Source organism: Cupressus sempervirens, chromosome 3 (assembly GCF_028749045.1).
Source record: "Cupressus sempervirens isolate cs-2001-9-10 chromosome 3, ASM2874904v1, whole genome shotgun sequence".
Lineage (NCBI taxonomy): Eukaryota > Viridiplantae > Streptophyta > Pinopsida > Cupressales > Cupressaceae > Cupressus > Cupressus sempervirens.
Window position 1 is genome coordinate 366,250,370 of NC_143120.1, and position 144,179 is coordinate 366,394,548.

At 34.6% G+C, this 144,179-nt stretch overlaps 1 protein-coding gene and 2 non-coding genes across 3 annotated transcripts; 1 reads left to right on the plus strand and 2 right to left on the minus strand.

Moving 5' to 3' along the window:
- Window positions 1–18,776: 18,776 nt before the first annotated feature.
- Window positions 18,777–92,492, minus strand: LOC149566507 (uncharacterized). The gene is made up of 3 exons (XM_089819824.1): window positions 92,260–92,492; window positions 92,041–92,178; window positions 18,777–19,266 (listed from the first exon to the last, which is right to left on the minus strand). The coding sequence occupies exons 1-3, from the start codon at window positions 92,380–92,382 to the stop codon at window positions 19,075–19,077; spliced, it is 453 nt and encodes a 150-aa protein (XP_089675950.1). The 5' UTR covers window positions 92,383–92,492; the 3' UTR covers window positions 18,777–19,074.
- A 7,766-nt stretch (window positions 92,493–100,258) lies between these two features.
- On the minus strand, window positions 100,259–100,366 carry LOC149566508 (U6 spliceosomal RNA). The gene has a single exon (XR_016363219.1). It is a non-coding gene; the product is annotated as a U6 spliceosomal RNA (small nuclear RNA).
- LOC149566509 (U6 spliceosomal RNA) lies at window positions 100,365–100,470 on the plus strand. Its single transcript, XR_016363158.1, has one exon. It is a non-coding gene; the product is annotated as a U6 spliceosomal RNA (small nuclear RNA).
- The last annotated feature ends 43,709 nt before the right edge of the window (window positions 100,471–144,179 follow it).

Here is a 144,179-nt window from a genome sequence, read left to right on the forward strand (position 1 = left end):
AACACTATCTTCCTTACAAGTCACAATTTACAAATCATTATTAGCAATTAAAACCAACCCAAAATTTCTTTATAGAGCTAACTTGAAAGTTTAGAATGAGAGTGTTAAAAGCATGGTAACACAATTGTAGGTTTCCAATAGTGAAGGTCATCTTAGGATGGCCTACCCCAAGGTATGCTACTAAGGTAATATATTTCTATGATTTTCCTAGTTTTTACAAGAATTCCATTAGAAACTTTAGCAGTATATGTGGACCCTAACTAAGATAATAATGCGGGTAGAAAAGAGTTTAAATGGACTGTAGGAGTTGCAAGGAGCTTCAAATTTCTAAAGAATAAGGTGACATGGAAACCTGGGTTAGCATTCCCTTATTTAAATAAGGTATTCTAGGTATGTTGTGATGTCATTGGTAATGTCATTGGAGCTATATTAAGCCAAGAAGGTAAGTCCATTAAATATTTCAATGAGAAATTAAATGATGCAAAGAAGAAGTATTATGTATATGACCAAGATTTTTATGCAATAGTTCAGGCATCAAATAAATAAAGGCATTATATATTGCCAAAATAATTTGTTTCATATATTGATTATCAATACCTAAATAGCCAGGGTAAATTTAAACATAAGAACTTGAAACGAGTAGATTCTCGTAGGGATATACAATTTTATTGAAGCATGGAAGTGGATGATCTAATTGGGTTATAGATACCTTAAATTGGAGGGAAACATTTCTAAGATGGTTGGATTTATTGAACTCAAGACTATGTACCCTAAGGATCTTGATTGTAGAGGCCTATAAATTGTAAGGAATGTGTTACTCTAGATAGGACAAGGTGGCTAGACTACATGATTCAAGTTTCTATGCTATTCAAATGTGTATTTCAAGGTGTTCTATGAGAGAGAATTTGATCAAAGAAAAAAAAAAGTGGAGGAATGGAAGGATGCTTTGGTTGAGATAATACCACTGCCATTTTTAGTGAGCATTGTTTTTTACCTTAGTTGTCATAAGATGTAAAGAAATTTATGTGAAGTTGTCGAGTGTTTCAGATAGCTAAAGGAGTCAGTTAGAATACAAGGCTTTATTAACTATTGCATGTTCCATCAAGGCCTTGGGAAGATATAAGTATAGATTAAATTATTGGCTTACCAAGGACACAAAGGGGCAATTATTTAGTATTTATGGTGGTTGATAGGTTTTCAAAAAAGCTCTTGCCACAAGACCCATGACACAATTCACATTGTTAGTTTATTCTTTGGAGAAATGGATAGGCTGCATCATCTCCCAAAGAGTATAGTTTCAAACTTTGATACCAAGTTTCTTGGTTAGATTTGGAGAACCTTGTGGAAGAAATTAAAGACATATTTGAAGTATATCTCTACACATTATCCAAAAATGATGGAAAGATTGAACTGGTGAATAGAAGTTTGGCTAATCTACTAAGATTCTTAGTATGCAATAAGCCCAAGGGATGGGACTTGATTCTACCAAGATGATATTCTTGTCATTTGTATTTAGCATTCCTCCACTTGCACCAAGTAAATTTTAAATCATTTAAATTCTCTAACTATATTTATTCCCTCGCAACAATTAAGGCCATAAATAGCACTTGAATTGACTTATTGGAGCCAACATAAGCACAATTAGATGATGAGGTCAACTAAAAATTATGTATAATAATACTATAAAATTTAATGTGGTGATCAAGAAAATGTATTAACTTTTTCCAACATAGAGTGCAAAATGTCAACTTCATATGTTACAAGTTACACATTCCTAAAGAAGCCATAAAAATACATGGCCAATATAGAAATTCAAAACATAATTAAAAATGATGAATTGCAATTTATTATTAGATGTGTAGATATATGGCTAATATGGGACTACTAAAAATAGAGGCTTTGACATACAAATTAATATTCTTGAAATCTATAGGTGTTTCGTATGAAATTTGATCACATTGATAATGAAATTCATTTAACAAGGTGGGTCAAGAGGTTTTGATGGAGAACATTGTTTGACACATGCATGCACGCATGCACACACACATGTACACACACACAAGCGTCCCTATATTATTTGAAGTCTTTATGATATTGCCCAAGATTGCATGGATCAAATTTTTTGTTAAAGATAGAAAATGATTACAAAATGTATCTATAATCATAATTCATTTTTTATCATTTTATAAAGCATTGCAGGGGTGATACCTTATATATCTTTGCATGCTTATGAGAAAATTGTGACTGAATTTCCATTTTCCAAGAGGATAAAAGAGGAATAGTTGCAAACATAGTGTTTGATAGAGTATTCTACAATACGGGATGGGAAATAAGAAATTGTATTTTTTTCTTTCTATTTTTTATATTATATATTTTTTAAACATGTTTTCAATTTTTTAGGTGACTAGGCTTTTTCTTCAAGATTATGTATTTTGACGGTGTTATAAATATCAATGAAATATTTCTATGGAGCAATAGATATAGTCAAAGAGTTTATATGGAACAATTAAGGTGCCAAAGATATGGATGTATTAAGTCAATTTTTATATTTATTTAACTACTTATTTTTAGTAAAAAATAAAATACAACCCAAAAAAATATTGTACTATGGTAATTTTATGTTCAGTAGACTATGTTTTTCCATAATGTCAATTCTATTTTTTTTTGTCTATTGCTTGTATTCAAAATTTTGTTACCAATATTTCTAATTCTCTATTATTATAATCATTTGTAATTTTTATTATGTATCTTGATTTATAGTATTAAGTAATAAATTATTTCAAAGAGTACAAATTATTTCGTAGTATATTTCTAAGGTGTATCTACTTTACCTACTTCCCATATTACAAGAAAAACATTTTTAATTAAGTGGCAAACTAGGGTGTTGAACTTTTTAGTACTAAAATCCCTTAGGGAAAAGATACATAATCCATCGATAAACCATTAATGAAGATACAAAACTCACTAATCGATTACATACAATGCATAAAGAACACTACAACTATTTCACACCAAGAATATGGTGAACTTTCACCCACAACGTGAGAATTAGCTTGGGAAGAGAGGGAAGAGAGATCTTTACTTTATCACCCAAAAAAAATCTAAGCAATACTATCACCCACATTACTATTACAAGAAGTAAAAGAGGAAACCCTTGTGGGGGGGAGTATCTAAGCAATACTATCACCCACATTACTATTACAAGAAGTAAAAGAGGAAAACCTTGTGGGGGGGGGGGGGGGGGGGGGGGGAGGGGTGGTGCTTGTTAATACACAAAGAGGTGGAAAGGATAATAGCCTCTTCTAAGGGTAGGATCTAAGAAAGAGTGACAAGGAAAGGAATTTGCAAACATGGGGTAGGAGATTCTCCAACCAAGTCAACAGGATATGAGAGGCCCACACCAAAGACAAAGGCTCATCATCACCATGGGAGGAATTTTCATCATCATATGAGTCATTAGAACTAGATGGTTAGACAACTAAGTGATACCATTAGAATCCTAACCCCATGTAGTGATACCTTATGAAACAAGATAGACTTATAGCAAGTAGTTAGTTGATAAGAAATAGTGCATAAAAAAGAGATGCCCTCATAATCCAATAACTAGTTATTCAAAAGTTTCTCTTGAACCATCAGATGCTTGTCCTCGTGAATAGGCTTACAGATACCAACATTAATCAGAATATAAACAAAAAAATAAATCCCCATAAAGGAAGTGGAATCATCATGCTCCAAGAAGTTACTAATAGATTTGTTAATTACTTGACAACAAGACACCTCCCAAAATTGGAGGGGAAGCATGTGAATTCTAAGCCAAACCAAACACACATTCAATGATTTGATAAGAAAGTTAAAAGTTGTCTAAATATTGGTCAAAAAGAGGGCATATTCCCCAAGCCCATAACTTAACACCAAATTTTTATCTTCAAAAGAAACCAAAGAAGCAATAAGGGCTTTTAAGAATTCAATACCCAACAATCATCCAAAAGAGAAGACCAAAGGCCAATTAACCTACACACCAAACCAAGACATTGGTAAAAATATTCAATTTCACCACATCTTGGTTGCACACTACAAAAATGAAGGTTTTGGCACAAAAAAGGGGTTGTTTCCTCCTAAAAGGGTGAGCAACAATAGAATGAGTTCCATGAGAAAAACTCGAACTGTAGACAATACAAACAAACATGAAAGGAGGGCACAAACACCCATAGCTCAAACCCTAACAAAAGCCCTAGGACCATATCTCTCATTTTCAATAGTAAGACTTTTTAAGTCAGTTAACCTAGAACCCACCATACTACCAAGAAGTAGGAATCCACAACACAAAATCCAGCCACAAAACCAAACAACACAGCCACAACTATAGGTACTAATGCAAGCATAGGTATACTACCTAATAAGCCACATTAGATGCAACATAGGACAGGGGTCATTGTAGGAGTGAGAATTAAATCAAGAGTAAAGTTGTTTTAAAAAAATTAACACTTTAATGCCAAGATAAGCAACTCTTCATTATTGGAAAGGTGGAAAACAACCCCATGACACGTGAACCTTGGTTGTTCATTAACTTTGAATTTGCCAACAATAAAACACAAATGAAATTGTGATGAAACTCGAGGAGAGGAAACAAAATATTATTAAATTTGACTTTTTAGAAAATGTAAATATTTTATCTACAAAATTATTAGAATAAACAATACTAAATTTGTTTAATTAATGTGATCTTATTTTATTCTATTTAAATTTGTGCGTCTTATATCTACAACACAATAGTACATTGTGAGCCTTATATCTACAAGGTCTTGGGTTCGAGTCTACTTGAACTTAATAAATAATAAGTAATTGATGATTAATCATGGATTCAACCCATTACCCATTAAAAAAAATATTAATATTTGAAAATTATATAATTTAAATATTCTAGAATATTTATTTTTATATTAATTACTAATAATGATAAATTAATTAAATATAATTATGTTATGTTAAATTAAAACAATATTTATGCTAATGTCCAAGGCATCGCATTGATCTGCAACCCAAAAGACTTCAGCAATAAGAAGGCATACCTCCCAACGATCGTAGCTAACTGCTCTCTTACTGATGGAAAAATTATTTTCCCATCATCCAACTAATTTAAGGAAAATCTCAAACTATTTCATGTTTTATAAATTTACTAGATTTTGAACTTGAAGATAGTGATTTGGCAAACATTATTATTGGCGAAGTTGGTCATATAGCAAAGAAGCCCCATTATTTTACCAAAACGTCTTTCCATAAGAAAAATATTTGTTAAATTTTCCCTTAAATTCCTCCAATATACTGTTTGATGCCTTTCTATTAACTTCAATAGATCAAATTCTTGAATTTCTTGATAATTACTTCAATAAACAACGATAGTTCTTGAACATGTCTACTACTAATTCATGTCATATATCATGCCTAAACTCTAAAAAAAATTCAAAAGACCAAAATTTGATTTAAACATTAAATTTAAAATGTGCTAATGAATTAGATTTGATGTTTAACTACCTCATACCTATCAACTAATTCAAAACTGCCAAATGAGTTGGGAACACAAAATGACTTGTAAATCAAATTATGAACTACCAGATTATAAATAGAAATTGTGCACTTGCAACCATTGTAAGAAAAACATATTACCACACCCAATAGTAGATTACATTATTATAGTACATGAGAAAATTTTAGACAGTAGATAGTAGAAACAAGTCTGATTGGAGGGTACAAACACCCATAGCTCCAACAATAACAAAAGCCCTTGAAGCATATCTCACATTTGCAATAGTAAGACCTTTTAAGTTAGTTTACCTAGAACCCACCTAATGCAAGGGCATCTGAGGGTCAAGGTTATTGACTCGGATGTGGGTTTTGGTCGAGATTTACCTTATGGGGGACATAACTTTTCACTCGGATGTGGGTTTTGGCTAAAATTTTACATGCAATTGCATTAGGAGTTATTTGGATTGTTGATGGAGCTCAACTTGATAGATGGTCATTTCAACATTTTTGTGAGAGCTTGAAATCTCATCTTGACCTCTGAATTTGGTTTTTTGTGTTCTTTTCCAATTTTTTTAGAAAGTTATTTGTGTAATAAATCTGAAATCATATTTTTGACTTTGTTGATTAGTTGGCAATTCATCTTGCCTTAGGTGGGGGCTTTTCTTAGGAAAAATCAGAGTTTTAAACATTACCAAAAATGGAAATATATATATATATATATATATATATATATATATATATATATATATATATATATATATATATATATATATATATATATATATATATATATATATATATATATATATATATATATATATATATATATATATTCCCAAAAATCTGCCAAATATGGTAATTTTTGAATTGTAATAATGATTTGTTTTCATTGTAGAGGTAGAGTAGAGTTGTGAAAGCTTTAATGAAGAGTTATAGTATTCTAAAACATCTATCTTGTGTCAATTTCTGAATTATTCTTTGATGAGATTGGGTTACATCATTTGGTATCAGAGCAGTAAGATGGCTAGAGAGGAAGAGGAAGAGGAAGAGGAGGCATCACGCGGATGTAAAGATTGGTACTAGATATGCAAAGGGAGATTGAACGACTCAATGAGCAATAGATAATCAAGGAATACAAAGAGGAAATGAATCTGATGAAGAGGGAGAAAACGTAGACGAAAAACTAGGAGAATTGAGCTATGAAGATAGAGTTCTCAGGGTTTTAGAAGGAAGGAGTGAAGCAATAAAGTTTGACATTTCAAACTATGCCGGTAGTCTTAAGCTGGAAGAATTAATAGACTAGCTGAATGAGATGGGGAAATTTTTCGAATGGAAACCTATGACAGAAGAAAAGAACATGAATTTTGCATGCACAAAACTAAAAGGACATGTAATGATATGGTGGGATCACCTCCAAAAGGAACGAGTTAGAAATGACAAGGAGAAGATTAAGACATGGATCAAGATGGAGAAAAAGCTGAGAGAAAAATTCTTACCCATGGATTATTCGCAAACCCTCTTTCACAGATTCCAAAATTTGAAGCAAAACTTGTCTTCAATGCAAGACTGTACAAATGAGTTCTACAAGCTATCCATGCACATAGAGCATCAAGAAAATAACGTGCAGATGGCTACTAGATATGTGAATGGTCTAAAAAAAATTATTCAAGATGAACTTAGCATGCATCTTGTTAACAATATGGAGGAAGCCTACCAATTAGCTTTGAAGGCTAAAGAAAAGTAGAATAGGCAATATAACCAGAGGAATAGAGGTGGTCGAAGGGGTACCTCAACTCCATTTCAAGGAGGTTCTAATAATGGTCGAGGAGAGAGTTTTCAAGGTTCTAAAAAAAATATAGACACTAGGCAAGATCCTCCAAATCAAGAAAGAGGAAGGGGGTTTCAGCGAGGTAGGGACTATGGAAGCGGAAGAGGCTAGGAAAACTAGAGAAGGCCTCTCACTTTTTTTAGGTGTAGAGAAGAAGGCCATGGGGCTTTTGAGTGTTCCAATTTCAACATGCAGGATAGAAATCAAGGAGGGTCATCTAGAGTGAACCTAGCCTAGGCTGACAATGAATCTAAACAAGAAGTATCTCCAGATATGGGAGAAATTCTCATGATGAGAAGAACAATGATTATTTCAGCCAAGGAGGATGTAGAGGAGAAAGGCATTGATGATTCATGGCTTGGGACCAACATATTTCAAAAAAGGTGTACCTCATGGGAAAGGTATGTCAAGTAATTATTGATGGAGGTAGTTGTGAGAATATGGTTTCTGAAGAAATGGTGGATAAACTAAATCTCTAGTGTGAAAAGCACCCTCGTCCTTATCAGATTGCATGGTTTAAAAAGGGAAGTGAAGTCATAGTAGATAAGAGGTGCCTTGTTAAATTTTCCATAGGGAAGGTCTACAAGGATGAGCTATGGTGTGATGTGATTCTGATGGACGCATGCCATGTCCTCTTGGGTCATCCCTATCAGTATGACAGAAATGTTATTCATAATGGGGAAAAGAATACTTACACCTTTTGGAAGGATGGATCTAAAGTAGTCTTATTACCTCTCAAGGGTGATGGAAAAATTAAAAGTATGCTATCTGAAAAGGAACTTGTCAAGGAGATGAAAGTGACAGGGTGTTGTTATGCATTGGTAGTACAAAAAGGGAAAGAGGAAAACTTGACTATACCACCAGAAGCAGTTGCGGTGTTGGAAGAATATTTAGATGTTATTCCAAAAGAGCTACCTGATGGACTTCCTCCAAAAGGAGATATCCAGCATCATATTGATCTTATTCAAGGAGCAAGACTCCCCAATCAAGTGGCATATAGAATGAGTCCGATACAGCATGCAAAACTAGACAAACAGGTGACTGAGCTCATAAAAAAGGGCTTAGTACAAGAAAGCATGAGCCCCTGTGTTGTCCCAACATTATTAACTCCAAAGAAAGATGGAATGTGGAGGATGTACACAGACAGTCAAGTCATCAATAGGATAACCATCAGGTGTCATTTTTCTATCCCATGTTTGGATGACATGATGGATGTTCTTGCTAGAGTGACATATTTCTCTAAGATTGATCTACAAAGTGGGTACCATCATATTCGCATCTGAGAGGGGGATGAGTGGAAAATAGCTTTCAAAACTAGGGATGGTTTGTATGAATGGAAGGTTATGCCTTTTGGTCTATCCAACACACCTAGTACTTTCATGAGACTCACGAATATTGTGTTGCATCCCTACATTGGTAAGTTTGTAGTAGTTTATTTTAATGATATACTAATTTTTAGTAAGGGAAGGGAAGAACATCTACAACACCTGAGGGTCATATTGGGGGTATTGAGAAGAGAAAAACTCTATGCTAATTTGAAGAAGTGTAGGTTCATGCAAGCAAGCTGGGTTTTTCTAGGATTTGTCATTTCTGCAGATGGTGTCAAGATGGATCCAGAGAAAGTTTGAGACATTCTTGAATAGCGTAGTCCACGTAGTATCACCGAGGTGAGAAGTTTTCATGGCTTGGCTACTTTCTATAGAAAGTTCATTTGTAATTTCAACAGCATTGTAGCACCTGTGATAGACTACACTAAGGTTCGAGAGTTTTCATGGACCAAAGAGGCTGAAGAGAGTTTCCAATACCTAAAGAAGAAGGTCATTGAAGCTCCAATACTAGCACTACCAGATTTTGACAAAGTGTTTGAAGTGGACTATGATGCCTCACATGTCGGCATTGGTGTTGTACTCAGCCAAGAAGGTAAGCCCATCGCCTTTTTAAGTGAAAATTTGAATGATGTGCAAAAGAAATATTCTACATATGATATAGAATTCCATGCAATTATGCAAGCTTTGAGGCACTAGAAGCATTATCTAGTAGACAAAGAATTTGTGTTGTTTACAGACCATATTGCTTTGAAATACTTGAACACACAAAATAAATTGAATGCTAGACATGCAAAGTAGGTCTCTTTTCTATAGGGGTTTACCTTTGTTCTTAAGCATAAATCAGGGAAATAGAATCAAGTTGCAGATGCCTTGAGCAGGCAAGTTGTTCTTCTGACCATCATGGAAACAAAGTTGGTTGGCTTCGATGTAATCAAAGGCTTGTATGAATATAATAGTGACTTTTGGGAAGTTGTTAATCAGTTGAAGAATCCAGTACCTGGGCACATAGACACTATTCAAGGTGAGTATCTATAACAAGATGGTTACTTATTCAAGGGGAAGCAATTGTGTGTTCCCATAAGCTCAATGTGGGAAAATATTATTTGAGAATTTCATTGTAGTGGTAAGGCTGGGCATTTTGGGAAGGATAAGAAAATAGCATTGGTGGCAGATAAGTACTATTGGCCAAAGATGAAGCGAGATATCGCTAGGGTTGTGGAGAGGTGTCGAATTTGTCAAGTAGCCAAAGGGCACTCCCAAAACACCAGATTGTACATGCCATTACAAGTACCAGTAGGACCGTGGGCAGACTTGAGTATGGATTTTGTATTGGGATTTCCACATACATAGTGAGGTAATGACTCTATCTTTGTAGTTGTGGACAGATTCTCAAAAGTGGTTCATTTCATTGCTTGTAAGAAACTTAGTGATGCTACTAGGGTCGCTGAGTTATTCTTTTCTGAAATAGTCAGATTGCATGGGGTTTCAAAAACGATCACCTCTAATTGAGATACTAAGTTCTTGAGTCATTTTTGGAGGACCTTATGGAAGAAAATGGGAACAAAATTACAGTTCAATAGTGCTTACCATCCACAAACTAATGGACAAACAGAAGTTGTCAATCATAGTTTGGGTAATTTGTTGTGATGTATTTTTGGAGAGAAGCCCAAACAATGGGATTTGGCATTTGCCTCAGGCAGAATTTTATTATAACAGCTCAGTGAAAAGGTCAACTAGTAAGTCACCATTTCAAGTTGTTTATGGACGTAACCCTCAGGGTGTTCTCGATTTGGTGTAGCTTCCCTTGGGTGACAGAGTCAGTGATGATGGCAAAGCCTTTGTAGAGCAACTCTATCAGTTACAGGAAGATGTAAGACAAAATTTGTAGGACAGCAATGAGCGATACAAAGCTTTACAAATGCTACTCGAAGGTATCAAGTTTTTAGTGTAGGGGATCTAGTGATGGTTTATCTCAAAAAGGAGAGGTTTCCTACTAGGACTTATCATAAATTGAAATATAAGAAAATTGGTCTCTGCAAGATTTTGAAGAAGATTAATGATAATGCTTATGAGGTAGAGCTCCCCAGTGGTCTTGATATATCTCCTGTGTTTAATATTTTTTATTTGTATACTTTCCATGGTGATGATACCTCTATTGAAAATGAGGATGTGGTAGACTGGACACACACCATACCCATCAAAAAAAAATAAAAGGTTGAACAAATTCTAGACAAGAAGACTATTCAGACTCGCCAGGGTGACTACAATAGATATCTCACATAATGGGAAGGGTTAGCACTGACAGATAGCACCTGGATTACGGAATGGGATTCGCAGAAGCTAGATGAGCCTAAATGGAAGCAGTTTGAGGACCGGAACTTGCAATAGTTGTGTTCTTTTCAAGCAGAGAAGAATGATTCAGGGGCATTCGAGGGTCAAGGCTATTGACTCGGATGTGGGTTTTCGTCAAGATTACTTCCAAGGTCATAACTTTTGACTTGGATGTGGGTTTTGGCTGAAATTTTACAAGCAGTTGCATTGGAAGGATTTATTTGGATTATCGATGAGCTCAACTCAATAGGTGGCCATTTTGACATTTTTTCAGGAGCTTGACATCTCGTCTTGACCTCTGAATTTGGCTTTTTGTGTTTTTTCCAATTTTTTTAGAAAGTTGGTTTTTATAATAAATCTGAAATCGTATTTTTTTATTTTGTTGATTAGTTGGAAATTTGTCTTGCCTTAGTTGGGGGCTTTTCTTGGGAAAAATCAAGATTCGTAGGATGAGTTTTAAAAATTACCAAAAATGGAAAAAAATTGTTTTCCCCGAAAATATGCCAAATATGGTAATTTTCAGAATTGTAATAAGTAGGTGTTTTTTTTTTCATTGTAGAGGTAGAGTAGAGTTGCAAAAGTTTTAATTAAGAGTTATGGTATTCTAAAACATTTGTCTTGTGTCAATTTCGGAATTATTCTTTGACGAGATTGGGTTACATCACCACCATACCACCAAGGAGTGTTAATGTTTTCCCCAAAAATGAACGATAAACAACAATAAAGAAGAAGAAAAACAAGAACATAAGATGCAAGACTTTTATCCTAGGAAAACCCTTCCACTCAAAGGGAAAAACCCATCCATACTATAAAAATATCTTGTTTATTAATAATAAATGTTTGAGTGCAAATTCCACTTGATATGTTATGTATAACACAAAAAAACAATTATATATATATAAAGAGTTGAGAGACCCTTCATATTACACTCAAGGTCTCTTGTTTCCAAATACAAGACTTCATGTTTTAGAATGTATGACAAGACTCTCCAAATAATATTATTTCAAATAGTATCATAAATGTATTCTCTAGTTGTTGACACAATAGTATATTTATTTCAGCGTATGGAAAAATCAAAGATAAATATCTCTTTTGCACCTACAATCTTCAACACTCCCTCTTAGGAAGAGAGAGATCTTTAGTATGGCATTCACACATAACTGCAACAAAAGACATCACATAGATTCTCATTAAAACATGTTATCTCAACATAATATAATTCATCATAACAACATAAATTTAATGTCATGAAGTCACACATGATTTCCACCATGTCTCATCGTTGAGCATGGAATGAGGGCTTTCACATCAAACTTCTCCATGAGAAGAATGCATTTACACCATGCATCATTGCAAAGGATGGAACAAGGGATTTCACTTCAAACTTCTCCTATGAGAGTGCATTTCCAATATGCCTCATCGCAAAAGGTGGAATGAGGTCTTTCACCTCAGAATTCTCCTAAGAAGAATGCATTTCCACCATGTCTCATTGTAGAGGGTGGGTCCACCATACCTACTTATAGAGGGTGGAACAAAGTATAACAACGTAAACTTCTCTCATAGAGAAGAACTCATTAACAAGGGATTGCATCTTGAACTTCTCTCATAGATAAAAACTCATTGACATGGAATTGCACCTCAAACTTCTCTCATAGATAAGAACTCATTAACATGTGTACGAATACTTGAGATTCTCTCTCAATAGAGACTCCCTCTCAACGAGGACAACTTTGATCACCACAATACAATAGTTAGTGTAAACTCCCTCTAAAGTAGAGCACTCCCTCTGAATATGAAATCATCAAGGCAACATCCTCATCTCATTGCTTCTTGTTGCACCATCTTTCCATGCTACAACCATAAAAATGAGAACCAATAATTGAAATGAGCATCTTCCAAAATAATTAACACCATAATAACCCTTTTTGTTGTCAAAACTCCCAATAGAGAATATAGTAGACCCGATATAATGCCCTCCCCACCAAGGGAACATATCCTCAGTGCAACATCACTAAGTGAACCTTTAAAAATGTAAGTCCTAAGTCCAGTATTAATGATATTGATGATATGGTGACCGCCAAAAAACAAGATATATGACATGGCTAAGAAGGGTGCTACAGAATGCATGGCAGTACAACAAATGGTTACTTTTTGTATAAAACCTTCAACAAATGGTTCAGCTATTTTTGCCACCTCTTTACGGTAGCATTGAACAAATATTGATGTGAAGCTTGCTTATGCATCAACTAGATCAAGCTCTTGATCACAAACAAAAGAGGAATTCAATTTTGCAATTGACTCTATAACTGTAAATCTATGAAATATGAAATGTACTAATATATAATGATCCAAATTCTTCTTCATGACCAAACTCCTTAATGACAACAGTCGTAGTTCGTATGAAGCATTCTCGACTTTGGAAGAACAAGAAATTTGTCAACAACAATGAAAACTTGTCAAGCAATAAATTGCTTCTAAGAATGTGTTAGTGAAACCATGAACACGAACAAACCTAGCAAAAAGAAAACTAAATGAAGATCTGAATCACTACTGCATTAATCAATACAACTTCCTTCATTGTTGTATCAAACTTGCCCTAATATCATGTTAATATTTTGCCCAAAAATAAATGATAAACAACAATAAATAAGAACAAAACAATAATAAAGAAGAACAAAACAACAATATAAGATAGAGTTATGGCTCTCACTCCTACTCCCGCCCATGTTGATTTTCAAATGGCCGACTCTCCTGCCTATCGTTCTCAGGTTGTTGCTACTGAGGATGCTTTATGTCCTCCTATTGCAGCATAGACCTCTACTCTTGTTGCTCCAACTGTTGTTGTTGTTGTGGTTTCTCGTAGTCCTCATGTTGGTGCTCGTGGGAGGATCCTTGTTTCTATTGTTTCTCCGAGTGAGTCTTTCGAGACGTCTCTATCGACTACCCCTGAGTTTGTTGTGGGGAGATTAGGCATTTCTTATGCAGATGTGGCTACTTATGAGGCAGGTCTTGGTGGTCATGTAAGTGAGAAGGGGAGTCTCAGTTGTGCCTGTGTATGTAAGTAAACCACTTGTGATTCATCTAGATTCATAAATTGTTGATGAGATTTCCCAATATGTGGAGGATTACTCTACTACTATTGCTATTTTTCATTTTAGGGGTTTTTGGCCCTCGCTTTCAGAGTTGCGTGCTTGGATTTCCAAATATTAGGAACCGATCATTTCGAATTTAGTTCAAATTTACCTTGTGACAAGGGATTTTTTTATTGTGAAATTTGTCAATGTTGCAAATAGAAATTCCATCTTGTGTCATTGTTTCTCTTGGGAGGAGAAGTTCCCCTTGATGGCCAAACCTTGGTTTCAGGATTTTGATCCGACTACTAAATCCTTTAATAAGATACCTATATGGGTAAGATTTATGAATCTTCCCCTTCACTTTTGGTGGGATTCAGTCTTGGAGGCTATGGGGAATGTCATTGGAGACTTCAACCTAGTCGATTCAAAGTCATCTAATGTGTATAAGACAACGTATGCTCTTATCAAGATTGATGTCTCCAAAGGTCTCCCTAAAAGGATTAAGTTGGCTTTATCCAAATGGTTCTTGGATCCAGCTTCTTGATCATGAGGGTATTCCCTTTAGATGCTAGAAATGTCATATGATCGGCCATCTCGTTGCGCGATGCTTCTCTAATAAGGTTAGATCAAAGAAATCACCTTCTTGGTGATTGGGGGGTTCGGATGATCACTATTCAATTCAGAAAGTATCCAAGGATGTGGATGGGGTTGATAGCTCTTCTCAGAATGATCTTTCTTTGGCTAAGGATTTTGTTGTTGTCTTTGATGATACGAATGATGTCCCTATGACGGATTTGATTCAAAATGTTGATGTTGTCCCTTCTTCTGCTAACTCTGTTGATGTTGTCCAGAACATTGTTGTTGGTGGTGATGCAGCAGTTTTATCTCCTATTGTTGTGGGTATTGAGGTCCATTTTTCTTTTGCAAAGGTTTTGGGGGTAGTAATGGGGCTACCCATATTCTTTCGGTTTGCCCTAATTGGCAAGGGTTGCTAGGAAGGTGGAAGATGGATGGACATTAATTAAAGAAAAAAAAGTCAAATCCTCCAAACCTTCATTTGATGTCTTTACGTTCTCAAAAGAATGGACCAAAATGTAAATCTTGATGGTCTTTGGCTTTTTGAGTTGTTAGCCCTCTTGTTAGGAACTATGATGTGTTCCTTCAGTTTGTCGGATGGTGTTCCATAATTGTTCTAAGATCCTTCATTGTTGCATCTTTCTTGTCCCTTTGTACAAGGTTTCAGATCTTTTCAAAACAATAAATCTTTGAATACAATGCATTCCACTTGATACTCTTACTATATGAAGATGTTTTGTTTTGAAAGGGACGAAAATGAGATTGCATCTTTGCACCAATAATTTAAGCTTTACATCTAGAATCAAAGCATTAAAATTGAAAAAATTATTATTCGCCATCTCCACTTTATTAATGGCAGTCAGTGGTATTCCTTTCTCTTTCTTATCCTAATGAAATCTCCCAACTTCTGTAAATTTTACTTCAATTTTTCAAATTCAAAGACTCTGCAACAACACTTCCTAATATCTCCACCATTTTGTGAGATGTAGCTAGCTATACAATTCATCCCAGCTTTTTATTGGGATGATATAATTCTTTCAATTCTACACGGGAAAAACAAATTTGAACACCAAAATTAGTTGATATGAAAAAACCAACGAGAATCAACTTCAGCAACTAAGTATTCAATCATGTTCACGCACAGGTAAATCTTTGCTTTTACTACCAATTGTTTTCAGTGTTCATGATGCAAAGACAATTAATTCAATTCATCGTGTATGAAACTTCATCCAAAATTAGAATCATCATAAAAAAAGATTTGGCAGGGACTTTGGAGTTCAGTACTTGAAGCAAGGAAAAATAGTTAGAATATTGCAGATTTTCTTATGGAATCCGCCTTCAAAATGAAAAAATATTTTATTTTGGCTGGCATTAAATATTGTTTTACCCCATTTTAGACATCTCCCACTGTTGTTCGAGTGTCTTCATAGCTATTTTGATCTATTCCCTATGAAACAAAAGGAGAGAATAAATTCTTTTGGAGCTAATCTACTGGATTCTGGAGCTTGAGCCGAGGTTTTTTGCATCCTGTTAAATGGAAATGTTGATGTACATTGTAAGGTAATATTTATTCTCATTACCTCCCCATTTCTGCACACGTATCCAAGGATGTTGAATTTAAAATAACACACGTAAAATCTATGCATGTTCAGGCTGAAAGTGCTTTCAATACCTGAAGGAAGAAGAAAACCAATTTTGTTATCTTGTAAAACCAGAATATTCATCCGCTTGTAGAGCAGTGTGGTTGTCTTATGTGAGTTCTCTGTCAGTGTCGGATGCATGTTGCAACCCCTATTGTGGTCGAAAAAATAACCCCGTGGCGAATAATGGAACTTAACAATATTTTGGTAAGTCCAACTGTTGTTTATCTCAATAAGGAAGCTATCGATCTGGAATGGGCGGCTGTAATTAATAAGATGTAGCCCAAACTCATAATGCAAAAAGCGCCTCAATAGGTATATTTCTTCTTACTTTTAATCCTCTATTTTCATAGTACTTCAAAACACTTCAAATAATATGACTAATACAACAAAGAAAGAAATAATTTTTAAAATAGTAATTTTGTTAATAAAATTTTATATTTAAAATAAACTTTTTCATAATTTTAATTTATTTAATTTCTTTTTAAGTTCTAGAAACATTTTATTCTAACAAAAAATCTTTTAAATATCTTTATAAAATTAAAAATATTAAAAATCAACAATTTTGTTATTATATTTCACTCTAACCTTACATTTATCCACTCCATGGAAATTCTAAAGTATTATGCATTAGGCAAGAACTATGACGATTTAATTTCCAAATACAAGACTCTTCATGTTTCCAAATGTTCTCCAAATAATGTTATCTCAAATATAACCATAAATATATTTTCCAGTTGACAATATCATGGTAATCAAAGATAAAGATCTATATTGCAGCTACAATTTTTAAACAAATAGTATGGAGTACCCCACACAGAGACCAGCCACAAACCCAAACAATACAACCGCATAACCAGAATTGTAGGTACAAGTACAAGCATAGGAATACCATCCAAAAAAATCTATTTCATGTCACATAAGACAAGGGTCATAGAAGTGAGAATGGAATCAAGAGTTTTTGATAAAAAAAAACTCACCATTGACAGCAAGGTGGAAAGCAGCCCCATGATGTGTGAACCTTGCTTGTTAATTAACTTTGAATTCACCTTTAATAAAACTAAAAGAAAATTGTGATGAAAATTTGAGAAAAGGAAAAATATATTATTAAATTCAATCCTTTAGAAACTATACATATTATATCTACAAAGATATTAGAATCAACAATACTTAATTTGTGTAATTTAACTTACATTTGTAAATTTAATAAATTTATACTTGAAAACCTAAGTTAAATATTCTAAAATATTTATTTTTATTAAATATTAATAATAAATTTAATTATGACATTAATAAAATAGAATTATATTATGTTAAACTAAAACACCATGGCAGTTTATGCCAACAGCCAATGCATCACTTTGGTCTGCAACCCCAAAGACTTCAGCAGCAGCAAGGCATACCTCCCAATGGCAACAGCTAACTGGTCTCTTACCAATAGGAAAAAAATCTTTGCCCACTGCCCTATGAAAGGCAAATCTTGGACAATTTTGTGTTTTATAAATTCAATGGATTTCGAAGCTAGCAATTTGGCAAACATTGTTGTTGCAAAGGTTGGTCATATAGGGAAGAAGCCCCACCATTTTACCAAAAGGTATTCCCATAAAGAAAAAAATTGTTGAATTTTGCCTTTAAAGTCTCCCAATATACTATTTGCTACCTTCACATTAACTTCAATAGATCAAATTCTTCAATTCTTTGATAATTACTTCAATAAAGGATAACTTTTGAACATGTCTACTACTGATTCATGTCACATATCGCTACTGATTCATGTCACATATCATGCCTTCAACTCCAAAGGCAAAGGCAATTCATATGACCAAAACACACCAAAACTCAACCCAAAACATTTAATTTCAATAGTTCTAATGAATTAAATTTGATGTTTAACTACCTCCTACCTATCAAATAATTCATAACAGCCAAGCAAGCTGGGAACACAAAATGACTAATAAATCAAATTATGAACTACCTGATTACAAACAGAAATTGTGGAGCTGCAATCATTGTAAGCAAAGCATATTAACACACCCAACAGTAGATTACATGCTTGCACTTATCACTGTACGGGGTTGCCAATTTAAATACTTGTTCATGGCATGTGATTCAGGCAAAGTACACTTGACTCGAGGAAATTTTACATTTTAACAAAAATGACTCACAAAGCAGATGGAATAATACAGAAAACACATTTCTGACAGGAAAGTAAAACCCAAATAAACATTAAATAATATTATATCATTGAATTCATTGAATTCTTTTATGAAACCTAAAGAAGCAAATTCCAAATAAGAATTTAAAAGCCAATTGAAATTTTGAAGAATAAGGAAGAATTGAATGGATGCAAAAACTCTTGTAGGTAGGATTATCGTTTCTCCCATGGGAAAGTCAAATTTCAAGATTATGACCATCATCAGGCAAATTAGAAGTATGTTAAAAATTGTCATGAAAATGAAAAATTAACGAGGACAAATTGACAGCACCAACTCTCTCTCTAGTTCAATTGATGAATAAATGATTACATCACTTGCCCTAAGCAAAGACAATAAGGTATGGTGAATGGCAGCTGCACTTAAGATACAAAGTACACTTATTCCATCTGCATATTATCTTGCTTCTCATGACCAAGTAAGCAATTGTGGACTAATGCATGCTGAATAACATTTGAATTCTACCAAAAAGTGGGGATTAACTCCCCTCGAGATGACTGTATAAATTCCTAAAAAAATTAAGGTTTGTTTAAACATAGCCTTATTACAAGCAAAGTGAGATCATAAGTTTCCATTCTTGGACAGTGCCAACTTTAATCGATCAACAACATGAGGTAATAATTGAATCTGCTCCTTAATTGTCTGATCTATACATGATTCAAATTCTTTGAAGTGCGAAACCTCCTTTTGATTAATGAATTTTGTTGCCTCTAATCTATCTTGACAAACCATCAATGACCGCTGCAACCGCTCCTGAAATCATGGGACAGAAAATTTGAAAAACAAGTTAAGAAATAAATGATTTTCAAGTAGCTTTAGGGAAAGAGGTTTTGCATCAAAATAAATCACTGGTTAAAAAATTGGTAAGTGAAATTTGGCTCGTTTGCATCTAGCACACAATTTAACAGACAAACACTAGTCTGAAGGCCTTGAAGGCTAATGAGAAAACATTTAATCTACCCTTTATTAACAATATAATACGCCAGCATAGCTTAAGAAGAAAGGTGGCTACAGAGGAGCAAAAGAACAGGGTCTTCAGGCTGAGCCAACAGGCAACTGGAAGGAGGCTCTAGAGGACATCAAGAAGAACTGGGACCTCATTGCTGTCCCTAACAATATTATTATTAATTAATCATGCCCTGTTTTCTGTTTTTTGGTTTGGGTCTGCGTACCCTGGTGGTTTACAGTTCATGAACTTTATCGTAGTTTAATGGTTATCATCTCCGAAGACTTACAGTTCGTTAACTTCATCGTAGTTTAATGGTTAGCAACTTATCTCCAAAAACTCCCTTACTAAGACCATGTTTTAAGTATAATAGTAGTATGTTTTGGTTGAAGTTTTTGATTGCTGTAAGTAGGATTTATAAGGTTGCTATCTCAATTGACACATAGCAGGGTTAGTCGGTACTGTTCAGTATTGGAGAGCTTGTCATGTCACCATTTTAAGATAGAATTTTAATAATTATTAATAATTAGATAATACAATATTACTAATAAATAATGTTAACAAAATCATATACTAAAAATAATAATAAAATATAAAATATAAAAAAACAATTATAAAATATTATTGTTATAATATAATTAATAACATATATGACCAGTTATCAATAAAAAAATAACATTAAAATGAATGAATAAATTAAATTAAATTAAATACAAGAGCATATTGTAGAAAGTGTGCTACCTTTCTAAATAGGATTTAATAATAAATGACAATAAACATTAAAAGAAAATAAGTAAGTAAACAATATAATAGAAAATAATAAATTAGCTAAATCTAATGAAAAATAAATATGTAATAAAGAGATGTAACCATTCAAATTGAGAGTTCATTTGAACGAATGAAGAAGAGAAAAGAGAGAGGAAATAGAGAAGGATTAATAAAAAAGGAAAAGAATGTGAAGAAAATAAAAAAGTGAATGTTTCAAAAGACAACAATAATGAAAGGATGTGATTTTTTGATAGGGTTGTAATTATGAAGGGTTGTGACTTTTCACATGGATTGTAATTATGAAAGGTTGTGACTTTTCAATAGATTGTGATTATGGAGTATATAGTTACAATCGACTTTCTTCAAATGGGGGAAGAAGTCAATAATATTATATGATTCTAAGATATATTATATCAACAAGTATAAATATTGTAGTATTAGTATCATTTACAATAATGAGAATGTAATATCAATTATAATAGAAAAATCAAAACAATATATCCACATTTCGATCCTAATACTATTTGGCTAAGTAGGGAAGACTGAAGTGTTGCCAAGGAGGGGCTTGTGTAAATTCCAAGCAATGGATCTTTGTCCCAAGATAAGGTGGGTTCAGCATTCCGTAGGCCTTTGTGATACAAACTTAGATCTGTAAACTTCGAGGGAATCCATTGATAATGGTATCTAGGCAGTTTGGTTAACACACACTGCTTTTGTCATGAGGTAGAATAACTACTAAAGTTGGACATAAGCATTAAAGATAACTTTAGGAGTATGGTGTTACCAAGGAGGGGATTGTATATTATCCAAGCTAATGGATCATATCCCAATAGAGGGTAGGGGTCAACGATCTGTAAACCTTTGGGATGCAGACTTGGACCTGTAAATTTTGAGGGAGTCTATGGTGTCAAGGCAACTTGGATAGCATCTATACCGTCCATCCATAAACCAAATAATAATATGATTGGGTAATTGGAATCATTACTATGGACATATTCTTAGGACCAATGTTACAAGACTCAGGCTCAGCAAGTTGGTTTTAGATTCAGACTCAAACTCGATCTCCGAACTTAGCAACGACACGACAAATTGAAAAACCAAGAAATTCAAATACTTTCAAGGATTTAGTTCATTTTCATGTATCATTTAGTATACAATGTTTGAGATAAATAGAAGCTACTTTGCACACATTCACAAGTTTACCAAAGGAAATAAGTTAAACTACAATTAAATTTGGGTATAGATTATTTATTATCATCATAATGAGCATTGTGTTCATGTTGAAAACTAATGATGGTATCTACCTTGAGGTGGACTACGAGGTTGCTCCCTTGAAGTGGCATATTGTTATCAAGTGTTTACACAAATCATATTATATTCTTCTACCATGCAAGATAATTCATAACTGCTTGGCTTTATTTTTTTGTTCTTAGTAGATTAGAAAGATTATTATGTATTTTTGGAATGATTTCAACTACATAATTTCTCAATGTCATCATCTTTTAACTTTGTCAAATGGCTCATTTAATAGGCATTTGTTTTTTCAATCTATTATTCAATCAACAAACACAAGTCCACAAAAACATTCAATAGTATTTGATATTGTCATGTTTGCATTGCTTAAAGCTTCCCTTTTTTTCCCAAGGTGGCAGATTGTGAAGGTGCCAAAGACTTGCTAGTACTGGGAGGGATCTAGATTTATGCATAGGATGTTTATAGATCGAAGGTATGTATTTTGTGAGAACTGTTCAAGTTTTTTTTTTTTTAATTGGATTTTCTTAAAAGCATTCTAAATGCTCTTATTTGTAATTGATTCTAGTATGCTCTTATTTGTTATTGATTCTAGTTTTTATTATATTGTACTTGTTCAAACTTGTGCATATTTTTTAATTTCACTTAAATATTGTAGAGTTACATTTTATTTTATTTTATTATAACAACAATTTTCATTTATTTTATCCCTATAAACAACTGCCTATCGAGAATGACGAGCACTTCAAGTTCACTAGCCCTTTAATCAAACAGATAGCTCATTCATGATCAATCATCTCCTCTAAAGTAATGATGGTTCAACTACTCCTACAAGTTGGGGCTTTTCCTTGGAACTATAGTTGATGCAACATCCAGAATAAGAGCTCATATAACCAAGCGAAAACTTATTTATATGCCATGACTAGCCATAGAAGCAAAGTTCAACGGCCAAATGAAAAAGAGTTGGGTTGATGTGAGTTTAGTTTCACTACAACATACAAAACCGAATACTTAATATTTAGAGATGAAATCCCAAATCTCCAACTCTCTCTTGAATAACGATGCTCGTATGCTAAACAATGTATCTGGATTGTGTGATCAAATGAAACAACCTCGGGATTCCTTCTTAATTGTGGATTTTCACTCAGTTTTATGATGTGATATGTTGGTTATCACTAAGGGACTTATGTTATTCATTCATTGGTATCAACTTGACTTTAACTTCAAATCACTTTCAACCAAGTAACTAGCAAAGAAAAGGGTTTAGAAATCTTATCTAATTCTAAGAATGTAAAACAATATTGATAGTGTGGTGAATCTCTAATCAATCCTGCTTCACCAAATCAACTAGGCATAGGAGGGTGCTATCTTCTATGGATTCAGGAAAGATTTTCACATTTTCAATGTTCATCAAAATACCCTATAAAGGCACAATCTAAATGAACTAGAATAGAAGTTAAACACTTGCAATTTAGGCTTAGACTAACTTTGCACTGTTACTCACAATCAATAAGTACCAAAAGGTATGGACACTAGCTTCACCGTTAACCACCATTCAACAATATCTTCCATTCATCTACTTCTACCTAACATGAAATAAAATCTAATCTAAGTGAAGAATTGAGAAAACCATGCAATACCCCAAAGCAACATTAAGAAATCCATCAAGGACTGACAATGAATCATCAATCACTTTAATAGCATTATGGTAACAGTTCCATCAAGTCTCCTATCCTACTTTATTTCTACTACTATAGCATACTTCTCAATAATGAATCCAAAATCTGACTATTTAGAAATGAGAAGGCCTTGCTTGGCCTCTTGTAGTTGCTCAATTACAATGAAGGGCCAAGATAACCTTTACAAACCCTAATTAGGGTTGTCACCTAAAAAAACAATTACATGAAGGCACCACCTTGTGGGCTAGTAAGAAAATTAAAAAGCTTTTGAAAGCCAACGAAAAAATTGTACACTTCCATGATATGATTGTATGTGCTTGAGCAATTTTTTTATTAGTAGTGTAGAAGACAAGTAGCGCCACGTCAACATTTCATCTTGTAGACTTGATCAACTCTTTGTGATGAGAAAATATCTCTTGAAACTTGTTGATGCGAGTTTTGTATCACTTACATAACATATTAGCAATTGAATATTTGATACGGAGTATCAAACATATAATTCCTCTGTTGAAAATTTATTGCTCATGGGATATGAGAATAACTCCAATGTTCCTTACTCTTGTGGATACTCGCTTAGTTTTATCGATGTGATTTGCTGGTAATCACGTAGGCGGCCTTACACTATTCATTCAAGGATGACTTGGACTTTAGTGGGATGAAGGTGATGGGGGCTCGGTTTGTGAAATGTTCGCGTGGCAGATAATGTTGATGGTAGTGATGATGGAGAATGTGTCTACCAAGGATGATGTTGATGGGAAAGCAATGGTTGTGGAAGGTGAATGGATGTACTCTGATACTTAACTTACTTCTCTAACTTGCTTCTCTAAGCTTCGACTACCCAGCTACTCACTATTTTACTCCTACTCCTATGAATGGAAGGTTAGCAAACGGACGGAGATCGAACCTAATGAGAGCTGACCAACGGCCTCACTTCCACAGGTGCAATGATTCAAAGGAATAATAAACTAGTTTACCACACAAAGCTTCCCAACCAGCCGCTAAGATGCTAGTGGTCTAGTATTGATCCCTATCAAACATTTACCAATGCTACCATACAACTATCCATCTACTTCAACCTCACTTAAACAACTTGAAATGAAACCAACTTTAACAACTTGAAAAGAAATCAAAGTAAGTGGAAGTAGAAAACATGCAATAACACCCAATGTTCTTAATCAACATGCAAATCGCAACAATGAAAAAGAGAGCAATTTTGGTACTATCTTCGCAACAATTTCTCCAACACTTTACAAATGAGAGCAAATGGCCTTATATAGGGGCCAAAAATACAATGGACAGTGGAGATCAAAACAAGATCAACGATCCAGATTGGATCCTCAAAACTCTAATTAGGGTTGTCACCCCATCAGCCAATGAGAAGTTGCCACTTCGTCAATGGACCAATGAAAAAAGTCTAAAAGTAGCAACCAATGAGAAGGCACCAAAATGGTGGCCAATCAAAAATAGGCACTTGTCCTATTCTAGAAGAAAGGGAAATTTGCCACTTGGGCTTACATCAAATGATCTTCTAATATAAATCTTCCCTTTTCTTTCATTTTCTTAGCTAAGGCAATGAACTTAGCTAGCCTGTCGTTAACTTCTTCCATAGGAGGACAAGGTTTGTGCTTCACCCTGAGTTCCACTGACTTCACTATGTTGCTTGTTGCTTGTAGTATCTTTTCATGATCCTTCTCATATTCTTTCGCAAATCCAATAAAAGCACTGAGAGAGGAAAGGGTGCCCAAATGCTTTTTCTTGATAGCAACCTTTCCCAACTCATCCAATCTCGATCCAAAATCTGTCTCATTGATATCCTCTTTTCCAAAGAGGATTGTCCTTCCTTCAGTCTTTCCTTCATCTGTATCATGTCCATTGTACCGATATTGGTGTCAGTTATTCTCTTCATTTTCGAGAAGGGCGTTTTGGGCATCATATCCTCTTTGTCTTTCTTAGTCTTGTCCGCTTGGGATTCTTACTTGCACTAACATCCTCCATGCTCATCGCCCTATTACGGGATGGTAGAGTGGTGGACCAGAAGGCAAGTAGAACCAAGGGAAGCAATCCTAAGACTAGAACGAAAGAAGGATGTCACAGCTTAAGGACCCCTTGCAACTCTAGATGATGAAAATTCACCTTAACAAATAATCTTACAGCGACTTTTCGGAATTAGGACTTGACCTTAAGAACTTCAAATCCCTTGCAAATCATAAATTTATCATGCAATTCACCTCCAAATAAAATTACCCAACCTAGGGCAAAAATTGCAGCCTCTTGCAAAAATCAGAATTTTATCTCCCACAAATTTCGGCTCCCACAAATTTCGCCCTCCACAAAATTCGCCAAGCAAGAAGAGTGCAGATCTGCTCTTGCAAAATCACCAACGCCTTGAGAAGGAGAAGTGAGAAGTGAGGAAGAAATGGGAGAGAGGCCTCCTCTTATACCCAACTTTCTTACTCACCCCAAACTGGCCGACTTGGACCCTGGGGGCAAGAAAAACAATAATTAATGCAAAAATTATGGCCCACAATTAAATACTTAGCTAAATATTAATTTTTCCATGATGAAAATTAACTTTTTAAATTGCCATTTGGACCAAAATTGCAAAAAGAAAATAAATAATGCCTTAGAGGTGTTAAATATTTCCATTTAATGAAGATTTAGTAATTAATACGTCATTAAAATTGGATTTTGGCTAGCCAAAAGCCATTTTTCAATACTAAATTACTAATTGCATTAAAGACTAAAAAGTTTTCAAGGCAAATTAATTCATTTAAAGCCAAATTTTGCAATTTTAATTCAAATCGATTTTGCTAGGCAATTTTAGCATTTTAACACAAATAAAATTATTTCTCTAGAGCCTAAAAATCGATTTTGCAATTTGACTTCACCATCACAAAAATTAATTTTCTTCACCAAAAAGTAATTAAGATTTTCTAAAAGACCAAATTTAACAAAAATTTCATTTTTTGAAAATTATCCAAATTTATACAATTATATCCAAATTTTCAAAAGAAAATGTCTAAGTACAAAATTCACAATTTTATCCTGCCAAGTTGGAATTAACTTTGAAATTTATTCGGCCTAAGGATAGAATTGGTGGCTCTAGAAAATCAAGTTAAAAAAAATCAGGTGAAAATAAATCTAAGTCTCTCCCATTGGCCTGAAAGTGTCCAAGGCTCAAAATTCTCGAAAAAATCAAAATTGTTGGACAATCCAAAAATTTGCTGAGGCAATCAAAAAAAAGAGGGGTCCCCAAAATTTTGGGGTGATGGTGTGAAAAATTCACAACAAAACTCAACATTGTCAAGCCTTCAATTGTCAAGGCATATATTCCCAAATTGCTTCATCTTCTCAAATTTTCTTCATCTTTGTTCTTAGAAAACCTTCTCATTGCAATGATTTAGGCTTTGTTGTACTGGCAAATTCGATATTTGTTTTCATGACTTTGATCTTCTTGAGTGATGAAGTTCTCATGCACTTCGATCCTTTCAAAATAAGCTTGGATCTCCATAGGAAATTCAACTTGATGACAATTTTCTCTAATTCTTCTTTCTTCTTGTTCTTTGTCTTAATGAACTTCATCTTGATCTAGCCTTGAATTTATATTTTGCTTATATGATTTTGCATCTCCTCATTTAAAGTCCTCAAGCTTGACTTTGCTTGAATTCTTGATCTTGGCCTCACCATCCTCTCCTTGCTATCCTAGCCTCTCCTTGAATGATTTATCTCGCAAAACAAAGTAAAGATTTCGCTAAACTCACAAACTGATAAGAAAATATCAAGGAAACTTAAAAATTTTATGAAATAGGATTTCATCAACATCAAAACATCTGAAATGCAATAGCACGGATTTTCTTGGATCCAATACCATAGTTCTCTTTCTTGTTGCAAATCCTAAGTTCTGAATTCGACAAAATGGCTTCATTAGAAATGAAATTTTTTCAAAATTTTGGAATTTAAAGGAGTTTGAGGCCAATAACATGCCCGCGTTTCTTCTCCTAATAGCACCCTACTTCTGATTTTGAGCATAAATCTGCCTTAAAACCCCTACATTGCTGCCTCCCTTGAACCACCAACTTGCTAACAAGGATGAAATTTCTGCCCCTCGAGATTGTTATCACTAAAGGAAGAATTCATTGCTATTTGGAGAGGTGAGTCTGCTTGTCTTGGTGCAAAAATACCTCGACTTCCTCCTTAAATAGGCGACTTGAAGAGGTATGACCCTACTTAGGCCAACTTGCACCCTTCTAGGCCAAATAAAAGATTTAAAACTAATCTTTTGTTCTTCCTTATTGGCCAACTTTGTTAACGAGGATGGAAGTAAGTTTTTTATCATCGAAATGTCATGTAGTTGCACTTCCAATTTCCCCACCGATTTGGCCTAATCCTAGACAGAAATTTGAGGTATCTTAGGATTCGAAATCCCAGCTAGGGGGCAGGTTCTGCCCCTTGGTTGGGATTGGATCAACATTCCCAATTGAATTCACATATTTCCTATAACATCCTTAATTTGTTTTCACATCCCTTGATTTGTCAATTCGAATTCAATAAGTTTTAGGTGTTTAAGATCAAGTTATTTTGGATCTAACTCCGATTTGATTCAGTAATGTATTGTTACTGTATTGCACCTATATGTATCTTGGGAATGCAAGTGAAGAAATGTCAGACCTTTCGCACATTACACCCTTCTTTCGCTCCTATAACCTTGCATTATCACAAAAGCGTGCCACTAGAGAATGCATCAAGAAACAAAATGATATGATGGAAGCTACATAGGAGAATTGAGAGAGAATTCAAGCTTTCATCATAATCCTTGCTCTAAAGTATTTAAAACTGCCAGATAGAATGAACCCGCCCACATAGACAAAAAAGGACTGAAAGAGCTGGGCTAATGGAGAGAATTAGCTTTTGCATCTTCATTCAACATTCTATAGAGAGGCTGCATGACTGATGAGAGTTTAATATTGCTGCTCGACTCTTCGCTCCAAGGGAATTCTGAAATATGTTTTTGTTCAAACACATTTAAAAAACTGCTACTGCCACTTTGGGAGATTCATTATGATGCACCACAAATATCTTGGGATTCATCAGCATTCTCCTGACATTTAGCCAAGATTTATCTTCCATGCCAGAATAAATGAGGTAATATCAGTGCTCCTTAGAGTTTCCTGACAGAAGGCCTTTAATCATCCCCAAACTCCTCATCACTGGAACTACTGGACTGCACATGGCCAAGCTCCACCAAAGTAGTACCAACCAACACAGCTGCTGGAATTGTAGCGTCCTCATCAATCTGTGCTGGCTCCTTTAGCTCTACATCATATTTTGTTGCTGGACTCTTTGTACAGAAGTGTCTCATGGCGAATGAGATGCAAAGCACAATGTATAGCTAAAAGCTTCTCTACGCTCCTAGAGATGAGTTGGTTCCCCTAAAGAGAGTGGATGAGGATATAAGAAACCTGAGATAGCAAATCAAATGGCTAGAGAGATAGCCAAAGATTCTGATCCATTGCAATTCCACCAAAAAAATAGGTAATGTGTCAAAGGTGTAATATCCATATTAGCCACCTCAAAATAACCCCTAATAGTGGCAAACTTGGTCTGCTTGATGTAAATTGTGCTGGCATCTACAGGATCATACATCTTCTCAATGGACCTAAAGGACACTATTTCATGCCAGCATCCTGTATCAGTGTAATTCTATAAGGCCTAATCTTGTACCACTAAGGATTTTTGAGGGTTTAATAGAGTTAGGGGGCCCACTTGCCATTAGGATTTGACCCATCTGCACAATAATCAAGAAAAATATATTTCTAATTTGAAAGTCAAATCGCCCAGCCAAGGACAAGAGACACTTGGGCATCCCCAAGATGGTTGAGGGATACCTAGGCATCTCAAAGGTGTCCCAAGGCCTTTGCCATCCTTGGCGAACTGGCAGCAATGGGAACACGGCAGTGGGACGTCCCTGTCCCATCCATACATCCTAGAGATGTCCTCAAACTAGACAATAAAAAGGGTGAGAAGGAGGTCTGGAAATCCAAGAGCTTGCCACTTCTCCAATAGGATTCCGTAATCAATTATGGCCAACGACGAGAATCACCTTGATTCCCCTGCACTTTTGGCTCCGCTACACCCAGGCAGGTAGACCTTCACCTCAAACGCCGACTGCCTAGTTCAAGGCTTTTCTATAGCGAATATACGCTTTGCGAGTTCTTCAGTTGGCAAGGTCCTCAAACTAGATCAAAATGAAACTAAATGTTGAGTGCTTGGATTGAATGAATTGCATAAGGTTTTTGACAACGGATTTAAGGTTTGTAAGAAGGAAGTTATAGATTTTCTGACTTCAAATATAAATTCAATACTTCAATGATAAAAAGACAAGTGCTTTAGCTTATTCGGGCAACAGGGTCAACTACAATGAAGATTGTACATACAAATTTATAATGTTCTATGCATGTAAACTATAAACAGTTTAATAATCAAGACGTGAAAGATCAAACTTATATACGCAATTCTAAACTAGTCTAGATTGCATTTACTCTTGAGGTTGGGGAGACAGACAGGACACAAATTCAAAAACAATTAAATATTTCACAATATCTACAATGATCAAGTTTAAAATGCCATAGATGACCTCGTCCACTTATTTGACATAAATTGTTTACAGAATTTTCTAAAAAATGATTATAAAGGATGAATCAAATGCAGTTTAAATCTCCATACCTTTAATAAAAATAAAAAAAGGACATTTTATTTTATTATTAAAATAAAATATTTGAAGTTACATTACAAAGCCATATTATAAGCACCATATCCCTCCGTGCAAATGAATATATAAATATTTCATGTCGAATGTCTAATATCGAATGTCTTCTTGTATTTTCTTCTATTTATATTCTTCTTACTTAAATGGAATGACATGACTTTAAGCCAACCCCATTTTGCATAAACTTTGCACCTCTTCAATTATTTAATCATACCTTTTCCATAAATCACATCTTTGAAAAATATTACCAACATTAAACAAATCATAGTTTGTTTTCGAATGTTTAGTGAATATACCAAATCAAACATCTCGGTTGATTAATTATCAATAGGCTTTCTTTAGTATGCTTTAATGCAACTTGGTGGATACAAGCATCATAAGTTTGGCTAAATATTTCAAGCATCTCTTCAGAACCTATGCACATCCATGCGTCTAGACTCAGATGGCTCTCTTCGTAGTTGTCATTCCTTATTAACGTGGCCTCTTCATCTCTGAGTCTCCTTGCTACAAGACCATGACCATGTCCAGGGCTCGCAAAATAGATTCAGCATGCCACCATGGAGACTCAAAGTGCTATACTTCCAACATGGGTAGAGGAACCATTAGATACTCAGAAAATTGTGAGATGGTGGGGTTTTGACATGGTTGCAGTTACTCTTTCTTTATCTGTTGCCATAAATATTAGTAACTATACAGATTTTATAAAGTTTTGTTTTTGAATATGAACAAGAGACTCTATCTTCAGGATGCATTTGTTTATCGATCAGACACAATATGTTTAGAGGCACACTATATCTCATACAATCTGACGTGATAACACACATCACCCGATATTGCATATTTAGTCTCTTTTGTTGCAGATGATGTTCGCTTTCCAGAATTAGTCTTAATACCCCATTCGGACACATCAGACTTGTATTGTTTCCTCCAAAATCTCCATCGGCTTCAAACTCTCTTTGAAGATGATAGTATAAATTGTTTATAATCAGAGCATGAAGACTTGTATCTGACCTGTATCCTTGTGTTGAGTATAGCTCCTATAGTTCAACCAAAGTAGGATGTTCAAACAAATCTTTGGAGGCCAACTGAGTTTTCTTAATTAGGAATAAATTCAACCCTCAATTTTCACCAACCTATTCCTTCCCAATCAATGAAACAACAAAACACATCCTTATCATAAAAACATGATGCATAAGACTGCAGAATTCTACGGATGACAGAAGTTTCATTTCACTCCAACAAATAATTTGTAAAGCACCTAGTGATGCAGTCTACTTCAATATCATCAGTTTATTATCATATCCAAGTGTGCAATTGTTGATATTATTTGATGATGAAGCAACAGACTTTGTCAGAATCTTCTCAGTCTACACCAAGTGACCTTGAAGAAATATTTCATTAGCCATGATATGCAGCACACGATATTAGCAATTATAATGGAAAGCTTTGGATAAAGCCTCATCACTTGTAGTCTTGCCAAAGAAGAATTCTGAAATACACAATGATATGTACTTCCAAAACATGACCTGGTTATGAAGCTTATCAAGAATATGTAAGCACTGTGCACCTCCTTGCCAGTGTGTCTTTAAAAATGAATAATTCATCAAAGTATATAAGGATGTCTTTTCATAAGATCTTCACTATTCTATATATAGTTCCACAGCATATCAACACCATTGTCTATCATCATCTCAAAAATGGAGACCCTAATTTGCCAAAAAATAGGGCTCCGTCAGGAGGATGCATCCCTAAGTTTCACCAGGTAATATTTCCAAATGTTACTTGGAAACAACACCCACTAGTGTCTCGAACATCACTTAGGTCTTTAATAGTTGTGATTCTTACAAGGACAATGAACTAAGATAAGATAAGATAAATTTATTAATGTCCCACAAAAGACCACAAAGAGGGTCTAAGGGACTGCAAAAATACAACAAAAGACCAGCGAGCAGCGGGAACACCAAACCGTGCCTAGGGACAAAGCAAAACAAAGCAAAGGAAAAATGGATAGTACCTTGAAATCTATGCAAACATGGCACCACATGTCCACAAGTTAGATATATGTACATCACAAACACGAGCTAGTCTTTTCAACATGCTATGACACAATTATACAACTTTATCAAACTGAGGGAAAGTGTCTTGAAATATAACAAGCATGGCACCACATGTCCACAAGTTAGATGTATGTACATCATAAATTTGTGTTAGTCTTTTCAACGTGCTATGACACAAGTGTACAAATTTAGCAAAGGAAAATAACAGCAAGATTACAATAAATATTAATCAATTGGAAAGGAAAGACTTAGCTAAGGATATGCCAATTGAGCTACATATTTATAAAGACTTCTTAAGAGTTATGTTGGAAATTATCAATGCTTTTCTTTCTTGTACTTCACTCCAGAATCCAGAGGTTGTGTATACAATATTGGACAGGAGCTTTTCAAGCCTTGCAGGAATCATTCACACTTTGATGAACTCGCAAAGAGAACATTAAAAGTTTGATAGAATGTTGGACTTTTCTAAAAGCTGCATGGATGCTCTACATATAGATGAGGAATGGTCAGCATGAAACAGTTAAGCAAATTAGTCACCAAAGCAAGAATTTTGTGCAGAAATACTAGCATTGCCAGTTTTTCCCTGATCTGAGGCAGAAACATTATGGCTGCTGCTTTTACATTGGCACTTTACAGAAAAAGGAATACTTCCATTTTAACTATAACTCCTGGGTCTTCCAAAGCTTGGTTAGCAAAACTGCAGGCATCACAGTTGATATATGAGTCCCATGAGGAAGCAGTGAACTCTTTGGGTAATATACGAATTCCAAGATGGGAACAGCATTAGTTCTTATTTCAACTGCTCATTCAATTGCAAGAGTGTCTGCCAAAAAAGAGATCAACAGGAATGCAAATTTCTATGAATGCAGCTCTTGGACATATCAATTTAACAATGGAGACATCTATGATATGACAGGGAAAGTCTCAGAATGAAGGATGAAGAGCTGCATCAATTGGCATGAGAATTCAAATCAAGTGATTAAATAACTGCAGACAAGTTATCTGAGACTACTGTATCTGCAGAAACTGCAATGCCAGCTGTCCATAGCATGGCCAAAGAGACAAAGGTCACAGAGGCAAAACTTCCAAGTCTTATACAGGAAGATGGATGAGAAATTGGCCAGAAGATGTAAGAGAAATGGGCAAATTGCAATTAACTTTAAGGCTTAAGAAATATGACATAAAATCGTATATTACTATATTGGCAGATTGAAAGAAACTGAGGATAAAAAAATATGACAAGAAAATGGCAGTATTACAGTTAATAAAACACCAATACAACACAATGAACCAAAGACATGCTACTTTGCAAGAAGTACATCTGTGGCTTGTGGACTTGCAAAAGCCAGTGTGTGTGCTGCAACAATGAAAGCAGCTCTGATGAGAACAGAAAAGAGTGCAAACTTCTGATTGGCCCATGCTGAAGCAGGAGTCAAAGAAAAAGTTAAGAGGCAAATGGAAGCAGATAACATGAAGGAGAAAGTTTTCAAAGGGATATCAAGGTTCAATACAGATCTAAGAAGACACCTGCGTCACATGGGATCTCTCTAACAAACACATTCGCAAGTAGACATTCAGAAGATTACAGATATAGCAGTAGAGTTGTGCTTGCTTGCAAATTATAATAAGCCCAATGGGTCAATCTCACACTCCAACTAGTAAATATATTGTCTTTTGATGCTTCTGCTTGCATATCCCAGCATCAATAAGAAAATAGTGCTTTAGATGATAAATGATCAAAAAAATAGTTTACATTGTTCAGAAGCACAACATAAGCTTCCCATGCTAGGTCCTCTTGGTCAATATCAGACAGATATTCTTCTATGAGAAACATTTCCTGAAATCAAAGGGCTTAATCCCAAAAGGGAACCCCAAATACAGAGAGGGAAGATTAGCCCTGCCGCAGCCCAAGATATTAGAGATCCTCCCTTGCCTCTCCTCAGGGGTATTAAAGAAAAGAGGGGACCTTTCAGTCCAGTTAACTAATTGGCCTAAAGTACTGAAGAAAGAATTAAGGATCTTCTTCATCATTCTAGCTTCAGAAACAGTTGAGACACCCATAAGAACGGTATCATCCACAGACTGTTAATGAGAGTGAATAACATCTGACGAAGACGGTCTCAGGTCCTGCAACTACCTTCAAAGATCATTTTCTAAATAAATCTTCCCAAGCATTCCGCCATGATACCAAACAAGAAGGGGGAAATAGGGTTCCCTTGTCTTAGACCTCTTGAAGATTTCAAAAAAAACAGGAGATCCATTAACCAGAACAGTAAAGGTAGGGATAGAAATGAATGCAGAATAAGTTTCATCACCTTAGCTCCAAAGCCAAAAGTCTGCAACACCTTACTTATAAAAGTCTAGCCAACCCAGTCATAGGCTTTTGCCATGTCAAGATGAAGAAGGAATCCCTGGTTCTTTGACATTTCCTAAGAATGAATGTTTTCATGAACTGTGATAATGGAATCCAGAATTTGTCTGCCAGGCACAAAACCACTTTGATAGACTGAGAGAGAAGGAAGAAGAGAAGGAATTCTGGACAATGGGACCTATGCAGGGTAAACTTTAAGCAACCCCACTCCAGAAAAAGATATAAAAATGTTGGTGAATCTCACATGACTTTGAAAAATAAAATAAATAATATTATTTAATTGGTGAATCTTACATTATTTAAATATTTTTAGAACCAAATTTTATGAAAATGTGACGATTTTAAATATTTTTTAGAACTAAATTATTAGCCAAAATTTTCTAGAATCAGCCAACTGGTGAATATTAGCCACTAAAAATACCCTGGACCTATGAAATAATTTTATAAATTGAGTTACATAAGTTTATAGGTCTAAAGCAATTCAAAGAACCCGCACCAGGTTTCTGAGGGATCAGCACAATAAAGGTAGCATTGAGTTGATTGAAATGCTGATGAAAATGTTTTTTAAAAAAATTAGATAAAAAGAAAACACTACTTCAATTTCTGTGGAAATAAATTCAATAGAAGAAAAATAAAAGGTTGACTAGACTTGTGCTTGGAAATAAAGCATTCAAAACAACCAAAACAGACTTGGAAATGATCTGATAAACAGTTGACAAAATGTTGAACCAAATTTAATAATAAATTTTGACATCAGGCAATACCTCACGTTATTTCTGGAACATAATTGAATTCTAGAATGTAAGTATGATGAAAACCAAGATAAAGATTTGAGTACTTGAAAAAGTATAACTGATGCATAAAAATAATTTGTTTTTCCTCCATGCATATTTTCATTTCTCAGGTCATACTTGGAAGACAGGGAATCAGAATATATAATTTATAACTCTAGATATTGGCAGGGATTAGCTCCTAGATATTTTCTTGGCAACAAAATATTTCATAAAACAACGCTTGGCATTTTCCTTGGTACAACTTTGACATCCCCAATTGTAATGTACCCTTTCTGAAACAGGATTTGATAATAAGTAATAATAAAATTGAAGACTAATTAATAAATAAAAATATAATATAATATAGATTAGTTAAATATAAAGGAAGGTAAGGAGATGTGAAATAAAGAGTTGTGACTCCTTCAAAATAAGATATAAAATGGAGAGTTTTTTGGAAGGCATAGGCACAAGGAAGAACAAGAGTATAGGAGTTAACGATGGATTAATGGAAGAATAGTCCGTGTCCCCGATATATTTTCAGCCGTCCCCATCCCGGAAATGTCTCGGAGACTTGGGAACACTTAGGGGACTTTGACTTCTAGAACAAATTAGACTTTGACTCTCAAAGTAACAAAAATTTGGCATATGAATTCTACTGATTCTTTTCTTTTAAGGTTCTATATGTATAAGTACATGCTTTACCCATGTTTTCATATAAATATTTTAAATTTCTCTATATATTTTCATTTTCTCTATTGGTATATAGCCGTCCCCATTTGTCGTCCCCCACCGTCCCCAAAGTTTGCAAAAAAATTTGTCGTCCCGGAAACCTGTCTTGTTGTCCCTTGTCGTCCTCGTCCCAGAAACTTGGGAGTGGACGCATCCAAGCCCCAAACCGGATTCAGGTCCATACTAGGTCCGGATTCACAAACCAGTTCATGTCAGATACGTGCAAGGTTCGGATTTAACCATGTGGATTCATCCAAATTCACAGACCATGAACCCAAACAAATCCACCTAAACCCGCACGAATCCCCAAGAACCCACAGACCAAACATGGAATAAGTACACATGAAACAATATATATAATGCATATATATTAATAAATTGTTATATGTGTGTGTGTGTGTGTGTGTGTGTGTGTGTGTACTCACGAATCCCTACCAATCATAATGGGAAAAATAAAAAACCATGAATCCACGAATCAGATTCTTGAATGCAAATTTGACCCCAAATCCAAATCGACAACTAAGGTTATAAAGAAAATAAGAAAGTGACTCTTTCAAAAGGTATCAATGATGAAGGGTTGTAACTCTTTCAAATGGGTGTGATTACAAAGGGTTAACTCTCCAGAATGGTTGTAATCATAGTGTGAAAACTTGGACTCGGCCAAACAAAATAGGACTTAGTGACGGGACTTGGCGAAAAATATGAGTCGACGAAAACACAAAAAAGAAGGGTTTAAGTCTATTAATAGGCATTTCCTAAAAAATTGGGAGTCCTTCCTAAAAAATCGTGAGTTTTGGCTTGCCAAGGACTTGGCTAGTGAGTCTTGGCAAGACCGCCAAGTTTTCTAACTATGATTGTAATTATGAACGATTGTGACTCTTCGAAAAGGTTGTGATTGTTAAGGGTTGTGACTCTTCAAAAGGGTTTTAATTGTCAAGAATTGTGACTGTTTCAAAAGGACAAAATAATGAAAAGGCATGACTCCTCCCTCGTATGGGAAGACATAAGGACAAAGATTCATTTGAAATGAGCATCCAAAAAGGATCAAAGAAATAAAAATGAAATAAGCATTTGTTCTGTAATCAGAAGAGGAGGAATCAGAAATACACATCTAATTTAATTAAGTGCAGATCTGACTGTGAAAAGTTGTGTTCCTTTCAAATGGCAGAAATAATAAAGAGTGGCACTCTTTCAAAGGGTGCTAAATAGTGAAAGGTTACGTCTCATGCCCAAAGGCATCTACGATGAAAAGGTGTGAGCTCTCCCTCATTTTGAAAGATATAAATGGTAGAAGGTTCAGGGAATTAAATAATAAATGGAATACACAACAGATTCAAATACATACATTGCAGTCTTGGAATATGAAATATCCCAAACCGGATATTTACTCGATTTCTTTTCAGTCAATATATTCAGACTTAAAGATAGGCAAATGTATTACAATGCAACAATAGAAACCAGAAGATTCTACAATAAAAATTAACCCATTCTTTCAAAATAATATTTACAATTCAAGCATATGGAAATGTGTTATAAACTAACAATATAAAACTAGTTAACTATCATTAAACTTCCTTAAAACACGTTATTGCATTATACAACAGCAATACAATAACCAGTATTCAAAATCCAATCTTAAACACAGTGCTATAGTCAGATTGAAACACTCAAAGAAAAATCTATAAGTGCATACGAAACACCTGAAGTGACATCTCCACTGACAATGGGTTTGCATCCACTGTTTGCCAGTACGAGGGGCTACATCCTCACACTAGCTGAAAGCTGAAGCTTTCCGACTAACTCTTGCAAGAGAGAAAATCGAAATCTGAATCATAAACTAAGCATCCCCAAATGAAAGAGTCTCTTCTCCTTTTATCCTCACAGCTATGACTCTTCGACTTCTCTCCTAGCTTTTCATCTTATCTCTCCTTGTCATCTTTAGCCCCCTTTCAATATTAAATTGACCTTTTATAATAAGAGTCCACATTTTCCTAGTCAATTTTAATATCATATAAATGGGTCCTTTAATATTTCTAATGTCCCAAAAAGGGTACATTATAGAATATATCCATAATACTGGATTTCAGATTTATATGACAGTCATGCATAATCTCACTTATATGCATATACATTTGTAATACATAGTAGACCAATATAAGAAATGGCCTAGTCCTTAGTGTTCTGTTAATGCCTTCGTAAGGATAGGAGGCTTGTGTAGGCAGAGGCGGAGTAAATCCTCACAAAGTAGGTGAATCAAATGATGGATATAGGATGTAATGAAGCCTTGAGGGAGCTTACCTTGTAGATTGGTTTCCAAGCACCATAGCACAGTAACTCGGTCATTTTATTTTATGTTGGGGTTAAAGAAGTGGTCTAATATATATGCTGTAACATTTATATTTGTTAAGAATAGTGAAATCATAGTCATATAAAAGTCGTAACTATATATATATGTGATACATGAGATCATAAAATATACGAAGTCCATTGCTTAATCATTCACTAATGCTGTTAAGAGGAAAGGGCGGTCTTGTGAAGGAAAGGCGGAAACCTCTCAAAGCAGAGCAATCCGAAGATGAGGTAAGGACATGTATCAGAAACCATGAGGGAGAAGTCTTGAGATGGGTATGAATATCTGCTCCAAAAACTTTGAGGAAGCCAGCTTGTAGATTGGTGTCTAGCACCCTAAGAACAAGTAAAGCCCAATCCTTCTTAAGGCTGATGTTTAGGAGAGAAGAAATTAGGGCTTAAGCCTGTATTATAAATCAATAATTGTTTCTTAACTCAATCTAATTTAAATGCATAGTGATTCATGATAACCACTGGGAATGAGCAGCCACCTGGTAGGGCATGTTACAAATTGACAGTTCTAAGCGCAATAGAAATCATAGTTGGGAATTTTAGTGTAAATCGAGTAAAGTCCTAGTTGGGGACATTACACATGTTACATACAAAGTATTTCACCTTGACTGCAGCTTGTGCAAGCAGAGTAGAGTGCAACACATAAGTATAATTGAGGACAAAATCCAGCAGCAAGTTATAAAAGTGAACAACTGACAATAACAGAGAGGGAATGTGAAGGTTCGAGATCATGCCATTAAAAGAGGGTAGAGCAAAACATTCAAACATAGTGGCAATAGCAGTGGTTTGGTCCACAATAACAAATGAAGAGCTGGTACAAAAATTTGAAAGCAGATAACAATTAAAAAAAGTTTGAAGGAAAGAAAGGAAAAAAGAAAACAAGAAAATCCTCTCAACATTCACATGACCAAAAGAAGATTGAGACTGATAAAGTACAAGAACGTACTAATATCAAAGAATGGGACTAAATAAGTAAAAGCATGCAATAATATCAAAGGATGCCACTATGTTATGAAAAAAAATTTAGCAAATAATAAGATAAGATAAAGCCTATTAAATTTCAACAAAAGACTGCAAAGTGGGTCTAAGGGACTCCCAAAAAACAAGACAAAGAACCAGCCCACGGCAGGGACATCAAATGGTGCCCAAACAAAAGCAACAAAAACAAACAGCCAAATGAGAAGAAGAGCGAGAAACAGGGGAAGAGGGCCCACATAGAAAACACCCCAACCCCACTACAAAATAGCATCAAAGGATAAAACATCTCCAAATTACTTGTTTGCTTACAAGTAAAATATGCATATATATAGCAAATATTTCAAGACAAAGTTAAACAGACTGCTGACTGGCAAGGAAGAGATACAATCAAAAACTACCGTACTGTTGCAAATGACCTCAAATTACTCATGATATTGATACCTTATAAAATACCCAATTTAGGATGTCTAGAATGTAAGATGTTATGGAGACTGAAAATAATAATAAAAGACAGAAAATATTAGATATGTGTAACTTGAACGTGCATCCCCTATCGGAAGAATATCCCCCACACTTCCTAAAACTGAGGACAAAGTAGAGATATGGCAGGCTGTCTCTATAAGATGCAGAACAAGGAGAATGATGTTCCCAGGTTAATCCCAACTGAGCACGGACATCATACAATGCCTCCAATGAGGTTTTAGAATGGAGGGGCAACCAAACAACCCCATGGGGATCAGATGCTGTAATTGTCATGCACCGCCTAGGATTAAAGAAAATCACAGCCTTAATATAAAATAAATCACAGCCACTTTTAAATGCTAAAAACTAGGTGATTGAGAATTAATAAGAGGCTGACCAAGCATCAAGGGAATTAGGAAAAAAATATATAACAAAATGTATTATCCATTAGAGGACCAACTCATTGTTGAGCAATGGCATCAACAAATAGCTTGCATATAACAACAACCTTTCATATGCTTAAGGTAGAAACAAAAGCAATAATTGCAATTAAAAGCAGAGATAAGAATTAGAGAAAGTCCGATCCTCAAAAAGGGGCAATTTAAATAAGAGTAACAAAAGGGCGACTGAGGGAAGAAATGTGATCTCTGTTAATGTAGTGATGGATCAGTTCCAAAAGGGTACGACCTAGAAAGAGACATGACTCTTTCACCACAAGGAAGAGATATATGTACTGAAGAACAGCACTCGAGGAGGGGTATCAAACCATGCCAGAACATGGGGAAATATCAGCAATTTCATGCATTGATCAAGAAAAAAGACCTGATCACAAAAGTAAAACAACTTTTTCAATAAAAAGATTAATACAGTGATCAAGAAGCAGCAGTTAATGTCCTCCCTCCTACCAAAACCTGCTAGCACTTATGCAAAAAGGAGGAGGGCATGTTGTGGAAATAAAAGAAGACCTAGAGCAGAATAGAACAGCATGGAATGATATCTTTCAGATATATAGTGAAACAATTCAATAAGCATCAAATCACGAAGGCAATTAATCCAATCAGCATCAATGAGCAGATCAGTCTAAAGTCATCAGCAATCTAGCAAGTTAACTCAGTTAGGAGTTGGCTCTCGTAAGGAGCACACCAGTTCCTGATATATCACCAATCAAGCATCAGATCAATCAGATCTGAAGTTCTTATTTATTACAGGCACTAGCATCCTTGTGCAATTGTGGTATGCATAAATAGGTGTTTGATACACATGGTTAAGATAATGGTACATAAAATACATTAGACATAAGTTATTATATGTATTTCTCATTAGATACACACCCTCATCTGGATGGCAATAGCCACGTGACACCAAGAGGTATGGTACTTGGCTTTTGGGTCTCATGTAGAGGATTATTATAGGCACTAGCATCCTTGTATGATTGTGGTATGCATAAATAGGTGTTTGATACACATGGTTAAGATAATGGTACATAAGATATATTAGACACAAGTAATTATATGTATTTCTCATTAGATACACACCCTCATCTAGATGGCAATAGCCACGTAACACCAAGAGGTATGGTAATTGGCTTTTAAGTCTCATGTAGAGGATTATTAAATGACGGACCCTTCATGAGAATGGCTAAGGACCTGTTGATGTGTTTTATGACGCACCAACCAATCGAACAAAATACCAAGGTATCTTATCCTCTCTTGATCAAAATCATTTATGTACTAAGATTGTGAAAGATCACACAATAGATTCCAAGGTTCCTTTCATTCCAGGTCTTACCATTAGAAGCTCAATGGTTGATGCAATTTGCTGAATATCACAAAGGGCCTTATCTTTACTTCACTCAGATTGATTTCAAATCATATCAAATGGGGGCTATCAAAAGATATTATAATAGGGTACTTATTTTTGGGATTTTCACAGAATATGTAGAAAGCGAAGGAGAAGGGTTCAAAATTTCTAATCTACTCTTAAGGGTAATGACAACAACAAATAGTACTTCTGTGGACAAGATCCTAAATAACCAAGTTTCGTTTCCCCAAGTTATGCTACTACACAAGAACTGGTGCAATCTTCAAGGGTTTCTACAAATGATTTTTATACAACCACAAGCGCCATCAAAGTGAACAATGTCCATGAATGACAGAAGTTAAGCACACACAGATGCAGGCTTCACGCTAACTTTGCACAATGACTTACAATCAGCAATTTGTCAAAAGTATGAACCAAGGTTCTACAAAACACACCATCATATTTTCCATTGCAATCACAACACTTCATCTAACAATCTTATCTGTAATGAGGGAATTATGAAACCAAGCAAGCACTACAACACATCAAATTATCACCAAACTTCAATGAAGATTCTATTGTCTCAATAGCTCTTAGCTACAATCTCAGACTTCAAGTGCCTTACAAGTGAGCAGTGAGGCTTTTATATAAGGGCCCAATTACAACGAGTGGCCTTGACTAAAACAATAACTAATGCTTTGAATTTTGACACCTCGGTCCTAATTAGGTTGCAAGGAAAAGAGAATCTAATTAATGCAAAGGTCAACTTTGACAAACCAAGAAGAATCCACTACCTCAATGGGTGATAAATGCCCACCTTGCATGTTCATTTAGGAAGAGTGTTGGGTGAATCAAATGACCACTATGCATGCTCACCATGCCTTAAATGCATGCTCGCCCAAAATAGTCTATCTTTTACCTTGTTGCTTGAATGTTTGGAATCTACCCAAATTGTCCCGAATTCATCCACACTTACACTCGCTGTTGATTCTTGTTTGAACTTTAAGGTCATCATTGCTCTTTCAGACTTCCTCAAGCTATACTACCATTCTAGTAACAAGTCCTCAATTATATGCATGTCGCTTGAGAAAGTGGAGAAGTTCTCAAAGTCATCCTTAGTGACAAAGTTCAACCAGAAGGACTCCCCCAATTCGCTTTTTAGAAGCTCACAAATTTCATCTTTCATCAACCTTTGTGATAGCAACAAGGCAACACCATTGAAGACTTCATGTTGGATATTCTCAATTATCCCTTTCAATCAAAAGAACTCTCAGGTGAAATGTTCAAACACTTTTTCGCCATGAGCACTGCACCATACCATCAAGAAACATCATATGCTTCTCCTTCCCAAATGACACCACCATCAACCAGCCTCTGCCTAGGTGTTTCCATCAAATCCTATGTCAGAGATCATCTCGTTTTGATAAATATTTCATCCTTCCATGACTCCTCAGTGCAATGAATCCTAGAAAGGATGGCCAATGCAGTGTCATTAACTTGTACCAAGTTTTCAGCATGCTTAAATGCCTCATTATGAATGCCCTGAATCCAAACTTCAGCACCTTAGGCAATTTGTCTAATTCTATTAATGCCTTCTACTCATTCAATTGGTATTACTGGTGGGGGCCAAAAGATGGGCCTTCCCGTACCAGAAAAGGCAAATTGTTTATGGGAATTCCCTCTGTGCTTGTCACTGTAGTTGATGTACTTGTTGCATTGCTCTGGTTATGGACACTATTTTGAGACTGTTGTGTTTGAACCATAGGGATCTAGGTACTAATAGTAGATGATGAAGTAAGGGAAGACTGAGATATATTTTGATTAGGAACTACTGGTCCACAAGTGGGAACTAATGTTCTGGCTTGGGTGGATAAATTAGGCCATGAAGCTAAGGCAGAATTGGATTTAATGAATTGAATTTTCCTTCTAGTTTCTGCTGCCTGGGCCTCATTTTCAACTTTCTCAAGCTCTTTTGCTAGATCCTCCTCTTTTTTAGCCTTTTCTAGATCCCAATCTAACTTAGACATGGGAGGGTTTGTAGACTTATTTGGTACAGCTTGAGGTTCATTTATCTGGATCCCTACAACCTTACCTTTACCCTAAGTCACAAGGTTCGAATTCGAGTTCGAGTTCGTCGATCATAAAATTCGAATGAAATCCGGCAAGGGTAAAAGTTCGGAAAAAAAATTCGACATTAAAATTTAGTTATATATATTTATATGTTTTTTAATATTACTAATATATCCACAAAATTGTTAAAATAGTTGAACATTGTTAAATAGTTTAACTAAATAACTCAATATCAGTTTAAAATTAAATAATATTATATTAAATTACAGTATTATGTTAAAATTCATAAAATTCGGATGACATTAGGAAAGAGTTAAAATTCGCTGAAATTCGAAGCAAAAGGATGAAATTCGGCGAATCTTGTGACTTAGCCTTTACCTTTATTTGTTGGTTTCACAATAGGCTCTACATGGTCTGGTTGAACAAGCTTATAGGGTTGAATTTGAGATATAACTGGTTCTTGCCTCTAGCTTATGAGTTTTTCTTGTTCGAAAACCCTGGATCTCAAACTATCTATATCTCCAAAAACATCAACATACAAAATTGAAGTCCTTTCTTCTAGTTTTTTGTTCTGCTCTTTTAGGGTAGCCATCCTCCTAAGCAAATTATCTCTCTCAATGAGAACATTCAAGGTGGCTTGCTCTCTCTCTTTCTCCAAACGAGCGTGTTTGGCCTTTTCTTCTACAACCCATTTCTTTAAAACTCCTACTTCTCAATATACTTCTTTTGGATCTGCAGAAATTGCTTCTGAATCAACAAGGTCATCAAGATCTACAAGGTTTGTTTCTACATAGGGAGCTGTTCTGGGATTAAAAGGATCTTCCATAACAATCTTATATGCCAGCCTATGATTCATTTCATCTATCACATCTAGTCTAATGCATCTCCAATTGAAGACATATTTTTATCCTCATAGGCCCGCTCTTCTTGTAGTGGGGTATTAAACATCCCTCCTAAGAGTCTTGTGGTTTCTAATTCAGAACTTAATGAAGAAGATTCTCTCCCTACCATAGGCTGGTATTGAGAGTTTACTGATACACTACGCCTTGGTTTCCAAGTAGGATTTAAATCTGCTTTCTTCTTCTTCTAGTTCTTCCTACCACCTTGACGTAAATCAGTATACAATGGTACTTCTCGATTGGCTCTTGTATAAGCTCGTGTACATTTCCTCTTGTCTACCATTTGTGGAAATTATTTGTCAGTAAGCACTAGTTTCAAAACCTTGATTGAGTCGCCACCCTATTCTAGGGAAATATAACATGAAATAGCTTTTGACTGGAGGAAAAATCACGAGATAATATGAATTAAGTTTGACACACAAGGAAACCAATCACAAAGAACATGGAACTGGAACTCTTGGTTAATAGATAAGACACTTTTATAAGGGCAGTATATGTCAATCTGCACCTATGGTACCAGGGACTTTCTCCTCTTTTAAATTCTCAAGGTTTGTCACTAGAAAAGTCCAATATAACCATGAGCAATTACTAAAAGAAACTAACAAACACGTATACAGATAGGACCAAAAACTGCAGCACTTTTCACACATAAGCATGTGTTGGATAGGACCAAAAACTGCAGTAATTTTTAGTAGAGTCGGCATTTTGTTGGTGTTTTTAAACTACCGAACAGCAAAATACTATTTTGATCTTCATCATCTTGGTATCAAGTATTTTGCTGCTTGGTAGTTTAAAAACACCAACAGTACTTACACAAGGCCTTTAATTCACTTTTCTTCTTCTAATGTTTTTCTTCTAACCTCCTCACCTTATCCTTCATGGCTTGGTGGAATCATCGAATCCCCCCATAACTTGTGCCCAGGAAGCATGACCTAGATTAATTTTTGCAACATGGTACACATCCGTAGCAATTTGATCCTTCGTCTTGTTAATTGCAAGAAATGCAATTTGCAAAACTCTAGATCCCGATTCCCCCCTTACGACCTTTGTTAACTTTTTTGCTTTTCCTAGTTCTCTGATCAGTTGATTTGGTCCAAAATTTCTTGCAATTCAATTGCATGGTCAAACTACTCTGTTCTATGTATCCTTTGCCTTGGCCATTTAAGAACATCAACACCCTAATCGCTCTTCATTGTTAACTATTTGTAGGGAAAAGTTAGATGATACATGGTCAAATATTGAACTTCTCCCAATAACCAATGACTAATGTTGGAATCAAATTCATTATAATTGTATAAAATCATGATCATTACCATAGTAATATTTACAAGTATTTCCAAGAGCATTATTGTTGGAATGTATACCTAGTATACCATTGAATACAAATATCTGGAGAATTTTGTTTGTCGTGGCTCAATATTCATTACCACTGTGGACACAAGAAAAGGGATTTGTGATTTGATGCTAATAGGATCAAATGTTTTATGAGCAAACATTAGGGAAATCAACATACAAAGGAAACCTACAAAGAAATGATGGAAGACTATCATGTGTGTAGGGGAATAGTCATAGCCTCGAAGCTATCTATGCCCATATTGACTAATAATATGAGTTGTGAGCTAACTAAATATTTTGGTGATTTAACTAAATAAACCTCAGATACAATATCTCCTAAGTACTGAATAAGAGATCACTACATGTTTGCATTCCAATGCAACGACATTTTATGTACAACGTGTTGTTGTGATTTTATCCATATTTTCTGAGGCTAACGCTTCATTGTAGAACTATGAACTAACTATCATGAAATACTAATATTATGGGCTTCTTTGAGTGATGATGAAATAAGCATTTCTATCAAACTCTACCATGTAATCTGGAGCTAGGGAATAAAATTGTCTTCCAGAAGATTGCTTTGGTCTTAAAAAGAGCTCCATAACATTTATAGTTGGATCTTATTGCACTAGTGCCAAAGATGATGAGCACTCTTTGGCTGCATATACATTATTGGAAGTTGAGGAAGAAGAATGACTTGCCTCCTAGTCCCAGGCAATCCGCATATTAAAATCAAAATAAAAGTCAACAATTTAATTATGCTTGGCCTAGACATGTGAAGATTTGATATTAACATCAAATTACAAGGAGCTTTAATGATAGTGTAACTGTTTGAATTAACAGTGAGGAAGTCTTGGCATGACTTTTCTTTTAGCCCATGGAGAATTTATAGAGATGGTCAAGAGGTTGGGCATAATTGAAGTTGGGCAATGTATTTTATGAGTGCACCTTGGTCATGTTTTGGTCTTCACAAATTGGTCTAGTTGTTACAAAGAACCGTGCAAAGCAAAAGAGCTCCCTAGTTATGCATTGTAATTGTTTCATAAATGCTCTCATAAAGGCATTTTTTGTATTGATGCATATGGAAGGTCTATTGCTTTGTGAACAACATTTTTTTTTGCCTTGAATATCAAATTTTTAATGATAGGGCCTTCATTGGAGCATCTTATATCATGAAGGATATTGATGAGTATTTACTCCTAAATAATGAGATAAGTATTTTTTATATTTTGAGTATTACATTTATTTGCTTATTGTAGGCACTCTTTTATATGTATTCATGTATATACTATAAGAGTGATTTGCCTTGATCTTTTCCTTTGTCTCTAGGGATTTTCTTACAAGAAAAGAAGAAAGGTGCATTAGGTATTCTACCGAGGTATTTTATAGGTCTCAATATTAGGACTGTATCTCCAAAGTGGTTTTGGATTTTAGTCATATGTTGATCATGCTAGAAGATATGAGTCTATTAAAGATAATTATCTTCTATGATTGGAATTATGTAAGAAGGATATCTCTCTATTACAAAAGGGAGTAGCCAGAGGATCTGATTCAATTGATATTCAAGGATAGATGGATACTTAAATGCTTGCAATCATGGGACTAAGTTGATGGCTGAAACATTTTCAAAGAAGAGGAAAATAGAATTTGGAGGGACCTTGACATTACATTAGAAGAAACCTTGGACGAGAATATCAGGAGGTTGATGAATGTACTTGTTGTGAATCAAGATTTGCGACTATAGCAAGATGTAAAATCTAGCCATCCTGCTAAAACATGGAAACTCTCTCGGGTGGTGGGTTGTTGTCATGCCCCCTAATTTAGGTAATATAAGTAAATTATTATGAATTAATAAATATATTATTTGTTAATTTATAATATATTAAAAGAAATATTGATATATTATTAATGGTATAATATATTATTAAAGAATAAATAATAATATACTATTAATATAATAATACCATATATAATCATTAAAAATAATATATAATTAATAAAAATAATAAAATACATAATTACAATATTAATATAATTAATATTATAAGAATGATTGTAAAGGACAAGTTAAGGATTCACAATTCATTTCTAGAATTCTGACTGAGGCAATAGAATGTTGGGCAGTGTGTCATGAACCTCTAATAAGACCCAACAACTATACACTAGTAGGAATATGTATACCTAAACATTAAAATATAATTAAATGATATAATTCTCTATGTCAACTACATATAATAATAAACATATTTAAGATGGCAAATTCATATTTCACTTAGATACTTTTATAAATAAATCAATTATAATCAATTAATAATCCTTATAAACTAACACTCTTATATTGACATTATTAAATCAATAACAAGTTGATACTTTAAGTTAAATAATGAAAATCATTAACACAAATAAGAAAGATAATAAATAACATATAAATGACCAATATAAAACTAATTATACCTAAACACCTAACCATGAAAGGACACATCCCAAGTTGAAAAGCACATATATAAGGTTGTTGAAGAGGATGGTTAAAGACATGGGAGTTGTCATGTTTGTGTATTTGTATCCATATTTGGATCTACTCAATCAACATTTGCCTTTGGCATCAAACAGGTTGCATAGTTTGAAGGATAAATCGAAAGGTGCAGCACACACATTGCATATATCCCTAGTCATAATCAGAAACAGTAGTAATCCTTTGTAACTGTAGTTGATAGGAGAAGGTTATCAGCAGATTGTTATTGCCATATTAGACACAACACGTTATGGCATTATTGTTATCATCGAGGAGGTTCGTAGCATATATCCCACATTGAGACAACAATGAAGGCAGAGATCTCTCTATAGTTTTGTAAATTGGAACATCCCACATTTGCATAATTCCTCAAGTCATATCAGAAACAACAGCGATCTACCATCCAAGGAAGATGTTATGCCAAAATGGAATTCTAAACTACATGCTCAGATTAAGCTACAAACCTGGAAATGGGGATCTCATATTTTTAAAAAATTATTATCAGGAAAAATGTGTAAAAAGTTACAAATAAAAGTAAAAGTCATAAATAAATGAATGACCCAAAAAGGGGTCATTACAGTTGTCCTAAAACGAGAGATGAATCTCCGGAAGCTAGGCCAGTTCCTAAGTTGTGATCACCTAATCCTAAATTATACGTGAGATAAGGGTAAAAAATGAATAACAAGTAATGAAAAAACTAATCCTAAATGAGGTGATACACCAATGGTTTTGAATGTAACTTTGATCAAACCAGCACAGATTACAAAAAGACAATTGATTCACAATACTCAGACAAACACGTAACCACAAAAGTGTTTCTATGCAAGGACCGAGATCTTCTGCTTTGAAAGGGATACCTAGGTTTCACCAATTTTTTGCAAAAAGACAATAATCACAAACATAGACCTGTAATCACACGTATCAAGATTCAAATCTACAATAAGGAACGTAACTAAAATGAAGGCGAACACAACATTAAAGTAAAAAATCCACAATATTGCACAAGAACCAATGAGAAGGAACCGCTGAATCTCTATAATCAATGTTGAAAAACAACCTCTGCTACAAAATGCCCTCACAATCAACTCAAAATCTGCAATGTGCAAAAATTTGAATCCGAAAGAAGGTCCCTCATAATGAGGTGAAAGTACAATATATAGAAAAATAACCCTAATTCAGATTCCAAGATTATGCCTAGAAAAAATCACCCAAAAATGATGAAAACTATAAAAAAGCCTCCGAAAACTCCTCTCAACTACCTGCCCAACTGATGGATAACTCGAAAACTGTCTCTAGCTCCTCAAAATCATGCAAAAAACCCCAAACTCGGATGCATTAAGTAACCCAAAAATATAACATGTAAAACTACTCCTTATTATGCAATATATGCATAAAATAAGCTCTCAAGATGAACTGCATGCATAACTGATCATAACTGCTCCATAAACCGCTAAAAATAGCACTCTACAACCCCATCAATGCATGAGAAACTAAAACTGTCCCTGGCCTCCAAAAATAGCTCCTTACTTAAGTCTTCACTAAATGTCCCTTCTTGGAGTTCAAAATTAGCCTTCCTTCTTCCTCTCCTTGCATTTAGGCATTAAAACATTTAAAACTCTTATAATGTCCTTTAATTAATTAATAAAATCAATGGTCTTATAATTACGACCACTTGACATATTAATTTTACAATTAAAGCTCTTTTTTATTATATTAGTTTAATATAAACGTGTTTATCATTATATTTTATCATTTTCTATAAACATGTTAATATTAAATTAATATTATAAGGAAATTATTCATTTAATTCTTTTATTTATATTAATACTAATATGTTTTAATAATTAACGTGTTATCTGTTAATTTAAAACGTATTAATACTAATATAAATAAAAGGATATAATTTTTTTTATTAGTTTTATATGTATTAAAGAAATGATAAAATATCATTCACTACATACACATAAAACTAATAATAAAAATAGAGTTTCACTTCTAACTCTTACCTTATGGACCCAAAACTTTCATCAAATATGGCAAAGGAATAAAATATGAAAACGTCCAAAGGCAAAAGTAGAAGGCATTTGTCTTGTTTCATTTTTGCTCATTCACGCAAGAGCAAGGGATAGAGGGTTTTTTTCCCAAACCCTAGCCACAGCTATGGAGGTCTTCTTGCTGCGAGTTCATCTTTGTTTGGACGCCATATATTTTCCTTTCGCCTGCTTCTATACTCGAGTTGCTGGTCCTGTAGTAAAAACCATGAGCATTAGCTTTTGCTGTAGGTTTTGGAGTGTTGGACGGCTTCTTTATGCTGCTGGAGAGTCTTTTTTTTTGGGCGTTTCTGTTTTGGACGCCAGTATTTGTCTTTGGCAGCGGATTTATGTTGATACTGGGCAGTATTTCTTGCTGTGAGCTTCCAGCTGTGAGTTTTGGACACTATGATACTAGCCTTGGCCGCTGGTAATGGGTTCTTTCATAGCCGTGAGCTACTGGTTTTATCCATAGCTGAACCTGGGTGATGCTATTCTTTGCTGTAGACGTCATGGGTACTTCAAATTTTCCCTTGTTGCTGGACGGCTTCTACTTTCATGGCCATATGCTAGCCGTGGACGCCAATTTTACTTGCAGATCTAAACATGGCCGTTGAATTTTCATGGATTTATACTGGTTCAAGACGTTTTTATCTTCATTGCTAAATATGAGGAGACTTTTGGATGCCATATTTGCTGTAGATTCTTTGATTGGGCGTATTTTCTTCTCCATATGCTATGTTGTGAGTTTCTTCCATCTTCTCGTGAGTTGTTTTATGGCTGCTATGATACTTTGTTTTCATCTGTTACACACGACGGCCCCTTCATCTTTGTGTGCCATTATGGAGCACCTTTATTTTAGCTCAAATGTAATAGGTTATTTTTGCAAATTGTAAGGTTTCGGATATGACTGTTGTCCCTTAAACAATTGCATACTTGCTGCAACTGTGATCTGTATGAGAACCTCAAGGGAACCTTTTAATAAAATACCATCTTGCCCAGCTAAATCCACCATTTGTAGAGCACTTATTGCTGCAGGACGTGTCTTGCCAGTGGCAATAATAATATTCACTCACCTTGAATTTGCTTCTCTAAGGGCTTATGTTGTAACTGAATTATCCTTTCACAGTTTTATCTTTTTTCATTTTATTGGCTTCAGTATCTTTGAAAGGTTTTTTCTTATTTTCACCTATCTGATGCATACTTCCTTTTATCTAGATCTGCTCCTATAGAAATGGTTTTATATTTCGCTGGATCTTCTCCTTTATGCTAGCCATGTATGGATAATTGTTAGCACGTTCTGTATGCATTTTTTGTGCCATTTCCGCTTCTAATTCACTGAAAAATGGTAGATTTTACTCTCCTTTCATAACTTTCTATGTGATCATGAATTGAAGAAATTCTTGTAAAGGCATCAGAAACTTGTCCTGCTGCCATAAATGTTGTTTAAAATATATAAACTGGTCTCTCTTAAATTTCTTCATCAGTTTCTCTAAACAGTTGTAAATATCATAGCTCTTAATAAAAAATTGGAATCTTTGTTGTGCTCGAGGTTGATCTTTCTTCCATACATTGCTATGGCTGAATATTTTCTTCTTACTGTTTAAGGGTTTCCTTTTCTATAAATCTGACCATCATTTGATGAACCATGACATCTTGAAACTCATCACACATTGGAATCTTACTGTAAAAATCTTATTCTTGCTGGATCTGTCATTTATTAAGAAATAATTGCAGCATGAGAATAAAGTCCTTTCCATCCAAATTCTGTTTTCTATTCTTTTGAAATATACTACAATGTTGAAGTCCTTGTTTACTGCATCATTATGGAAGAAGAATATATGACTGGTCATTCAATATTTTCTCATTCGCTTTATAAAGAAACTCAAAAAATCTGCAACCCTGTTTATGCACATTATATTTTCTATAGCAGACTTCTCCCTTTTTCTATTGATTTGACACTCATAATTCGTTCTGACTGATCTTGTGACTGATTGCATCTTTAATTCTTTCTATATGTTGAAGTATACTTGCAAAGATCCTTGAAATTCCTTTAGCCTAAGACTCAAACTTTATATGTCCTCCATGATTTGACCAGAAGGTCCCATACCTGTATTTTATGTATACCCCCTCGACAGTCTCCTCTCGTCTTCAATCTCCTACTATGGTTCAACCAGAAGGTCCCATACCTGTATTTTATGTATGCCCCCTCAACAGTCTCCCCAGTGTCTTCTGCCTTTGCCGCTACATGATTTGACCAAAAGGTTTCACGCTTGTAGTTTATGCGTGTCCCTTCAATGATCTCCTAAATTCTTCGGTCTTCGTGTCTCCTTGATTTGACCAGAAAGTTTCATGCTCATAACTTATGCATGTCCCTTCAATGATCTCCTCAATATCTTCAATCAGTTACATTGGTTTAACCGGAAAGTCCCATACCTGAAACTTATGTATGCCCCCTCAATAGTCTCCCCAGTGTCTTCTGTCTTTGCCCGAACAAACTCAGCCAAAAGGCTTCATGCATGTAACCTACGCATGATCCTTCAATAGCCTCAAGTCTTCATACCTGTATCTGCACATGGAACAAACTCATTAGTATAAACATCTTTTATCCTTTTCAGATTTTTCTTGCCTTCTTGCCTTTCAACATGTTTATCTAAATAACCACGTTGTAGGAACAGTACAGTATAGATGATAGGAAAGTTTTCTATTGCTCAGTTCATATGAACTGACCCATTTCTTCCTTCACTTTTTTTTTTTTCTGGCTTACTGCCAGATGGAGATGCGGGATCAGCCCTTCAGCATTCAGCGCAACAAACCTTCTATTCAGGCAATGGATGCCTTTCCTCTTATCTCTTCTTCAGTACTTTTATGTTTGTACAATGTGTTTAATTCAGATATCTATGTTAGGAGCTGAGAATGCTTGTAATATTTGAATGCCTTGTATTTAAGTACTGTGTAAAACATGAACACTTTGTACCTCCTCAAAACAGTTTTGGATATTTCAATAAATAAAAAATGATACTATTTTGGTACTTGTATTCTGAATCAAAAGTAATCAGTTCTTTTGTTTATTGATTCTTGTACTTTACATTTTGCACTCTTTTCATTCTGTAATGTGTATTCTCAACAACTAAACACACTTAGTCAGCAGATGAAACATACTTAGTTCAGCATATAACATAGCAATTTAGGAGGTATGTTAAATTGGTAACAATACTTGGAGCTTTTGAAGGAAGCCAAATTAACATGAATGCTTGATGTAGCCAGATTTGGGTATAAATCCACAGTTTATTGCATCCACTCATGTTACTGTGGAATCAAACAAGTACATTTGTGTATGGGAAGTTGCTCTTGTGAACAATGTTGTGATTATTAAACTAATAAATCATGTGCTTGATGATGAGTCCCTTGGAACAAGATATTTTTCATGATTGAAGTACATGAACAGGACATGCCTCCGCAAATAGAGGGAGCAACTTAAGGATCTACATATGTTGACATCCAACGATATTGATTCAAAGGGAGTAGAACATGTCAAGATGGTTACTCTAACTTGCAATTGAGGTACAATTATACTGAAGAACAGACGACCAGCATTCTTGCCAAGCCTCATGCTAGAGAGAAGTTTTGTGTACATCTAGGACAAGCTTGATACGTTGGAAAATGAAGCCTTAGCCAAAAATAAAATTCACCATCAATGATCTATTATTTGTATCCTTGCATATTCTTTCCTTTGAGAGAGAAGTTAGGGGTGAAAGCCATTGTTTTCACACTATGGATTGAACCATAGCAGATCCACCCTTTGATATGGTTCATGGTGTATGTCATGTGTGTGACGCCATGACAACACTACATGAGAAAAATCCATGGTGACTCTGTGTAAAATCTTTTCTTGTCATGTGTGTGACTCCATGACTTATGGGGGGCCCTGTGTACATTATTGAAAGGTGATGATCTTATAGACAATATACACTTGTATCTAACATTGTAAGCTGACAACTTTACAATGATTAGTTTTCTATTGTGATGAATATCATGTGACTTGATATCCGTGGACATGTCATGATAGTTAAGTATCTCTTGGACATTTTGATAGAAATCATGAGACTTGACATCACATGAAGATCATTATGTTCCTTTTGAGATAAATCATGGTGGATAAGTGTTTCTATGGATATGCCATAATTAGTTATGGTAGACATCATGAGACTTGATGTCAGTGCACATACCATAACTTGGATACATAAGAATGTCACGTGACTTCTTCTTGAGCATATTATATCTTCAGATATCACAAGATAGATGATACCTCTTCTCACAATAGATGAGCCTATTGTGATATATATACTTGGTTGGATTCTTTATCTTCCCTAGCTTCATTCAGAAAAAGCTGGATGATAATATAACTATTTGATCTGTATTTAACATGCATGCATACATAACAATATAATTTGCTTATATTAATGCATACACATACACATTGGAATGTAAATAATTATATTATCATCAGCTAAATCTGTTCTTTATCTCCAAGTATAAATCTGATTCTATCGATCTTTTCTGGTTGATTTATTTTATTGATTACAGGCATTGATTGCTAATCGATATGAGAGAAAATATTGCTTATTTATGACAGACCCAAGTTTGTTCGTATCACTGATCATATTTGCCTTAATTAAGGTTTGTTATTACCTAATTAAATAGGCAGTGTTAAAGGTAATATAATACATTTGTTAAGTGGAAAGGCATGCCAATGAATGGACATGTATACACACATATGGAAGCATGTCTATTCATTGACATGCCTCTACAATCTGAATTTAAATCCATACTCGATTGATCTAAAGAGCAATCATAGTAATCAATTAATGCTCTTCTCTTCTAGATCGAATATCATTCATACCAGAAATTCATAATCAGCATTTCTATAAATTGATTAGATTTCACCTTTAACTCATATCAAGTTCAATACTCTGATTATAATCTGCAAGAAAGTATACTGACTGTAAGAATTATATGATCAATTCTGAAAGAAATTTAATCTGTATTTACAAACCTACTCTGCATTGCTCAACTAGCTTTATTGCCACAACAGGTAATCTCATGTGGAGATTTTTCTGCAAAGTCTTAACAATGCACATTGCAAACGCATCATTAACTCTGACATAATAAATCATAGCTTGCAAATGAAGTTGAGGATAGCATTCTTGTACTTTCAAACGTGAATTGTCACTCTCGATTGTCCCTTTGCACCTCAATCCATCATATCTTGTATGTCGCACCAACATGTAGATGACATAGGAGCTCATATATTGCTCCAGACTCATCAATTGCTCCTCAAATACCAGTTTGACAAAGTACAACATCCATATCTCAAACAGATAGGATTTTGGAAAGCCAAAAAATTTACTTAGCATCTACGAATATCGCTATATTCCCAGTGAAAATCCAGCCACACTAGCTCCCTAGGCAATTGGGAGAACCAGTCTTATTCTTCATCATCCATTTATCATTTACGACAATCTCACAATACTGAATCTTGAAGGTGTACAGACTTTGTTTGCTTGTTCCTTTGTCTTCAATACTAACTTTCAGAAGAAGGGATTCCAAATTCTTATGAAACAGTTCATGAAGCAAGATATGCAATGCTATTTCCCTCTGAATCCTTGATTGTTTTACCTCTGAAATCATAGTGTTTTGCACATTCCATGATCAACTCGGCATGCTGAAAAGGAAGGAATTCAGCTGCAACTATGATTCCAATATTCATGATCTGGATGGCCAAATGTTTTGGCTGACGATCCTTATACACAAACATTCTTCTATGAAACTCATTCATGTCCAGGCATCCAAGGTTGGTGCCTCCAACTTTTGCCCTTTCTGAAACAATTTTGGATTTTGGATAGAATCTCCTCTGGTCATTTTTTATCAGCTGCCTTCTGGTTACATGCTTGTTCCAAGAATTATTGTACTTTTTCACAAACTTTTCCTGCTTGAGAATTTTTTTCTTCTAAATTTTGAACTTCCAAACCGAAAGTGATTTTCACGCATTCCCAAGAAACCTTTTCTCTTCAAGATTTTTTCCTCTTCTCTTCAAATGAAATTTCAACCTGCCTTAAAAAAATCAGAATTTCACCAAAAATCTTTGAATTTCCTTTTGAAAAAAAATCACGATCTTCCAAACCCTTTGAATCTTCAAACTCTGACTCTCAACTCTAGGCAATTTCGATGTGATAATGAAATGGGATGGGTTTTATTAGATAGGCTTTCATCCCCAAAACTGCTTTGAATACTGCAGGCCAAAATTAGGAAGTCACGTCGTTTTTCTTCCAAGTTCCTAATTTGGACGAAGATTTCCTTAAAAAGAATTGCGACGTGTCATCATTTTCTACTGCTTTTCAAAAAAACTGCTAATTTGTTTGTAATGTCTCCATAAAAAAAGTTTTATCCATTTGAGATGTTTTTTACTTTTACATTTTTTTATGATTAGGAATAAATAACGATTTGTTACATTTTTAGTAAATTCAGCTTCCTTGTTGCTTTTTCAAATATTTAATTAATTATATCAATGTGAATGTGAATGTTAATCAATATTTAATTAATTTTAGATTTAAATACAAAAAGCAATTTTCTAAGATATTGAATTTTCACCGCTCCTTTCATAAAAAGCAATTTTCTCAGTTTTGGATTTTTTGGCTCTTTATCGACTTTTCCAAAAAGATTATTAATAAAATCAATATTTAAATAATCTTGCCTTAAATCCAAAAAATCATTTATTTTGAATTAATCAAATATCAACTATTAAATTCAATATTTGATTAATTCCTAATTTCCAAAATATTTGATTTTTTCAATTTTTTGCCATTTTTTAAAAGTTCATCAATTTTCTCAAAATTTAAAATATTAAAATGAAATTTTATATTTAATTAGTTTTTGAACCTAATGAACCTTCTTCAACAAATCTTGGAGCCCACCCCAAATCTCCCATTCGTAAACCAACTTCAAAATTTTGTGACATCTACCGTCGAACAAAATGATTGAGTACCATTCAATTATGTAGTGATTATTTCGTTGACTTACCTAGTCCCTTACCATTCTCCTAAATGTGATTCAGATATTGTTTTGTTCATTTCCCACGAAATATGCAAAAGAATAAGCATTTTAAGATGTTCCTTGGCAATGCCCTTTCTCACGGACTTTATTTTGCAATTTTTTGGCGACCAAGCCAAATGTAACTGAGTGCATTTTGGCATGAGTGGCGGACTTTTCTATTTTGGAAAGAATATGTGACCAAGCCAAATATACACTCAAACGCATATTGGCATGGGTCACAGGATTTTTTATTTTTGAAATAATCTATGACTATCTTTGTTTTGCAATAGAGCATGTTTTAAACTATGTGACAATTTTTTTTCCACTCTCCACTTTCCTTTCCTTTAAAGGATCCCCCCACCGCACACCCAGAAGTTCTTTCAACAAATGTCAAATTTCCAAAAACGCATTGACCATAGAGGTGGTTCTTCATGGTCTTCAATATCTACCAAGGGAGGGCTCGATGCCTCATAATTTGTATCATGGATTCATTTTCAATATTTTGTGCATTTTCTTATTATATGTTGAGTTAACTCTGTTATCCACGCGGTAGGTAATTTCTTCATCACAAGTCTCGTGACCAAGATTTGGAAATAGCCTTTTATTTACACTACGCTCAGGGTGCATTCTTGGGTTCAAGATTAGACTATTATAATCTCCCCCTTTACCATCTCTCATTCCCAGTAACTTTTTTATTTTTGGCTTCTTCTCATTAATTCAATTCGGCTTAAGACTTCTCAAGCAATTTTTTCCTCCACGTAGAACTCCAAAATTTCAATGTAAGCATTATTAGACTATTATAATATTTCTTTAATTGTCATCTTAGTTAGCCTTTAGTTTATTAGGTAGTTTTTATTTTTGTCTTTGGTTCAAGATTGTTTATTTTAGAAACATCATCTTTGTAAAACTATATAAAAAGATTTCAGCTCCTTTGTCTAATACAACTACAACAATATCAATTTACAATAACATCTTTTTTTACGAAAAAATTATAATTTTTCAAATGAATTTTATATCTAAATTTTTTTAGAAGTAGTTATGTGATTCATTTGCAAAAAATCTTTGAAACCCAACTAGAGTTTCGTGGCTATTCCTCAACAAATCGCTTCTTTTCTAGTCATCGTTTTGTGGGTCTTTATCTTCGCAGATTTTCATTTTTCAAACATTTTTATTTGCTTGAATCTACAACTTTCAACAATCTACTAGCGTTTATTTGGTACGACTCCAAATGAGGCATTCGTGGTCATATTAGCAATCTCCCCGGTCTCTATCTGCACACTGTGATTTCTGGGTTTGTGTTTTTACAGTCACATTATTTTTGCGGCTTTTGAGCTTCAAGCCTATTTCTGTTGTCACCGGCAACACCATTCTTTGCCAATGTGCAAACATTTGAAGACATTTTTTCCATACAAAGCTTTCTTTTATACAAAACGATGACCTTCTTTCTTGCTCATGTCATTTTCTGGTTTTTTCTGAGCTTGCATGGTCAATTCCAACTTCTTTGGTGTCATCCAGGGTTTCCAAAAACCCTACATCTTTGATTTTCTGCCAGATTTTGTATATCTACAAGTTTTGGGACTTTTCAAAAACGGTTAGGATTTCTTTCAAAACTCTCAGATTTTCTATCATTTTGAAAAACTACTTACAAATCGCCTCATTTTTTGTGGCTAAATTTTGTGCTAGTGAATTTAAATTTCACATTCAGATTCTTTTTGGGTTTTTGCAAGGATTTATAGGTTTTTAGATTATATTAGGTCAACATGAAAATTTTCTCAATATTTATTCTAGCCATACTTCACCATTTTTTTGAAGTCTACCCTTGCATTTGCTTATGTTTTTGCATTGGGATTCATGTTTTTTAATGTGTTATCATCTCTTCTTTATTCTTCATTTTTTGCGCATTGGAAAATGTGCAAGATGGCATCAGTGACCAACTTAATGTTGAAAGGGAATCAAAGATCTTCATGGCACACAAAGCAAAAAGAGTGCCTTTTACGCCTCCATCGCTAAAAGACTATCTTTTATGCCTTCTTGGCTAAAAGCCCTGTAGACCATGTGATCTTCTATGCGATATATAGATTTTGGTTCTTCATGGCATTTCACTCACAGGTGTTGATTTGTTTACAAATTTTTCTCCCTTTACTAATTCAATTATTTTTGGAGGATGTGAACAGTATGTTGTTGTTGGCAAGGGCAACATATAGATATAGTCCGGTGGGAAGAGTCTCAGTTGCTTCAATGTAAAATACATTCCTGGCATGGAAGTTAACCTACTCTAAGTTAGATCATGCAGCATTCTCCTCAGCTTGATGTGATATTCAGTTCACACAAGTGCACAATTGTTGATCTTGTGACATGCACCACTATAGTTGTTGGCATTGAGTATCATGGTCTATATAGACTTGTGGATACTAGTGATTGTCTTGGGCATACTTCTGCCGCAAAATCAGCTTCTATCAGCAGTCTCTGGCATGAACAATATGATCACCTGAACATTCACTACCTTGCTCAGCTAGGTCGGGATGATTTAGTACTTGGCTTACCCAAAATTCAAACCCAAAATCAACAAGTTTGTGGAGTTTGTCAGATCAGAAAGCAGCACAAAACGTTGTCAAGGATGGTGAGTCATTGCAAACATCTAAGGTATAGCAGTTGGTCATGTTGATGTATGTGGTCTAACGAATACTCCTTTTGTTATTGGGTTCAAGTATTTCTAACTTTTTAGTAGAAAAATGTGGGAGAAACGTGTTAATGTTGGTAGCTTCAATTGGATAAACCCATGAGACTAAACTGAAGATGGATGTGTGTGTTTGTGTGTGTGTGAGAGAGAGAGTGAGAGAGAGAGAGAGAGATATATATATAATATATTTATAGTTAAATAATTAATTGCTATATTAATTAAAAAATAATGAATAGACATGTCCCATGAAGTGGCATGTCTCTCCATGTATTTTCCACAATATAAGAGAGAGATCGATGGTCTTGGAAATCATATACCAAAGAGGCAATGTTAATAAATTTGCAGCAATAGTGATAAAACATGGTATCAAAGCCATATTTGTTTCCTCTGCCTGTGATGAAGAAAGAATATAAAAAGTGTGTATGAGCAGACTATAAGTGTCTGAGATTAGGCACTCCAAATTGGTTTGATATGCATATGATTTGGCATTGCTTTCAGTTGTTACTCTTTGCAGTTCAATCTGCCGAAGTGAATAATTTACAAAGCCTATATCAATTAACAGTATTGCTGAAGATTGCAGATTATATTGTCAACACTACATTTTGCAAACAAAAGATATTGAAAAGATTACTCGAGGCGGGATTTTATTATTGGCAACATATGGAATCTGGATTGTAACGGGTTATGGAAAGAACAAAATACATGAAATTTATACTGAGCATGATTATTGATTCATCAAGCAATATAAGGATTGTAATTGATACACCAAAAGTTATGTAAAATCAGGTGAAATTGTATGAAGGTCGAATAAATTATCAGAAGACGTCATTCAGACAAATATATTCTCATTGCCATTCCATGAATGTATTCATATTTTTGGTTTTCATGAGATAGTGCTGATTGGTGTCATTCCGGTTGGTAGAAGTATCACCAGACATTGGGCCTAAGAATTGTGGCATCAAATACGTGGAGGCAGCATTGGTTTTTTAATTTTTTATTCTGAATGGAAGAAATAATTGCATGCTTATTATCGAGAGAAGTCCTTTGACATTGATAATCATTCTCACCATGCTCACAACTGACACTAATTGTTGCGATCAGGTTTAGCGACATGAATTTATGAAAAAAGACATTTGCAACTGAGAATATCAGCTATCAATAGAAATGGCTCAACGTATTATGAAAAATCAAATTTATTTATACAGTTACCATCCATCCTCTATGTTTTCCATCTGTCAAGACATGTGGTCTCATCTGCTATTCGATATTGTTCTCATTTACATGGAGATTCAGCATAAATTTCTTTTACTCTAGAGTGGTGAGATTTTTGCCATCGTTGGAAGAATGTGAGAAAAGACCATCAGACAAGGTAAGAAATATTTGATCAGAGTGGAAATTCGAGGAAAATTTAGGTGTCGTCTCAATTTTTTGGGACTATGTTGTTTCATGAAACCATAGCGTTAAGGTTTGTGTCCTATGAAAAAGCGGAAGTTGCAAGGGCTAAGTCAGTATTCCTCTCACCGGCGGATCCAACCAAGAGGGAGAATGGGGTTCATAATATTGATTTTGTGCCCGACAATATAAATTCATATCAGACCGAAGCTTCTAAAATTGATGTTTTGCTTATCCGCATAGCTAGTTCATCAGTTTCAGGTGGTCTAAGCATAGATGAGTATAATATGTTAAGGATATACCAAGATTACATCATAGTATTTGCTGAACACCCCAGTTCTTCGTTTGCTGCACAATAATATTTCCTTAGATGGTGAATAGACTAGTCAAATAATAAAATCAAATTGCGACAGATGCTAAAATCCCTGCGCATCATCTGATTGCCTGCATAACACAAAAAAATGTGCTATGATAATTTACAGCTACATACAATGAGATTTTCAACATGGAAAAAAGACCAATTGAAAGATATATTTATAAGATACCAAACATGTCATCCATTATCGATTAGAGAAGTTAAAAAGAAGCCATTGATTGCAGATTGCATCCTTGATGCTAGGAAAAGGGAGACTGATATCAGATTCAGAGGGAGTCTGACACTTCTTTGAAGGCAACTTTGGATGAGAAGCTCAAATGATTGATATTCTTCAAAGGGGGTTTGGAAGTCCTTGTGTGTGATTGTATGATTTTAATAGGCCTACCCATTGTGTGATCATGAGGAAGTGATGACTTCCAAATGATTATCACCTGTATTTGCTTAAGTTATTAGAAGGTAATGATCTCACAATAACTTAAATCATGATATATATTTTATTTAAATGTTGAAATAGATCATTATGGACTATATCTTGTAAATCAACAACTAAGTGGTAGATGTCATTCACTTGACAATCTATGCATTGTTTGTATAGATATATGATAGGTATTTGGTGAATATCATATGTTGATATTCTGTAGGCCATTACCTTATTGAGTATTTGGTGAATATCCTATGTTGATATTCTGCGGGCCATTTTTGTAACAAAGGGTTTTTCATAACAAAATAAGACGATCGATAAAGAGTTTTCCCCAACAAATTATTGAACAAATAATTGAATTCCTTTTCATGGGACATTAACTGCTTTTAACTACCAATGATTAATTGAAATAATTATAATAACAATTAACTAAAATAATTGTATCAATGATCAACTATAATAACTGGAATAACAATTAATTGAAAATAATCATAGCAATGATCAACTGAAATAACTATAATAACGATTAACTGAAAAACTATATCAATGATCAACTATAATAACTATAATAACAATTAACTGAAAATAACTATAACAATGATCAACTGAAATAATTGAAATAACGATTTACTATCTTTCCCTACATACAAGTAAAGTAAATGCTTAACATGAAAAGAAGAAGAACATACAAGTAATATCCAGTGAGTCTTTAGTTGGTTGTGCAAGCCTCGGCTTTCAGTAAGAGGAGAAGCATTGACTTAGGCTTAACCTCCCAACCTCAGACCATACTTATCTTCACACAATCTATTGAATTAGAAAGGCCCTCCCTACCCCAGGATCAAACTTGGGATACTTTTAGTCCAGCCACCTAAGCATTCTAGTGTTTAGAATGTCCACACAGTTATGGACGGACATGTCTGAATAACTGGCTCCACTACCATCAAGTGATCATAGATGGCAAACATGTCTTTAAACAACCTTGGCCAAGGTTTTCTGATGGGTTCAATAACCCGATCACCACTGCTCGACTTGACAACAGGGAAACAATAATATGGACGAACATGAGCTATTAAATAAAATTATTTTAGATTATTGTATCTTGTCTAACTTTTGTTTCTCTGTCATTGCAGATTCCATCTCACCTCTTCACCTTTTCCATAGCTATCCAGCCGGTGAGTCCTAGGTGCTCGGATTTCAAAGCAATCGGCTCTGTCCATTGATTCTCAACTGATTCATAAATATTATATGTTCCAACTTAGCACAATTTGTGATTTGAAGAATGTGTTCTTTAAGACTTGCAGAAAATATCATTTGGTTCTGATTATCAATGGCATAAATAAATTACGATTCCATGTCATGGATACTTTACTATCATTTATGATAAACAACTCCTTCTTAAAGGGGTCTAATTAATGATACTTAAGCATGATGAATATATAATTGCAACTTACTACTATGGAAATCGGAATACAATAGCAACTAATAATGAAATGCGTAACATTACTTGGAATTTGATGGACCACATAACCTGGTATAATCTGGAAATGTTTGGAGGTTTGCCAAACGCTAACGATTCGGCTCTTCCTCTAAATGATCTCTAGGTGCATTCACAGTGGGAATATAATCACGTCTTCAGCAAGGAAGATTAATACAAGGCAGAAAAGAGATTGACAATGTTATAAATGCAAAGGTTTCGGATGGTATTTGCAGAGGTATCGGGTGGTAAAAAGGAAGTCAGAAATGAGAAAAAAGTCGGAAAAATGAATTGTATGTCCTTAGTCTCTCTCGACCTCATGATATATAAAGGTTAAATGACTCTTTCGCTTCCAAGAAGCCGTAACATAAGAAGAAGAGTCTTGGCTCTTAGATGCCAATTAAATATGCCAAGTGTCATTCAATTTCCTAGCAAAAAGAATGAATAAAGATGGAAAAAGATTTAAAGGTTATAAATCAAAATAATTATGGTTTATATCTATCTACATGCATGTAGATACAATTATGAGGTGACATCAAACTATTATAAAAGAAATAATAATATTACGGTGTCACTTTATTCTTATATCTATGTGTACATACATAGGTATTTATTATAATTATGTGGTGGAAAGATCAATCAAAATCTTTTGAGGTACGTATTATATTTTAATTAAATTATTTTATGTTTCAAAATATTTACTTAATAGCTCATGCGGGTCCTTCAATTGCATCCTGAAGTTCAAGTCACTAGGTCCTCACCAAGGCAATTTAAGGTCATACCTGTCAACCTGATGATTGGACTAAGCTAGCATCCCATTCCATCGATCATGTATCTTCTCCTGCAATCACCAGTGCAATATTTCCACGATAATAACAGGTTCCATAATAATTTTCATATTAACATTTAAAAGAATTTAATTATTAACCATGATTCCAAAATCAAGCAACTGCTAAACATCACATGACAAATAATGGATAACGACCATTTTCATTAAACATTTAATACAACAAATATAAATAACTACCTACTTCACATGATTATGAAAGAAAAATCCGTTCAGTCTAACGGCTATGAATAAATTTAAAATTAGGTCAAAATTTGAGATCTTACAATTTTACTCGAGTATTTGATGAATATCATATGTTGATATTCTAGAGGCCAACACTCATGATATCAAATGTGATATCAAAATAGTGGATATCTTCTAATCAACTATATCCTTATATTTTGTCATTCTATATATTACCAATGGCATAATATCTTTGTATTCATCCTTCCTAGCTAAGAGGGAGTGTTCATGTTTGGTAGCTTCAGTTGGACAAACCCATGAGACTAAAGTGAAAATATACATACATACATACATACATACACACACACACACACACACACACACACACACACACACACACACACATATATATATATATATATATATACGCTTGAATAATTAATTGTTATATTAATTAAATAATAATGAATGGACATGTCCCTTCATGGGACATGTCTCTCCATGTGTTTTCCACAATATAAGAGAGAGATCATTGCTCTTGGAAAACATATACCAAAAAGGCAATATTAATACATGTGCAGCAATCCTGATAAAACAACAAAATCAAAGGTGTTTAATGTATTTCAAAAAATTTATGCCTTAGTAGAAAAAGAGTCTGGTTGTTCTATTATGTATATTAGGTCTGATAATTTAGGGAGTTTTGTTCTAATGCTTTCTCCACTTTCTGTGATAAACATGGCATAAAATGTCAGTTAACCACACCATACACCCCTCAACAACATGGCATTGTAGAGCGTCATAACCGCATCATTACAGAAATGGCCAAGTCTATGATGGAACATAGAAACGTTCCTAAAAAATATTGGGTAGAAGCAGTTTACAAATGTTTATCTCCTTAACAAGTCTGCACAAATGTTGTAAAGGAAAAGACTCTTGAAGAAGCCTAGACTAGTCGCAAACCTTGGATCAGCCATCTGAACGTTTTTGCCTCTTTAGCATATCTTGGATTCCACATGCCCAATGCCCCAAGTTGGATTCCAAGAATTAGAAGCTCATGCTTACAAGTTACAGTGACAACCATAAGGCTTACCAACTATTTGATGTAGACATTGATCGTCTTATCTTTAGTCATAATGTTGTATTTGATGAAGAACGAGGAACATTTCTCTCTTCCTCATCTGAGCAGAATTTTGAGGATCAACCTTTGAAGGCCTCTGATGTAGGTGCCCGTCATCCATTAGGTCCACCTGATGGGAGCAATGATGTAGAATCTAAATTTAATGACGCACTACCTGACCTTCCTTTGAATGATGCTAATCTTCCCCCTATTGTGGATCTTGTTCCACCTCCAGTTATTCTAGCTCATGTTATTCCTCCTCCTGATTTCGACACATCTACTCTCCGGCCTAAATGATGGGCTAAGACTATCAGTGATCTTCGCCTTATTGAGCTCATTAAGGGTAGGTCTTCTAGAAATAAGGGAAAGCAATCAAAAACAAACCCAGGTTATTTCAAAATATTTTGCCTTAAAAAGATTCTGATGGATTTTCATTAATTTTTCCTTTAAAAAAATCTCTTTTGTGTTTATAATTTTTCCTCAAAAATTATCTATTGGATTTTATTGTCTTTCCCCAAAAATGATCTTTTGTATCTTATTTGTATGTTAATTCACATCTCGGATTCTATTGTTTGCTTTGGATTGATTTTTCACCTCAAAAATCATGTATAGTTTTCCTAATTTTTATCCTTCAAAAATAATTGTTTTCTGCAATCTATTTTGGGGCATCATGTTCATCTGTAAAGTTTGTGGATTTTCCCTCAAAATCATGCTAGTTGTTCTCAATATTTGTCTGTCTAGGGAAGAGCAGCTACGTTAGAGGCTTGTGATGAATTTTGGTCAAATGTTCTGTTGATTCTGGAAGGGGTTAGTGGCAGCCTCATCTCAATGACAAAGTTAGTGACAAGCTCTTGCCTCTTTTTGTAAACCTTTTTGAAAAAGGGGACACCCTTCTCTGTTCTTTTTTGGACAAATTTTGGCTTTTGGTTAATAACATTATGCAAATCCAGGGAGGGTCTCAGCAGCAACAAAATGTTTTCAAAAATTTGTGACCAAAAGACAGCAATTAAACAATGACCATTAAGGTAGGTATTAGATTATTATAATATTTCTTTAATAGTCATCTTAGTTAGTCTTTAGTTTATTAGGTAGTTTCTATTTACATCTTTAGTTCACGATTGTTTCTTTTAGAAACATCATCTTTGTAAATCTATATAAGGACTTTTCATCTCCTTTATTTAATACAACTACAACAACATCCATTTACCATAGCAAGCATGAGCAATCGCAAACCCGTAATTCATGATGGCTCTGTCAATGGTTTCGATAATCAATCCCAACATTCTTTTCAAAAAAATTATCAGTTGTGAGAACTCTCCCGACCAAGAGACTCCCCTTTTCAGAAAACAGGCCTCCTCTATTCATGGTCTTGATGCAGATTTCAAGGAATATTTTTTCTTGATTTTTGACTTTGTACACGTTCCTTGTGCTAAGTGAAGGTTGAATTGCAGGCCCAAATTCAAAGGCTTGTTTTGATTGTACATACATATGTTCAAGGCTTGTCCCATTTTGAACTATTGCCATGGATTGGATTTTTGTATGCTCTAGGCACTTTTATATTTCTTCAAAAGGTCACTCATTCTTGGTTCTTTTTTCTCTGCAAGATATACAAGCAGCATGTCAAAGGTTCCCTTGTTGTCTTCGATACTTCGAACTGCAATTCTTCATCATTCTTAGAATCACAATGGCCTGTGGATTTATGTGGAATTCGCAAACATCCTTTAGTGCTCTGAGACCATCATCGAGCCTTAAAATGCATGCAAGGAGCTTATTCTTTCTCACTCTTCCTTTCATCAATATGACATGTGCTTGAACAAGCATGCGGACAGTTTCGTGACATGTTTTCCTTTGACACTTCACAAGAACTATTTTGTCAAACCTTCAGTGTCTTCCTTCATCATGTTGTGCGCTTGGGCACATTTTCTTACAATTTAAAGATGTTCGATTTATTGAACATTTCCCTAACAAATATGATTTTGTACTCAAACGTGATTTAGGGTCTATCATGGATTTTTTTACTTTGAAACTTTCCTTCATTTTTTGAAGTATGTGCTTGAGCACATTTAGTGTGCGTTAATGGACTCTTCCCTATTTACTTCTTTATTTGAAATGAACATGCGCTCATGACATGATATTGGCCAACATCGTGAAATTGGCCTCCCAATGTTTCCCTCATTTTGAAATGTTTCTCGTGGTGTAGGGCATGTCTTGGACTTCCCTTGGTATTGCTTGCAAGCTTTAGAGAATTCCATTACACTGTTTTATAAGTACCTCGAGTGTATTTTGATGCCTAAGATGGATCTAAAATAAGTGCAAGGTTCTAACTACATTCAAAGTTGGGTGCAATTTCATCATTCATAGTTCATTTGTAATGTGAGCACCTTTACTTTTGTAGCATTCCTTGTTTTGGTGCATGTGGTGTGAACATTCGCAATAACTCAGAAGTGGGGTCCCCTACTTTATCACAATGGGTGACCCATTTTCTTCATTGTGTACAGTTTGATCACAATAGAAAAAAATCATTGTTTTTCCTCGCAATTTCTTTGAATGACTTGGAACATAGTGGGTGACTGCATTAATTTTGAAATGTTTCTTTTTTGCATTATGACTATATCATAGATGTTTAGGAGATAATCAGTTTTCAAAAGAAAAACTAATGTAAGGGGAGGGACCCTAGGTGATTCAAGAACTTCACCAAAGTTTGGAACAATGGGCACCAATTCAGTTTTGTGGCAACTATTCTAGTTTCCTTTAATCCATAGTCACGGGGAATATTTTAAACATCGAGGTGTTTCTTTCTTGTAAGTCCTTTTGAATAATGAATATTGAAGATAGATTGAGATTCATTGTTGGTTTTCACCCCATCAACTTTTTTTTACTTAAAACTTTGAACATTTCCCCCAACCTTTTGAGAGTAGATCTCCCTAGATGAAAACTAGCATGCGTGATGAAACCTTGTCCTTGTTCATATTCTCTCAGATTTGTTGACTCCTTCTCAAAGTTAGTCATTTTAACACCTTTTTTGGTTTGTTTAAACAATCACTTGATCACTCAATACCTTCTTTGATTTAGGTGCATCTAGGAATTGGCAAGAAAAATTTCAAAGTTCGTTTGGATAGTGTCCCATTTTGAAGGAATCTCAACTTAACCCTTTTTTCTTCAAAATCCAAACCTTAAAATGATTGGGAACTAACTCCTGAATTAAGGCTTACCAAACTTCTAATACTTCTCAACTAGAATGGAAGGAGAAAAAACAAGAAACTTAGAGCTAGAGCCATCAAGACAACGCAAACCAAAAGGGAGAAGCAAGCAAGAAGAAGGGGGTCCCATCTTTGATGGGTGATGTGTGATTAGGTCACAATAGGCCCACTTGAGGCCAAGGGGTACGAAAATTCCCATCCTTGGGCCTGATGGAGCCTAAAATTTTGTCTCTGTTTGAGAAACAATGTTAAAAATTTTGCCATTGGTATCATTAAATTTTATGCAAGAGCATAAGGATATTTATACAAAGTTACAGAAAATAGCATCATAAATTGTTGAGAACAAATATAAAAGAAATGATGCAAGTCCTGTTTGCATCAAATGCAGGCTATGAATAAAGCGATCTGCACAAAATAGAAACTAAGAAATACCATCAGTATTTTTCAAGGATTGTTGACTGAGGAAGAGATAACAATGATGACAAGAAAATATGTGTCTCCTATACAGATTGTGCCCAGAATAATGCAATCTTCATCAAGCAGGCGGGCTTTGTAATTGTAGCGGATAACTACTTTAATGGTGCCTAAGAATATATCAGGAAAGACTCAAATTGTAAGTTTTTTTTCTAAGTGTGTGGATGTCTATGCAATTTCATCCAAAGCACCCTTCTCCATAAGCAGCATAGTTTCAACAGTTTCCGGAAGATGAACCTGATATTACATCGCAAAACTCTTGTACAGAACCACGTGATTTGGTGTTGTGGACAATTACAGTTATAAGGCTCGGGGATTTGATGGAACCATGGAAAGTGATTCTATTGGCATCATTTTGAGTCAACTAAGCGATACTAATTGCTCATTTGTGTTTGTTGCAGGCTCCCAAGCGGAAGAAGTGATTGGAGAAAAAAGCATGATTCAATTTATTGGCAGACAGGAAATGCTTCAACTCCATTCATTAGGAATTTAGAAGTCTGTTGGACTCTAGAAATACCTGTAGCATTAATTTTGAGTCATGTCTAAACGAAGTTGATTTGTAGGAAGCTATTAATCATAAATGGAAACTATACTCGAGCATCCAAGTCTAGGAGAGAAGGCATTTGTGTATTCAAATTCACACACACATGTCGTATTCATATTGCTTCCTGTAGCCATGCCTTTAGAGCAGTCAAGCACATAGTCGTTGAGTGCATGTCCTAGAACAAGGAGCCAAGTGCACCATCTCTGGTTCATTTGTGTCAAGGAATGGCATCATGTTCTCAAGTCCCGAACCTTTCAAGGCTATCTATTAGGGCCTGTTTGGTTGCTGGAATAGGAAAAGGAATTTTGGAATAGGTTTGGTATTCTCCATTTGGTGCTTCAAAGCAGAATAGAGAATAGGGATACATATGCTCATTTTGCCCCCAAAATGAGTATATGTCCATTCCAAAAAATAGTTGTTATTGGAATGGACCATTCCTATTCTCAATAACACTTTCCCAAATTTGACAATTTTTGGAGTCCGTTGGGTAGGGCATGTGCACACATATCATTTTGCCGCTCACTTTTACTTGTTCATTGTAAACATTTTACCAAGGGTTTCTGTTGGAGATCAAGGATTCTGCTGGACATCGTTTTGGATTTTCACATCTTCTCCTACATGGGCAGCTTGCAATTTTGTTATCTTCTTATCGGCAATTGCAGGTTTATGTTCAGCTTTGTAATGTTTGTGTCTGCCATTGATTTGCTAACTTGTACAGGTGGGTCATGGTTTCGCAGGTCGTGGAGCATTTCTATTTTCGCAGGTTGATAGTGTGATCAGACTATTGTGTGGCCATCAAGACCATCTTCTAAGCCAAGGTATTTATTTCAATGGTTTTCCTCTGTTGAACATGGCAGTAGAGTTAATCTTGTAGAGTTTTTTTACCATTCTCGAAGAAAACCTATCCTTTGTTGTCCAATAATTTACTGCAACAAATTTCTACCATTCTCGGTGAAAACCTATCCTCTGTTGTCCAATTAACCTGGAATAGTGATTGCCTGAAGGAAGTTTTGGGTCAGTTATGGGAAATGGGGGTAGTTAGCATATATGGCCTGTAGATTTGACAATTGTTTCTCTACATTGCACTTTCACGATGTCATTTTCTCTCTCCTTCAAAAGTATTTATCATGTTTTCACCAAACCCATGTGAGAATGCTTTAAATAATGTGTTTCCACGTTTTAACACAGTATAGTTATTTCAGCAGTAGCCCTCTTTTTTTAACCTCCATGTTCCAAAAGATTTCTATAAATTGGAGTGAAGCACAAACCTCAAAGTAAAGGAGCACATAACTAAAAGTGAGGAAAAGAAGAGAAGAGAACGATAGCATTAGTCTGTAGAGCCAAAATGTCTCTAGGTTGCATTACACCATTGGCTTCCACTATGGTTGTACCACCCAAGTTACAGAAGCCTCTTTTTCATCATAAGCACAGGCCTCTTTTTCATCACAAGGCTTGCAATACTAGAGCGCATAACCTTAACACCAAATTAATCCATGTCCGGTCTAGAGTTGCTCTAAATCCCATTAACATGGCATCAATTACCACAGATGAAGGCATAACACGACATATTGGCAATCATCACCCTAACTTGTGGGACGATGATTTCATACAATCTCTCTCAAAAGCTTATGAGGTATTGTTTGTTTTGAGCCGGTTTAATGACTATATAGTTCTAGTAGTACTTTTGGATTAGTTTATGGGTTTTTTAATCTTCCAAAGTTTGGGATTATAGTTCATGAATGAACAAAGACTTATAAAAGTCACTGTCATTGCATTATATGTTGTGTTATTTCCCTATTTCTTAATTCATATTCACTTTAAAGATAATTTTAGTAAGTGCATAATTTGAATGTTCTTGAATTGGATTATGTGAATGTTCTCATTGATTAATATTTTTGACAAAATTTTATGATTGACCATCTAATGGATTGGGGGTAATTCTTGAAGAGACAGACAGAACGCAAGGAGGATTGAAAGCAGTTGGGAAGACACGAGCCATTGGGGGAATAGCATTTTAACGACTTCTTTAGGATTACCAGGTTTCATCTTTATTCCATATTTTACTTTAGAACTGTCAGAAACGAATGAATGATTCTTCTTGCATTGTGTTCTTAGATAGCTGAATTAATATCCATTCTCGATACCATGTGTGTTGGGTGCTGAATCTTGAATATTCCATCTCTATAAATTGATCTAGTTAGTTTTTCAATAATACTCTCCGTATAAATGATTGAGAGCACAAACAATTTTAGCCACCCCAGTTAGGAAGAAATGTTGGTCTGCGATAAAAGACAGAGATTAGGCATTCCGAGCACTGTGCAATGGTCAGAACTGCTAAAAATTTAATGTTATTATGATCAAACCGTTTTAATTAGGCATATACATTCATGCACAACCAAACCTTTGTTATTTCGGTTGAAATTCTCACTTCTACATTATTTTCTTTTCTTTCCATTCGAAAGTTCAAATCCGTCCCTTCTTGGCTAATGGCCTGTGAACATAGTTAGAGCTGTATGAACTAGCCAATGCATCTAATAGACATTTCAACACATAATTTGTACAATTTCGGAGCCTTCAACTAGTGTTAGATAATTGAAATGCTTAAAATCATTTGGAATCATGTTAGGCCATTGGTGTGAACTGTGAACCATTAGTGCTAAATGGTGGATTTAACTATATTTTGAGATCCTCTTTCTATAACTCGCAGTAAGTGTAGACTGCGTGTGAAATATGAAGAATTATCACTTCTTTTCTTGACATTATGTGGTCATTGCTGATCCTAACTCTGTTGTCATGTCATTACTCATTTTCATTTCTTAGTTTGAGGCCGATTTGTTTGAGACGTGCATTAGTATAAAAAGAATTCATTGTTATGATCTCAATGGCTATTTTAATTGAAGGCTGAGATAAATGATCTTGCTTCTATAATAAATATTCTTGCTGTTGTAGTGAGTTTAATATACAGAAATAAATGTTCTTGCTACTGTAGTTAGTTTGGTATACAAAAAATTCATAATTTACTCTCTATATTTCTTTCTTTATAACCTTGTAAACACTAACCAACACGTAGTTTTCCATAGTCAGCTAACAATAGTTAGTACGGATCTTTAATTGACCTGTTAATTGATTTGTATGGCAAGGAAATAACAACTTTATAAAGGTCTTAGAATGTTTTTCAAGATAATGGATTAAGTTTTGATTTGTGTGTTGACTGTGTAGTTGTGGAGTTTGGTATTTGAAGCCAAGCAGTAGGAAAGAAAGGTTTATGACTGTCAGAACTTCTTAAACACTAACCAACACATAGTTTTCCATAGTCAGCTAACAATAGTTAGTACGGATCTTTAATTGACCTGTTAATTGATTTGTATGGCAAGGAAATAACAACTTTATAAAGGTCTTAGAATGTTTTTCAAGATAATGGATTAAGTTTTGATTTGTGTGTTGACTGTGTAGTTGTGGAGTTTGGTATTTGAAGCCAAGCAGTAGGAAAGAAAGGTTTATGACTGTCAGAACTTCTTATGACTACTTCACAATGCATGGATTGTTACTAAAATCACTCTTTGCAACATTCCTTCATGACTCTTCTTGTCATTTATCATGCATTCAACTCTATGTGACTAGAGTTTCATACTGCTACCAAAATCTTCACACATGTATCTATCCAAACTTCTTCATGACTATCCCCTTGATGGTATTCACTGTCATACCCTTAATAGTGGTGTTGTAATTTTGATACTTCTGCTCATTGTAGATCACAAATGACTTGTCTTAAGAAATCTTTCACACTATCACAATCATAAGGCAACTGTGTCTTTCATCATTTTTGCATTCTTTTTCAATTTAGTCCTACCTTTGATGCTTTGTGTCTTTCTTCATTTTTGTGTTCTTTTTCAAGAAGCTCTACCTTTGATACTCTGTGTCTTCTATCCTTATTTTGACTTAGCTCATTGACTTCACTTCATTATTAACTAGCTATACTACTTGACTGCATGATGACTTTATCTGCTTGCAAGACTTTTGACATGTAAAACATCTCACACATATTACTTCATCTCTGTTCAGAAATCTTCACTGCCAGATCTCTTTTGGGGCTTAGAAACTGTTCTTTAACATGTTCCTTAGCTATGATCACTATCCGTCATCTTTCTCTTGTGTGTCATGAAGTCTCTGAATGACCTTGCAGCTCTTTTAGGACTAAAACATCCTGAAGATGTCTTAAAATGACTTCTTACTCTTCCTCTATTTTCCTGTTTGTCGAGAAGGGATCATAACTGCCTCTCATTTGGAAACAAGATTGTCCCTAGCTCAACCACTGTGCTCCATCATTTCATGTCGATCTCTGTCTCTCCAACTTCTGTCATTCCTATAATCTCATTTGGTCCTAAATATCTATGTAATTGTCTTTGACCTTGAAGATTTTCTTTGTAACCTTGAAATGCAAAGCTGCAGTCAAAGCTGTTGCTAATAACTTGATTATGGCTGTCCTATTCAACTTGATTCACTCAAGTGTTGTACCTCCCACATGCCATGGTATCATTATAGATATTAACCTATCCAACCTTGCATTACTTCATCATGCACCTCTAATCAGTAGCTGCAATTTGTAAGAAACCCAATTAAAAGATTCACTTACAGTAGAAAGTTCATATTGTTGTTGTTTGATATATTATTGTTGTTTCATATATTACCATTATTTGTGGTGTCCATGGGAGAATAAGTTATGGTGGATGTTGGATGTTGGGAGAAGATGTTATGCTTCCTTACTGTCATAATCTTTCTCTGTTTGTGTTGTATATTCTGAAATATTTAGTTCATATTGTGGTTCTAGGTATTTGATGGATTCTATTGATGATGTTGAAGTTCAAGGAGCCATTGTTAGGAAGTTGAAGGTCATGCGCTTGCTTATTGTTTTGCTTGCCACCCTTACTGTATACATAGTAGCATCTTTCGAAGAAGGTAGAAGACAAGGGTGTTAGCGAAGAAGAGTTGCATGTCTTTTTTATTAGCATATTATCTATTCTAATCACACAGATTGCCATGACCAAATACACATGAGTAGAGTAGCCTTCTTTCGCTTGGCCGAAATTCTAAGACAAAAAGGGAGCATTCAAGATACAGTAAACATAACATTAGAAGAACAACTTGTAATGTTCTTGCATACACTTGACCACAATTTAAGGAATCGTACGATTGGCCATAACTTTGGTCACTAGGGAGAGACAGTGAGTCGATACTTCCACAAGGTCGTGAAGGCTATCTTAGCATTACATAAAGATTATCTTTTACCCCTTGCTCCAACCACTCCTCTAGAAATCACTGGTAAGGACCGTTTTGATCCTTTCTTCAAGGTAAATATCGTAGTGACATGTATTATTTGCTATATATTCAATAATATTAATATGTATTTGATAATACTATTTATTTTTATAGGATTGTATTTGTGCACTTGATGGAACCCATGTGTCAGTTACTATTGAAGTGGAAAACCAAGCAAAATATCGCAATAGAAAAGGCAACTTGTCATAGAATGTTTTGGGTGTTTGCCTGTTTGACTATAAATTTCAATACATTCTTGCTGGTTGGGAAGGATTTGTTGCAAATAGTCGGGTGCTTGCTTCAGCTCTCTCTAGAGCAGATCCACTTGTGGTTCCTCCTGGTATATTAATTCCTACTTTTATATCATTATATGAAATCTAAACTTGTATGCTATATTTTGACTATAACATTTTTTCTATTTGCGTAGGAAAATTTTATTTAGTTGATGCCGGATACCCAAATGTACCTGGGTTTCTTGCTCCATATCGCTGTACTCGTTACCACCTAAAAGAGTTTTGTAGAGCAAACCCTATCAGCAATCCTCAAGAGTTATTTAACCACCGACACTCCTCTCTTAGGAATGTAATAGGGCGTACATTTGGTATTTTGAAGCAACGGTTTCCTATCCTGAAACATGCAACATCCTATAATATCATGACCCAAACAAAGATTGTATTAGCATGCACCATACTACACAATTTCATTACGGTGGAGGATGGTGTTCCATCCAAAGTGGAATTAGAAGACAATGATGGTCGTGCTCCGATAAATGTGTCAATTCTTGAGACTTATGGGATGAATCAACAAGATAGAGATGACTGGACAAAATTTCGAGATGAAATAGCTTGAAGGATGTGGGAAGACTACAACTCTCGCACTTAATTGTACCACAAAACATGAACATTTATTTGCAGTCAAATGGAGGCAAGCAAATTTACTATGACCTACAGTATGGATCTGCTTAAATTACCTTGACATTTGTTGTGTTTAAGAAATATTTATATGAAGATTTGATATGAGTAGTTTGTTATCTGTATGTTTGAAGGGGATGTAAGTGTGCTGTATTGTCTTCTCAATAAATTTTGCTATATCTCAATAAAACTACTTTATAACATGTTCATCAGTAATACTTTATAACCTGTTCATCAGTAATAAAAAATACTTTATAACAGCATTAATGAATGAAAGGTATAATTGTAAACTTGTTCGAAGTAAAACAAAATGCATGCCTCAGCAACCAGCATATTAATAAGTATTTGTATTAAGTGTGAATAAGAGAAGAGTGTAATAAACACATCAAAGCCAAAGCTAAAAACAACGTTCATCAAAATGCTTTGTTAAAATTTAGTCAGGCATACCCTACAGTCAATGCAAAACCAAAAACAAGTTAATTTTAAGCAGGGACTGCAGTATATGAGAGAGGACAACATAGTCAATTAAGTTCATACTTGAGACATTTCAAAAAATGAGGATACAAATCAATTTATATGACATTTCATAAAAGGCAGGATGAGTATCAGCTTATTAAGAAAATGTTGGACCTACCATATTACAGAGCAGTGCTTTATCAGCGCAGACAAATTAGAGATAACCATCAAAATACATTGTGACGTGCTGAGCTATAAGATATTCACCAAAAGTTCATATTTTACAAATAACAGTTCATCCTGTACCTTTGTTATGTGATCATTCTTTTCTTGGGGCATATCATCAATTAATATTCCAATATTCTGTCATAAATTTTCATCTTCTTTTATGCATCTAAGATATTGTTTTCCAGCTAGAAATTGCTGGAAAATGTCATTCACCAATCTCTAGACAATCATTGATGAGTGAATTCGTGTCACTGTTGTTGTTTCCTCACCTAGAAATGTGAAAGTTGTTTGGACACGAGAGATGGAGAGAAAATTGCTCGATATACTCCTTGAGCAAGTCATATTAGGAAGAAAAGGCGAAGGGGGGGGGGGGGGTTCGGAAACAAGCTTGGACCAGCATTGAAAGGAGGTTCAATTTGAATATGAAGATGAATCTAGTAAGAGACAACTTCAAGAACAAATTGAAAACATGGAAGCAAGCTTATCGAATGATGAAAGACTTGAGAAATATGAGCGGCTTCGCATGGAACGAGATTACTCAATGCATGGACGCTGATGATACTGTATAGGAAGAGTTGTTAAAGGTAATGTACTTTACACAATGTTTGTAAGTAAGTTAAATATCTCTTAATCAATTGTAATGAAAGATAAATATCTAATATCTTAACTTTGCCTTCATGTAGCAAAAGGATTTCAAGAATACCAAGGTGTACAAGAAGCAACCATTCCTCTATTACAATGACTTAGCAGTCATTGTTGGGAATGATATTGCTGATGGAACTCAAGCTGCAACAGCCCAAGAGAATGAAGATGGGCACCTTTTTTATGAGGCAGTTGATCTTGATGATGATGGGGGCTTCAATATGCCTATGGATGACACTCCCGAATTTGATGTGATATGTGAAAGTATTCAAGATATACGGGAAGGAATGAGGGAGTCTCAAGTGGTCAAAGTTGATAAAGGGGAAACCAAGCATGATATATCAGCTGCATTTGCAGCCGTCAAGGGCATACCTGGACTTAGTCGACAAACTCTGATTGTGGCTTATGACACTTTTACTTCAGAACCTACAAAAGCCTGGGGGATCTTAGAGATGAGTCCAGAGGAGAAGAAAGAGTATGTCCGATATAAATTGGGAGGATTGTAGTGATTTCCCAGCACAACATTCCATGTTTAGTTTGTGTTTCCATTACGACTTGATCACACTTTTGCAATTGTGGAAGCTTCAACCATTATGTGCATGATCAGATTTTCATCTGCTGCCATTTATATCATTGTTGTAAATGTATTGGTTTCTTCCAATTATAAATTATTTGCATGATCAGATTTTCATATGCTGCTACAATTTTGTGCATGATCAGATATTCATCTGCTGCTACTATTTTGTATATATTGGTTTCTTCCAATTATATCTATGAAGTACAATTTTATTTGCATTTGATTGCTCTAGTCTATCAAATGTTTTCAACATGGTAATTTTAGGCATACCCTGCAACTTTTTTCATTTCATGAGATTACATCTTCAAGATGTGTTTACTAATTCACAGGATCTAAGGATTGTATGCATCAAAAACTAAGATGTAATGCCTACTAAGTAACACATCTATCTATAGGAGTAAGACATCTGGAATTTTCTGTTTACATGAAGGAAACAGGGCAGCAACTGGGGTATACACTCTTATCTAACTGCGATTTTTATACGTGTTTGTGTGAGGAATATAAATATATGGCTTATGGTTTAATATACATCTTTGTACCAGTTCTTGTGTCTTCACCATTGTTGTTCAGCGCTGAATGCTATCATTTTCTCCCACAATCTCAATGCCTCTGGCAATTTGTTCACACTACAATAGTCGTCAATAACAGCTGTATAAGTGATACGGTTGGGAATAAATCAGTGATGTTAACACCCCTGCTGCAAAAACACCATCCCAGTAAATTGTGCTTCTCAATCTCTCCACATCCTATCTTTTCTTTATGATATAGAAAATGCATGCATTGGTATGCTATATATATTATAGAGTGTTCAGGCATTTGTGACAATATACAGTTGAGATATAACAAGAATGCACTCATACTGATCTAATTATCTGAAAGATTGCATACTTATTAGACATCAATTTCCAGCTGGAAGTACCAACACACACAATCGGATCTAGAAAACAATTTATTTTACAAATGGATTGTGGAAATCTGATAATGTTAACTATGCATTAGTTTGAGCTGGATTTGAATTCTTCATATTTGATTGAGCAGATGATTGCTGGTGTGAGACCTAAAGACGTGTGCTTTGCAATTGCAATATTTGTTAGTGATGTTGCTCACCCTTCCTACTTATCTTCAATCCAGTGTTTGATGTATTTATGTTGGTGATTGCATGAGAGGCTAATAAGAATTGCTTCCATGTTATCGTGGACGGCTGCTCCATGTTTGAAGGCAGTGCTTCCAGACTGGTAGCTGGGTAATATGAAGCCTGGGTGGGTGTTTTAAGTGTCATACCTTTTGAAGTCTCATCCTTGCTGAAGAATATGGGCATCACCATCAATAAACGAATCATTCGAGCCAACTGAAGAATATTGGAGTGATGTATTGAAGCTTCACAAATATCACAGCTTGCCTAAGGGAGACTCATGTGTCTTCTGATATGTTTTGCTCAATATCCATGTGTGTATAGCTTATCAATATAGCTTTGGTCAAGACTTGATAGTTTATTCAAAATACTATCTTCTTGATATCATTACCTTTTTGGTTATGTACATGTGACTTGGCTTCATTTTAAATAAATGTTTGCGTCCATGCTTCAACCCTTTATGACCTCTTTATTTGTACCCTGAAAATCCTAATAGGAGCCTGGATTGGCAAAGTATTGGGATAACTTGCATCAACATTCAGAAACAGCCCTCTTTTTCACACTCTTCTAGTAAAATTGACTTCTAGGATTTAGAATGGCACAAACACATTTGAAGATGTGGATTTACACACAATCACACATTTAAATTTTCCCTTTAGTGTGGTATTTGGGACTTCAAATTTTGCCATCAACACTCTTATCTAAGTGAGATTTTTATATGTGTTTGTGTGAGGAATATATATATGGCTTATGGTTTAATATATGTCTTTGTACCAGTTCTTGCATCTTCGCCATTGCTTAGTGCTGAATGCTATCATTTTCTCCCACAATCTCAATGCCTCTGTCAATTTGTTCACACTACAATAGTCATCAATAATAGCTGTATAAGTGATACGGTTGGAAATAAATCAGTGATGTCAACAACCCTGCTGCAAAAACACCATCCCAGTATATTGTGCTTCTCAATCTCTCCACATCGTATCTTTGCTTTATGATATAGAAAATGCATGCATTGGTATGTTACATATATTATAGTGTTCAGTCATTTGTGACAATATATAGTTGTAAGTCATGTGTTATGTGTCAAAAGTTGTAAGTCACGAGGTATTTGCATTGCTAGCAGGATTGGACTGATAAGTCACAACATAGTCCATTGAATACATATATCAAAATATATTTTACACTTTTGTAGTAATTTCTCATTATATTTGTTCATTATTTATAAAGGGTCGATGGATTTGACGACTATTCCAATGAGTCGATGTGGTGCTGGACCTGTAGCAATGAAGATATCACGTACAGAGAAAATCCTAAGCGTAGGTTTTTGTGTTGTCCAGATAAAAGAAAGGTTGTTACTAATCTTTTATATGTTTATTTTTTATTTTATTATTGTGGCAAGCCCTAATGTAGTTTTGGAATGCAGGGGGACAATGACTGCAATTTCTTTGAGTGGGTCAAAGATGGCTCATCCGCATCAACCACATCAAAATCTCCAGAAGAAGAAAGGAAGCATTGCAAGTTGTGCACTGTGTGGGAGACTACTACTAGGGAGATTAGTTCCATGGTGAAAGTCGAAATCGTGTTTCAATGTAGACTTAATTCTATTCTAGTTTTTATAAACACACTATTGGTGAAGGTGATTCTAATTTTAGTAATGAAATGACCATGTTGTTGTAAAGAGCTTTTATGATCATGGAGACTAAATCTTTTATGATTTTGTATATAAACAATGAGCAAATTTTACTAATTTCACTAATATATTATTGTGTATAATTTTTTTATGTTTATATCTATTCATTTAAAAAATGTTGAAATAAATTAATTTCATTGAATAAAATAGAATGGAAAAAAAATTATTTTCTTTACAATAAATTGTAATAATTAACCAAATATTATATATTAAAACAAATAAAATATATTAAAATATGAACTTAACTGTATTCCAATTCCAATTTTGTACAACCAAACAAGGGAGTAACATATTCCAAATCAAATACCAGGCGAACCAAACAAAAATGGGATTGCTATTTTCCATTCCCATTCCCCATTTCCATTTCTATTCCAATTTTCCATTCTAATTTTCTATTCCTATGCCGACAAACAAGCAAGCCCTTAACGATATTAGAACTAGAGACGTATTAATTTTATTTGGATGAATTCAAAAGTTTAATTAAATATTGTAGATTGCCAGTTATGGTGTGATTAGGTGCTCTGAAGGGGTGTGTTGTTATGTTGAGCACCTTTTCATCTTTATAAATATAAGATGTAAAACACAAATACAAACAATTCATATTTTCTCTTTAAATTTTTTACATATCCAAGTGATATATGCACACTTGATATATTATATTCTTCTATTGGCCAAGATTGAGTGATTGAACAAAGCTCGTGGATTTGAATTATTGGGTGAATTTTGTACAGTCGAGATAAACTCGCAGTAGATGGATCATCTATAAGGATGTCTTTATTGCGATTTTATTTCCAACATAATTATTTTTGGAGTTGAAATATTATTAAGTTGTGTCCTTTAACAAAAAAAAATTAATTATATAAATATTTTAATTGGATCGTTATTGCATTTTAATCTTGATAAACATAGATATTGTGAAATATTTGATTGTTTTTGTATTTATGTCTAGTTTGTATCCATATCATAGGAGTTCAAATGCATTCTAGACTAGTTTAAAATTGTGTTTGTATAATTGATCCGTCGCATCTGGATTATTAATCTATTTATAGTTTAAATACATTGAAGTTTATAAAGTTGTACGTTTCAACTTATAATATTGACTCTATTTGCCCATTTAATTAAGCACTGGTCTTTATATTACTCTTAATTCATGATCCATACGCTGGCAATTATTTCACATCTTTCCTTTGAAGAATTAATTTATTAATTTGTTGTGATCATCCATAATAATTATTTTTATTTAAAACATTTTCATATTTATACAATCATTTACTTTCATTTCGTAATTTTCAATATTAAAAGTTTTCCATAATTCTTGTCGTTTGGGAAACTTTCATTATATTTGTATTCTGACCAATATGCTATAAGGATCTTGGATTCAAGTGACCAATACAAGATCAAGTGCACCTACCTTGGCCTTGCAGAGCCAGAAGCGCGGAGGATTTGGATCGCATCTATCAATCCTGTCAAGTTGGCCATAACCGGATGGATATCCTAACATCAAGTTCACAAGACTTGTAGGATTCCAATCTGTGGTTTTGGGAACCAACAAGGCCAAGGGTAGAGGATTGTAAACAGCTATGGAATCCCTCACTAGGTACACAACCTCATGAGAATGGTCTTGTACCACGTGAGGCCAATGGGGGCAAAGTTTCCACCCTTGCGCATAGGGTAAAGGATTGAAAATGACTACGGAATCTCTCATTAGGCACACCACCTCATGAGAATGGTTATGGACCATATCAGGCCAAGGGGGACAAAGTTTTTGCCCTTGAGTCTAAGGTAGAGAACTGTACAAGCTATGGAATTCGTCACTAGGTACACCATCTCATGAGAATGGTTAAAGATCAGATAAGGCCAAAGTGGACAAGGTTCTTCCTACTCTTGGGCCTACGATTGAGGGTTATTTTAAGGGCACCCTATTGCAGCCTCCCTTCCAATCCCATACTGATCAATTGTTCAAGTGAATTAGAGGGAATCCTCAATCATAAGAGGTAAAGAGGTTGACATGGTGGAGGAGAACAAAGTAGAAGCCTCACTAGGTACAACAACTCATAAAGATGGTTAAGGGCCATGATGCCAAGGAGCACAAGGTCCCATGTTTGGACCTACGACAAAGAATATTTGGGGCACTTCATCGTGTCTTCCATCACAACCCTCACTTTGAACTCCCACACAATCATTTAGATTTTCTAAGCAAATTTATACATACCTAAACCCTTGAATTGAATATATCTCATATGTTATATCTGCATTATTATCTAACTTGGTCTGCAAAGTTCCTAAAAGACTTAGTTTATTCTTAATGATTATATCTCTAATTATATTATGCTCTTTATTTCGATTGGGCCTATCAATTCAGGGCAAAGCACAAAGCGATCCAAGAAAAAGACATTACAGTTATATATCCCCGTACTATCTAAAAATAGATATTCATGACTGGAAAGTAAGAGTATGTTAAATTCCACAATCCGTCCTGTACTTTCTAAAAACGGATATTCAAAATTGGGAAAAAGGAATATGTTAAATTATGCAATTCCTCCCACAAATATAACTTCAAAAAAACATTTAATTTCTCATTGTGAGCAGATTTCTCAAGGGAGAAACCAGTGGAGAAAAAATCAAGAGAAAAAAATGAAGCAGCAAGATTTATCATCAAGACAGAAGAATGAACAGCAACCTTATTTCTGTTCTGAGAACTTTGGTTAATGTGCTGCCAGAGTGTTTGAAACGAAGCTTCATTTGTATACATTCCACTTCCAATCAATCCACTGGCTGCCTTGCCTTTCTTTAATTTTCACTTTTCATTGTACAGCATGAGAAAACAACCCTAAAAACAAGAGGCACAGTAGCACTTTGAAAAGCAGCAGTGAACTAAAACACTAAGCAGACAAACAGATGAAACAAGGAGCAAGAGTGATGTTATTCAAGGAAGGTTTTAAATAAATTGAACTTTCTTTGTCAGTATGTAATCAGAATAAACTCTTGTAATTTCAAGTCTTCTGATGCTATTTCCAACTCCTTTAATCTGCAATTTAATAGTAATGTAGAAATGTGGACTGCAGGTATATTGAACTCTGATCAATCTTTATATATATATATATATATATATCAATCTCCCTTTGATCTCAAACAGGACTGATAAGGATATTGAACTGCACTTGAATAATATGAATAGCTGAAATTATGATTGTGGAGGAGTACAAGTCATTTATAGATTTCAATGCATATACTCCTTTGTTTGACAGCACGCGCGCGCGCGCGCACACACACATATAATTTCCAAGAACCAATTCTGATTGGTCATGATCATTCATTATCAAGTCATGATGACATTGGTTTGGTTAGTATTCACTAACCCACCCGATCCTTCATGGATCTGGTTAGTTAGTGAATGCTAACTAATCAATGTATCATTGATATGAATTAGCAAATCAGTCATAGATCGATTTACATTTTAATCAATCAATACTTATGGAATGCACGATATCGATATGCATAAAGTTCATCTCCTTGTATATGATGTTTCTGGTCAATTATCTCATATATTTCAGACTAGTCTATAATATGTACATGTATGTGAATATATGCAAAACATATATTCACATACATGTGCAAAATAGAGTCTACTTATAATCTGACCAAAGCTACCATATCTCAATACTCCCTCTTAGCAAGGGAAGATTAACTAAGTATGAACAGATTTAAATATTACATTACTCATGATATCAAGGATTATATTGAATATCAAGATAGCATAATCTTCAGATATCTTGATTATGGTATGAGCGCTGACATCAAGTTGCATGATGTCTGCCATAACACATCATGGTGTCTCACCGTGATTATCTCATAAGGAACATAATAATTTGTAATAGGTACCGCGTCTCATGATATCCATCAAAATGCTCAAGAGATACTAAGTATGACATATTTCTCATGATATCAAGGAGTATATTGAATATCAAGTCTTGATATTTATATATCCCGGTTATGGTAGTGCATTGACATCACGTCGCATGATGTCTACCATAACTCATCATGGCATATCCATGAATATTATGTCACATAATATCCATTGTGATTATCTCATAAAGAACATATTGATACTCAACCGATATCAAGCCAGCATGATATCTGTCAATAAGTCCAGCGATATTAACTATCAAGACATTTCTAGGAATATCAAGTCAACATGATATTCGGCTTGATAGTAAGCATTCTAAAGTTGTCACCTTACAATGCTGAATACAAGTGTATATTATTAGAAAGATCGTCACCTTTCTGTAATGTACATAGGGGGAAGGCCCATTAAAGTCATGGAGTCACAATATGACATCAAAACATGAAATCGCCACGGATTCTCTCACATGGTGTTGTCATGGTATTTCTCACATGACATTCACCATGAACCATATCAAGGGTTGGATCCATCATAGCTACTTCCAGAGAGTGGAATAAGGGCTTTCACTTAAAGCTTCTTTCTTATACAGAATAGTGTATTACGAGGGGTTGCATTTTGAACTTCTCCTTCATGAAGAAGAAACCATGAAGCAAACACTAACCTTTTGACCTCTTCGTCAAGGTTACTTCGAATGAAATGTCAAACTCCCTCTGAATTAGATATCACCATTCTAACTTCCTCTTCCAAGGTTGCATGTGATCGATTTTCAAACTTTCTTTGAATGTGATTCTTCCTCTTGAAGAACTATAACCACATTTTATAAAATGTGTCCAACCAACTCAGCCTCATGGAAGCAAGCTATGTCTTCATTCTTCAACCTGTATGACTTTCACACAAGATCCGTCATTCTTTTGTCTTGAGTGCTTCTGATTTGATAGGTGTCCATCTATCTATGAACATCACAACCTAGATATCCTCATAAAGGTCTTCCAATCTACATATATGGAACTTCACCCTATAAATCTTGATACTTTAATCACTAGAGAAATTGTCTCAACATGATCAACTTCCCTCTGAAACAAAATGTCCAAGATCCTCCAATGTTAACTAAATTAGATCCTGTAGTTGCTCACTCTGTCATGGAAGCTTACATGATCTCAATCATGATATCTATGTCCCAAGAGTCTTCTTATCATGTTCCCATTCGACTAAAAGTGCTAGATCTAATACTAAGTTGGACCTGTTGTCATAAGATCATTCTGTCACGATCTTCTCCCTCTCAATGGAAGATCCCTTTGTCTTAAATTTATTTAGATGCCTTAACAGTATTCCTAATGCATCATTCTTCTCTTCCTAGAAGAATATTCCTATACATCAACATCCTCGATATAAGTTGTTCCAATGAAGGTCCTTCAAATCAAAAATCTTGTTCTTTCTTTGAAATTTCCCTTCTACAGGTGGTTCAAATGGGAATGAAACATTGGTTATTATTCCCCCCCACAATGTAAAATTACCACAAATGCCATTTTGCAGAGTTGATTCCAATGGAGTTCTTTCATTTTCTTTCTTTCTTTCTTTTAGCAGTCGCATTGCTACATGAGCTTGCGCTCTTCCTTTGATACTTAAGATCCCTCAATGGGAGAACCCTCTTGTTTCTTAAAGGAACAATACCAGATGAAGAACAGTTTCAAAAAAAAATTTGTATCAATGAATACAACTAGCCAATGAATTTGTTGCTTTCCTTTGAGAGTCCCTTCCCTCATAACTTTCGCCAATGGAAGAATAACATCTGCAACATTTTGTCCATCTAATAGGGAATTAGCTTATTCTTTGTAAAGTAGATTTGTATATAGCCACAACCTACATGAGATCAAAGTCATGTGATATCTGCATCAACTAGATGGCAAAAAAAGTTGCAGTTACATGTAATTCCCACAAGCACTAACCATTACTCAAGCAATTGAGTGACACCCGTGAACTTTGAGCTCTACTCCATCTCTTGAATAATTGTAAGGTTTGTACATGAAAGTACATAGGGATTCTTGTGCCTAAGCAACGTAATTCTATCTTATTTGCATACGGGGCTATAGATATTCCAACTAAAGCATCCAAATTGTGATGACGTCTTCCTCTGTCTCACTCATAATATGTGGAAACAACTTTCATTCCAAGGACTAAAGAAGTATTTTTCATCGAAGAGCTTTTTTATGAGAGAATGCCTTCTCTTCACTACTACACTAAGATGTTGTTTATGAATCACTACATGGGAGAAAATCTATAATGATTAATGATGATCTGTTGTTGTCAATGAACTTCAGCAATATCTCCACATTAAAAAGAATCTCTTCTTATATCTCTTCAATTTCAGAATGTCCACTATGGTCCATCTATCTGTATGACACCAGCAAGTCAATGCATCTGAGTATTGCATCTTTAATACTAGCACTATCCTCTGCTTCCATCTGTGCTTAGGCTATCTTGCTCTAAGCTACACAATAATTCTAGAAATGAATATGTAATTAAGTGCAAGGGAGCATGTATCATGTGTTTTCAAGAATAGAAAGTATTAAATTCTCCTCGTTGCCTTTGCAAAACTATGTGAAAATATGCTCCAAATCTCGTTTGATATGCAATCCTGCTCCTTACCTCCATCCAAAATGTAATATTTTTTTATTTTTATAATTATGTTTTCATCGTCTTCAAATAGCATGTCTTTGACTGAGTCAAAGCTCAAATATATCCTTGGATTCACTTTATCAATGAGAGGTCCCACATCTTTGAGCTTCCTTGTGATTAAGAACATTAAGAGAACCTTCAACCAGTTTACCCTCTTTGTAGAGATCGATCAAGACTCTAATTTTCTTGACAAAGACAACACATCCTTCTCTTTGTTGTTTGGTGCTATCTGTCAATATAGTTTCCTTTGTAACATCTCTTCACGCGGCTACCATGCATAGGCAACACCCAATAATAACATAGCATAGTTCTTCTCGTGGAAATTCTAGTACCCGACACCAGTAGTCGCTCCTGTCCTCAACATTCACCCACAACCCATGCCATATGTAGCAGCATTCGAGAGGCCCATGGTAATCCCTTCTCCTGTGTGAACCAAGCATCATAATGCGGGATCAAACAAATTTGATCATCATCGTGGCCTTGAAATGTTGTTTACAACTACTATGAACTCATTCATTCAGAATTTACTACAGGGTTTGACTAGAAGTTGCCTTATGCAAATCTTAAGAAAATTAAAAAATTGTATCAATGAATACAACTAGCTAATGAATTTGTTGCTTTCCTTTGAGAGTCCCTTCCCTCATAACTTTCGTCAGTGGAAGAATAACATCTGCAACATTTTGTCCATCTAATAGGGAATTAGCTTATTCTTCGTAAAGTAGGTTTGTATATAGCCACAACCTACATGAGATCAAAGTCATGTGATATCTGCATCAACTAGATGGCAAAAAATATTGCAGTTACATGTAATTCCCACAAGCACTAACCATTACTCAAGCAATTGAGTGACACTTCCTTGAACTTTGAGCTCTACTCCATCTCTTGAATAATTGTAAGGTTTGTACATGAAAGTACATAGGGATTCTTGTGCCTAAGCAACGTAAGCCTATCTTATTTGCATATAGGGCTATAGATATTCCAACTAAAGCATTCAAATAGTGATGACGTCTTCCTCGGTCTCGCTCGTAATATGCAAAAACAACTTTCATTCCAAGGAATAAAGAAGTATTTTTCATCGAGGAGTTTTTTTATGAGTGAATGCCTTCTCTTCGCTACTACACTAAGATGTTTACGAATCACCACATGAGAGAAAATCTATAATGATTAATGATGATCTGTTGTCATCGATGAACTTCAGCAATATTTCCACATTAAAAAGAATCTCTTCTTATATCTCTTCAATTTTAGAATGTCCACTATGGTCCATCTATCTATATGACACTAGCAGGTCAATGCATCTGAGTATTGCATCTTTAATACTAGCACTATCCTCTGCTTCCATCTGTGCTTAGGCTATTTTTCTCTGAGCTACACAGTAATTGTAGAAATGAATATGTAATTGTGTGCAAGGGAGCATGTATCATGTGTTTTCAAGAATAGAAGGTATTAAATTATCCTCGTTGCGTTTGCAAAACTATGTGCAAATATGCTCCAGATCTCATTTGATATGCAATCCTGCTCCTTACCTCCATCCAAAATGTAATATTTTTTTATTTTTATAATTATGTTTTCATCGTCTTCAAATAGCATGTTTTTTACTGAGTCAAAGCTCAAATATATCCTTGTATTCACTTTATCAATGAAAGGTCCCGCATCTCTGAGCTTCCTTGTGATTAAGAACGTTAAGAGAACCTTCAACTAGTTTACCCTCTTTGCAGAGATCAATCAAGACTCTAATTTTCTTGACAAAGACAACACATCCTTCTCTTTGTTGTTTGGTGCTATCTGTCAATATAGTTTCCTCTGTAACATCTCTTCACGCGGCTATCATGCATAGGCAACGTCCAATAATAACATAGCATAGTTCTTCTCGTGTAAATTCGAGTACCCGACACCAATAGTCGCTCTTGTCCTCAACATTCACCCACGACCCACGCCATACGTAGCAGCATCCGAGAGGCCCATGATAATCACTTCTCCGTGTGAACCAAGCATCATAATGCGGGATCAAAAAAATTCGATCATCATCATGGCCTTGAAATGTTGTTTACAACTACTATGAACTCATTCATTCAGAAAATTTACTACGGGGTCTGACCAGAAGTCGCGTTATGCAAATCTTAAGAACATTACATGGGTTGTATCTTCACGGGATAACGATATGTCAAACCTGCAGCAGCTTTCGTCTCCAGAGATCCCTTCCACATATCTAATTCGTTTGGAAGACTTTCTTTGTCAGGATGTAATCAGAATAAACTCTTGTAATTTCAAGTCTTCTAATGCTATTTCCAACTCCTTTTATCTGCAATTTAATAGTAATGTAGAAATGTGAACTGCAGGTATATTGATCTCTGATCAATCTCTAATATATATCGATATCCCTTTGATATCAAATAGGACTGATAAGGATATTGAACTGCACTTTTATAATATGGATAGCTGAAATTATGATTGTGGAGGAGTATAAGTCATTTATAGATTTTAATGCACAAACTCCCTTGTTTGACAGCATATATATATCATTTCCAAGAATCAATTCTGATCAGTCATGATCATTCATTATCAAAAGTCATGATGACATTGGTTTGGTTAGTATTCACTAACCCGATCCATCATGGATCTGGTTAGTTAGTGAATACTAACTAATCAATGTATCGTTGATATGAATTAGCAAATCAGTCGTAGATCGATTTACATCTTAATCAATCAATACTAATGGAATCCACAATATTGATATGCATCACGTTCATCTCAGTTGCATATGATGTTGCTGGTCAATTATTCCATTTATTTCAGACTAGTCTATAATATGTACATGCATGTGAATATATGCAAAATATATATTCACATACATGTGCAAAATAGAGTCTACTTATAATCTGACCAAAGCTGCCATATCTCAACAGAAGGAAACAGAAATACTGCTGCAACCTCTTCAATGTGTTTTTGAATGCTAATCCAAAGGCACTTGCAACTAAAAACAAAATTACCTACAAACAAAGAGTGGTGTGGTTCACACCATTGGTAGTCATATGCGGTATGGTCTTAAAGGAAGCTATAGAAAAGTACAAACACTCCTCTCCATTAGTGAATAAGGGTAGAGAATTTGTAAAAACAACCCTTGAAGAAGAGGCTGAAGGCTACAGGCCACAAAGAAAGCAGAGTCTTAAGTACTCTTTCGTGTGGTTTCTTAGACCTCAACCATTTGTAGAGCCAATGAATCTACAAATTTCTAAAGCATAGAGAAAGAAAATCCAATCATAGTAGGAAGGATAGAATAATATTACTGAATTTTTTACTAAGAAATGTATAAAAAATAGGAGATGCAATTGGCAGGTTCTTCTTTTCCAACAGCATCACATTCCTTTGTTGCTCATTCTCCTCATACAAGCATATGTTCAGGAACAAAGCAATTGAAAAACTCACAAGTACCCCAAATATAACCATTGTTAAATATTTTTTCTTGGATAGCTACTATCAGAAAATTAACTCACAGACAGAGAGTTGAGTTAGACATGAGTGAGTATTGTATGCTCTACGGTAATGGATGAAGATATGAATATTAGATGCAACCCAATATTGTCACATCCGTGACACTTTGATTCCATATCTATTTACTGCTTGTTACTTAAAAGAGTGATGTCTTGTTCTCATTAACCTACTTTACCTATCAGCACAAGAGCACTTTGTTAAATGACACACCTGTGGACAAATAAAGAGGAGGTGCAAAGCCTCCACAAACCTCAGTTTGGTTGCTTTAAACCTACAAGTCATGATATTCGTAGATTGCACAAAATAAATTTGTAAAGCGTGAAAATTTAATGACAATGAAAATTGAAGAGGCCAACCTACTGTCACTCGAATTGATAAAACACCCCTATCACTACACAAACACCGGTGAGTAGACCACTCAAATTTAAGACCAAATTCATTATCCATGTTATTTCTTCACAAATTAAAATAAAGCTGTTGCTCGTAACCTAGCGCGGTTCAAGGATCAAGCAAGCATGAACTTAATAGCCACCTAATTAGAAACTTGGCTTCTGCAAATTATCTCCAATGGGGAATACGAACCAATTTCCGGCACAGATTCGCCCAGGGATCGCACAAGGGATCATCAGAAGCCCAATTGCTAATTTCTGAATGCCCCGAACAAGAGTGTGTGTCCTGCGTTATCAGTCTTTATCTTATGAGAAATGAAGAGCACGTGCACGAGGTGGATGTAAGTTTAACATGTTCTACTACATATTCGGTATGGTCATTTTTAACAGCGCCCTCGGCCCTGTGAATTAAACTGCCGAACTTACGAAAAATTCAATCTCTCCGAAGCTAAACCTCGTGCCCAAGAGAAAATATTCACTAGCTGAACCTCAGACACGTATAAAAACATATGAAAAGAAATTGTTAAGATTGCAATTCGGCCTACCTGAAACCTTGACATCTCCTCTTCAATGGCATTATTGGCCTGAACAACTGGGACACTGCAGTATTCTACACAGTTACTTATTTCCTGTTGATTTCTCTGCCTGTCGAAGCATTCATAAGCGCACTTGAAGTAGGCTTTCTGCATTTGCATAAGTATTAAAGTAAGAGAGGATAAAATGACACGGAATTTGAATAAGTAAATTCAATGCAATGAGTATACCTGCAGATTAAAGTTAACATGGTCCTGGACTCCTGAGAGTTGCTGTTCGACTGCTTTCTGTACTTGATCAACTGACCTTTTTACTCTTTCTGCGAGAAACCTCTCTTCTGGAGAATAACTCATTTTGTGCGTTTCACTTTCTTCCTGACCACTTTGGGTTGAAAGTTAACAAGAAAGCTAGGGTTTTGGGTTTAAGGAAAATATGAAAGAGTGTCTCGTCGCCAAGGTTGTGTTTATTTATTCGTGGCTATCCAACGAGTAAGTCTCACGAGACATGAAGTTGGAGAGGGATCAATAGTGAGAAGGGTTTACTAAGGAGTGGTTGTGTAGATCTAACTCATTAAATATGGAGTGGTTATGTAGATATTGTAGGAGCTTAGATTATTTTTATTTTTAAGAAAGTAAAATAGACATTTGATTAGGGAAACAACTTAATAGCAGCCTTCATTCTAAAAGTAAAGTAAAATAGATATTTGATTAGGGAAACAACTAAATAGTCGCCCATGTTCCAATGACTATTAAGTTTATCATTATAGATCTTCCAATTACGGTTTATAAAAAGTTTCAAAATCTAATAACACATATACTATTAGTTTATCATCTTTATAGCTTTCTTGGTTATTGATTGGTCCATTTGTGTAAAAACTTTTTTTTTTGGTGAACAGCTATTTGGGGGTTAACATAACGGGTTTTAGGAGAACGTTGTAAAATGACACTTTTAGACCACCTCACACTCTAGGAGTTCTATAGATAGCTTCGTAAATGCCAAAAAGTTCAAAGGTTTAGCTTTGAACTCTTCACTCACCTACGGAGGTTCACCAAAAAAAAAGGGAAATTTCAACATATGGATTAAGAGTTCTAGGTGCCCGAAATTAGATTGGGTGGCTATTGGGTTGTCTTCCCTACTTACAATTAAAGAGGTGTAGCTCATCATTAATTCATTAAATTAAGTGTCATGTAAGTACTTGACATTGTAATATTGTAGTGGTAATCATGTTAAATATTATATTATATTATAAAATTGCATTTTGTTTAAATTTTTTAATTTAAATAGAATCAACTTTATTTTATTGTTTCTTAAGAATTTGGTAATATAAATATTTAATTTTGTTTATAATTTGAAGAGATTTTGGAAGTTTTTGTTTGTTTGTTGTTATATATCAATAACTACAACAAATAGAATTAGTTTTATGAAATTGTACACTTGACTTCGACAAGGGCCCGCCTCCCAAAAAATATTTCTTTTTAAAAAAATTAATTATATTTTATATAATATAACAATCATTAGGCCCTTTCGCAGTTTTTTAATTGGTGAAAATAATTACCACCACAGTAACAAATAATTAATGTGGTGTTTATAAAAAAAAAAATTGATTTTTATGTCTTTTTCCATTATAGATCCGATGGACAAATACAAATTAATCGAACAAATTTACAAAACAACACTCTTTTCCTTATTCAAAACCCTACCCACGAACTAAATTCTTAAGTTAAGCTTTTTTTTTCCACTAAGGGTTTTCAATATCTTCTACTAGATTTACAGGAATGAAAGAAATATAAATTTTCCATATATTTGTCACCAAATTTTCATGTTATTGCAGGCATGAAGAAGACAAAGCTTTTAAGAGATTTTTCTAAAATGGGTTTCTACAAGATCCTACCTCAATCTGATTCTAGTCAAACCTATAAATCTTTGTGCTTCCGAAAATCTCATCTCCAAAAGCCCACAAAGAAATTTATGCATGTCAATTCTTTGGTCGCTCCTCCAAAACCTAGGTGTGAAGAAATGAGCTCTAATTCTCTATTAAAGGCCTCTAAACCTAGTTAGGGTTTGTTTTCCAAATGGCCTCTCGCTTTATATATATATATATATCTTAATTTAACAAGCTACTTTTAGAAAATAATATCATTTTTGAAATTTTCTAAAAATATTTATTCCTCAGCATTTAGAAAGCAACTTTTAAATTTACAAAGGTTAAATTAAATAATTATTATTTCACCAATTTTAGCTTTTGGAAAATTTAATTATTATTAATTATAAAGTTAGACTTTTTCACTAAGTCTTTTAATTTAACGTTTTTATTTAATTAATTTTCAATTAATTAAATAAAATTTGGTAATGTTTTCCTTCCTAAAGTTTTCCATTTAAATTATTAATTTAATTAATTCATTTAGTTGTCTAATTACACTTAAAGTCACAAGGTAAATCACACACTCAAAGAAACTTGACAACTAGACAAAACATAAGAATCAAACTCAAGGCTTAAGTCATTGAATTCACATCACTTTGATGACTTCAAAAGGGTGGAGTAATCAAATGCTTGTCCTTTTATACTGACTCCCCTAAGATTTGGACTTGAAAATTATCTCCCCTCTTTTACCATTGAGATATTACGATAGGGCATGGCACACTCATCCTAGCAATTTAGGGAAGTCGATGCTCGGTACCTGCAACTTCCATAAAAGTCGAGCATGTACATATGCATATATATAACTAAACTAAACAAGCAATGGCGAGGAGTGGTACATCATGTAGATCCTAACTAGCAGGTGACTATGACTCCCTCCCTCAACCACATCAGTCACAACAAACAAAAAAGTAAAACAAACACACTTATCATATACATGCAAATATGGGGTAAGTGTCCATAGTCAATATAAAACATCATCATAATCCTAGCTATAATCATTATATAAAAGCATTTAAACATCATCACATGAGTAACCATGAATCGTAGTAACACATAAATATCCCAAGTACAAAGTATGCAATCAATATATACAAGAAAATCATGAAGATAGTAACAACCCATCTGGGTAACCAAGTACCACTACATCAAATAACATAACATGAAAAGTGGCCTAAAAGTGTTTAGCAACATAACTGAAAGCAAAACTGGGTAGGCACTACATCCTCCCCCCATAAAATTAGGCTTACTCCTAGATGCCTACAAACAAATAGGCATATAAATCTCGTAATCTAGTTGCATCCTCCCAAGTAGTCCCAAGTAGTTGATGCCTCATTAGTATGGTCCCATTGAACCCTTACCTGCTCTATGGGTTGACCCCTAAGGGTCAATTCCTATCACTACGGAATGCCCATTAGCTCCAAAGCCAGTTGCCCATCCTCTAAATATAACGCAATCCAATCAAAAACATGTACCACATTAGGAATATATTGTCTAAGTACAAAAACATGTAAAACATCATGAATACGATCCAAGTTGGGTGGTAATGCGAGATGGTAGACAATTAGACCCAGCCTCTCGAGAATCTCAAATAGACCCACAAACCAAGGTGCTAGCTTCAAACCCTTTCTATAACAAATCAGACTTTTTTGCGGGTGCACTCTCAAGAATACCTTGTTTCCCACTACAAAATGCTCATTTATCCTATGAGCATCTGCGTACTTCTTTTGTCTATCATGTGCTATAGACACATGTTCACAAATGCACATTACCTATTGCTCCATATCTCGAAGCATCTTAGGACTTAACAAGATTTGATCCTCTAGACTTTCCCAACTCAAAGGTGTACAGCAAGGATGACCATATAATGCCTAAAAAGGTGCTAACTTAATCAAACTACGATACCCATTATTATATGCAAACTTAAGTAGGTAAAGGTAATCCTCCCAAAGGGTTTGTCGATCCATGACATGCGTCCTCAACATATCCTCCAAAACCTAATTCACTCTCTTTGTCTGACCATCTATCTTCAAGCAATATATTGAGCTGAAATTTAGTTGGGCTCCAAGATCATGTTGCAATGAAGTCCAAAATGTAAATGTAAATACAAGATCCCTATCAGAAATGACTTTTGGGGAATACCGAGTAATATCACAATGTCGTGCATAAAGACTTTGGCTACTGAAGTTGTTGTGTAGGATGACTTCATCGATAAAAAGTGTGTCACCTTAGTCAACCAATCAACGATGACCATGACAACATCATGTCATCAGGGAGTCATGGGTAATCCCACGATGAAGTCCATAGAGATAATATCCCACTCCCATGAAGGAATGAGATTAGGCTAGAGAAGCCCTGTAGGATGTTGATGCTCTGCCTTAACTCTCTGGCACTCAAGACATCTTGCCACAAAATCAATGATATCGTACTTCATCCCAAACCAATAATACAATTGTTGCAAGTATACATGTATCTTCTTGACACCTGGGTGTGCTGAGTAAGGTGTATGATGGGCCTCAAATAGGATCAATGTATGAAGATCATCTAGTGGGGGTACATAAATCCTCCCTGACTATCACAAAACATCATCTAACTCCAACACATAACTTGAAAAGTTGCCCTCCAAAGGTCTTCTCGAGTCAATTTTTGCACTCACTTCATGATACCATGTGTTTGTAGGAAGTGCCTGAAGTATACTACTCCTTAAATTGATGCTAAGAGTCAATGTATCATGTTCTCCTTCCCTTGAATGTACTTCACCTTGAAGTTGTATTCACACAAAAACTCCATCCAACACCTTGGCCTAGCATTCAAATTGGGTTGTGTAAAGATGTAGTATAAGCTATGATGATCGCTATGAAGCTCAAAGCAATGCCCCGATAAGAAGTGTCTCCATCTCACTAAGGCATGCACAACTATAACTAACTTAAGATCGTGAGTAGGATAATTTAGATCATGATACTTGAGCTTGTAAGACTCATATGCAATCACCCATCCTTATTGCATGAGGATTAAGCTCCAATCTCCTCTAGGGAAGCATTAATGCACATCATGAAATCACCTACTTGATCAAGTAATGCTAGAATAGGTGCACTAGTTAGAATCTTCTTGAGCTTCTCGAAGGCCTCTTCACTTGTCTTCGTTCAAATAAACTTATTTCCCTTTCTCTGGAAGAAAGTGATAGGATAAGAAACTCTAGAAAAATTTTGAACAAATCTGTTGTAGTACCCAACGAAACCCATGATAAGCTACGAATCTTAGAAACATTAGTGGTGCAAGCCAATCCACTATAGCTTGGATATTTGTGGGATCTATTGAGATACCATCTCTTGAAATAACATGACCCAAATATTGTGCCTCAAATTAGAAGAACTCACACTTTGTTGCGTTGGCATATAGTTGATTATCTCTAAGACAATGTAAGACTAACCGAAGATGCTCCTCATGTTCCTCCTAGGACCTAGAATAAATCAATATATCATCCAAGAATACGAGTACAAATTTGTAAGCACGAAATAGTCCACTCGTTAAGCACATGAATACTAAGGGAGCATTTGTTAGACCAAAAGGAACCATTGTGAACTCATAGTGACCATATCAACTGTGAAATATTCTCTTATGGATGTTTACATATTGAATGTGCAATTGATGGTAACCTAACTTTAGATCAATTTTAAAGAACACTTTGTCTTCCCTAATCTAGTCAAATAAATCATCGACCCTTGGAAAGGGGTATGTATTCTTAATCATTACCTTGTAGTCAATATGCAAGTGTAATGATTCATCCTTCTTCTTCACAAAGAGCATAGACGTTCCCCATGGAGAAATACTCGATCTAATGCAACCCTTAGCTAGGAGTTCTCTAGCTGCAATCACAACTCATCCAACTTTTATGTACTAATATGATACGAGGCTTTAAATATGGGCTCTGCTCCTAGAATGAGCTCAATACGGAAATCAATGTCCCTCTTGTGTGGAATCCCCAAAATCTCAGTAGGAAAGACATTAATAAAATCTTGCAATAAAGGTGATCTAGAGTCTTATCCTTAGATTATTCTTCCTCCTCTAGTTCATTCGTTGTGATGGGAAACACCTGACATCTCTCTTGGATGCTCTTTCTAAGTTCCATCATGAACATCATGCATAGTGATATGGATTTGTCCATGCCTATGATCTATGTATCCTTACCCTCGTCATCTTTGTACTTAATGATCTTTCTTCTATTATCAATGTTGGCTCCGTGCACTCCTAATCAATCCTTACCCAACACCGCATCATATGATCCAAAGGGAATAACTCAAAGGTATATTGTATCAATGAATCATCCTAGGTATAACCCACATTAATGCACTAGAGAGTCAATGGCTACCTTAGCTCTTGGAGCTAGTTCCACTTGCCAACCTATGTCTTTCTTAACCACCTCAAGCTTGTACTTAGCTACTATAGAAGATGATATGAAAGAATATGTAGTACCAGAGTCAAATAAAACAAAAAGAGGTGTACGTTTGATAGCTCTGATGGTCTCAACAATGGCACCCTACTAATCTACCTAACGGTGGTCTACTGCTGCAAAGACTCCATGTGACCTCCCCGCATCACCCATTGTAGGCTCAAAAATTGTGGGTCTATGTCCAAAATATTGTGAAGCACATTGTGGGTGTTTGGTTGCAATATGCCCAAACTGTCCACATTGGAAAGATCTTGTACCTTTGCTTGAACTTGTACCAATTGGAAGTGCACTAGATTGCTAGTGGTTGCCCTTATGAATGAAGGAGTGAGTACTCTTTGCCGATTGATTGCTTATTACATTGTGCATTACAAAAGCTCTAGGAATTGAAACCACTGCCACTACTCTAAGTTGAGTGAAAAGATCCTCTCTACTAATGCTACTATTGATTCCCTTGATTTTCCTAATTGCCCTTTGAGAAAGGAGGCTTCTTGTTATTGTTTTCTCTTTGGTTTTGTGTGCCCCTAGATCTTGAAGGTGCATTTCCCCTAGTAGGTTCCCCCACAAAACCACCATATCTAAAAGTGGCATTATTCTTCACAAAAATATATTTTGGAATCACATCCTTAAGGGTCTTAGGTTGTAATACCGTCACACCCCCAATGATGTAGTTGTTTCATCCCTAAATAAAGTGTTGTACCATCAATGGTGAACTATTATTGATCCTTGCATATGACATGAGCTCAAAGAAATTGTGCTCATACTCCACCACGATAATGGTAGACTACCTCAAATTGTGAAACTCATCTACCCTCTACTAGTGCCACTACTTTGGTAAAAAATTATCATGGAAGCTTTCAATGAACAACTTCCATGTAATAGTATTCATGTTCACTTCAAGATTCTTTTCCTCTAATTTCCACCACGTGATCGTAAACATATCCAAGTTGATAATGATATATGTTGCTTTGACATTAGAATCAATGTCTTGCATAAGCATCTATCTAAAGAAATAAACTAGTTATTTGCATCATAAATGATACCTTCTCCCATGAAAGTTTTAACCTTAGCCCATTATAGGTCCTTCATCTACGTGGCTTTGATAGACCTCAGCCTATTGTTAGGATTATCTCTCTGAGGGATCCTATATCTTAATCTCATCATTCTTAGAGTGACGTGATTCCTCTTGATCCATACCCTTTTGAGGAGGTAGGTGTTCTAAGATAATCTCTAGCAATTATCTATTGTTGGCCTCTTGTGAATTAGCATGATGCTCTCCGCTATTCTCCTCCATGTTCTCCTCCTAGATAAGACTCTCATGATCATTCATATGAGGGTTATAATGCTTGCCCCTTCCTTGACCTCTACATAGTTCTAATCTATGACCCCTCAGCCTGATCTAGTCTTAGTTACCGTCTTCCTACAACAACCAAGTGAAAACAATGGCATAGTAAAATCAAACAAAGGAATGGAATCATAAAAGCAAAAACCAAATGAATATTTTTTTTGAAGACAAAGGTTATAAGTTCTCCTAATTTTGCCATCTTCCTATGTTTTGTTTTTCACAAGTTTTTTGTTCAATTTGTTTTCGATTATGTTTCAAGCTTGTAGTTGTTGTGCAAGTTTGGTTGCAAGTTGTCTAATTGTCATCTAATAGGCACCTATTATGCCTAGGGTTCCCAGTGTAGATATTGGAGCTCTGATACTAGATGTAATGCCCCACGAGGGAACCCAAGAGAAACTAATCCATAATGATGCTAAGTTTGCTAAACATTTTTTTTTCCTTTTGAAGATTAAAACATACAAGAGGTAACAATGTGGAAGAAATAACTCAAATACGCATCACATACATACATAAGAAAAGCAATAATAGTTACATTTCTCGATTTATGTGTGTCATCCTTGTGCAGGGGCCACATTAATCTTCTCTGTACCATTCCAATTTATGCAAGGGTCATGCTAATCTTCCATCTATCATTCCAATTTTATCATATAAAATTGGAAATATATAGAGAAGATTAGCATGGCCCCTGGGCAAGGATGACATGAATAAATTGAGAAATGTAATTGTTGTTTCTTTTCTTATGTATGTATGTGGTGTGTATTTGAGTTATTGCTTCCACATTGTTATCTCTTGTATGTCTTAATCTTCAAAAAAAAATGTTTAGCAAGCTTAGCATCATTATGGGTTAATTTCTCTTGGGTTCCCTAGTAGGGCGTTACACTTCTCATCACCTTCTTGAATGTGGATCAAGTGATAGCCACTTCATAGACCAATCTTGCTAAAGTACTTGGCATCTACCAATTCATCCATCATGTCCTTTATGTGAGAAGTTGGAAATTGGTACTTAGCAGTAATCATATTAATACTCTATGATAATTCTTAATCATTATTAGTTATTAATTGTCTAGTCACTCCATAAGTTATACCAAATGATGGAGCACAAAACTCCACCAGAAACAAATATACATTTAGACTAATCCATTTATCTATTAATGAACAAGAATCATGAGACAATAATGCAATTTCATAACTTCAATTATTTTCCATTCACTGACCTTTGTCTACAATGTTCAACAAATTCTTAAATAATTGTAGAAACCCTCAAAAGTAGAAAAAAATGAAAACCAACCTTTTTGGCATATTTTTGCAGTTCTCAAAATTGTCCATTTTTCGTAATCTTAGAAATGACTCTTGGAAAGCTAGATTTTCACTATAGTTGCCTTAGATTGTCACAAGAAAACCTGCCAACTAACATTCATATTAGAAGCATGATTTTAGAATTATTACAAGAAATAACACTTTAAAAAATAGAAAAAACATAAAAGGCTAAATCAAGGGTCTTAACAAACTTAATGACTTGTGAAAAAATATCGAAATGGTCACCAATGAAGAAAATTTGAGTTGGCAATTTGTGTAACTCCTCCCAATGAAGCCACATGTAAAATTTCATGAAAAAACCCACATTCAAGTCAAAATTTATGACCCTCAAAAGTATTTGCATCATTCTACCCTTGTTGAAAGAAATGCAACTTGCCCAAGTGATTGGTTGTGAACTTATTCAGTTTTATGAGGTCCAACTTCATCACTTCCCACTTTTATACCAATATTTTATCTATTTTTGGTAACCCATCCCATTGTATCAAATGCATGTTCTATTGACGATGCCTTTTGAAGGTGGTTTGCCTGTCCAAAATTTGTGCCATATTTTTCTTCTTATTATTTGGAAGGTGATGTTTCTACTCGACTTCTTGTCCACTATCTATCTCATGAAGTTCTCCATAGAATGCATATAAATCATAAACATTAAATATAATAGAGATATCTAAATTGTCTGGTAAGCTAGCATCATAAACATTATCATTGATCTTCTTATTTATCATACAACTTATGATATGTCCTAGAAGGAAATCTCTCATGTCTCAAGTATACCATAACCAAGCCACCTTTTGTAAATATGTGTTGTCTTCTATTGACATCCACAACAATCTTGTAACCCTTATTAATGTCCTACAAATTTGTTGTACATCATGTTGGAGTTGTTGAAGGAATTTAGCAAAAGATTCCCCATCATCAATAATTATGTCTCTCGATGGTAGTTGTACTAGATCATGAACACCTTTAAGATTCTTACCTAATACAATCTAAAAAAGATATTTTTCATGTTGATCTACTAACCTAACTATTATAAGCAATTGTTTATTGGGGTAGTGTGTAATCCCCCTTAATGGGCTTCTCACCAACAATACATTGTAACGAATTCCCAATGTATGATTGACTACCTATGTTTTCCCATTTGTTTAAGAATGATAGGCACTTATAAACTATAAATTTGTCCCCACTTTCTTCCATAGTATCCTCTAGAAATGATTCAAGAGCTTAGTATCTCTATCTAATGTAAAAGTCTTTGGAATACCATGTGACATAATAACCTATAAGAATAAGAATTTTACTATTTTGGTTGCATCATTAGTCTTTTGATAGGCAATAAAGTGAACCATTTTTGTGAATCTACCAACAACTACAAAAATAGAAGTGGTACCTCATTGGGTCTGTCAAAGTCCCAACACAAAATCCATAGTTAGATATGTCCATTATTTAGTGGGTATCAATAATGTCATGTACAAGCCTATATTCAGTGAATGTCATTTAGCCACTTGATAAATTCTACACCTTGCCATATATTTAGTGATATCCATTTTTATTTTTGGGTAGTAATAGTTATTTTCTACCAAGCCTACTATCTTGTCCTTTCCAAAATGCCCAACGAACCCACCTTTATGAAATTCTTTGACAATATTCTCTCTTATAGAACAAATTGGTGTACATAATTATTTTTCATCTAAAGAGATAATCATTCTACATAAAATATTAACCTTTTACATGATGTGAATTACCAAAAGATGTAATCTTTAATTGTTTGATAGTCTCCCATAAATCATCATCGGTCTCATTTAAAACTTTAATGATATCAAAACTAATTAATTGAATTTCCATGGTAGTTACTAGTGCAACATGCCTACTCAGCTTATGTAACTTGGTTTTGTTTTCCAAACCTATGCTTCAAAATAAAGGTATATCCCTACAAGAAAGAGACCCACCTGGCATGTCTATTATTCAACATATTATGTGTATTTAGGTATTTCAAGGAAAATTGGTCTATAAATAACACAAATTCTTGTGGAAGTGAATAATGTCTCCAATTCCCTAGTGCTTGAACAATTGTATAAAATTCCAGACCATGGGTATAATAATTCTTCCTCACTTCATTCAACTTTTCACTAAAGAAAGTTATCATTTTATCTGCTTGGCTAAGAACAACGCCTATTCCAACATGGGAAGTATCACATTCTACTTCAAATGCCTTATCAAAATTTGGGAGTGCAAGTATAGGAGTCTCATTTACCTTCTTCTTCAAAATCTTGAAACTTACCTTATCATCTATTGTCCATGCAAGTTCCCTTCATTTGGTGCACTTTATTATAAATGCTACAATGCTACTTAAATTTCTAATAAACATTTGCTACAAATTTTCTAACCCATCTAAGTGTATTACCACTACTATCTTGTTGGGACTAGGTTATTCCAGCATTGCCCCGACCTTCGCAGGATCCATTTGAACACCATCTTCAAAATTAACAAAGCCCAAAATGTAAAACTACTTTGTATGAATTTGAACTTCTTCAAATTTTCATAGAGCTTCTCCTTTCTTACTAAAACCGATATAATCCCCATGTGTTGCAGGTGTTCTTCTCTATTTTTGCTAAAAACCAAGATCTCATCAAAATAAAATACCACAAACCTACTAATGTAAGGTCACCATAAAATATTCATGAACGACAAGAATGTACTTGGTACATTAGAAAGCCCAAATAGTATAATTATACATTCATAGAAACCATCCCTAGTCTTAAAAGTTGTCTTCCACTCATCCCCTTCTCAAGTGTGGATCAGGTGATAGCCACTTTATAGGCCAATCTTGCCAAAGTACTTGGCCTCTACCAATGTGTCCATCACGTCCTCTTTGGGAGCAACTAGAAAGTGGTACTTAATGGTATTCTTATTAATTACTCTAATATCATTCTAAATCACTACTAGTTATTGATTGTATAATCACTCTATAAGTTCTACAAATTGCCTTTGTATATTTTAGATTGCTCTATGCCTTTGGGCAACACCTCCTCTTCCTCTCTCAACCATCTTCTTAGTCTAATACCAAATGATGGAGTAGAAAACTCTACTAGAAACATAAATGTATTCAGACTAATTTGTTTGTTTATTATCAAACAAGAATCATGAGACAAGAATGCAATTGAGAACTTTAATTGTTCTTGATTCACCAACCTCTGTCTACATTTTTTTTTTTATAAATCCTCACATAATTGAAAAAAGCCTGAAAACTGGAAAGAATTTAAAAATTAACCTTTTTGGCAAGTTTTTAAAATACTTATTTTTTGTTTTTTTTGGTAATATGTGAAATAACTCCTAGAAAGTTGTATTTTTAACTAAAGTTGCCTTAGAATTTGTTAACAAAAACAAACTAACATTAGAAACTAAAAGCAAAATTTTGAAATTATTACACGAAACAAAACATTAAAAAGCATGAAAAGCTAAAATTAGAGGTATAAACAAACTTTCTAGCCTTGAAAAAATATCGAAGTGGACTCCAACATAGTAGAGTTGAGTTAGAAATCCAAATAAATCCTCTTGACAAAGCCATCTATAATTTTTTTACAAAAACTTCACATTTGAGTCAATAGTTATGATGCTCCAAAGTATTGGCATCATACATACAAGTATTATTTGTCATTAATATTGATGGAAGTGGACAAGACTCCAATGTGGAAAATAGTTCTTTAAATACAAGCCATGTAGCATGGTGCTCCAAAGCTAGGAAACCACTTATGTGATATGTTGATTGTATGAGCAAAGAGTGTCATCCTTAAATTAATGGATGATGATGATAGAGTAAAGGAGGAACCACGTATCTTGAATGTAGGCAATTGAATATGGTGTTGTTGAAGAAGACACCTTCATTCATCATTATCATCTTAAAAATATTGATGTTCTCCATGTACTAATTTATTTTTCAATGATTACATGTCCACATCTCCTTAATAAAATTATGAGGGGGATAAAGTATTTAATTTTGATTCCTTAGCTTAATCCTTAGTTTCCTTCTTTCCTTAGTTCGGAATTCATTTTTTCATCTCCAACAATTGATGTTATTGTAGCTATGGTTCGATTTCTTCAACACAACACAAGTAACATAAAGATTATGATTATTGAATCATTGTATTGACAATATTTATGTTATATTGATTATAGTACTATAATAATTTAATAACATTATAATTACTAGATTTATAAATATATATTCATACCATAATAGAAATGGGGTCCGTTGATTATAGGGTACTACCAACATATATGTAGGAAGAATGAGTCTTCCTTTAATAATAATAAAAATACACAAAGATATTCTCAACACCAACAATAACTTGAGGATTTAATGGCTTCATTATACCCATTTCAATCAACTTGTCTTGTTGCTTAGTAAGATTAGCAACAAATTCATAAAGAAGAATCATTTTGTATCTATACCAAAACTATTATATTGGAATAAAAGATATAAACAAATGCAAAATATTTAGGATGTAACTTTGATAAGACAACTAATGCCAAATGATCATCTTTTTTCTATTCACATTTCTTGAGTTAAAATATTAGAAATTTTAGCTAAGAAAAGAATTACGAAATTGTGTAAAATTCTTGTGGATGTATACTTATTAGTTAAATATCCAATTGATGTACCCATGTCACATCTTTCTTACCAAACATACATTCCAATGTTGTTCGAGTATAGCATTATGTGTCGTAGCAAACTAAAGTGAAAGAGAAGATCAATATATGCAAAAATGTACAAAGTACCTGTATCATCTTAAAATGGAAGCACTTTCATGTTAAGAGCATTTAAGTGGTCTGGGGTCATGTCAAGTGCCTTGAACAGGTCTTTACATGGATCTAGTTGTTTTACCCTTGTTTTGCTTCTCTCTCTCTATTTCCAACCTATTTTTGATGAAATGCTCTATAAAACTGAGAACTTTGGCCTCTGGGTCAAGGATGACCTTCTCAGTCAAGGTCAACCTCAATCCTAACCTAGGTCAAGGATAACCTTGACCTTGACCTAGGGAAGGGTCGACCTCGTCCCTAACCCCAGGTCCCATTTTCAATTTCTAGGAGTTTCAGGATCTCGAGCTTCGAAAGTTTCTTTTCCCACTTTTGGGTCGACTGTGTCAGGTTTTGGAATGGTAGACTCTTAAATTACATTTAATCTAGGTTCATTCCTAGGGGTTAAGGTTAAATGGGATGTAATGCTCCTATGTCAGCCTTCTTTAGGAGTTTGTGCCCTAGATTTGTATATATGGATGCATTCTTCCCTCATTTTGACATCCATTTTTCTATGAACAACTATCTACAATCCATCTACCTACACGAAGTGAAGATCTACAATCCACCAAGCATTCAAGTGTTCAAGCATCCAATTCATCAAGGAGGTCCATTGTTAGTCATTGAAGGATTCAATCTCTATGGAGCCCTCTTGCTGAAGATTTCTCTTTCCATATTCATCCAAGCCTTCTATGCAAAGATACATTTAAGATTGGTGTTGAAGATCTAACGACATTAATTTGAGACATCCTACATACAGTTCTACATTCATTTGGAGCATATATATTTGTGGGCTCAAGGATTCGAATCCTCCACATAAGTAAGGCAAATAGTTCCATTTACTTTGTTTGTGCATATTAGAATTTCAATACTTCAAGGTTAATTCCAAACTAGGGTTTAACTGAGGCAAACCCCCCATCCAACAAAAAAACCATTTTTCTTGCAAATATAGGCATGAAACAACAAATTGGAGAGTGGATTTTGATACCCTTTTCATCAAACTTGCAAGATCTAGGAACAAAATCTTCCTTAAAGCAGTGCAGGTCAAGGTTGACTTTTCGAGGTACAATTGTGCGTCGGGGTAAGATTGTGCCCTACCAACATGGTCAAGGTTGACCTCCCTTCAAAAAGACAAAAGATTTATCGGTTTTCTCCATCTCAACATTTCTAATCCATAATAGGTTGCAAATTTACCCAAAACTGTACACAGACATGAGAAATTAGCATTTTCCAAATTCAAGGTTAGTATTTTCCTTTCATCTATTTCAAGATTTAAGCACATACTCCCCTCAAAATAGAAGGAAGACCAATTGAACCTCTTTTCACCCTTTTCTCCATCACTTCATCCATTTCTTTCATTAAACACTCTCTTCTGCTTAATCAATTTGGATCATTCCTTTTGGAAATTAGGGTTGAGAAGAGGTTTCCATTTTCTTTCTATTCATTTTGGTAAACCTGACATGCTTACCCCCTATCTCTTGTGGAATTGGATGCCCTATTGTGCTTTGTGGTGTTATATTTTCTTTCATTTCATTAGGTATTTTCTTGCGTTGAGATTAGATTTGGTTTATGCTCTTGCATTTTAAATTCAAAATATGAAAAAAATTGCAAAATCTCTTTCAAAATACAAAAAAATTGTTGTTTTATGTTTACTTAGTTTAGTTTATTTGCCTTGCATTGGTTTATATGAGCTTTATTATTTCTAGTCCTAGTTCTAATCTTAGGGTTAGACACAGTCGTAGACTTATGGGTACCTGTCGTGCCCAAAATATAAGGGCAAAAACACACACAATTTTTTTTTTTGATAATAATAAATAATTAAACATGCTCTAAGTTGAAATGATTGATAATAGTTTTAGTACAGGTTCTCTACATTATGTCTTAGGATTACAAAGATGAGGACGATTACCTCGTTAAGATTGACGTCGATAAACTCATGTTCCTACATTAACTTTCCACAATAAGAAGCAATTATTTAAAAGACAATATAATGTATTCAAGTTTAGATTCATTGAAAGTACATAACCAGAATCAACTATAGAACTCTTAGACAATTATCAATTTACAAATTAATCGATATTAGAAAGTCACTTTAAGGACAAACAACTTAACTGGAGTTAAAACTGAACATATATCAAATTTATTACTTTAACTTTACAACTATTTTAACATATTAATGAACCATAAAAATCTTACTAACTAAACATAAATCAATAATATATTTAGACTAGTTTAAATTCATTATAGTAGAGAGCTAAAGTTATACTAATTTAATTGACAATAGATCTTATAAAATTGATATTAGTTTAACATCATACTCATGGAACTTAAATTAAACTATATCCTAAAACTAAATCATTTAAAGTTTAGGAATCTTTCTAGAACGATACTAACATTAGTTCCTAACTAAAGTTGAATGAAAGAAATCTAAACTAAAACATACTATGACAATTAATATTTAAAACGTACCCATTATCCTTCCTTACCAATGAGCACTTAGTGTTACGCTAATCGAACCTTTACTAACCACTTAATTTTAAACCTAACTTTATTAGAAATAAAACATCTCTAAAGGTAATGCAATATGCTTAATGTAACTACGATTAGATAATAAGATTGCACAGGCTTTCATAACTTACCAATCTTAACATTTCAATAGACAATTAACTCCAACATACCTATACAATCTAATCATTTAATTTAATGTTTTCTATTAACGTTGGTGACCATAGCACAAATTCAATAAATCTATATTTTAATCTAAACTTTATTTGAACTATCATAAATTTAAGTCCATATTAAGATTGATCTATAAAGCTCACAACAGTATAGAACTAATTAATAAAACGTTAAAACTGTTCTAATTGAAATATTCAAATTTCACATTTAAAACTTTTTAAAATTAAAACGAATTTCATACTTTAACATCCAAATCGCTATTTAGTATTAACATTGTTACTTAACAATTAATACATTACCTCCTAATGCCATCAAGATTACTAATCTAGTTTATAGATTTATTTGCCATACTTAATTTAAAATATAAACAATCTGTAACTTAACTAAACACATTTCTAACATTGATATTACAACACCATTTAACCACACTATACTAAAACTGATCATGAATTAACAAAAGACTTTAAATAATATAACTAAACAAAAATAAATAAACAACATTCAAAATTAAATCTAAAACTAACTTGAATCTAACATATTCTAACTACACATAATTTACTAACAAACATTCAATTTCTAACCAAACATTAAGCTTACTTACCAACATAATACAAATGACCCTACTAACAACCTACATTCCCCCTCCTTCCTAGTCCTAGACCTACTTTTCCCCCCCCACACCCCCTATGCCAAGTGGGCAGCTTAGACCCCACTTCCCTAGAGTCTGCGCGCTACCCGAGGGCCTGCGCATGCAGGCTTGTCTCTTCCATCTGCCCACGCATTGGGTCGCGTGTTGAGGAAAAGAAAGGCATGGGGTGGGGTGGTTGAGAAGTGCAGGAGAGTGGAGTGCACAATACTCATTTTATTTAAAACAAAACTTAATCGCCCTCCCATCCCAAGACAGGGTCAACGCATGAAGTTGGGATAAAAGAATATGGGGGGGGGGGGGGGTGCTTAAGTTAATCATAAATTACTATAATAACATTTTCTTTGCCCTCCCCACAAGCGATTTGACCCATGTACTTGCTGGGGAAAAATAAATATAGAAGGTAAGTTATGTTTTTTTTTTTTTTTTTTTTTTAAACAATCTTACAAATGGAAATGATGGTCTAGCAAGGTACCCTGCTCATTTAGTCCTTAAGAGTTAAATGCAAAAGTTTAATAGGTGGGCTATGTCAACCAAATTTGCTATTAAATAGTTTAATTTCAAAAGTAATAGATTTATATTTCTTTTGTAAGATTTTAATATTAGATTTCAATTGGAAACCAAAGGGATAATACAGAGAATATTCTCTGTGACTTGGGGAATTAAAATTTTCTTCCCATACATTTTCCAGAGGGCCTTTTTGACCTGGAGGTGCACATTTTTTTTCAAGAGGACAACTTGGCTAAGTGCTGGCATGCTTCTTTGCTAAAATTCTTTGATAAACAAGATGAGTTAAACAGTTCTAGAGGCAATGTGGAGTTATAATCTTCTAAATCAATTGACACACAAGCATGCAAAGGAATATAATCCTCTTAATCAAATTTATTTTATTCTTTATGAAGCTTAACAAGAAATTGTGATCTCATAGTCAGAATTCAAGGAAAAGGTGAGGAATTAATCCTTATCAAATTTAATTGTATCACTATTGTAACTTAACAATGAATGTGCTAGCTTGGTGGTCACTATATAGAATTGATATTATAACATGTTAATGTTCAAAACATTGAATTTAAGCTTCAACACATCCATTTGCCTTTTATTATCATTATTGAAACTCAGAATTTTCCAATTCAAGACATTAACTATCATTCTAATTTCTCACATACATATGCAAAATTTGAATTCACATGAGAGCAACACAAGGAAGATTTCATAATCTCTTTTATTTTCTCTATTATTCATCCTGGTTCAAGGCTCCACCGGGAAAGAACCAGTAAGAAAACCCGATGTCTTTGCCAATACCTCCATAACTCAAATACATTCCACATGATTCCAATTACATTTTACATAATTATTTCAATTCAAAATGAAATCTTTTCTAAAACCTTCACAAGTACTCTCTTCCAATACCTTCAAAACTTCAAGGAAACACAAGGAGGACAAGAGCTGACCCAAGGTGATTCAACATAACACAAATAAACAATTCAACATACACCCAACCCGGTTTAACACAATAGATCCATCCATAGGACCCTATTTAGGGGGGAGGTGGATTTTCCCAATGGGAGATGTCAATCACTATATCTTAACATAACCCTTTCGGGGTTAAAACTCAGGAACTTTCTTTGTTCCTCAAATGCCCTTTTGGGGCCAATTCATCAAGAATTTTCTTTCCTTTCTATACTCAAGATTTCACAATATCAACCAGGTATGTGATGACCAGTAGGGGCCCATACACCCTACCCTTTTTCCCTCCTCTCACTATGAAAGGAGACTCTGCACCATTGAGGTCCAACTAAAGCCCTACCCCCACATGGCCACTTCTTCCCTATCCAAGGGTGAGTAATGCCAAATACAACCCCATGAAAACCCCTCAATACAATACATCAAGATGAACAAGAACCCATCAAGAACAACACAAAAGAAACCCTCCAAATCAACCCAACATACAAGCAAACAACAATTAACAACACACCACAATGTGCAAGAACAAGCATGATCAAAACATGGAGAAAACAAAATACAAAGCCGAGAATCCTACCTTCACCAAGGAGTGATGGTAACAATGGAGGTTTGAGAAGAGCTTCCTTTTTCTCCTTCCATCCCCAACTATCTCCCAAGCTTTCTCTAAAAATAGAGATTGGGTGACCCCCCAAAACTCCTCCAAAAATCCACTAAATAGGTTCCCTTCACTCAACTAGGCTTCATGAGTCCCTAGGATGGAGTTTGGGTTCCACTCAAGTGGGTGACAAGCCATTTTCGCAATCAACCATAAATGAGATTTTAAGTGACCCTAAAAGTCAACTAGGGTGGCTAAAGTGGGTGGAAAGTACCCCCAACCCTTACCCTTACCCATGGGTGCTTAAATTTAACATTTTTAAGCCTTAGAGACTTGGTAGGAACACATAAAAGTTAGGAAATACTAAAATCAAATAACAACCTTTAAGGGTGGACAATACAAAGATGACACAAATCAAACAAGGGGTTCAACTTGTCACTCCATTGGATTTTCCGACTAGCTTTCCTGCACACTCATTGCACATGTCAGTAGTCCAAGAAACATATAGGTCCAAAACATGCATTAAAATTTTCATGAAATTAAAGACATCCATTTTCCACAATTCAATTATTTGTCTTATCATATTCATTAAAATTGGAAAATTCAAAGTATTAGTTGCATTCCTTTACTTCATCAGCATATATATTATAAGGCATTAACTGACATAAATCAAATATCTAAAGTAAAGCATCATACGTCATAGATAGCATGATAGTGTTCAGTGCATCAATAATGTTCTTGACATAACGAGTCAAAAGTATCAAAATAACAGAGTATCATCAATGCTAGGATGGGTCAGGGTGAGGCCTCACAGTACCTTTGAGCCTGAGTCTTCTTCTCCTTTCCTCAGGATTCCGGATGAAACTTTGATTCTTCCTAATTCTAATCCTCTTATGGAGAAAAAATCTTCTCACTCATCTTATGATGACCATTATGATTTAAGAGTTTCTCTTGAACAAGTCCAAAAACTTTCAATCAAACTTGATGAAATGGGTAATTGGCTTCTTCAAGAAAACCATAATCAAGATTCTATTCAAGCTATAGAGGTTCTTAAGAAAGTTCTTCCTGACAATGACCAAGGTGTTGATCTCTTGTGTGGTATTACTCACCTTTTGCATTCCAATGGTAAACCTTTAGCTCAAGAAGCTCAAGATTTAAGGTTGACTCCTCTTGTCACTAGTGTAGAACCTTCTTTTGTTCCTTTCCCTAATGTTCCTAACTATACTCCTTTGGTAACTATGATGGTTCCCTCTATCTCTATGAGTGTTCCTCATGTGTCCCTTCATAATTCACACCCTTCTTATCATAATGTTCCTTTTACTTATTCTACTCCTATGCCAATTGTAGTTCCTAGAGTTCCTCCAGTTGTGTCTTCTATTCATGTAGCTTCTTACACTTTACCTAGTGTCTCTAATGTTGCCAGTTCTCCTATTTCTTCTCATGATTCAACAATTTTTAGTTTGGCTCAAACTATGTTATCTTTACAACAACAACTTGCATCCTTGACTCAAAACAAGTTTAGTATCCCTACTTGTGACATGGTAAGTCCTTTGTTTCAAGATATTATTCATACTCTTATTCCTCAACAAGATGATATGCCTCATCTTTAGAATTATAATGGAAAGGGAGACCCTGTTTACCATGTTAAAACATTTCAAATCCTTTGTAGTGATAATGCTTGTGATCATAGGATTTTAGTGAAGTTATTTGCTCAAACTTTTCATAATAAGGCCTTACAATGGTTTTGTTCTTTGACTCCTTATTCTATTCATTCATTTCCTCAACTTGCTAATGCTTTTATTCAACAATTTCAAAACAACATAGGCCCACAAGTGTCTTTGACTGATTTGATGCATTATAAACAAAATTCTAAGGATAAATTGACTGAATTTATTAGTAATTCAAGCATTTGCATGCTCAAATTTCCTATCATGTTCCTGATATTGATATTCAACATATCTTTATTTCAAATTTGTAAAAGGATATTAGGGATATGATTCTACTTACTGAATTTACTTCTTTTCAACATTATCAATTACAAGTGAATCAATTTGAGAGCACCACTCCAATGGCTCCTATTCCTATTGATAAAGTGATGTTGCTCCTAGTCCAAATAAATTTAAAAAATTCAACAACTATGTCAAGATAATAAACAAGCAAATACAGTTGTTGATCAAGTTGTTGTTGCATCTCACAATGTCACTTTTGCATCCACTGATTTTTTATTGAAACATATGTTTACTCCTCTCTCTAAATCTTTACATTATATTATGAATAGGTTGTTAATTGCTAATATGATTACTTTACCTCCTATTCATCCTCTTTTACCTGCTATAATGGTGACAAAATATTTTGATCCAAAGATTTTTGTCAATATCATCTCTAGAATGGTCATGATACTAAGAAATGTTATTTTTAAAACATAAGGTTCATGACTTAATTGATTATTATGCTTTATCTGTTCATAATTTTGATGGTAGTGGAAATAAATATGTTTCTCCTCCTAATTAAAATTTGTAAATCCATGCTAATCCTTTACCTGCACATGATACTAATATTATTTCTCAGCCATTTTCTATGGATATTGTGTATGATTCGAAGATGGCTGATCTTAATCATGTGGTTAATCAAGTAGAGCATGTGGTCCCATCTGTATCTCCACCTCAATCTCAACTTCTGCTTCAATCTCAAGTTTTAGTTCCACCTCAATTGAAACCTAAGCCTACATTGAAACCTCAACCTAAACCTCGACAACAACCTAAGAAATGACTTCAGGTACTTTTGATTACCTTTGATGATTCTGAGACTACTAAAGCTCATGATGATCCCCTTTATATTTATGCTAAGGTTGCTGAGATACCTACTCATGGTTGTCTTCTTGATCCTACCTCCTTAGTCAATGTTATTATAGAAGAAAATCCTTTTACGGAAAGTTTGCAACATGATTTTTATGATAAATCAGATGTATGGATTCAAACTTGTAATGGTTGTCTTTATCCATCATTTGGTTTTATTGGTTTACTAGTTGAACTTTGTGGAAAGATTGTGAACACCACCTTTATTGTTGTTCCTACTTCTGATCAATTTCAAGTTAAGCTTTGTTTACCATGGTTAAATGCCATATATGTTGTTGCTTCACCTATTCATAAATGTCTTAAGTTTGTTTATGATGATGAAGTAAAGATGGTTAATCATAGCTTATATCATACTCTAGGCCATGGGATGTTGCTACCATTGACTTCTTTTGGCCTTCATTACCTAATTCATGTCCTGCTTGGCCTGATCATCTTTTATGTTCATATCAAGTCTATAAGCAGTGGAAGATTCTTGAGTTAATCTTACCTCCTATGGATCTTAACCATGGTCTTTTTCCTACACATTCCATACCTCATGTATCTATGGCTTCTACATCCGTTAATCAAGTTCCTCCTATTACTTGTTAGTCTCCTATTAATTCTCCTATAGAACTTGTGAAGGATTCAATAATTGTTCCTCCTAGTTCTCAACACATTTCAAGTAAGGCAAAATGTAATAGATCTTCTAATGAATGTCGTAAGAAGCATCATGCTCAAGCTAAAGCCTGTATTTCTATTCTTCAAAAATCTTTACCTTCTTTGGATACAACTATGCATGATGTGTTAGAAGAAGTTGTTGGTGACAATAAGTTGCATGATTATGATGATTCTATTTGTATTTCATATCCTATTTTGATTAATTTAGATGAAGAAGATACTCTTGAAGATGTTGATGATGTTAATGATGAATATCAAACTATTGATATTGACATTGATTTACCTAAAATGTTTTCCTCGCAATTGACCCTTACACCTAGTATTAAACATTGTGATTCTCAAGAGGATCCTTGTTTGGAACTGGCTATCATTCCTACAATGTTTGATATAGTCCCTCTTATGAGTTACCCACCCTCCCTAAATGATAAAAAATGAGATGGGGAGAGTAGGTGGCATGCTTGATTGGATAGTCCTTCACGGTAGCATCTTTTGTGTGTTTGTCTCTTGTATTGTGCTTCTTCGATAATATGTTTGTTAAATGTTGTTAGATTCATTTATACAATCTTTCTTACTTCATTAGTGCAAGGTGATAAAATAATCAAACCTGTTGTATTATTCTTTTATATGTATCTCTATTCTTCCATATGTTGTTTCATGTTATGTTGTGCTTGTGTTATTGTTCGTACATGTTTCCTTATGTAATCTTCTTGAATCCGTGACTTGGTAGCACTGATTCACTTTGGTCTCTAGGTCATGGTCCGAAAATATTCTTCTTTGTATTTCTTATGTGATCTTTCCTTCTTTGTGATTGTAGTTCTATTTTCTTTGGGGAATGATGTCAATTCATTTGCAATAATATAACACACACACACACACACACACACACACACACACACACACACACACACACACACACACACACATGTGTGTGTGTGTGTGTGTGTGTGTTGTGTGTGTGTATATATATGTATGTATGTATGTATTCTTATGATCATACTAACCCCACATTAGGTAAATCCCTTATGTGTTCTCTGTATGTTTATTTCCATTGATTTGTCTTCGTCTGGGGGCATCTCATATATATATATATATATATAATCTTATGATCATACTAACCCCACAGTAGGTAAATCCCTTATGTGTTCTCTATATGTTTATTTCCATTGATTTGTCTTCATCTGGGGGCATCTCATAGTGGAAACATAATTAGTGGAGTTATTTATGTTTTTGTCAAATCCATTGCTCTTGTTAAAGTGTAAACAATTACTTCAATGTAGGGGCATACACTATGCTCACTTATTGCACACACACACTTTTCAATACATTTTTTTTTAGATAAATTTTCTCCCTTTTCATATTAGTGACTAATCCTTAAAGCATGGATTTATATTTTGGGATCTCTTGATCCCTCTAGTTTGAAATATTTTTGATCCCTTAAGGTCAAATGTGTCCTTAAGATTGGATCTCTTTTGCTTTTTGGTTTTACTCTTATAGAATAAAATATTCTTGAGGGTGAATCCTTGATGGGTTGACTAGTGAGTAGCCACATTCACTAGGTGGTTCAATTCTATCTTTCCAGTTGCACAATTTCCTTGTGTGGTTCACAATGGGACATAAGTTCTCATTGGGCAAGATAATCACTCTTTTTTCTTTTCTCTTTTTTCTAGAGATGTCTCTCTTATTATGATCTTGGAGTTGATGAAGACTTAAGTCTTTGGGGGCTTGAGGATTTCTTTTTCCCTTTGATTTTAATAAGACTATATTTTTGTTACAATCTACTTTACCAAGAGTTTGCATCGAGTCCATACTCTTGTTAAAGTGGGGGCTTAATGTATCATCTTAAAATCGAAGCACTTTCATTTTAAGAGCATTTAGCCCTCCGAGTAAGTGGTCTAGGGTCATTTCAAGTGCCTTGAATGGGTCTTTGCATGGATTTGGCTATTTTCCCCCTCTTCTCTCTCTCTCTCTCTCTCTCTCTCTCTCTCTCTCTCTCTCTCTCTCTCTCTCTCTCTCTCTCTCTCTCTCTCTCTCTCTCTCTCTCAAGCCTATTTATGATAAATTGCTATGTAAAACTTATGACTTTGGCCTTTGGGTCAACGACGACCTTCTAGGTCAAGGTCTACTTTGGCCCTGACCTAGGTCAAGGATTACCTTGACCTTGACCTAGGACAGGATCAACCTCATCCCTGACCCCAAGTCCCATTTTCATTTTTTGGGAGTTTCAGGATCTCGGGTTTCCAAAAGTTTCTTTTCCTGATTCCGAGTCAACTGTTTCGAGTTTAAGAATGGAAGACTCTTAAATTAAATTTAATCTAGGTCCATTCCTATGGGTTAAGGTTAAATGAGATTTAATGCTCTTATGTCGGCCTTGTCTGGGAGTTTGTGCCTTAGATCTCTATATAAGGAAGCCTTCTTCCCTCATGTTGGCATCCATTTTTCTATGAACGACTATCTACAATCCATCCAGCTACATGAAGTGAAGATCTACAATCCACCAATTATTTGAGAATTCAAGCGTTCAAGTGTTCAATCATCTAATTCATCAAGGAGGTCCATTGTTAGCCATTAAATTATTCAATCTCTATGGCCTCTTGTTGAAGATTTCTATCCATATTCATGCAAGCCTTCTTCTATGTAAAGATACATTCAATATTGGTGTTAAAGATCTAATGAAATTGATTTGAGACATCCTACATACATTTCTACATTCATTTGGAGCATCTGTACTTGTTGATTCAAGGATTCAAATCCTCCACAAGGATTTCCACATAAGTAAGGTGAATAGTTTCATTTACTTTGTTTATGCATATTACAATTTCAATTATATTTCAAGGTTAATTCCAAACTGGGTTTTGACTAAGGCAAACCCCCCATCCAAAAAATAAACCATTTTTCTTGTAGATATAAGAGTGGATCAACAAATTGGATAGAAAATTTGGATATCCTTTTTGTCAAACTTGCAAGATCCACGAAGAAAAATTTCATCAAAGCAGTACAAGTCAAGGTTGACTTTTCAAGGTATAATTGTGCCCTGGGGTAAGATTGTACCCTGCCAATAGGGTCAAGGTCGACCTCCCTTCAAAAAGATAAAATATTTATGGGTTTTCTTCTTCTCAACATTTCTAGTCCAGAACAGGTTGCAAAATTCCCTGAAACTGTACATAGACATCAGAAATTAGCATTTTCCAGATTCAAGGTTAGTATTTGTCTTTTATCTATTTTAGGATTTAAGCACATACTCCCCTCAAAATAGAAAGAAGACCAATTGAACCTCTTTTCTCCATCACTTGATCCATTTATGTATTGAACACTCTCTTGTGCTTAATTAATTTGGATCATTCCTTTTGGAAATTAGGGTTGAGAAGAGGTTTCCATTTTTTTTTATATTCAGTTGCACTGGCTTCATCTTTGCAATAATGACATTTAATTTTTTTATCTACACTTGTATATTCATATTCCAAGTCAATAATGACCTGATGTAATGCTATTCTTAAACTTTATGTCCGTTGATATTTTTCGTTCAAAGCAGTTGAATGGAGTTAGGATTAGGTCCATTTTTTAAAATAAGACAAGAAGATCCCTCTTCATTTAAGATTGAGTGATGGTGCTAAAAAATATGATGGTTTAAAATTTAATGTGTTTTACAATATAAATAAAACCAAGGGTTGGGATATAGGAAAATATTAAGTTTTTCGAAAGACAAAACTTAGTCTCGAGTCACCATTCAATAGTCAGTGCAAATATAAAATCTCATTTAATTAACTTGTTTTAAATTAGTAGCATAAAATTTTTAAAAATATATTTGTTCAACTAGTCATTGGAATTGACACAAATTTATTTTTTAAATGACTATGTACTCATTTAAAATACTCTTTATATTATCTTAAAATTATGGAAGCACTTTTATTGAAGACCCTTTAGTCTCCTTGATGTGGATTGGTACAGTACGACCTATGTTTGTATTTAATTACTTAACTTTCTTCTTCTGACCTTGCTCAAAACTCTATGTTGGCACCAATTTATATGATTGACTTCCTATTTATTCCTCCAAACACATAAATAAAAACAACATGCCACACTAGATAAAAATGATAGGAAACAAAGACCAGAGGGAACCTTACAAAACTTGAGGCTCAAGGTACCAAAAATTATGCACTCTTAGTGAAAGAGTCTCAAATAGATCCTCAACATGATATCAATTGTGCTCAACTTGAATCCAAAAGCATCAAAGACTACTTCATGAACAACACTCTAGTATAGAAGAATAGTAAATTTTTTTGGTTGATGCAAGACTGCTTCATAAGCTAAGATGCCCCTGCATCAGATACCTGAGGTAAATAAAGAACTAATGTTTACATTAGGAAACCTTGATAATCTAACTTGAATCATAAAGATCCAAATCAACTTGTGCTATCCAAGAATTATCTTAAACTAGTTTGTCCTTCCACTGAACTAGATACACCATGTAATCCTTTCGTCTACTGCTTTTACTCACTCTACTATCCAAAACCTTCCAAATACCTTCAATATTATTCTTAGGATAATCTAGGTTATCTTTTATAATTCCGCATCTAACTCATAATACTCAAAGATTTATGTAATATTAACTAATGATGAAATATCCACATCCTCTGGTAACTCAACTTCAAAGGTATTTCCACTATCAAATTTATTCGAGATCTTACAAGGCTCAAACTTCTTCATTTTCAACTTACTATATGTACCAACTAGAAATTTATTTTTCTTCAAATGAACCATAACCTCATCCTTTACTTCAAATGTTTTGTGTCTTTTCTTTCTATCTACTCTCTATTTGTACTCAAAATTACTATCCTCCAGATTATTCTTTACTTCCTCGTGTGAAGTCTTCATGAAATCCACAAATTACTTGGCTTCAAATTTTTTTTTCATTTTAGTACTCAAATCCCTTAATTCAATAGTTCCCTTAGGATTCAACCCATTAACTATCTTCAAAGGTGTTTTCTTAGTACTTTTGTTCACATAATTGTTATATGTAAACTTTGCTTGTGTCAAAATCAAATCCCAATTAGCATGCTTATCTCTAATAAAACATCTGAATAAGTTACCCAAGATTCTATTAACAACTTTGGTCTATCCATCTATGTGTGGATGAAATGTAGAACTAAACTCAAGCTCAGTATACAGTTTCTTCCATAGTGCTTTCCAAAAATAACTAGTAAACTTTGTATCCCTATCTAAAACAATAGTTCTAGGAAACTCATGCAATCTTACCACAACCACATGTATTGCATTAGATGTCTTCTCACAAGGTATGAAATGAGTCATTTTAGAAAACCTATCAAATAATACAAAGATAGAATCATTACCCCTTTGTGTTTTAGTTAAGCCAAGTACAAAGTCCATACTTATATCTTCCCAAGGCTTGTTAGGTACATGCAATGGTGATTTCAATCGCAAACTCTAACTAGTTCCTTTAGTTATTTCACAAATTTGCAAATTCTAGTCATCTTCTAAACATCCTTAAAAATTTGAGGCCAATAGTATCTATCATCATTCAACTTCATTATTTTGTTAATCCCAAAATGTCCAGCAAGTCCTCCACTATATTTCTCATTCATTATATTATCCCTCATAGATCCTCTAGGTATACACAATTGAATTCCTTTGAACAACATATCCTTTTGAATGAAATAATCACTCCATTTGTGCTCACTTACCATGTGATTTTTACAAGCCTTCCAAGATTCTACAAAATTAGGATCAGTTCCATACAAATGTTTCAAATCATCAAAACCAAGTACTTCAACTCTTATTTTTGTAAGTAAATTCATTCTTCTACTCAAAGCATCAACAACTTTATTTGACTATCCACTCCTATGTTTCAACACAAGGGAAGAGTTCTGCAAATATTCTACCCACTTCATGTGTCTCTTATTCAACTTATTTAGACTTCCCAAGTATTGCAAAGCTTTATGGTCAGTGCAAAACACAAAATCTGTAGGCATCAAGTAATGTTCCCATTTTTTCAGGCTTGAACAATAACATATAATACTTGATCATAAACTAAATACTTTCTCTTACCATTATTCCACTTCTCACTAAAGAAGGTTGCAAGTCTTCCTTCTCAACTCAAAAAAACTCCAATTGTACCTCCACTAGCATCACAATTAATTTGAAAAACCTTGTTAAAATTAGGTAAAACAAGCACAAGTAACTCTGCCACCCTTTTTTTGAATGTTTAAAAACTCTTATGCACTCCAGGTATCCATTTGAAATCCCTTTTATCTCTTCTCATAGTTTATGTCATGGCATTACAAATTGAATTGAAAAATTTAATGAACTTCTTATAGAAACTCATCAATCCATGAAATTATATAACTTCTCCAACATTCCTAGGTGTAGGCCAATAAAGAATAAATTTAACCTTTTTAGGATCCATCTTCAATCCATCAGCTGAAATAAAAAAAACCAAGGCACACAATCTCCTCCTTCATAAATGAACACTTTTTAAATTTATCAACAACTTTTCTTCCTTCGATCTCTACAACACGTGTCTAATATGCTCAAGGTGTTCTTCCCTATTCTTACTGAATATCAAAATGCCATCAAGATATACCATCACAAATTTATCCAAGAATCTCTTTAAAATCTCATTCATCAATCTCATGAAAGTACTAGGTGCTTTAGTTAGACCATAAGGCATAACAACCACTCATATAAACCTTCATTTGTCTTTAAAAAAATTTCCATTCATCCTTTTCTCTAATTCTGATACAATGATAACTAATTTTCAAATCAATATTTATAAAATACTTTTTCTCAACTCAAATAATCCATTATATCATCCATCCTAGGCAAAGGGAATATGTACTCCATTGTTATCTCATTTATAGCTCTAGAATCAATGCACATTCTCTATCTCCATTCTTTTTAGGTGCTAAAATGATAGGTTAAACACATAGACTTGAGCTTTCTCTAATCAAACCTTTCTCAAGCAATTATTTCACTTGTCTATTCAATTTAGCATTTTCAATAGGTGTTAGCCAATGTGGTGTTTTATTAAGTAAACTAGCTCTAGGTACCAAATTCATACAATGACTAAGACTTATTATAGGAGGTAATCCATCAGGTACATTGTTGGAAATAATATCTTAAAATTCTACCAACAAAGATTCAGTCTCAGGTGCATGCTCAAGTTCATCCTTTTTGCCAGTCTTTCTAGGGATCAAGGCAAATAAACATTCTACTCCTTCACATATATCACAAGAAATTTTCTTCAACCAATATTATCATTAGGTTTCTTGACTGAAGACAACCATACTTCTTTATTTCCATCAACTGAAATAGTATACTAATTCAATCTACCATCATGCAAAGCTATTCTATCATATTACCAAGGTCTACCCAACAGAATATGACAACAATCCATAGGCATAATATCACATAAGACTTCATCATAATAATTTCAAATTTTGAATTTAACAAGATATTGTTCTCTTCCTAATAACTTATGCTTCTTCTGGATCCAAGAAACTTTATAGGGTTTAGTATGTTTCAACCTCTACAATTGTAGTTAACAAACTAGCTCCTTTGATGCCAAATTATCTAAACTTCCAATGTCAATGATTACTTCTCAAAATTATCCAACAATTTTACATCTAGTCTTGAATAAACTCTTTTTCATAATAGGTTCTTCATCAGTTTCTTCATTCCACAATATCCTCTCAACATCAGGTTCTCACCATGCTTAGGCTCATTAGGTGATTCAACAACTTCTTCACAAGCCAATGTATTTCTACTACTACCTCTCATCTTCTTTCTAGAATTAGCACATTCAAAAGCTTTATGTCCTTCTTCTCCACACTCGAAACAAGTCCCCTTCAACCAAGATCTTGTTGAAAGAGGGAGATTGTTGAAAATAGATAGATACAAGTATGATAAAATGTGTTTCAATCATTGTTTTGTCACTGATGTCAAACTTGCTTTTTTTCTGGTAAGACAACTGCTTATATGATTTAAGTACTATCACTTGTTTGATTAATGAAGAGGATTTGATAAAAAAGATGTAACAAAAGCACCTAGAGGAAAGGTTGAGTTATGATATAAAAGAGGAGTATAAGGATCAGCTAAGACAATGATATCATAGTGCATTGATAATCTACTTAAGGTTACAAAAGTTGGTTACACTAAGCAAGTTTAGAAGAACAAGTTAAACAAAGTTTGTCTGCCAAGCTTGATTGAAAGGATAGTAGGCGCTGAGCAAAGTTAGTTCAAGTCGAGAAAAAAATAAGTCAGAGCCAAGTAAAAGTTCATTTTAGTGTATGCTGAGCAAAATAGTAGATGCCAAGTAAAGTTTGGTTGATGTCAAGCACGAGTAAACTTTATTTTGTGCCAAGTGATTTTTCAGAGGATGTCGAGCAATCCAGTATGTGTCGAGCATAAAAAACAAGTAAATGTTGAGTGCCAAAATTATTAGAAAGATTGTGAATTCAATGGATTTGAGCTAATGAGTTTGTTTTCTTGGATTGTGTGAACCAAGTGGAAGATAAGATTGATGAGCTAGTGGCACATAATTCATGATAAACCATTTTTTAGGCAAATTTAAAGAGGATTGAAGGAGAAGTTTCTAGAAATGATATGGAATGAGGGGTAGATTCATTGAATCTTACATAATCTATCCTAACCCTAAATTGGACGATGGAGAATGAACTACAAAAAATCTTAACTCTCTATTTATAGGTATGGTTGGTCAGAAGTAAGGGTTTTCATGTGCGAGAACCTAGGGAAGACAAGGAGTCAAGGGTATTGCTTCATCAAGTGACCTAAGTGAAGAGTTTGTATTGGCATGTTAACCAAGAAGGCTTAAGGGTATGAATGCTTGAAGGGTGAACAAGCTATTAGAGCTAAAATGTGTGAAAGCTAAGTAGAATGGAAGAGTTGTAACAGAGATCTGTAATCTACAAATGGAGTTGTTAGTTGTTATCATATCAAAGCCTTATTGTTACTCTCTAATAATTGTATTAGTCTAGGGTAAATCCTTTGGATTAAGGTTGACCTAATAGTCATCTGTAAATCTTGTAACTAGGTGACATTCCAAGTGAATGGTCTAAAGTCCTCTAACAAGGCTCACTCCTAATAGGGTGATTGAAATCCTTGAACAGGGTCACATTTAACAGTGTGTATTGTAACCTTTAATAGGGTTGGCCTTTCGCAAGGTATCACTTCATAAGAGTGAAAAAGAGTAGCATGTTACTGGTGGTTTTTCCCAAATTGGGTTTCCATGTAAATCATTATGTCAAACATGTTACTAAATCTATTATGTTTCATGTTTACATTTCTGCAAATTGATTTGACAATAAGCTACAAGTTTCAAGTGAATGCATAATCGTATGGATGCATGCATGATGACAGATGTTTTATGGGTTCACTAAGCTGTGAAAAGTTTTATTTATACATCTAAACCTTAGATAACTGATTCACCCCCCCACCCCCACCCCCACTCTCAATTATTCTAAAGAATTCCAACAATTGGTATTAGAGTCGTCTACTTAAGAGGACTAGTTTAAAGGTACTAGAAGCACAAGGATCAATATGTCAAAAAGAGATGTACCCCAGCTTAATAGAGACAACTTTCTTGCATTGATAAGTTTGATGAAGTTGCACCTTGAAGGACTTGGAGATCATGTGCAATCTACCATTACTACTGAGCATGTTGATCTTGCTGGAGCCCTAACTACCGAGGATATAAAAAAGAAGAAAGAACACAACCAAGCAATGTTGGAGATTGCCTCTACCCTAAGCTATGATGAATTTGATGATATAAAAGGTCTTGATAGTGCAAAGAAAATGTGGGATGCTTTAAACACCATCTATGGAGGAGACACTAATGTTCCAAGAGCCAAAGCTAAAAGTCTCAAAGGTAAGTTTGATGACATGAGAATGTAAGAAGGTGAAAATACTGCTCAATATTGGTCAAGGATAAAAGATGTTGTTAATGCAATAAGAGGAGCTACTGGTACAATAGATGATGATATTGTACTAAGAAAAGTTTTAAGAATGCTACTGCCTATATATGCTATTAGAGTTTCTACAATACAAGAATTGAGATGTATACCAGGGAATATTCTATCTCTTGAAGGTCTAGTAGGTAGACTCATTGCTTTTGAGTTATCTAACTTTGACAATTACAAACCTAAAAATATTGAATCTGCTTTCAAAGCAAAGCTATCATTGAAGGAACCTGATGAGAAGAAGAAGAAGAAAAAGGCAAAGTATGTGTTTAGTGACAGCGACACAGATAAGGAGGATGTAGAACATCTTAAAGCACTATTGGCAAGGAGATTTCACAAAGGTAAAGGCAAGTTTAAAGGTAAATTACATATCATTTGTTTCAATTGCAATGAAGTTGGCCATATTGCAGCTAGATGTCCAAAGAAGAAGAACTACAGAGGTGGTGACAAGTACAAAAATAGAATAGATGAAGACAAAAAAGAATACAAAGACAAAGGCAAGAAATCTTGCTACATTATTGAAGAGGAAACAAAGGATGAATCCGATGAACATGATGATGAAGTGGGTATGTTGCAATGAAGGATGAATATGATGAAGATGAAGCAACACTTATGTCTTGTGTGAAAAAGAATGACAAATCAATCATTGACAGTGGATGTTCACGTCATATGACTAGAGACAAAAGTAAGTTCATTACCTTGAATTGTTATGATGGAAATAGTGTAAGATTTTTTAATGATGCACCATGTTTGATAAAAGGGAAACGTTCTATCAAACTCATAGAAAATATTTTATGTGACAATGCATTCTATGTTGAAGGACTTAACTATAATTTGTTGAGTGTGTCACAATTGAAAAAATCAAGATGTAACTTGGTTGAGTTTGAAAACAAGATTGCTAAGATATATGATGCTGATGGAAAACTAATTGGAAAAGGTTATGAAACTAGGAGTAATCTATTCCATCTTGATATAGAGGATGCTACTTGTCTAATTGTAAAATTTGATAATGTGTGGCTATGGCACAAAAGGCTATGTCATGTTAATTTTGATAACTTGGCCAGCATCAGTAACATGAGAAAAGTTAGAGGTTTGCCTAAGTTGAAGAAGCCTGATAATATAATGTGTAAATAATGTTAGTTAAGTAAAATGACAAAGTCAAGTTTTAAGAGCAAAACTCATACCTCTAAAGAAATACTAGAAATTGTTCATACTGACTTGTGTGGACCAATTGAAGTGCAAAGCTACAAAGGAGATAAGTATATTATGTTGTTTGTTGATGATTATTCTAGAATGATGATAGTTATGTTTCTGAAATAGAAATCTAATGCTTTCCAAATGTTTAAGTGGTACTTAGCAAGAGTTGAGAAGGAAATAGCTAAGAGTCTGAAATGTTTGAAATCTAACAGAGGAGGAGAATTTACATCAAATGAGTTTGAGATGTTTTGTAATGATAGAGTAATCAAAAGATAGACATTTGTTCCCAGAACCCCTCCACAAAATGGAATTGTTGAAAGGAGGAACAGGTCTATAATGGATTGTGTCATGACACTCATGATAGAGAAGAATGTTGCTTTGAAATACTAGAGAGAAGTTGTAAGTACAACTGTCTATACTTTGAACTATGTACAAGTCAAGAAAGGTACTCATTCAACACCTTTTGAACTATGGTATGCATACTCACCTAATGTAAAATATTTTAAGGTATTTGGAAGAAAATGATTTGTTCTTAAAGATTCCAAGAATGGTAAACTAGATGCAAAAAGTGAATAAAGTATATTCCTAGGTTATTCCACAAGAAGTAAAGCTCATAAGTGTTTAAATACAAACACTGATAAAGTTGTGGAAAGTGAAAATGTAAATTTTGATGAATATACAGAAGTTCATGAGGCTGAACCTATAAAAGAACCAAAAGAATACAAATCATTTTTATACTTTATGAAGGTATGCTTGCTGAAGAAGATGTTGCAAATCAAGCTACAAACCAACAAGTTTTAGTGGCTATTGAGTCACATAATGTGAATGTTGAGTTGCATTTAGGAACTGCGCTATATTTAGATGTCGAGTATAGAATGAAGTTGAGGCACATTCTGATTCTGAGATTAGTGTACATGAGAGAGATGCCAAAATACTTGGTAGAGATGTACATTGTGACTCTGAAGTAGACAGACCAAATGAAGAAACTAGAGCTGAACCAAGATTGTCCAAATATGTCAAGAGACATCATCTTGCTATACAAATCATTGGAGATAAATCTAGACCAATGACAAGAAATAAATTGAGAAATGATACATGCTTTCCAAGCATAACAGAGCCTAAATTGGTAAAAGATGCCTTAAAAGATGTGGACTGGAGTAAAGCCATCGAAGAAGAGATTGAACAAATTGAGAAAAATAAGACATGGACTCTAGTTCCTAGACCAGGAGACAAAAATGTGATTGGCACCAAGTGGGTATTCAGAAATAAACTAGATGAAAATGGTGAAGTTACAAGGAACAAGGCAAGATTAGTCTACAAAGGATATGCACAAGAAGAAGGAATTGACCATGGAGAAACATTTGCTCCTATTGCTATGTTGGAAGGAGTGAGAGCTCTGCTTACTTATTCTGCATACTAAGGTTTTAAAGCTTATCAAATGGATGTTAAATGTGTATTTCTTAATGGTATATTAGAGGAAGAAGTTTACATAGAACAACTAGAAGGATTTGTTGATGTTAACAATAAGAACATGGTATGTAGATTACATAAACCTTTATATGGTTTGAAACAAGCACCAAGAGCATGGTATAAGAGACTTCATAATTATCTTGTGAAGATTGGATTTGAAAGGACTAATGATAATAGCAATCTATACATGAAGATAGAGAAAGGTAAAGGTATTTTGTTATCTAAAATTTTTGTTGATGATATCATATTTGGAGGTCAAGATGCTTTATGTAAAGCTTTTGCAAATGAAATAAGGCAAGAATTTGAAATGTCTATGTTTGGAGAGATCAAGTTCTTTGTGGGTTTGCAAGTATATTAGATGAAATATGGTATATACATCACTCAGTCAAAGTATGTCAAGGAGATACTAATTTTTTTTGGATTGGAGGATTCCAAACAAGTAAGTACACCTATGCTGACAAGACATAAATTGTCAAAGAATGATGATTCAGTTGAGGTGAATTAAACATTGTATAGGTTTATGATTGGAAAATTACAATATCTAGTACATAGCAAACCTGATATTGCATTATCTATAGGGATAGTTGCAAGATTCTCTACTAATCCTAGGGAGAATCATTTGATGGTTGCAAAGAGAATTATGAGATATTTGAAAGGAACAGAGGAATATGGTCTATACTATAAGAAAAAAGAGAAATTTGAATTAAGATCCTGTACTAGATGTTGACTGGGCTAGAAACATTGATGATAGAAAGGGCACAAGTGGAGGAGCATTTTTCTTAGGCAAGAGGCTAGTTACATGCACTAGCAAGAAACAAAACTGCACTTCACAATCTACTACTAAAGCTGAATATGTTGCTGCTACTGTAAATTGTACAAACATTGCATGGCTCAAATAGCTACTCAAAGATATAAAGGAAGAGATCACTGAACCAGTGACACTTTATTGTAATAATACAAGTGCTATAAATATATCAAAAAATCTTGTGATGCACACAAAGACTAAGCACATTGCAATCAAGTACCATTACTTAAGAGAATTAGTTCAAGATAAAGAGGTGAAGATGGAATATGTTGAAACGAAAGAACAAATTGTTGATATCTTCATAGAAGTATTACCTAAGGATGCTCATGAGTATCTAAGAGGTAAGCTACGGGTGATATCCCTATCAAAGGTTATATGAGTAACAAAAGGAGTGCCCTGCATCAAACAAGCTAATTGCCATATGTTACAAATTGATGCAGTGGATCTTACTTTAGGAGCTTTGTAAAGTAATCAATGAGTTGAAACTTCAAATTAGTCACAAGCAAGGTGACATAGGAGAAACTAAAGAAGTTCATAACTACATATTAAGATGACAAGTTTTTGGCATTGTTGTCAAAGAGGGAGAAATCCTAACACGCAGTATGAGGGAGAAAATGGTGACTGCTAAGAAAGATAGTATATTTTCTGATAACATCTACCTAGTAAGAGAGAGACACTATAGAAGGGAGATATAAGAAGTAATTTAGAGGGATTTATAAGGATGAGAAAAAAGAATTTTGTAACCTATTCAGAAGATGAAAGTTGCTGATAGAGGGAGAGATTTTAGTACAAGGAATTATTTTCTTTTTGGTATTTTGTTGGTTTTACTATTTTAACCAAGTCAGTTTGGTTGATCTGTTTGGTTTGCCATCTATGCCAAAGAGGGAGATTGTTGAAAGAGGGAGATTTTTGAAAACAAATTAATACAAGTATGATAAAATGTGTTTCGATCATTATTTTTTCATTGATGTCAAACCTGGTTTTTGCTAGTAAGACAACTACTTATATGATTTAAGTACTATCATGTGTTTGATTAATGAAGAGGATTTGATCAAAAAGATGTAACAAAAGAACCTAGAGAAAAGGTTGAGTAATGATATAAAAAAGGAGTACAAGGATCAACAAAGACAGTGATATCATAGTGCATTGATAATCTACTTAAGGTTGCAAAGGTTGGTTACATTAAGCAAGTTTAGAAGAACAAGTTAAACAAAGTTTGTCTGCCAAGCTTGACCGAATGGATAGTAGGTGCCGAGAAAATTTAGTGCAAGCTAAGCAAAAAATTAGTTGAAGCCAAGTAAAAGTTCATTTTAGTATATGCTGAGCAAAATAGTGGATGTCGAATAAAGTTTATTTGATGCCAGGCACCAATAAACTTTAGTTCGTGCTGAGTGATTTTTTAGAGGATGTTGAGCAATGCAATATGTGTCGAGTATCAGAAACAAGTTAATGTTGAGTGCCAATATTATTAGAAAGATCGTGAATTCAATGGTTGTGAGCTTACAAGTTTGTTTTCTTGGCTCGTGTGAACTAGGTGGAACATAAGATTAATGAGTTGGTGGCACATAATTCATGATAAACCATTTTTTAGGTGAATTCAAAGAGGATTGAAGGAGAAGTTTCTAGAAATGATATGGAATGAGGGGTAGATTCATTAAATCCTACCTAATCTATCCTAACCCTAAACTAGATGATGGGGAATGAATGACAAAAGAACTTAACTCTCTATTTATAGGGATGGTTGGTCAGAAGAAAGGGTTATCATGTGTAAGAACCTAAGCAAGACAAGGAGTCAAGGGTATTGCTTCACCAAGTGACCTAAGTGAAGAGTCTGCATTGGCATATTAAGCAAGAAGGCTTAAGGGTATGAATGCTTGAAGGGTGAACAAGCTATCAAAGCTAAAATGTGTGAAAGACAAGAAGAATGGAAGAGCTGAAATAAAGATCTGTAATCTACAAATGGAGGTGTACGTTGTTATCAAATCAAATCCTTACTGTTACTCTCTAATAATTATATCAACCTAGTGTAAATCCTTTGGATTAAAGTTGACCTAACAGTTATTTGTAAATCCTTTAATTGGGTGACATTCCAATTGAATGGTCTAATCAAGGTGATTGAAATCCTTGTGTATTGTAACCTTTAACAGGGTTTGCCTTTCACAGGGCATCACTTCAGAAGAGTGAAAAAAAGTAGCATGTTATTGGTGATTTTTCCCAAATTGGGTTTCCACGTAAATCATTGTGTCAAATGTGTTGTTGAATTCATTATGTTTCATGTTTACATTTCGACAAATTGATTTGATAGTAACCTACAAGTTTTAAGTGAATGCCTAATCTTATGGATGCATGCATGATGATAAATATTTTATGGGTTCACTAAGCTATGAAAAGTTTTATTTATACATTTGGACCTTGGATAACTGATTCACCCCCCCTCTCAGTTATTCTAAAGAATTTCAATAGATATTTTTTATCTCTTACCACCATTATTATTCCTAGAGTAACTAGTATAACTACCTCTAGCATAATTGCCTCTTTTGCTAGTATTGTCATCTTTCCATTTTAGTTTTCATTTGTCTTACATTGAATTTTTAATTTTTCTACTTTCTCCATAAGATCCATCTTTGCTTCTTTGAAACCTTTCACCTCTTCCTCCTTACCTTTGATCGTGTTTCTTTGCCAATCTTTCTTTGGCTTTGAAGACATATTGGCATACTTCTTCCATACTATTCAACTTGACATAGCTAATCTCATCTTGAATAAATGCCTTCAAGCCATTTAGGAATCTAGCTACTTTCTCAATTTCATAATCTAAGTGTCCAGATCTAATGTCCAATTTATAGAATTCTTTAATGTATTTCTTCACAGTCATGTCCTTTTATCTTAAATTTTACATTCTTCTCAACATATTAACTTGGTAATTCATAGGGAGAATTTTCTTCTTCATCTTTCGAAATATTTTCTCCTATGTTTTGATATTTTCTTTTCCTCCTTTCTATCTTTCAGTCTATAAATGATCCCACCAAAGTGAATCACGCCCCTTCAACTTGGTGATTGCTATCTTAACCTTCTTGTTTTTAGGACTACTCTCATACTCAAAGAACTTATCCATCTCAGAGATCCAATCCAATGCTATATTAGTCTCAAGTCTTCCATCATAACAAGAAACTTCAACAATAAGTCTAGAGTTAGCTCTAGACAAAACTCTCAAAAGCCTTTCCTCATCTTGTTCTACCTTAGGTTCATGTTTAGGATTAGGTTCTACTTCTTCATCATCACTAACATCTTCAAGATGTACACCTCTTCTCTGGGATGTCTCAACAGCTTCAAGTCTTGCTTCAATCTGCTTCAACATATTCATAATAACATTAACTACATTTCCTCTACCTCAAACCATCTTGACAATAGTTCTAGCAAGATCATAATGTTCTACAAGTCATAGGTTAGAATCCAGGTTTGCCACCCAACAACCAATTCAATTCAAGGTTCTCTATGATCCTAAACTCACAAGCAAAGAAATCGTTAGCTTCAATACCATGTAACACAAGGCTAATACAAAAAAGGGTTAACCAGAGATCAAATCTAATCACCTATTAACTCGTTAAGAGTACACACAAAAGCCTAAAACACAAAATTGCAGCAAGGAGACAACTTCCTTTATAGATTTATTGATTAACCTTCAACATCCCCTAGTGTACGATCTTTTGACTTGCAACTATATACAAAGAATTACAACATCAAAGCTCAAGCTTGTAATGTTGAGACTTTTTTATTACTTACAAATTAGTTGAATTGAAAAACTTTCTTTCCTACATCTAATCCAGATTTCTTATATAGCCAACTAAGCCACAAATCAACTAGTCAGGCATTTAATTACAATATAGGTCCTTCCTCAGAGAAGAAAATCAAAACCCAAGCTAATAAAAACAAATTAACTCATGCTCTTGAAGATAGGTCCAAGCATGATCAAGGTGTCAACTCCCAACTATGTAAGATGCCACATCATCACTAGAAAATGCGCAGAAAGAAACAACATGCCACGCTAGATGAAAACAACAAGAAATAAAGAACGGATAGAATGACACAAAACTTGAGTTACAAGGTACCAAAACTTGTGTACACTTATGGAAAGGATCCCTACAAATAGATCCTCAATATAATATCAACTATGCTCAAAATGAAAACAAGAGCAACAAAGGCTACTTCATGAACAACATACGGGTATAGAAGAATAACAAATATTTTTGGTTGGTGCAAGATTGCTTAATGACCCAAGATGCTCCTACATCATATTCCTAATGTCATAGTATCATTTAATAAAACCCCTGTCCTTCTATAATTAATTAGTTGACCTAGGATTGTATCACCAAGTGTCACCAACTCACAAACTCATAGCTATCAAATTTTCACCTTCACTAACTAGTGTTATGTTGTGACTAATGCCAAGCCTCTTTATGTGTTGCCACAACTACTAGAATCATTCCTTTCAAACCATGGAGAAGATAAGAGCATTGTATTCCATAAACCTTTCAACCTCACAATGTCTTTATATTATATGCTTAACCACTTCAACCACGTGACAATCTACTTTACTGGCTTTTTTCATTTAACTCACAATGTCACAACTATTAGATGAACCTTTTGTTAACTATTCTAACTATGAAATTGTAAGAAAAATCAATCACCATATCCATGTTGTGACCTTGCAACATCAAACTATTACTTTATCTAATTGTGATGAGGTTGTCATCAAGGCCAATTTCACATTTCATTTGTCTCTCACTTTCCATGTGGCAAATTATAACACACTCACATCCACAATAATCTACTATTAAAAAAAGTTTGCAAGGAAATGATAGCATGAAGCATTAAATGTTATATTAACCAAATATCTTCCCCTCACTCATTTGTAGCTTGAGCATTTTACTTTCTCTTGGTTGTTGTGATGATGTGACTTAAGACTTTTATTAACCTATTATAACTTGATTCACGATCTCGCAATCACAAAGAGATTAAATATACATGTACAATAGGGTCATGATAATGAAAATCCTACACCCCTCATGAGTTTAAATGTTAAATATTAAGACACAAACTAGGTTACAATAATACAACTAACATGAAATTCAATCAATGCTTGATGCACTTGAATTGCAAACGTAGATGTATAAAAACAAGACACATGGTATTTAGCTTGATATAACCCACCTCCAGGGAAACTTTAAATAGATTTGCAAATTTGACAACCACAAGAATTTTTTTGAAACAAATACAAGATTTTTTTGAAAATGATACCAAACCTCAGTACAAACCAGACATACCAGGGAAAAAGAAAGGAAATGAGCCAAAAAATTTAATACTAGTAATAACTCTAGTTAGGACATTTATTTTATTGGAATGAAGTGGGAAACTAGAATCTTAGGATGAAATATACTATTCACATGGCTAGACACAAAACAATGACCAACAATAGGGCATCACAATGTTTGATGCCCTAGAGTTTATCATGCATTCTTTATAACTTTCCCTTTAATAACTACAAACAAAAAGAAATGCTTTATAGTGTAAACATGCATTCAAAGTATTATCTAAATACATTTAGAAAATCTAAGAATCAATTCCCACTAACCCCTTTCTTTTATTTTCCTCTTTATTTCCTTCCACATTTATTTCATGAGAATCATCTAATTGTTCAATTTTTACAAATGAGGCACTCTTTACCCAAGTCATAACCTTTTATTTATGCTCATCTATCCTCATCATTTCTAATGAAGGTTCTTTTATAGTAGTATGAGAAATGAGGTGTAACATATCAACATGTGTATAATTTGATAAATAAAATGACATACCTAAATTTCCATCTTCATTTTTGGGTTTGTTAATTTTAGCCTTTTATTTATGCTTCAATCCATCTCTAGTAGGTACAACAAAACTTTAAATCAATTTTTTCTTTACCTTTTATGAAGTAACTTCCTCATTTGGCTCAAAATTTTCCTTTTACTTCCTTGACCATAACTGTATCCTTATCCTTATCATGTTTTATTTCCTTGCCTTGGCTTTTTGCTCCTTGATGAAAAGGCCAAAAGGTTTCCCTTGCTATGATGCAACGAGAATCTGAGGGTACCCCTGTTGGAGGTAATTGGATCCCTACAAATAACCACACAACAGAAACATAACAACAAAGCAAGATATGATACCAAATCACAATACTTTATTCATAAATATAATTGTTCATCCAGTTGAAAGGCCTTCCAGGTTAGGGCCAAATACAATATCAATTACAAAACAATTTTGCAAGATCCCACAAGATCCAACTCACAATTCCAATCCCAGCTAGTCTAGATCTACACTCTAAAAGAAAACCCTAAGGAAATCCTAACTTGTGCTCATAATCCCACAAAGCAATCTTCTAGTTTTCCAAGCCTCAGCTACTAGCTCCTCAAAGTTCACTCCTACATTTCATCCTCTTCTCCAAGATGGATGATCTAAAAACTTCCTCCCAAAGACTCCACAAGACCCCCAATTTATACCCAACTAAGCCACATATCGACCTAGTTCATTACAAATTAAATTAAAACCCTTGCATTAAATATGTGTTGAGCCACAAGTCGGCTACTGTAAGGAAACTTGCAACAAATAATATATTCGTTTCCACATAACCCATAATAGATCTGAAATAAACATGCAATTAAAATCCACATGAAAGAGAATAAACAACATACTCACAAATTATGACACAAGATATACCTTAGGAAACCCTCATTGAGGGAAAAGCCCAGCCTCCAAAAGCATCCATTACCATGTATTATTTAGCAAAAGCATCATTGCAATACAATCATGGAAGCCTTCAAATTTATAGCCACAACCAAGCAATCCATGTGAACAAGAATGAATCCACACATCCCATGTCATGCTTTTAACCTTCACAAATGCTCCCTTAGCTAACCTATCAAGCCTTGTCCTACTCAACTCTTTCCCTTTTTGCCTTCTTCTTCTTCTCACACAACAACTACCCTTGTGGCTGCTTATATAGTAGCAAGTCCCACAAAACCACCAAGTGGTATAACATAAACCATGTGCTACCTAACCCATTGATCCCACATTTAATATTGGAAATTAAAATTTTCCCCCAATATTAAATAATTACATGAAATATTATCACAATGTTACAATACAACTCATTAAGTATATCCCGTTGGAATATTTACATGTTGCATGTCCATCTAGGTGCAACATTACATAATAAAATAAAACAATACAATATAACAATAATATGCAATGTGTGCAACACCCATTATCTCAACAATCTACCACTTCTTGTATACATTGAATAGGGTCAATCTGTAGCCACATAAATGAACAAGGGAACAATCCCTCCTAGCACATCTACCATCATGGTTCAAAGTCCGCAAAGTGCTCCATCCTAGTACCTGCAATAAAATCAAAGTATCCAACATCTCAAACATGAATGATCTCACATCCTATTATACCACTGCCATTGGACATACATAGAAGCCATCCAAAGAGAAAGCTACCCAACCTATCACATTAGAAGATCATAAAATCCTATACCAACTAAAATGCCAAGCACAAAAAATTGATTCAAAGGTAATCACATGTATTTGTAGTTGTCAAAATATCCATAGCTGAAATAACACCCATAGCAAGTGTCAACCCATCCAACTAGCCATACCTCCAAAGGTATAGTGAGTGAATCTCACATCATCCACATATTCAATCTGCAACTTGCAAGAACAACCCTCATAAAAAAATCTTCAATGCTCTCCCTAGTTCTCCACAACCAACAGAGGAAAGAGATAAATAAATAACCATGTCATCTCTCACATGACATACATGACCAAAAACTAGTGATCACAATCTTTACCCAATCTCAAATCCAATGTAAGTAAAACCAAACATCCAGGAAGACAACCAAGACCAAAGAGAAACCATGTAAATCATAACCTGTATCATGTCCTTCTACACACACCTCTAGATGTAAATTGTGCAAGTTTGATCTCCTCCATAAAACCCCAAAAAGAAGCCACAAAAAAACCCAAACCATACCATATAACTAATCATGGATGTAAGCCTCTCACAAGAAAATCAAACTCATAAATTATTCCTAATTCAAGGAACAACCATTCCTAATTAAAGGAATATGCTCAATATAAAAGCATCTCTCAAACTCAACCAACATAACAACATATGCAAATGGAGATAACCAATGCTAAACCATCTCTCAATTAAACCCTCTAGAACTAACTCATGTACCATAGGTCAAGATCCATATCCATGAAAAACAAGCATAAACATAATGCACCTAAGAGAAATAATGAGCTATACCTATCAAGTAGCGAAATTGCCGAGTAGACCAAGAGTGGGGAATGAGAATTCTCATCAAGATGTCCAAGTCTCTAACTAAAACTCATCTAAGAACAATATCCTCTCAAGTCCATATTAGGTGAATGCCCCTTGGACTTCCTATTGAAACCATCAACTGTCCCAACAAATACTTCTCTAATCCAAGAGAAATCAGCATCACCACCATCTCTAAGTATCCATGAGCACCTATAACCAATCAATCCATGCCAACTCCAAATGCAACATAGCAATATCATGAAGTATCCAACTTATGATCAATGTACTCAATACCGAGAAACTAAACCAAGATCAATGTCAAGGTTCCAACCAAAGCCTCAGGAACATAAACATGGCAACATGATCTAAATTATCTCAACCAAAGAGATAACATGCTCCATATGAACATACTAGAAAATGCCAAAACTCTAAATGTGTATCAAGAGTATACCCTGACATAATAATGAAACTATCTTAACACCAAGGATAACATGCCAAATGAAAGCATAAACCACACCTTTACCAAGAACCCTATTAGTCCTCAAGATGAAACCATCTCTACACACCATGAATATAACCAAGAACCCCATGATTCCTCAAGATCTAACCATGTTCACACACCATGAAGATAACCAAGTGCACCATGTAAATGTTAACAACATTTCTACAGCAATAGGGTCTAAGACAGACCTCTAACATCTGTAAACAGTCAATAAATATATCAATGCCAAAAAATCCCACTCAACCGCAGTACCAAGTCACCTATGGCATCATAAAATCCATCTCCTACATGAAGATCCTCTAGGTCTACACACACAAGCAAAGTGTCAGCACCAAGTGAAACCAAGATCTCCAAACCATCCTGCACTGTCACAAGCTCCCGCTAAACTGTGTATCCAAGCTATCCATGACATCATGATGAAAAGACCATCCTATAATCATGAGAATCAAACAAGGCATCAAATCATCAAAGAACTCAAAGTGCACATCATGAGCTCCTTAAAAGAAATTGAATAAACATGATCCTCAACCAAGAAGATATACCACCATAACCAAATCAAGAATCCAAGCCAACTGACATCAAGGATGTATCTGTATATCTAATCATGTTATGCCAAAATATATGGCACCATGATCACATCTATGAATTAAGCATCTAACTCTCAATATGTCCAACTTGTTAACAGAAAATAGTCAACCACAATCCTCCACCATGACTATACCTGATAACAACATCTCATCCCTTCTACATGAAGAAAAAATGAGTAAATCATGTAACTTAGGGCATAGACAACCCAAATCCAAGCCACCAATTTGAATATGCATCAATAATGAAGATCAATGGGCAAAGACAACCCATATCCAAGCTATAAATGAAACCTATAAGTATAGACCACTTACAACACTAAACCAAATCTAAACCAATGTGTAGAGCTCTTGAAGATCTTTTCGTTGATTATTTGAAGTCCAAAATCTGACTTTGTGCCCAAGTTATGCCCTAATTTGTGCTCAAAATAAATAACATCTAACTTTTGAGCTCTTAAAACCTGACAAAATTTCAAAATAATAGAACCAAACCTACACCATGTTGTAGTGCTCTAAATTATCTTTCCAACACTTATAAGAAGTCTAAAATCCAATATCTTGAGAGAAAGTTATGGTTGTTTTACTAAGATAATCTTTTTACTATTTTTACTGCGATTTTTTTTTTGGTGACAAAAATTCTGACGGGATTAAATTTGATAACCATCACGGCCTGAAACTAAAAAAATATTTCATTTCCTTTGAACATGGCCAAACTAGGGCATATTATATATCAAAATTTACAAAAACATCAACCCAGATCCAATGGTAAGGTATGTTTTTACCTAAGAGGTCATTTCTGCAAGCTCCCCCTAAAATCCTCATTTAAATGAAACATCCAAAAAACTGTTTTGTCCAACAATTTTACATGCCCAAAATCTACCAATATCCCATCATAATAGCAAATCCGAAACCATCAGATCTACAATAAAAAACCCATATATCTTGTCCTTTCTTCTATCCTCTCACACATTCCCATGGATTCAATAAAGGGTTACAATAATAAAACCATAGCTTTGATACCACTTGTAAGGACACTTGCAACAAAGAATATATTTGTTTCTATACAACCCACAATAGATCTGAAATAAACATACAATTGAAATTTACATGAAAGAGAATAAACAACATATCCACAAAAAATTATGACACAAGATATACCCTGGGAAACCCTCACCGAGGGAAAAAATCAGTCTCCAAAATCATCCATCACAATGTATTATTCAACAAAAACACCATTGCAATACAACCATGGAAACCTTCAGATCCATAGCCATAACTAAGCAATCCATGTGAACAAGCATGAATCTACACATCCCATCCCATGCTTCTAACCTTCACAAATGCTCCCTTGGCTAACTTGTCAAGCCTTGTATTACTCGATTCTTTCCCTTTTTGCCTTCTTCTTCTCACAAAACAACTGCCCTTATGGCTGCTTATATAGTAGCAAGTCCCACAAAACCACCAAGTTGTATTACATAAACCATGTGCTACCTAACTCATTGATTCCACACTTAATATTGAAAATTTAATTATTTTCCCTAATATTATATAATTATATGAAATATTATCACAATGTTACAACTCATAAAGTATATCCCATGGGAATCTTTATATGTTGCACGTCCATCTAGGTGCAACATTACATAATAAAATAAAACAATACAACAAAATAATATTATGCAATGTGTACAACACCCATTATCTCAATAACTACAACACAAATTAAATACCCATACATAAATTAAATGCCAAAAGTCAGCTCACCGTCAACTCAACACCTACACAAACCAAGACCAGATTAAGTCTCAGAGAAACCAAGTTAAGCATCAACCAAGCCACAAGAATAACTGAGTTTCGAGAGCATGCCAAGCTCCCAGTGCATGTTGAACTCCTAGTGCATGCCAAGCACTATGGTGGATGTTGAGAAATAGTATCTGCGAAACTCCTTTAGTGATCAAGCCCCCTTCAATGGCCAAGCTCCTTGGCCAAAACTATATCCAATAATGACCAAGTTACACTTCCTTCTTTGACTAAGTCCTCCAATTCCAAGGTCAAACTACACCATGCTATAGGATTTCCAACAAGCCTAGGATGCTCTTGTATTAGATACCCCAGGTTGGAGAAGATGTTCTCAGTAGCTAGAAGAACATCTTTTGGGATTCAAAACATAAATCTAAAATTGGTTCTTTACATACATATCCTTCAGTCCTCAAATTGCACACTCTTTCCCTTGTTCTTCATCTACTTCACATCCATTCTTTGTGTTCCACAAGTCTGCTTTCCATGCTGATCTCCAACCCTTTCAGAGTCCTTCAACTCAATTCATCTACCAATACTCAAGTTCCTCCTATCGTGCTCTTTATGCTGCAAAGGAATCAGGGAATGCAACCTACCACCATTAGTACAAAAACAACAATATGTAACTAAAAAAATCACTAAAATTTGTATATGTGTGACTAAATGTAGTCACATGACTAATAGTAGTTAATATCCAATCATTTATAACACTACTAAATTTACTACTAAGAAATTTTAGTCATGTATTTGATCACTAATTTTGATCATTAGTTTAGTGGTATATTTAGTAGTATATGTTGGAATTACAATAGGAAAGGTAAACTTCTGAAGGGAGGGGGTGAATCAATAGTTTAAACTTGGACCCATAAAAATTTCAACACACATCCATCTCACGCATTCAATGTACAAACTAAAATAACATGTAAAGCATGTAAGCAAGTAAACATTCACACACACATAACACCAAATATGATTACCCAAAAACCCTCCAAGTGAGAAGGTAAAACTGGGGTGGGGATGACACCCACAAATCTTCACTAGTACAGTAATAAAGTATATCCAATGAAAGTTACAATGTTTTGATCATGAGACATGATTTTCCCTATTAGAGGCTTATAAAGACTATTAGATCTCACCTTGTTAGAGGATTTCAACACCCTATCTGAAGTGTGCCTTGCTAAAGGACTTTAACTCACAACTAAGTAAGCACCCTATTAAAAGATTTCAATACAGCCTATTAGGACTACTATGTTAAGAGATTTTGACTGAAATCACCTGTTAAAATGTCTCAGCTTTGATCCTATGGTTAGCCCTTGATTGCTTGATAATAGATCACCTCTAAACACTTGTCTTCTTGATCCTTCTTGATCAAAAGTCTCTTTGTTATATCCTTTTCATTCCACTGTTCTACTCTAACTAATTTTGCAATGTTGTCTCACTTCATAACTCTTAAGCCACCATGAATGCTCTATTTGTGAACTTCTCTCTTCACTCCTTTAACACCTTACACACTCATAGAGAGTTTAAAGTTTGTCCTCCTTAAGAAGACTTTGGTGACTTAGTGTTAGGTATGAATCTATGGCTAAGATTCATCCATTTTTTCGCTTAATCCTTTCCATTTTCTGATTGGCTGCATGTAATTGCATAGGAAATCCAACTTGACATTAGTCCTTGTCTCCAAAATATTGTTATTCATCCTTAAGTTGACTCAAAAATGGTTTACATAGTTGATTGTGCCATTACAAAAAAATATGTCAAAACTATCTTACTCTGAAGTCTCTGATGCTCAGCATACACTAATCTTTATACTATGACTTGACATCTGTATCACTCGGCATCCATTGTTCACTCAGCTTCTAAATCACTCGGCATCCATTGTTCACTCAGCTCCTAAATCACTCGGCATATACTATCTACTCAGCACATGAGTGACTCAACACTCACTATGAACTTGGCATGGTCTATGTTTTTCTCAACATATACTACTTGTTCAGCATGAACTAAGTAAATAACTTAAGTGTGTTGACACTCGTCAAAACCAACCTAAGATCAACATTCTCCCCCTTTTACATGAGTATCAAAAACACTTGAGTGTACATTATCATCCTTAATCTCATGAGCATAACACACCTATAACTCGACTTATATACAAAACTTCAAAATTTCAAAATTTTGCAATAACTTAGATACATCAAAATCTGATAACTCCCCCTAAGTTGATATGTCTATTCTATATCCAAAAAAATTCAACAATCTCCCCCTTTGACATGAGTGTCAAAAACACTTGAGTGTACATTGTCATCCTTAATCTCATGAGCATGACATACCTATAACTCGACTTATATACAAAACTTCAAAATTTCAAAATTTTGCAATAACTTAGATACCTCAAAATATGATAACTCCCCCTAAGTTGATATGTCTATTCTGTATCCAAAAAAATTGTACTCCTACTAAGTAAATATGCCTCAACTAATACTCTTTGACTTCATGCTTTGTCTTGTGCTTGCTCTTCCTTAGCTTGATCTGACTTTTCTGTGTCCCTTTTCTTACTCTCCTTATATCTCCCCAAAAAATTTATTCTCTCCCAAAATATTTCTTCTCCCCCTTTGTCTAATTCTCCCCCTCTATCTTACCCTCCCCCTTTTTGAAACTTATGTCAATGGGCTATACACTTATAGTGTGTTTGTCCATAAAAGATTTATGGACATCTAATATTATCTTAAGAGTTGCATCCTAGTTCTCACATGCTACATCCAATGACTTTATTTGGATAGCTAGCTTGACAGTAAGGTGAATTAGACCATCTAAGATAGAAAGATTTGGGGCTTTCTTCATTAGGGTCTTGGCATAGCCTAGCTCCTTGTGCAAAATTTCCATATGGGGGGTGAGAGTTGCCTAGATGCTAGTTAGTTTGGCCCTTATGTTGGTCTCATCTATTGTTAATATAGTTAACTGACTTTGGGTTTGAAGCAATGCCCTAAAATTCTTCTCACTCTGAGCTAGATTCATAGTCAACTTTGTACCTGATGCATTGATGCATCTCTCCAACCTCAAGATGTGACTTCTGGTCTCCTACGTGAAGAGTGATGGATTGCACAATTTAGTGTACAATGAGAATATGTTCTCAAGTACCTTCTTTACATCCTCAACCTTAGTTTTTAATGCAACTTGTGTTAGTGCTATATGACTAGTTATCTTTTCATTGACTTTGTTTTGAAACTTCTTTTTCTGACCATTCTAATAGTTTTGCATTTGTATCTAGGTCTGTATTACTGACCTTCTCCACTATGTCTATCAACTGTTCCATAAGTGGCTTGGTCTCATCAGGAGTTGGCAAACTGAATGCATCCAAAAATATGTCTTTTATATCCTATAGTGCTTGCTTCTACTTGTACTCCCTTCTAAGCATTTCTTGATGTTTTTTCCTTGATAGGGCTTGTTGGAGTATGCCCATTTGTTTTTAGGAATTGTGTCAACCTTGAAAGATGTATCTTCTGGTATTTGGATCAAAGGTTGTACATTAGTGACTAGAGGGATGATAGAAGGTGGTTCTTGTGGATTCACCTTTTCCCTTTCAGTATTAGTCATTGTCTTCTGTAGTTCATCCACACTGACCAGTACAGGATTACTACAAAGTTTTGCCTGTAGAGTGAACTAGTCTAGTATCTTCTTGAGATCCTCCTCAGTAAGGTGATTGATGTTCTATTCTATGACATCAGAAACATCCTTAAGAATGATTGATTCAACATCCATACTTGTTACATGTTGAGGGCTGACACAAGGTACTTGTGTGTCTTGCACACTCTATTCTTCATGTTGCTTTGGCTCAGTTGTTGCCTTGTCATCTATTTACATTTTTCTCCTCCCTCAACTAAATTTTCTTGATCATCTTCTTCATTATCCTTAACCTCTATGGGCTCTTTCTCACCTTCCTTTGTTGTAGTTAACCCATAAGTAAGTTTCCACATCTGAGTGGTCTTCTTAATTACATCTTCAATATTATTTTGTAAAACGTTGAAGGCTTTGTATTTAGGTACAAATATAACTACACTCTTCTTTATAGCCTTAGCAATCTGTGCCTTTTTTAGTTCATGCATCACTTGTACTAGTGAGGTTTCTCTAATTTGCCTCTCCAAGTTCAAACAATAGTGTCATTTTTGCTCAACTCTATCATATAAATTCTTTGGCATAGAGTTGGCAAGTTCTAGTGGGGTTGTCTTGAACTTTTCCATCATAGCATATATGGCTTCCTCCACTTGATTTTTCTCCACTTTACCCAAATTGTCAAAATTTACACGACTAAATCCTGATAAGTCTGCACTATTTCTAACATTTTCACATAAATTTTCTAAGTCTGAAAGAGGATTATGACTCACCACCTTAAATTGGTTGTTACCATCTAGCTCTATTTTATCTTCATCAGACTCAGCTTGTGCCACATATTTCCTTCTTGGTTTCTTTTGTACTTGACCTCGTTGTTCTACTAGTTTGGTCTTTTCCTTGGCCTTTTGAGTTGTTGCATGTGTACTAGCTCTTGTAGTACATGTAGTAGGCTTGGATTGGCTTGGTTTTGCAGTTCTCCTAGCCCTTGCCATAGGTTGTCCCTTGGCCTTCCTCTTCTTTGTATCAATGGGTGTAGGTGCTTCATCAACTTCTTCTTCCTCGACACCTTCAGCTACTTCAGTCTCCTCCTCTTCTGGCTGATCTTCACCCATACCTTGAGTTAAT

Bases quoted from the DNA above. Each gene is read 5' to 3' on its own strand.
- LOC149566507 (XM_089819824.1), bottom strand. From the start codon at position 92,382: ATGAGTTATTCTCCAGAAGAGAGGTTTCTCGCAGAAAGAGTAAAAAGG. The intron at 92,179-92,259 runs GTATACTCATTG...ATGCAAATGCAG, and splicing joins ATGTTAACTTTAATCTGCAG to AAAGCCTACTTCAAGTGCGC. The intron at 19,267-92,040 runs GTAGGCCGAATT...CCATGATTTCAG, and splicing joins AGGAGATGTCAAGGTTTCAG to GAGCGGTTGCAGCGGTCATT.